The following is a 144,179-nucleotide window of genomic DNA, read 5'->3' as shown; positions in this document are numbered from 1 at the left end:
TAGTTTTTTTCTCAGTTAGCATAAAGAGCACTAGTACCTACATTTTTCATTACTTCATGTGACTGGTCTTGATTAAAGTACCGTTGTAGAATTGAATGACTGAATGAAGTTGGGGCATGAAGAAATGTGTGTAGGGGGGGGGGGGGGTGGGGTGGATATTCAAAGAAAGGAGAAGGTTGAATAGTAATTATATTTTTTATATGCATCTTCTATCAACTTGTATAAGTAAGCCATTTTGAACTGCTTCGTATGAAAGAGGCCTTTGTTAGACGTGAAAAAAAAGACTGCGAAAAGTTGGAATAGACCCCCAGTACGCATAAAGGAAGGGGGAAGAGATAAAAAGAAGCATGGAGTCAATGAACTAGAACACTATGACCTGAACTGTTCAAGTCTTTGTGATAAATGTTATTGATATTGATCAAAGAACCAGTGGCATTTACATTGATGATATCACTATTGATTTTAATCTCTTGAGCTGATGTCCCCGTCATGGTCTTGTATATCAGACAACTTACCTGTAGGAAGTTTTGCTGCTCAGAGCTTTTCTGAAGGAAAGAAAACAATGACACACAGTGTGCTCACAGGTGTGTTCTCCTAGTGGATTATTTATGTAAAGATGTGATTTGCAATGTTCACACGCTCAGATTTAGCAGTGTGGAGATGATCTCATGTGTTCCATACTGTGATCACATTGTAAATACACTGTGACCACACTGCAAACACACTGTGACCACACTGCAAACATAATGTGAACACACTGTGAAGACACTGTGGACACTCTGTAATCACACTGTGAACTCACTGGACATACTGTGAACATACTGTGGAACACACTGAACATAATGTCAACATACTGTGAACGCAATGTGAACACACTATGAACATAAACTGTGGACATTATGAACACACTGTGAACACAGTGTGGGACGTGCTTCGGGACACTGTCCTTTTAAATATTTGAACCAGTTTTATGCAGGGATCACCCATAGGGCTGGGACTAAAACCCGGGTACCCGGTCCCGCCCGTAAGCGTCGGGTACCCGGGTAGAAAAATCAATACCCGATACCCGAAAATTGCTCACCAGTATAACGTACATTTGATTTGTATTGCGTAGTGTAAGACATTATTGTAAACTCATCACAAAAGTACACAAGTCTCATTTTGAATCTCACCAATTACCCTCGAAATATCCATAAATATACTTGTTTTTCAAGTGATGATGATGTGATTAAGATCGTTCAATCGTCGCCATGTTTCTTTTGCAGCGACGTCATCCAGCCACTGCGACGCAAGCCAATTTATGAATGAAAATATTGTAAGCATGCGCATTGCAAGCCTTAGCCCCACGCAGTATTCTGTCAAAACAAATCTGCAATACTCTATCACCTCGTACCAAAATCGACCTAGAATCCCACTTTCCTTTATTTCATATGAATTATGAAAGGTATTCTCAGAGGATCTGTTTTCTCACCGATACCACGCAAGTAAGCAAGTTTTATTACTTCTTGTTTTTCCGTCAAAATCTTACGAAGTAGCGTCGATGTTGCATCGTGTTTGTGAGTGAATCTATCGCTGCGTGATCTGAACAAAGTCAATTGATTTCCGGGTTTCGGAGCATACGAGGCGCCAGCCAATCACGTTCTTGATACCATTTTCAGTTCATTATAAACCGAAAATGGTAACACGATCGTGATTGGCTGGCGCATTTGACGCTCTGAAACCCGGAAATCAATTGACTTTGTTCACGTAGCGATAGATTCTACAAACTCACGAACACGACTAATATCGACGCTATACTTCGTAAGATTTTGACGGAAAAGCAAGAAGTAATAAAATTTGCTTACCTGTGCGGTATCGGTGAGAAAACAGATCCTCTGAGAATACCTTTTATAATTCATATAAAATATAGAAAAGTGGAATTCTAGGTCGATTTTGGTACGAGGTGATAGAGTATTGCAGACTTGTTTCGATAGAATACTGCGTGGCGCACGGGAGGCTTGCAATGCGCATGCTTACTATATTTTCATTCATAAATTGGCTTGCATCGCTTTGGCTTGATGACGTCACCTATGGGGTTTTTCCACCAGTCATATTTCGAGCGACATGATTTTCGGGTACCCGGGTACCCGCCCGAAAATTACCACGGGTACCCGAAAAGAAAAAAACCCGAAAGTCCCAGGCCTAGGGATCACCCATATTTTTCTGCCATTACTCTTCTTTAATTGTTGTAACATCTTAGAACAAACTTATATGTTGTGTTTCATTCTCAAAGAGCAAAGAGTGCCATTTGAAGAGTAATATTTTCTAAGTTTGTGGAACATCTTGTAGAACATCTTTCAATTGTTTCATCTAAGAACATGTCATATTAGCAAGTGAAAGTTTAGAATACGTGGTTCATGAACATTTAGTTTTCAATCAGACAGAGGTAGGTATACATTAGCTTTGTGTTATAGAGAGAAAGACTGGCAGTGGTAGATTCAGGCTGGGAAGCAAGGGACGTGCACCCCCTCCCCCCTCCTCTACAGGTACATGTTTAGAATCACCCATTGAACATCAGTCGAGTGAAATCTCAGAAAATTGTCATCTTCCCCCTCTAAAAATGATATCAAATTTTCTCTTCGAGAACCCTCGATTTTGTAGAATCTGACTCTGCTACCAAGAGTGAGAGAGGGTGTGTATGTGTGTGTGTGAGAGAGAGAGAGAAAGAGAGGGGGAGGGGGTTGGGGGAACAAGAGGAGCAGGTATAGCAACAGAAAGAATGAGGTAAAGAAAAGTGTGAGCATGCTCCGGTATTGGGGGTCATTGACCCTCTCCTGCATGGGGCATACAGGATTGCTGAGGTGCCAGGAGTTTTAGGGTCAGTGCTCCTGGCTTTCTCTTCAAGCTCCATTAGATTCCTCTGATCCAAGTTTTGGGAAGTGGAGTTTGTATGCTTGAAGAAAAATTACAGTTTATATACTGAGCAATTATATCAATAGAAAGTCTCTAAACTCAAGACAAGACTAAATATCATATCGTAAATTGAGATATATATTAATGTCTTGGTATAAAAACCAAATGTTATCTTGTATATTGTCATATTATCAAAGAATTTTTACCTTGTAAGATTAGACTTTATGTTTCTGATATAATTTATGTCTGTCAAACATTGTGAAAAAAATGAGTACAAGCAGAAATCAGGTATATTGAAAAGTAAATGAGGGCATGTGAATTAATGGTAGCCTGGTGAATCCTTTACCACTGGACCATCATGCTTTGTTAGATCACATTTAAATTTCATGGAGAATGCAGTTCAGATTTGGAAGTCGATCTGTTATCTCAAGGAGTGCTGGTAACTCCTTGGTTATCTAGTTGATAGCTAGATTACATAGCCTACTTCTTTATTTATTGCATCATTTTACTGATTTGTTTTGGAAATGTGTTAAAAGTTAGTTAACACAGGTAAGATACATCTGGCTTGCATCCACGGGCTCCCAATAGCCAACACTTTGTGGGTAATAGGATATATCATTTACACACCTGTAATGGTCTGTGGTTGACCGCAATCAATCAAAGATCAACAAAAGATAGGCAGTCATGCTACTCCTACTGACCCCTGAGAAAACAAAACCACAAGATATTTTAATAAAGCTCCTCTCTACTTCCTAAGAATCTTATTTCATATCATTTTTTTAATCTGCCATTTGGGAGAAGATTTATGGGCCCACAAGTATAATGATGTACTTTTAGGTGTGTTTTAATGCAAATAATCTCTATATTAAAATTAAGGCCTATTATGTGTTATTTGATAATTCTAAAAACTATAACCATTACCAAATAATGTAATTGATAAAACAAGTTGATTTTTTTATATTATCAAACTTGACCAATTTGCTTCATTAAGTGTGGGGCGAATTCAAACAAAATGTACATGCATAGATTTGCCACAATGAACTTGGAAAGACATATGCCACTTCACTGACTTCAAAGATGTCTACCTGCCAGGCAACAGCGTTGTGGATAGCTGTCTTTACTACTGTTCTTTGAGACTACCTAGCAAAGTTAACCAAGATTAGGATTAGGATAAGGATTATTCTGATTTAACATTGTTCACCTCTTCGCCATCCACCAAAGCAGACGTTAATCAAAATCCATTTCCTCCTCAGACATTCTTTGACCACTAAATTTGATAAATCCCCATTTTACTCCTCTGTCAATATATCTTGAACGCAGCATTTACACTACAAAATAACAATATATATGTTTCCCGTTCACATTTCATCATATTTCATCAAATTCCTGGACCATTTTTCATAAAACTTGTAATTAATGGCAAGTGAAAAACTAATGTTACAAGCTACTGAACAAGGTCTATGGGATTGGCTAATGACAAATGTATCATAAAAATCTTGCATTTGTAACTGATGTTATAAATTAGGGTCCTGGAATGTATTTTTCTATGTTGGATTACAGGAAGAGCAGGGACAGAATATTTGTGTGATTTTCATTTCTTCGTCCAAGGAGCACATTAATCAATGAATCTTTGGTAGTGAGAAGTGACCTGAAATAGGAGACACAACTGTTCGCTTTATCATTGGTGATTAGCAGTTATAAGTGACTGTAGATTTGATTTATTGATATTGTGGAAAGAATTTCAGTTTGGCTGGAACATAGTAGCACATAGCACAATAAGGCTGTCCACTTAACCTTGTAGGATCATCTTCTACCTTGTTGTCCAGTAGCATCATAAGAAATACTTATCACAACCTTACTCTCAGTCAATTTACCAGATTCTACATGTATGTTATGGAGTTTTTGTTGGATTCAAAAGCCTGTAGGACCTACTTGCAAGGGTATATTTGGCAGAAAACTCGAAAAAGAGACGAGTTCAGAAAATAATAAGTGATTGAAAATAAATAGTAATTGAATAACTTAATTAATACGTGCATGACATTGGCTCATTTAGTTGATAATAATGATCATGATGGTTGTTTTTCTTTGTAATAGGCCAACTTTTCAAATCATCCCGCTACCCCCCCCCCCCCCCCCCCCCGATCTTGCCCCCATAGTTGAAATTGCTAGGAAAGTGGAAAACATTCTGCGGTCCATCTCTCATTATTATTTCCTTTCCATTGTAGAATACACTAGAAGTAGAGCTTGTTGACTTGAAACATTTTCCATCGGCAGTTGGATGATGTACAAATTCTACATCTTTCTTTGTATGGCTGATAAAAAACCCTCTAAAGAAACAGCTTGTCGTCAGCTTTAATTCTTGATTGATCTGTCAGGAGAATGTATAAAGCTCATAAATACATGTAATCCTATTCTATCAAGGACAATGGATAACAAGTCACCCTTCACTTCATTCCTATTATGGCTTTTATTCTCGAGGATGTCCCAGAGACAGTAGAAGGAACAAAAGAACCCTGTCCTGCTTTGTGGCAAGTAAAAGTGACAAAAGAAACCTAGGGATTCTGTTACAGTGATCCCATTGATTCAACATGGGAACTGTAATTACAATGCCCTGATGAAAGCCAGGATGAATCGTCCACCTTAATGATAATTTAGACCATTCCCTCAAGGTTTTTTGTAAACAATGGGAGTTTTAATTGAAATTATTGGGCATTCCCATTGCAATGTGAAGATACCTTTGTTGAAGGCAGGTATTTGATAGATTGGGTTCGATCCTGACAGTATGAGGGTTCCCTGACCTTCATGTTTAGAGGTTAGGGAGGCAGTTGAATTGTCTTTGGTGTGATACCTATAGGATATTGTCATTCCTGGGCTTCATAGAGGCTGTTCTCACTACGTTCCTAAAACTAGTTTACTGGAAACTAGTTTAGTGGAAACTAGTTTAACGCGTAGTGAGAACGGTCAAAGCGGTCTTGGAAGCGATCTTCCAAACCTGTTTAGAAAACCACCTCGTGATGTAGTTTTCAAGATCGCTTTGCCTCGTTAAACTGGTTTTAGCGTAAGTGAGGACTCAACCGTTCTTTGGGAAGTGATCTTCGCACATTATGAGCACACTACTCTACACGACAGGTGTAGAATGCCTATGGTGCGGTTTCAAATTTTGCATGTTACCCCACTGAGAGCGTTTCCATAGCAACAAGAGCGCTTTACGTGAAGTGATTTTGAAAACCACTTTTGTGTGATCAAGTGGGAACGCTAGCAAAGCGATCTTCCAAAGTGGTTTCCTGAATCAGTTTCCATTAAAGTAGTTTGAGAAAGCATAATGAGAACAGCCTCTTTGTTTAACAGGTCATATTTGATAGTACACATGTACACTGAACCAAACCTGCTTCTAAATCCATTCCCTTGAACTGATGGAGACACACTTGTAAATTCTTTCCCAATACCAACATTTGTCGAAGCGTGGCAAGTGTGAGTGCGAAGTTTGTAAAAATAGCAATTTACTTGATCTCTTATCCACTCTTTATTAAAAGAGGTCAACATTAAACACTGTCCCAGATCTCCCTATCACATCAGTACTCTTGTCCGCACAGGAGCGGAAAGGAGACCAAATTTCCCAGTGGCCAGTATGGCCCTGCCAAGCCCGTGTATGTCAACAAAACTAGCCCAACACAATTGCCCACATGCCGAATGACATCCATTCCGGAGCTTACAAATTGAGGCAGGGGTATGAATTTCAAGATCTGAACTCAGATCAAAAAAATAAATGTCTCTGGGCAATGGACGGCCTTCGAAGAAGAGGCGGATTATTTTCCCCTAATCTTTTCATATAGGTTCCTTGTCCAAAGTCTGAATTTGAAATATGATTTTGGATACTACTAAGGGGATTTCCTCACTCAAGTTGGTCTTTAAATAAGCCCATAATTTGAACCAGGAGCACTGCCAAACAGGTGGCTTTAAATCTCCATTTTCACAAACCAAATCAAGCAGTTCTCTTTCTCCTTGACTCTCTAGGTACCCTTGATATTAAATAAAAGTATGCTTCTCTGCAGATATTTCTGTCTATTTTTTAACAAAATTTTTTTGTAAAACATTTTGCCTTCATTTTCATCCTTACCCTTACAGTAATCAACAGAGTTCCCACTAGTGTCTTGTTATGATATTCCTGTCACTTTGTTTTAGATCAAGTCATGCATTTTGTGGTCGTATCATGTCATGTGACAAACTGTATGAAGATTGAAGAGATTCTAATGATAATTATGGAATCTACATGAATTTGTGTACCCATCTGACATGAAACAATCTGACACAAAATGATTGCAGAAAGCCAGGAAGTTGAGGAACCAGGGGCCTGAAACACAAAGCTTAGCAGTGATCGAACTCGAAGGACTTTTTTCTACGATTGATTGCATTAACTACAATGTACAATCAATTGTGAAAATCAAGCATAAGATTAATTGCTAACCTAGGCACGGTCACCTACTTTACACATTAGAGCCAGAGCTGCCAACCCAATTATGAAAAAAAATCTAACTTTTTTCTTTCGTACCCTATTTTTCTACTGTGTACAAAAGTTGACATTTTAGAATTCATAAACCTGTAATTAATCAGATTGTTAAAATGGCATTGGCAACATTCTGTTTCTTAAAAGAAGGCCTAAATACAAATATTTGACAGTGAAGCAGTAAATGTGGAGGAAATCTTAAACAAAGATTTCCCTCTCTTCAGTATTTGAAGTAATACCGAGGCCCAAAGACTGTCTTAGAAATCTCTAAGACCACTCGTAGCACATTAAGATGGAGTGCTCCTTTCACCGCTGAAGATGCCTTCAAAACCCTCTTGTCCACTTCCAACCTATCTACACTGGTTCCTGTTCTTTTGCTTGTAACCTATTGAGTAAAGTGTGCAAACACTGTCAAGAATTCTGAAGTGCCTGTACCAAGACACAAGCGTTATTGATCAGTATTGATCTTCTGAAAATTATTCCTAAGAACGGTTACCTCCTCTCTTGGGAGGCGGTCTTCCTCAGATGAATAAGAACCTACAAGAAGAAGAATGGAGGAATGCCATTGTAGGGTTTGTGAATACCCATAACCAAAGAATTGCCAGCTCAAAACAGTGCTTCTTTGGTGTATGACATAGTTGTATGCCACCATAATGAGTTAGGACCCTTCATAAAATGGTGATATGGGTCCTAATCAAACGATTGGCCTAAATATGTCATGTGACCAGTATATAATGACCAGAAAAATTGCCAAAATTGCCAATGACTGATACTAATGACTTGTTCTATTGACCTGTCATCACATTACTGTCTTATAAAACATAGACCTTATTTTACATCCGATTTTGATGAAATTTTTAGTATTATGCTTGTTGTATTTTTCTCTTTTTATTAAAATCAGCTTTTGTTGGGGTGGACTTGTCCTTCAAACATGTTGTAAACTTTATTTTTGTTAAACAGTAGTTGAACAGTTTAAACATTTAATTGTTAGACTGACAGGCTTAAAATGCAGTATGTGCTTTTTTGTGGTACCTACTTTACATCTGCATTAAGCTACAGTAACTACGTGTCTCTTGATGTTCCTGTTCAAGTGCATTTCCACTCCATATTGATTTTCTTCTTTCTGTATGGAAGTGTATTAAGCTCATTATTTGAAACCTAGTTAGTATTGACCAAACTTGTTCATAATCCTTGTCCACACTCATTGTAATCTTCTTATCTATCTAACTGTTTCCATCCTTGATATTGGTCAATCAATAGTCCAATTTCACTCAAATTAGGTTTATGCAAGAATTTGTCATCCTGCCCTGATCCATCAGAATATTTTTAAAAGTAAAAGCTCTTCTTGTTTTCAGGTGTACTGAAATATGAAGATAACCTCAAGTTCTGGCATAGCATGTCAAAGGGTTTTGGATATTATTACCCTGGCAGCTTTGACAGGGTTCAAGCATCCCTACTAAGCACCAATTTACTTCACCTGGGTAGAGTGTGTGACAAATTGTCGTGTCAGTGCAGGAACGCCCTTAGCACCACACCTTCGCACATTGCATGCGTGCAAAAACGCCCTTAGTTGCATACATAAGGGCATTGCGTAAGGGCGTTTCTGCAACGATGGGGTGCGCGGAAGTGTGGTGCTGAAGGGGGTACCTGCACCGACATGATGAAATGTAGAATAATGTCTTGCCTAAGAACATTTGTGCTGTACCAGGGATTTGAACTAGGTACCTTGCAGTTCTAATTCCGGAGACTTATCCACACACATGTAGTACACATGGACATATGTGCATGTTGTCATTTATGCAGTGTTTCATATACAAGCCATCTGTGGTGAGCTGGAAGGCCAAATAGTGTGGAATACAAGACAAACATATTAAAAGATAAGAATTGATAAGTTAGTGTTAAAACTAGCCCTATCCAAATACTCATTTTGATAAGGAGGTTTTAGAGATTTTCCAGCAAAGGCTTGGTAGGTACATGGTCTAATCACCTGCATTGCCTTCAAATACCAATTACCATAAACAATGAACATTCATGTATGAGCTAGTGTCGTATTTTAAAAATGAATGTCAGTCAAAAACTCAAATTATGTAGTGTACCTAATGCAAATTTAGTGGGTTTTTGTCTCACCTGCGAAGCAAAGTGAGACTATAGGCGCCGCTTTTCCGACGGCGGCGGCGGCGGCGTCAACATCAAATCTTAACCTGAGGTTAAGTTTTTGAAATGACGTCATAACTTAGAAAGTATATGGACCTAGTTAATAAAACTTGGCTATAAGGTTAATCAAGTATTACTAAACATCCTATTAGAGTTTCATGTCACATGACCAAGGTCAAAGGTCATTTAGGGTCAATGAACTTAGACCATGTTGGAGGAATCAACATCAAAATCTTAACCTGAGGTTAAGTTTTTGAAATGTCATTATAACTTAGAAAATATATGGACCTAGTTCATGAAACTTGGACATAAGGTTAATCAAGTATCACTGAACATCCTGCATGAGTTTCACGTCACATGACCAAGGTCAAAGGTCATTTAGGGTCAATGAACTTTGGCCGAATTGGGGATATCTGTTGAATTCCCATCATAACTTTGAAAGTTTATGGATCTGATTCATGAAACTTGGACATAATAGTAATCAAGCATCACTGAACATTTTGTGCAAGTTTCAGGTCTCATGATTAAGGTCAAAGGTCATTTAGGGTCAATGAACTTTGGCCGAATCGGGGGTATCTGTTGAATTACCATCATAACTTTGAAAGTTTATTGGTCTAGTTCATTAAACTTGGACATTAGAGTAATCAAGTATCACTGAACATCCTGTGCACATTTCAGGTCACATGACCAAGGTCAAAGGTCATTGAACTTTGGCCGAATTGGGTGTATCTGTTGAATTACCATCATAACTTTGAAAGTTTATGGATCTGATTCATGAAACTTGTACATAAGAGTAATCAGGTATCACTGAACATCCTGTTCGAGTTTCAGGTCACACGATCAAGGTCAAAGGTCATGTAAGGTCAATGAACTTTGGCCATGTTGGGTTTTTTTTTGTTGAATAACCATCATATCTCTAAGTTTATTGGTCTAGTTCATAAAAAGTGGACATAGAGTAACCATGTATCACTGAACATCTTGTGCGAGTTAGAGTAGTATTCAAAGTCAGCACTGCTGCTATATTGAACCGCGTGATGCAGGTGAGACGGCCAGAGGCATTCCACTTGTTTAAATTATGTTTTTCAATACCATAGGGAATCAATGACTTGTCAGGAATTGCATGTGGCTATATTACAGTAGTAAGTACAGTATGCTTGTGATTGTATTTTTCTCCACAAAATATTTTATATCCATACATTCACACTTCACAATGTATGACGGTACAGAAAGGTCATGTTACACTTGGCTTTCTCACTCACAGGCCATCAATGTACAAAAAGTACAGGTGAATGTTTGTTAATACCTAAAGCAATAATTACATGTAGGTTATGATTGAAAAGGCACCACTTTGTATTAATTGCACACATACAATCAAGCTCAACATGTATTTTTCCCCAATGTAGATTGGGAAAGAAAAAGTGAATAAAACACTTATAGCTCTACCCCAAAGCTGCATTTGATATGTCATGAATAAAAAAGCATCACTTTGCATTCATTGCATACACCTAAAATTTCATGACTATATATATTTTCCCTGAACAAGGATTGGACAATTTTCAACGAAAATGTACTTTCCTTTGGCCCGTGCCTCGCCGAGATCCTCTGAGAATGGAAATTGGGTTTTCTTTGTCACTTAGGCTCATGACAAGAGAGCCTTTTTATTGAATGGTCCTACATTCCAATATGAGGTGCAAATTTTCAAAGAATTGCTCGTGATGTATTGCATTTCACCGAGGGCAATGAACCCAAAGAGGAGTGCTGGATTGGGGTACATCACAATGCTATATGGGGAATGTTTATGTGTTGAGGGGTCATAGTTTGTAACGATTTTCATCTTTCATTCTCTACATCTTCCATGCTTGCGCTACTTTGTAGAACTTTGGTAAAGCTCTAGATTGAAGGGGCACTCCAGCCTTGAGATTCCTTGAACCCTGTAATTTGGGTAAAATCATACAAGCAAAAACATTCGACAATTGCGTCAAAAACAGTAAAATTGTTAGCATTTTATTGCTTAATTTCGGAAACAGCTCAAAGTTGATAATTGCACATAGCCACATTTTCTTTTGAGTACTTTGAAATCATAATAGATACTCTGATTTTCAGGCCTTACAGGCCTTTGTTTCAATGTGTGATATTAATATATTAAGATTTCATGCAGTAAAACTTTTATCTAAGGTCTGGGACTTCCCATCATCAGCCAGGCCTTGCATATCATGATGATATATTTGTAACTTTCACCAAAATAATGTAAAACGTCCATTTTCACTGTCTTACTTTGAATATTTGACTTGTACCTTTAAGCCGATCTCATTTTCGTGCTAAACTGCAGTTTGGGAGCATTGTGGGACAATCCCTCCAGCCCATATATGACATGCAATGGTCATAGTAGGTGGTTTCAAACCGCCTCGATCACAAGAATCCCTGTTAAATTACGAGAACTTTTTAAGGCTGAAAAATACCTGTTAATTATTCCTGCATTCACACTGCCCCGTAACACATCCTTCGGGATAAGTTCCCGAAGTTACGAGCATGCGCAGTATGGTCTGATAAGCAGGCAAGGCGCGAGATTCAAAATCACTAGCCCAGCAGCCACCCACCCCGCCGCGCCCAACGATACGCTGGGCTAAAAGTTCCCGTAATTTGCTTTCACATTGCCAAAATACCTGCGACCTTGGAAAAATCCCCACGAAAGTTCTCGTAATTTCGCCAAGTACCTATTATTTAGCGGGTATTTTCTTTCGGGGAAATTAAGCGTAGTTTGCTCTCACATTACCAAAATACCTGGTATTTTCTGATCGGGGTAAATTTCCCGATCAGAGAATACCTGGAACTGGCGAATTTCGAGGCGGTCTGAAACCACCTAGTGTTTTCATCTACTCCCAGACACAGTGGCTAGACGGTTTACAGGATTGGTCAGTTTAAGTGAGATGAATCAAATCATTTGGAATGAGAGGTTGATCCCATCTAATATCATTTGATTAATGTTGAATCCTAAGTATTCATTTTTCAATCTCAAATGATTAAGATTAGAATCTTTTAGCTTTAATTTAAAGTCCCAAAGGTTTGAATGTTGATCTAACTTTAGGCTTGTCACTTTTCACACCTGATCATATATTCTTTTATAAGTCCTGAAATTCAATGGAGAGACTTTTATACATTTGATTCATTCATGGACTTTTATATAGTCATAGAGAGACTTAAATACATTTCTGCCAATAACCTTTAACTATATAATATGTTATTCTTGTAACTTTTGAGAACAAAAAAAAAGAAATTCTGGAAATGATAGCCATCCTGAATGGTTTCAGGCCCTCTCAATCAACAGACAATTCCAAGGTGATCAGTGATGCGATCTATGCATACTTCCTGTCTTCATTTGGACCAAAACAAATCAACATTTACAACTTGTTTCAGGAAACGTTCAAATCATTTACACAACCAAAACCCTGTGGAAGAATCTTTCAGGTTTTGGGACCCCATTCACACAGCATCATGATTTATATTATTTAGTGAGTGTATTAAAGGGGGTAAATTTATAACTGGTGTTTGTTTGTCTGTAGTTTATGGTAGTCTTGTTTGGATGGTGTGAATGAATCTGTAGTATCATTGTGTGAATGGATCCTCTTTGCTAACTTTAGGAGAGACTGTGAAGCACCCTCTTTTCATCTCCAAGTTCCGTGAACATGCTAAAATAGACAGAAATATCAAAATCATTGATAAAAGTAACTTTGTGTTATCACAGACACTCGTTTAAACTAGTGCTACAATCCGACAATTAAAAAGCAAGAAAGGACAGACAAACTTTGTGTGACATTAGGGCTTAGTGGCAGAACACTTGGGGGCCCGTCTTACAAAGAGTTGCGATTGATCTGATCCATTGCAACTACGGAAAGCCAGCAAAGTCAACAAATAAAATGCGAGTTTGTTTAGAATTCGTTCTGGATATGAATGTGTATCCATAAATTAATTGATTTCTTGACAATTTGATGTATTGTATGTTTACAAAGGATATTATGCAAATTTCCTACAGAAAAAAATGACATTGATGGAATTCCATAGAGTTACTCTTGATCCAATCAACCGTAACTCTTTGTAAGACGGGCCCTGCTCTGCCACCAGAGATCATCGGTTTGATCCCCAGTCGAGCCATATCAAAGACTTGAAATATGGAACCTTCTGGTTTCTTCTCATGTGCACATCATTTAAGAATAGAGAAGTGTAATGATAACATACTACATGTATGTTAAGTAGGCTTACTTGAAGATACACTTATGCCCTAATAGCAGTACTGGCTACAAGAGGTAAATAAATCATATACTTCAGGCAAATTAAAACAATAAAATTCTGGGGCTACTTTCACAACCTTCTTGCTAAATCTGCAACATTGGAAAAGTTAGAACATTGCAGTAAATGGAGATTTCTAAGGGCTCTTTTGAGCATGTCGGCAGAAACGCTCTGAGCCCAGGTTATTTTCCCTGTATATACCTCGGTAATTTTTTGAGGAAATCTAGTGTACCACATCTTTCAAGGCTATAAGTGACAATGTATTGTTATTGTCCAGTCAACTTGCAGTTGTTTTTACACTCTGGATCTGTGTAATGAGGCAGAGAAATTCAATTTTCTTTTGTCATGAAGTACATGGGTTTCTGGTTATTATTGAATCTTGAATGATTATGAAAGACAAGATGGTTTGCGAAGGGGAAGATGTTTATCCCTTAAAAATACTAAAATGTTCTTGATCAGGTTGGCATCCCTGACTCTGTATTTCATACTCTGTAGATATTATTTTCTTGTTGTAATAGTGCCTGTTTTCTTTAATGATATATTGATTTTTTCTTTCAAATTTGATTTATTCAAAGTCAAAAGAAGCTCCAAGAGTTCAAATTGTATCAAAGTTTTCTTATTTTGCACAGAACATCTAAAAGACATACATGTATAGCAGATATGGCTGTCTGCACAGAAATTGCTTTCTATGCTAGCTACATGTATTGGTCTCTATTATTTCAAAGAGTTTCTTTTCTTTGAAGCAATTATTAAAAACATTAAAACACTTATTTCAAATTTACTGAAAGCAACAGTTGTTGGAATTTCACCTATTGTATTTTCAATAACTTCTACATTGTCGTCTAGCACTTGGGCTTCTTTTGGTATCCAACACCACTTCACACACAAGGCATGAGTCGCATGACTGAACTCACAGTGTGCAAGAAATCCATTCTTTCCTTATAGACACTTCACAAATTAGCACCTATTAATGGGTGATTATAACTGATCAGGATTAAGGGATTGGTATAATCAATTGATCCTAAGCCTCTCCAACATCCTGATTAAATAGGCTGATTGAAGTAATGGATTAAAAGCTGTTAATTAGGGAATTATAATGTTGGAGTGAAGAAAGCCTAACAGTAATTGTGAATCAATTACTGTAATTGGGGGCTTAATTTTGAATCATATTTCTAAGTAGGGCGTCAAAATCATCTTAAAAAAGATGGTCTGCCATGAAGGTTTACAGTCTTTTAAAACTGTAGGCCTACAAAATGATTACAATTAAACCTGTATCTATCGGTACTTCATCGACACAATTCGTACATGTAGAAATAGTTCCACCAAACTTGCACTAATTAATGGATGTCTGGTGTGAAATATTTGAACGGGGGGGGGGGGGGGGGGGGGGGGGGGTCTGTAACCCTCGAATATGTGTAATATGGTATTTATTCAATCAGGAAAACTGGCAAAACAGTCCAAAGACTGAAAAATGCAGTGTACAGTATAAACAAAAGTACAATATTATAAAGATGAAATATAAGCAAAAAATTACAACCAATCGATTATCATATTACACAATCATAAAAGATATTCCAGGAAAAAAAAGAAGATAAAAAGAATGAAAAAAAAGTATTGTGTTGATTGATGAAGTATGTGCAAACATCAAGAATTGTGAAGGTGCAATTTGAACTGAATGCAACTAGGGCATTAAATGCTATGTTACATGTATAACCATGGAATACGGGAACAGAAATAAAGAAAAGAAAAAGGAGAGAGGAAACCAAAAATTTGGTTTCATTTGATTTCAAATATTTTCGTTTGTATCCTCAAGCCTTTTGAAGTGAATCTTATTGGTTCTATAGACGCATGTTCAAGAGTGTTTGTTCATGTTGTGAGAGATGGTTGTAGACTAAATGTATTTTGGCTGAACTCTTTCTATTTATCTTCTCCAGAAATGTCAAGTGTTTGTGTCCTCATTATTCAAGAGCTCTCAAAGTCTGTGTGTGCCGAGATCAGTGCTTGATTTGGTTAAACAGATACCATTTGGCTAAATGCGTTGAACTTCTGACTCAATTTTAGATGAAGGACTTTAGGTGAAATTGAAGAAAGTTATGCATGTTTTCTTCAAGAAGTTTTAAGAACTTTTAATGTATTGTTTCAGAAAGGATTTAACTATTAAAATAACCTTGTAAGTGTGGTAGGCCTAGCTACCTTGGCAACAGGTCTCCAATTGCCAATCAAAAGGAAGGCTTCCCAAATATATATATATATATATATATTTAAATTCAGCTCCATCCCCATCCTAAGCCCCTAGGTTTTATATTTTTGTTAGAAGATTAAAGAATTTCTATCTAATACATGTGAGACCTTTGTGATTTTATTTTGGTGTGATGTTCTTGCCTGATTTTACATTTCCCTCCAGGCCACTTCCCTTTGAAGCATTATACTCCTTTCAATCATAATAATTGTTCTCGGAAATCACTCAAAATGTCTGACAAAATATTGAGATCAGGCTTAGTTTATGAAGAAGGGACAGCACTTTAGGCCTACACCAATGCATAAATGAAGCCCCAAACTTTGTGAAGAGGGGTGTATTTGTTCCTCCCTTTGAGGAGTTAAGATTACCCTAAGGATTATCCATCTTAAAGACAAGACCAGCTTGTAATGCCACCTCAAACAGGACAGGTTGACAAGGGGATCCTAATGATCTTTGACTATGTTGACCATTGTCCAGTCAATGGCCAAGAGAGGTTATGAGTTCTGTAGTGCAGTGTCTGCTCAGCTAGAGACCCACCAAAGACCCCTTTTTAACCTGTTACAGTTTGGTTTCAGCAAGGTATTTAAGATTTAATTGCTTATTCTAGGTTTGTGCAAGGAGGTCAAGTTGCCTAGGTTATTTCTCATGCTGCATCCAAACATACCCCATTCTTAAATTGTAGACCATGGGCCCATTGGTTTATTTACTCTAAAAAAAAATAAGTCTCTATTTCACAATTTTTGTGACCCTCTGGGTGACCCTCGGTGAAAAATAATTAAGATCCCTGGAAGATACCGTATCTGACGATGAACCCCTCCTTTTATTACACCTCAAAACACTTTATCCATCAGTTATTGATTAGTTTCCCATTGGATCAATCCAAACATTGTTTCCCTGTGTCTGCTTTCATCGTTTACAAATATCAACCTGTCATGATCTGTGTTAGCGCTCTCTTCTAGTTAGATATTTATTGATCCGGATAATTACACTCCATTTCATTTCCAAGCTATTAAAGAGATCTGATCGATGAAACTTTAATTCTGGGGTGAGAGATGTTGATAGAATGGTTCACAAGTGAAAAGAAAGTTTATTTAGGATTAGGCTAGAGAAGTTGATACAAGCTTTTGATGCAGTGAATAAATAGTCGTTCTATCAATAGCTGATAAGAAGATTAATTTGTTAAGTCGATGAAGGGAATAATTTGTACATCTCTGTATTGCCCCAGGCAAAAATTCCTTGTCTATTTCAAAGGAATTCCAGAAAGTTCAAATTAGTTGACATATATCCAATATCATGATTTCTTAAACTAGTAATTCTTGTAATATGTGTAACTGAGTTTTAATGCCATAATGTGAAATAAACTGAGCAGATCTATAATGCTACAACATAATTAAAGTGAAAGAATGGGGAAATGGGGGGGGGGTGGCTATTCACCAAGTCGAATGATAATGTGGCTTTTAGGCATGGGTTTGTTATAAGAACCCCCCCCCCAAAAAAAAAATGCCCCAAGTTTATTGATGACTCACTGTACCTCTCCTAGAAAAAAAAAACTTAAAGATTCCAAGGACAGTTATAAGACAGGAAACTTTGAGGAAATTGAGGAGCCCTTGTTCCTTTAAACTTGGGGAGTGACCCAGGTAGGGAAATTTCCTGTGTTTGCAGTAGAAAATTATTGAAAAATAGGGTCATGGCAAATGGGATTTGTGGTATAAAATCTGTGTTATTCCACTTTTTTGTTGTTTTGGAGTATGGAATACACATAGAGTTTACTATTTAGGATAAAAATGGAGTTGTAATAATTTAGGACATATTGGTCAAGGATTTATTTGATTACTTTATTTGGTTAGAGAATTTTGAGAGAAATGGGAGGGAATGCTACTGACCTTGACCGATTAGACGTGATTAGGTAATCTTAAGTTACAACACTCGATAAATACAGGTAAAGAAATGCCAGCCAGTGAAATATATATCAAATAACACAAGGGAATTTCATCACTAAAGTCACTTGTGTCTTGAAATAGAAAAAAAGGGTGTTCATATGTTGTGATTAGAAAGATGTAATATCAGCGATGGTATTGAAATCAGCTTGTAGTGATCATACTGTCTAATAAATTCAAAAGCTTTTCTCTTTAATATTCTGTTTTGATATTTGGGGACATCAGAATATTTCAACCATCCTTGGGACATCACTTTTGACAGCATTCACAAGAACCTGCCATTTATGTTAAAATGATTGCCAATTTGATGATTCATCACTGATTCATCGCTTATCTCATTATTATTCAAGGCAATTTTAGACCTTTTATTGAATATTGTGACTCGATATAACACCAATCTATGCTGAAATGTTCAGAAAAATAAAATAGGTAATCAAGTTTCAAGAAAGAAATGGAATAATACTTCTAATACCACTTTCATAGTGAAGGCGAAGTGGAGTTCCTCCGGAGTAACTCCGGGTTGAGTTGATCCGCTTGTACTGCGGACCGACTTTAAACTCCCTTTCATATTGGCAAGCACCGCAGCGGTGTATACGCAATCGTTGCCATGGTTTCCAAGCGAGTTCGCGCCATACGTGTGGCGAGATCACAGCGCTAAGCGCATACCGCATTTCCGGTGCAGAGTAACTCCGTTTGTAACCCTCTTCTCGAAGTGGGTTGAGTACTCCGCTTTGAATCCGGATCGAACTAATCTCAGAATTTTCATATTGCCCACCAAAGTGGAGTAACTCCTCCTGGACTCCGGACTAACTCCACTTCGGCTCTCACTATGAAAGGGGTATAAGACTGTACAATTGGGAGATCCTGTAATTTTGTTATTGGCATGGCCATGTTTTCTGATTCATTGTGCATATTGTCGAAGGGTATTTGCTGTAATGAAGAGCATGATTAAAAGACCTAGAAATAACTCCACAACATGATGAAATTTGAAGGAAAGTCACAGGTAATGACATCCATCAACTTTCATGTAACAATCGGGACTTTAGTCATCATTTGCATGATGGGTTACCATGGTGATAAACTAATACAGAGCTCAAAAGTGGCTCCAACAAGAACACTTTCCTGTAATTGAATTTCCAGTAGACGGAAAAGATGGGTGTTGGGAAATTTCGTCCTAACCCGAATATTGTAGATCTGGAAATAGATGACATTTTCCAGTGCTTAATCGCATTAGAATATGATCTGTATCCTTATTTGATTACAGACGGAAGTAAAATATAGAAAATATGTACCAAATATAAGCTGTTTTGATATGTAGACCCATGAATGTTGTGGCAACATACTCTGCTTATTTCGGGCCAGTCCTCTTTTATTAACACATGAAATTGTTAGACCTTCAGCTGGGAAAATTGTACTTCCAAAGTTTATGTATAAAAAATGTTTGTTACATTTCCCACTGCAGATATACATGCTGAACTACAAATGCAATAATAAGGGTCAATACATACAAAATGATTTTATTTCATTCTAAGACACGGTCAACATTGTTAAATTAAATTATGATATTTTGTGTATAGTCTACAAGTTTATGTGCCACAGGATTAAAATCCTTCTCTGAGACCTACTGACAAATAAAATGTTATTATTTGATTATAAATTATAGTAAATTTCTTGGTGCTGTACCCAAACCTTGTGCAAAGCACAGCAAGCTATTAATCAGGAATAACTTTGTAAATATATAAAGTGTAATTTTGTGCATGATCTTGAAGTTCAAATATATGAATGCCCCACCAAAGTTTGCTCTTGACATTCTCTCCTCCAGTACACTAATTGCATCAGTTTGAGGTGAGATAAAAAGTCTGCCCTGATCTACTCCTATCTTACTGAAGAATAGCACCTTTCTACTAAAGAATATACCCATTCTCAAGAATAACAATGCCTTTGAATAACCACTTAACATATCCATGTTTAGAGTCTTCCTATTCTCTGAAGACTGAGGAGAGTGAGAGAATGCATGTATAGCAAGGTCTTGTGAAGTATTGACCAGCTTGACTTAAAAGATAGAGGTCCCTATCAGAAGAGCTTTACCAAAGACCCTGCGTTCAGACCATTGTAGGAGAGGAAAAGCGTGTCCCCCAATATTCTAGTCTGAATGGTTGTTACAAAACACTTTCACACCTCCCTTCCCCTCCCAATGGAGTATTAGGAAATTTATTTTGGATGATTTATTCATGGCCGCAACAGCAAGGAATGATGTTTTTGCACCATATTTAATGAAACATCATGTTTTACACAAAATCTAGATCTGCAAACTAGATTCCGCTATATAATTTCAAATCAAGTTTGATGGATCCCTTTAATGATCTGTAGACCTAGATCACTGATGTGCCTCCTGTCATACTACTCATTCCCTTCTCACATGAAACTCAACGTGACACGAGAACGCCCTTATTCACAGGTTTGCTGCAGAGTAATGGAGCGCCTCTGACAACGACATTGTCAATGTCATAGCCAATTTGTTTCGGCACGCCCTGAAGATGCCTTTTAGGAGTGCGCAACAAAACCGTCTGGGTTCTGGAGGTGAAGGGGGGGGGGGGGGGGGGGAGTTTTGGAGCTACCTTTGGAACAAAGTTGAGGGTTGGAGAGGTATAGTTTTCAGATACACAAATGGTCATGTTTTATTTTTTTGGTTGAATTAGAAGGATATAGGTGGAATGAACAGGAGAAAGTGGAAAAGGGAGTCAGTAAACTAATGAAATTAAAGAAATTGAGATTTTGATTCAGTGGCATGTCATCTTTCAAACCTAGTGGGGAGGGGGGGGGGGGTGCCATTTAAAAAAAAAACTATTAACATTGATGTAAATTTTGGTCTTTCACAATATATACTGATGTAGTTTGACACCTTGTGTTTGGCGGTCTCTATGAATGGAAAAAAAGGTTATAAGCACAACTTCATCAAGACAGTGCATCAGAGACATAGGCTTGCAGAAATGGATACTAATAAATTTGAATAGGAGACCAGACAAGTAGCCAGCTCAGACATGGATGAAGGAGAAAAATAGTGAGCCAGACAGGCTGAAGTGGAAGATATTTATATCAGGGGCGGATCCAGGATTTTGAAATAGGGGGGGCGCCAGCGGCGAGGGAGCGAAGCGACCGAGCGGGGGGAGGGTGTGGAAGGGGGGATACCCCCCTCCCACGGCAAGGACTTTTTCAAAAAATCATGTCTAAAAGTCGTATTTTGAGAGCACCTTTAGAAGAAAAATGCACACTTAAATCACTGTAACTTCATGAATAAAAGACACATACTGACTCATTTAGGAGCTGGTTTCCAGTCACACACCGTATAAGCGGTCATTCAAAACATACATTTGGCAAAGGCTCTTCACTTGCTTGCATCGTGTGATTGAAACGTCAAATTTAAATGATACGAAACTGAGACTTGTAATCGATAAGTTCCGAATAATCCATTCTGTTTATTGTCATTTGTGTATTTACATTGTGTGCGCGGAGGAACACATCAGGCCGGGAGGGGGAAATCTGTCTTCCACCAACCTCCTTGGTCAGATGGATTTGGGTTTACGCGCATATCATCGGCAGCGATCGGGGGGGGGGGGACGGGTGACGTGTTCTCCCTCAAATATTTCGGGGGAGGTCGTCCCCCCCCCCTAGATTTTTAAAACTTTTTTTTTTCGATTTTCCTGGCAATTTGTAATATTGTAATCAGCAAACCTATAGATTATCAAACATTAAAAATGGGGTAAGGGGGGGGGGGGGTTAATGTCACAATTTCTACTTTTTAACAATACACAATGTGTCCTCGGGACGTTTTTCCCCAGCACGAAAGTATTTTTATTCTCCCCCCCCCCCCCCCCCCCCCCCCCCCCCCCACATAAAATATTCGCTCCTTACGCTGACATATAGCTGCCTATACACAGCAAACACGGAGTGGGGTCGACTGGTGATTGAGAATATACAATTTTGCTCCTTGATAATTCGTTGGAATGATTGCTTCGGCGAAACTTAGTTGGGGCGCCCTGGATAATATGCCTCTGAATCTACCAGAAAGTGTAAAAGTTAGTTTACATTAAATACAAATATGTCTGACCTATACATTTCAGTGAAAACGTACATGACCAAGGCAGAATGATAATGCTGCGCACGTGGCGCCCGAAATAGGGCTTCATCTTTGAGTGAAGAATAATCTCGGGGATACACATTATCATTCGCATCGTTGACACTTTCTCTCGCGATCTGTTACTTACAATTTACATGTATTTGCCATAAAGACGGACAAACGCATGTTACAAAAAACACAAAATTTCGGGAAAAAATGATATCCAATCCAACATCTTCACACTGGTTAGTGACTCACTGCACTGCAACTCCCGATTACAAGTGGTGCAACTTTCCAACCAATCGACTTGCGCGCCCTGGAATTCCGGAATTTACATATTGCAATACAGTATGACAGAGGTGCATTCGTGCGAACACAAAGGCCATGAGCGTAAGTTAAAATATAGTTTTGACTAGATCTAGCCCTTGAAATTGACTACATTGTACCAATCCAGTAAACATAACCATCAAAAAAAAAAAATCCGGCGAAAATAGGGGGGGGGGGGCGCGCGCCCGGGGCGCCCCCTCTGGATCCGCCACTGTATATGGAAGTGATGGATATATATATAGGTCAATGTTGCAACATAACCACATTATTAGGGAAGTATTCTATCCTGGCGTGGATGATGGATGGGTGACATAATTGGGGTGGTTTGGAGGAGGAGAGTTTTTTAGGAAACTGAAGGTGATTAAAGGGTCATGTACATTGTAGGTAGTCAAAGGCAGAATGAAGGAAGAGTGAATGTAGAAAGAGAAAGGAGGGAGAGTTGATCAGAAAGAAATGAGAAAAGAAGGGACCTTGGTTCCTTAGCGTTTGTTCGTAAGCTTGATTTTCACGATTGATTGTAAATTGTGGTCAGTGCAATTAATCGTAAATGTATTCTTCTTCGATGATTACTATTAAAGGGATGGTCCGGGCTGAAAATATTTATATCTTAATACATCGAGTAGAATTCACTGAGCCAAATGCCACAAATTTCATCAAAATAGGATAACAAAATAAAGTTATTGAAGTTTAATGTTTAGCAATATTTTGTGAAAACAGTCATCATGAATACTCATTAGGTGGGTTGGTGGCGAGATGACCAAGACAGAAAGATGCCACTATCACGGTGAATGTTACCTTGTTCTGTCCCTCTCCAAATGCTTGACTTCTTGAGAAGTGAAGAAGTCCTGACTTGCTTGTTGCTAACATACCAAGAATGCTTTCAATTCCAGCATCATCCAATCTTCATATCCGACTCCTTGTTGTACTTGTGATGTACTCTGAATGACATTTCTCCCCGATAATCTTCAGAAAAATAAAATGCGCTTCTCCGTTTTGGACGTCCAGATGTGGGCTGCAGAAGTGGACTGATGTTGACAGATTTGTTATGATGATATTTCATAAAGTGGATATCTTGGGAATATGTAATGTGCTTGTTCATAATCATGTCTGGCTATGCCATGCCAAGTAGAAAAGGGAAAGGAATAAATAAATAACAATCCCTGAACTCCCTGGCCATCTTGAACCTGGAGATCTTTAAGGAATATTTGATGATGGAAAAAGGGGATATATGATACTCTGACTAGACATATTGAAGATCGTTTCCTGAATTAATTTGACCATTAATTCATGTTTTTAATGAATTTGTTTCATGTCATCTGTTAAATTCATATAGGGCACACTAAGCCTACTCAGATACATTTGAAATCAATCACAACATCAATGGCCAATGAGAATTATGTTTGCAAGCAGAATTTGAATTTGTTTGAAGGAATGATATACCTGTGTCGAATATAAGCCTGAGTCGAATCGATTTTAAAATCGGTGTTCGATCAATGTCATCGAACATCGGTGCAGATTTTGCAAAATCGGTGCATCGAAAAAAAAAAAATATGTCGGCTGGCCGATTCGTTTGGTTTACACAATCAATCATCAAAATATCAGTAATATCCAACTTTACTACTACCGGTACTTACTTCATTTCTATTGCCCCCAAAATGAAACCGAATGAGTAATTATGATGCTATTCACCATTAATTTGAAGTTTATTTCGATCATAGTTTTAGTCTTACTCGTCTGCTCGTGCCGAGATAATTTATGCACAATGAATTCATGAATGGATCATGGAGTCATGGCCATCGATCGTGCATGCGCAGTACTGTTCTTTAATCAAACCAGAAAATGGCCGGAAATTGACACGATCAACGTAAAATAAATCTTGCTTTCATGAACAATATTAATATCATGACCATAGAACATTATTTAATCGTAATATTTAACAATAATTTGCATATGATAATCATTAATATGAATTTAGAGCTTGATGTGAAACGTTTGTATTTCGTTTCAATTTTGAATGGCGGACATCTCATGACGATCGACTTGACTTCGAGTCGAGCCAGTGCACTTGTCTCAAAAAAATAATCATCTCGTCAGGATTGATTCTCGAACATTATCTACATGCAAAACTCTGTTCAAGTTCGTAATATCACCAAATAATAACATTTTACATGACAAAACAGAGAAAATTGCATTTGATATTTTTTACCATCAATTTGAAGCTAGTTTGTGCCCAACTTTGGGCTCTGATTTCATGAATGGGAAAATATGTCATACGTCATCAAACACGCATGCGCATTGTGCTGATTTTCTCGGAGCTTGGAGGAGACCGAGACGTCCAGAGATGGAATAACAATAGAAATAATCCCAGTATTAATTCTTCCATATGAACATAACATACTTTGATGACATCGTCAATGTTCTTAGTATGACCATAAAATCTTGTTAAATCGTAATAATTTAGATGAATTTAGGGCTCGATTCGAAACATTCGTATTTATTTTGATCGCATGCTCAAATTGCGTCTAAAAAACTGGATTGTCATTATCAGGATTAATTCTCGAACATCGTCATAACTCATATTCCACAATCTTTCCTCACAATCATTATATCAGCATTGAATAGCAATTCAAATGACCATCCAGAGAAAATTACGTATTTATTCCCATAAATTTATTTGGAGCTCATTTTGGATCCAACTACACAATCTCAGGCAAGTTACAGCGCTCTCTGTTGATTGCACTTGTTTGCTGGCGCTGACGTCAAGCACGCCTGTCGTTTCGGGAGATCGAGTGTACGGAGCTGCGGACGGGCCGGGGCTGGTGAATGGACTGCGAATGCTAGTTGACCGAAAATCATTCGGATCGACTCTGCGTGATTCATGTCTTTATTATTGTTTCATTTTAAACTTATATGTTGTCATCTGCAAATATCATTGTTGAAGATATTTTGGGAAGAATTCTGCTTTGGTCCCCGGCCTTTTTTTGTGTGTTTTGTGATCATGGAAAATACAAACGAACTTTGCTCTGTCATCTGCTTGTGCAACGCTCACCCGGCCAACGCCAGCGCATATCGTCAGTGTGTAGTGCATATGCAAAGCGCATCGCATCGACGCAAAAACAATACTAAATTTTCCCCGCCTTCAATATTCGATGCATCGATGTTCGATCGAATTAGAGCTGTCGAACACTGGTTTTCAAAATAATCGATATGACTCAGGCTTAGTCGAATATATTTTATGATTGCAAACGGGCCCTAGGTCATGTATGATTATATGAGACATATAGACCAAGGGGAGGATGAAGTACAGATTATAACCTTAGGCTTAGTTAAAACTATATGAAGTTCAAAGACAAAAATAGAGACGACTAAGAAGAATGAAAGAAGGGACTGTGGTGGGGCTGCTGGAGGGGTCGGATGAAGAAGATCAAAATCTTTACATTTGGTCTTCATCTGGATCGCAATGTCATTCAAACAATCACACCAGTCACTCAAAAAAAGAATCCCTCTAACCCCTTCCATTCCTACTGCATTGTATCCACCATCATTATGTTCACTCGCACAAATATGATTGGCAGATCTTCCAATTATGGAATGCGTTCACACTCGTCCTAATCCTCCCCAACTGTTTAGCATGTGTATCCAAGTGAAGACTAGATATAAACAGCAATTATAAATCCTTAACCGCGATGAATTTGCATTGTTACGGCTCAAGGTACGCTTTGTGCTTTTGAAATCTTCACAAGGTGAATGACTATCAATGAACAGGTGATTGCTCCTCTTCCTTTTCAATATGTTTGATTAAAAATGAAGAAAAAGAATCATCTATTTGTGTATTTGTGGTTTCAGAGGTAAGATGAAGTGCTCTGTAAAGGTGATTTGATGGCTTCCTTTTCACAAAAAAGTTTGATTTGATTTGGCAAATATGTGTCCACATTATGATGTCTATTCACGGTTCAGGGAGAAAGTAAATTACTATCAAATCTATGGACTGTGGAGATAAATGTATAATATGAGGTCTGCTTTGAATTAAAGGCAGTTTTAAAGCAATTTTGTCAAGGGTTAAAAATAAAAATTGCCATGCTAACTGCTGTTGTGAATCATTGCAAACTTCTTTTAAGTGGGAAGATACATGTTTGAGACAAAATGGATTGCAATGCATTCTAGGTATAGACCAGTTCGTAGTTACTTCAGGGACAATTTTGGGTCAAATGACCTTTCATTTCTTTCATTATGATAGGCAGATTTCAAAGCAAGATATTACGTAAGCATGCCCTTACATAGCAGGGTGAAGAAATTGAATAGACCAGGTGACTAGAATAGCACACCAATGAACACTTTATGAAGGTATCTGTTGCATTCCCACACTTTGAATGCATATCGTAGCATGTTGTACAATGTATACCCGGCAAACTGTGAATACCAGTCGTTCGTGGGACGCAATGTTGTTTTTTGTGGATGTAAATGAAAACCACAATTCAAAAGAATATAAGCATAATCAAGACATCAAATTTGATGCTTATCTCATTAGATTTTAAACCACCATGTCACTTCAGTTCAAATGACCTTCCTCTAATCATACTTAGAATCTTTTGATCATGCGCAGAAAGGAACTACGAACTGGCTTATTGATATGACAGTATTTCATAACTTTGTTTTCTCAATAAGATGTACCTCAAGAGTGTCTGTTCATGGTGAAGGAGAATATAGTGATCAGGGCTCTGTAACATGAAGGTTTGTGATGGATTGCAAATATGAAAGAAACCACTGATTGGTCCCTGGTCAGTACTTTAAAACAAATGCGCCTTGTTCTTGATTGGTCAGTTCATTTAGCGATTGATCACTAATCTTTGTGTTACGGAGCCCTGGAGTTCTTATGCCCTTTTACACAGGATTTTCTTAACCCCGGACTATCGCTAACCCCGTACTATCCTTAACCCTGTACTATTTTTTTTCCTTTTCACACATGCCAAATTGTTATTGCTAACCCCGGATAAGGAATGCTTGCTTTTTACACACGAAACTCGCTAACCCCGGACTAGTGGTTTTTGTCGATCATTCGTAGTACAAGTGCTTCACTCGTACACTTTTTACACACGCTACAATTTCCTTAACCCCGTACTATAGGTGGGGCCAAATTGCCATTTAGCCCCACCTATAGTACGGGGTTAAGCCCCGTACTATTGCTCTTAGCACCGCAATTGGTGGGATAACCCTGCTTTTTTGCAGGGCCAAATAATCCCGTACTATAGGTGGGGTTAGCCCACTTTGCAAAAACGCTGTGTAAAACGAAAGTGGGCTAAGCTTAACCCCGTACTATAGGTGGGGCTAAATTGCCATTTAGCCCCACCAATAGTATGGGGTTAAGGAAATTTTAGCCTGTCTAAAAAGGGTATTAGAATACTTCTTTCCCATGACACTTATCCTACTTGAATGCCTTGAATTCTCAGACACTATTTATTGCACTGATTTCAGGAGTCAGTCCAAGTACCATGATTCTTGGTTTATTGGTATGACATATCAATAAACTCCCTCAGTTAATAATGTTTATTTTTAGTTTTGCTGATGTACAAATATCATTATGATTATAATCATCCCCATTGTAATTGCACAAAATTCCAGGGGCCTTTAAAAAGTTTTGTGGCCTGTTTCATAAAAGATTTACAACTGTTGTAATGCCAGTATGGAAATGGTAAAAAGGCGCAGCAGCAAATCAAAATAAGGGTTATATGGTAGTTACCATAATAGCAAAGTTACCCTAGTTGCAAATCTCAATGAAATGGGCACCTGTTCTATTCCTTGCCTGCAATTTATTTATTTATTTTAATAAAAGTAAGATCAAATACAAGGTTTCCATGTATGTAGAAGATATCAACTATTCTATTTCACAGTGAAGAGCAATTCATATGTGGCTCAGCTTTGATATGTCAATATGTGTGGAAGGTTTCCTACCATAGTAATTCATGTTTTATCGTGAAATCATTTCTGGATTTGTTGGTAGAAAACAACCAACAGTCACATGGACTTCATATTCATGCAGTGGCGGATCGGGGGGGGGGGGGGTCTGCCCATACAGACCATGCCCCTCCTTTTGAGAGCCAAAGACAAAATTTTAAATGTAAATATGCTGTTCTTACACAAGCGTGCCCCCCCCCCTTCTTTGAAAGTTAAGCATATATTTTCAATGGGAATATGTCATTCATACACAAGTGAGTTCCTTTTTGTCAACTTTTCCTCGGGGGAAAATGTGCCCCCCCTTGGAAAATTCTAGATCCTCCCCTGCATTCATTTATCATTTGAAATAGATTGTCAGGTCTGAACACGCAACACATAATGATTTAATTATTCTGATGTGTAGTTAGTAAACCTCTGTGGGACACTTTCACTTGCCAAAGTAATCATTAATTGGAAGATATTTGCCTAGTTGTAATTATATAAAATGAGACACGTTTTTTTTTAGTTTTTGTATGTCACAAAAATGAAAATGGACCCAACTCATGGACTTGCACAAGTCTGTAAATATCTCAAACAAAAGAACATGTCAATTCCATTTTGGTGTAAGGTCATTATCACCCAACCACTACAGGTCATAATGAGGTCAATATGAGGTCATAGTAAGGCTATTAGTGAGGCCTTATACCACTTCTGAAGGTCTTTTCATCCTTTTGAAACACCTAGGTGTGACTGAAAAAAAATCCATAGTTTATTGTTGGAAGTAGAAATCTGAATAAAAAATAGGGCCTACTCCGAAAATTAATTTGCCCAATTGATCGTGGGCCAGGCAGCCACAGCACAGCACCAGATCAACGTAGCCCTATCCCTTGCATCATTGAACGCCAAACAGGGTAGCAACAACTCCCATCTTTTAATGTTGTTTGGTCTGACACAGATGGGGTTTGAACTCCCAACTTCCTGCTTATGAGACCGCGCTCTACCAACTTACCCAACACACCGGTTGATTCATAAACATCTAATTGATTTTATTATGTAAATTCCAACCCCTATTCCTACACCGAGGTGTCAATTACAATCTTGTAATTTCATGGGAATTTGCTTTTTGTGTGGGCACAAATAACACTTCAAGTAAATCAAGCCATTTGGCTTCTTCAGTTAGTTTTAAGATGAAAGGAACATATATATCGATAATCTCATGTAATTTTCTGGGAAGGAAATTGGTTTTCAAGTAGGTTGTTTGGGCAATCGTTGTGAATAGCAAGCAATCATTAACTATGTAATTGATCCTATTCACATTGGAATGGACACGATAATGCAGATGAATGGCCTGAATACTTTGAAGTGAAAGCTGTATAATCAAACAAGTATCCTTTCATGGTGGGGTAATTTCATTGCTGACTGCCCACAAGAGTTTTGAAATAGCTACTGAATTTTATATTGTTCATTGCAATCATATCGATTTCAGTTTTCTTGTCATGAGTTGCAGGTCAAATTTTTCCTTTCAGTATGTATCAGACAGTCAAGTTTCTAAATACTAAAGAACACATAAAAAAAATCTGAAAGCCTTAACTATCTGAAGAGATAGAACAAGTATCTTTTCAATTCTTTTTAAATAAAACGAAACAGCCAATTGTAGTTTTGTATTTCAGGATTGACAAGCAACCATGCATTATATTTATGGTATTGTGTCAAACCATTGATGCAAATTGCTTGTATACTAGGTATTTTAACTACTGAAAATGAAATAATAATGAAAAGAGTGAAAATGCATCTTATTGTATAAAAATTAATATTCACACTTCACAGTCAATTTCGTCAAGATTGCTTGACCAAGGTTATCATATTTCTGATGACGATTCACCCATTAAAAAATCAAATGAAATATCTTGATATATTTACCACCTGTTTAACACAATAAGTTTGACTGTATTATATGTCAGCAATGTACCTGTTGAATTATTTCAATGTCAAGTCCAACCCAATTTGATTGTTCTGTCAGTGGAGTGTAGCATTGATATAATTTGTTAATTGTAATTTTGTGAGGGGCAGAGATAAAAGTCACTTGGAAAAAAAAATGATGGGGGGGAGGGCTTGCAAAATTAAGTGGTTGCAAAATCATATTCTGATGAATGGCATAGGAATGGCATAAGAAAAGGATGGCGTGTGACAATTATTAAGGACATTTTGAATCTAAGATTTGAAATAGAAATATGGTAGTGTCATAGTATTGCGTACTTGCTTAAGACTTTTATCCTGAAACTAAATTTAAAAAAAGTTCTAATATTTGAAATAGAAAGACGGTAGTATTGTGTACTTGCTTGAGACCTTGTCCTGCATTATCTTCGCTGCATGTAGTGTGAGTCGACATTGTCGCTGTACATTGATCAAAGTGCCCTGATCTCATGGGTGAGTTCTGTAGTCACTTTCTGCAAATCTTGTCTTTTGAATATTGTTATTGAAAGGCATCAGTTAATGTAATAAAATATTATATTTGTAGAAAGCAAGCATGGTCTTTCAAAAGGAAACAAGTGTTTTCAATTCTCAGAGTTTGATGACCTTATTCATATTTGGAATGTTAGGGCTTCTGAGAAGCAACAAACATCGAATCCTAATAGGCTCCCATTGTTATTTGAAGTAAACTTGAAAGCCAACTTTCTTTCCGACGAAAGTTTGCAATTTTTTATCTACAGTTATTCATAGAAGAATATGCGGTATGTGCTAAGAAGAATATATTTCCCTGTAACTTCTGCATTGAATCCACACAGGCAGTATACCATAGCATTATGGGCTAATGGCAAACAACACAAATTACATGTATTGTGGATGTTCTCCAACACTGGGATTCATATCCCTGAATTCTGTAGGATGTGGAACAGATGCAAATCTGGTAAGGGGGAACCCTGCCGGCAAATCAAGCAGCAATTCTCTTTGGTCGAGTAATTGGTTCCCTCACCGAGCCCAGCGGTGGCCGAATTAAGACCCATTTGTCCAATTTGAAGGGTAGAATAAGGGGCTGAGAATAGAACCGGTGAGGTCATTCTCAAGTCCATGCCAAACTTTTGGCTTGGACAGTGAAAAGGATACATCATGTCGGCTTTGTTTTGATGGGAATACATAGCGACTGTGTAATAGACATTGCATGTTGATTTGTATGGGAAACTATTTACTCATTCTGTTTTCAAACAGTCAAATTCAGTTCAATTCATTTATTTTATCCACTTTAAAGATGATTTACAAATGAATAACATATAATAGTGGCAGGGTCAGGAAAAGCACAAAATAATGGCTTGTTTAAATTCCCCCTGACACGAAATTAAATATGCCTACATATACATATGAAATGGTGTGAGTTATTCATCGCAGAAACAAAACACTAAGCCTAACTAAGGGCAAGAAAAATGGAAAGAAATAACAACAAAAGAAACACAAGTCAATTAAGTGAGCATTAATCAGATAAAGAATTTAGAAGGTGTTATTTTTGTTTGAACTTTTTACTATTCTACTATTAAAACAATCGGCCATAACTGACCCCCCCAAAAAAAAAATTAGTTATCTTGTTTGAGAAAAATTTAAAATGCTAGTAGAAGTTGAAAGAGTGAAAACCATGAGTGAGAATGAAATACCTATACTGTAGGCTCTACATGTACATAAGAACCTCTAGATAGGGATTGGAAACAAACAATTTCTAGTCTTGATTTGGTCACTGGGGTGCATTTCAAAACTACTTGGATTATCCCAGAGGGCCTTCTTCATAAATTGCTCAATTATAAACACAGGGGTGTTACTTGGCATTGTAGTAAAAAGGTGTATTTGTTACTTATTGTCAGATGGTAAATAGAAAACAAAAGAAAACAGTGGAATTTTAAGGGGAGGGGGGCTAAGTTAACATAGCTAGATGATGTAGGCCTATATCCGTAGTATTTCAATGATATAACCATGGATATGCCCCTTATTGTGATGCTTACAGAATGTCTCTTGATGCAGCCTTGAATAAACTTAAATCTGTAAAGTACTAAAGAATAAAATATTTAATTTACCAGTATCAAGTGCTATTAAAAAGTGGATTATTATTGATACTATTTTATATACCCTTAGAATTCTTTAAATAGTTACTAATGTTATGTTTTCCCATATAAAAAACACAGTTTTCTGCTCTGTTAGATTTTATGGTTTTTAGGCCCCATAATATTGTAATGTTGCTTGTTTCTTTAAGATCTCTGCAATGGTGGATGGCCGTGGGGTGTGGTCTATTAGAGTTGATAAAATCATTTCATAATTTGCGAAGTTCCCTTGGGGGTCATGTCGGCTATCTCATTCATGTTCAGGTTGCTTGTTTGTGAAGTGTTTATCATGTCATAGGTTACACAGGTGTGCAGAGGAGACAGACTTGTAAGGGAGATGTTGGCTGCTGTGCAAACCCTTCACTCGAATTATTCGAGTGAAGGGTCTGAATTGCAGCCTACTCATGCCTTGTGTACTGAAGGCCCTCTCGCTGAATTGAAACAGCAAGTTTTGTATGTGCTAGTCTTTGCATGGAGACTTACTTGTTGATCAAAGTTTCAGGGTCTGTGCCTGCAGACTAAGGGAGATGATCATGGATGGGGTGGGGTTGCTAGTGTGAGGTGAGAATTGCCATTGTGTCCCATTGACTTTACCATTGATTATAATAATGTTTACAATAATGAATACAGATTAATGTAAACAGAAACACATATATCATTTCTTATGCTGTGCATGTTGTTATGTAAAGTGTTGTGAAACAAGTTTAACTAGATTTCAAGAGCACTTTAGAATTTAAAATATTATATTATTATTATTGTTAATATTATCATCATTATCAATTCATCATCATCATCATCATCATCATCATCATCATCAACATCGTCAACCTCATCTTCATCATCAAATCAAATGTTTTTAGGTGATTTTCTTGATAATGATAAGGGGCCTATATTTATTCCTTTTTCTCCTGTGAAAAATCTTCACTTTTCACTTGCTGGCTGCAAAATACCCAGCTTACCAAATACCAATAAACTTTAGAATAAAAAAAATGTTAAAGGTATTGTTTAACTTTGTCAGCAGCCGATTTAAAAAATTCTCAAACCAAGATGAAACATGTGTACAAGTGCATGTACTAATAAACCCTTAAAACAACCATTATTGAGAATGAAAAGCTAAAACTACAAGGCAATCCCCGATTTTGTAAATAGGCGTCTTATAGACACCTAAATAGTACACATAAATGTATGGGATGAAATTAAGATGGTGTTTCCCTGTAAAAAGATGTAAATATAGGACAGAGAGGAGGGGTAGTAAGGATTATAACTCAACTTGAAAAAGTTCAAAATCTTGGAAAGTGTGCAGATGATTTATGATGAAAATGAAAAATGTTGATGGAATATTTCCTGGAGCCTGCTGTAAGTTTTCACATTCACACCACTCCAGAAATGAAAAAAAAATCATGAACTTTCGGAATGCAGCAAGCAGTTGGATGCATGCAAGCATCATGGCCTTGCTTGCTAATCAAGACCATACTGCACCTACATAGGCCCCCCCCCCCCCCCCGCCTACTTGTAACTTAAAAGGATCTGCATCGGGTTGGTGTGAATTTTGAAAATATCAGGTATTTTAAGGACTGAACAAGTTCTCGTAATTTACAGGAACCCTGGCTGCGTTTATGCGACCTCAACCCAGAATCATGATTTGAATCATGATTTGAATCATGATTCAAAACAGCAACATGAATCACGATCCGACAGAATCAGCGTTTATACGACCATCTTTCTAACGCTGTTTCTCCCTGAATTCGGGCCGATCCAGTGCGCATCACAGTGCGCAGTTTGACACAGGAAGTATAGTTGCCTTTGGAACTTGAAGACAAGATTGATGAAAACAATGAAATATACAAATGATGCTACAGTACAACCCCGGGGGTACAATACACAGAATGATAATTCCTAAATGCACGTGACAATTGGCATATACCGGTACTACACTGGCAATACTGCTCCACGAAAATTAACCTGCACGAAACACAGCGCGCGCCTTTGAGTCGAACCCGGAAGAAGCGCGACACAATGACGTCATAGAATCATGATTCAAATCACGATATCGTTCATACGACCTTTTTCGTTCGTGATTCTACAGAAACGTCTTTCAAAACGCCCCTTTTTCCGTGTTTCATGTTTGTGATTTGAAAGACGTTTATTTCCACTTTCGAATAAACGCAATCGTGATTCTGGAGAATCGTGATTTGAATCATGATTCTAATCATGATTCTAGGGTAAAAAAGTGTCGAATAAATGCACCCCCTGATAATCAAGTCGGTCTGAATATGCTTGTTGGGGGTAATCCTAGGAATGCCCAGTCACACACAACATAATTTAGCCTTGTGGAAGTCATAAAATGCTCGTTTTATTGCCGAGTGCTAATCAAATAGTGATTGATGCTGCCAGATGACAATTGAAAAACACCAGTTTATTTTTAGTTGTGTTGTATGTATTTTCACTGTTATCCGTTTAAAACAATGCAATTCTTTATGATTCTACATTGTGCTTCTTTTTTTAATGAAGTATAATTGTATGATAATGAGTTTGGGTGTATTGTAGGAGTGGAAGAAAACAAGGAAAATAAACAATTATGACATTATCTTGAAAGTTGGCAAGAACCAGAAGAGGTAAATGAGTAGGGGTCACATGAAAAGAAACTGCAAGTGTCAGCTCTCCTTGGCCACATTTAAAATGATTTGTTTAGAAATAGAAACTTTAAAAATCATTGTAAATATAAACAAAATTACACCAATTGCAAGAATACTATGGATAAATGTACAATATTTGCATCACTAATCAATTTTTTTAGGTTATGTTGGTCTTAAAGGCAAGAATTTTGCATACCGGTATTATGGACTAATCCTGTGAGCGTATAGGCGTCGTAATGGAAAGAAATGAACGTGTGTGGTTCAAAATTAACACCCGGTAAATGAACAAGACCCAAGAACAAGTGTTTCAGCTGAAGTCATGCAAAACTGAGCACACTTTGGGGCTAAGTGTTGTGTGAAATTACAGATGACACTGAACTAATATATCCAATGAACCGTGATGACTAGTTAAATGGAGTAAGAACATGTAAAAACCAGCAGAACTACTCTGTGAGTCATTTTGTTTTGCACGTCCATGTAAACTCTTTTGTATTAGAAAGTCAGTTTATTGGGTGTACTGGATATATTCAATGTTATTCTCATAATTAAACTTTTGTGTTCTACTTGTTGGACAAGGTTGGGATGAAAAATATATTTGGAGATAACTATTATTGTATTTTTTATGTGCTCGACAAGGTTTGAAGTGTCATACTATTATTTATAAATTTGTTTTTACAAGGTTTATAGTGATAAGGTTTGAAGTTGAGCTAATTCTGTGAAGGCCATCTACAAAGATGTAGGCCTAGGTCTCCTGTCATTGAAATAGGCCTATATTACACCAGCATGATTTGAAATAGAAATTAGAGTGTAACATTGGGTGTCTTCTCTTTGGCACAGCCACTATGTAAATGTAATATGCACGTAGGACCTACACTGAACCTTGCAAATTCTCCCACTTCACCCAATGTAACACAAAAAATCTCCTCTTTATCTTCTATCTTTTAATATTCCTCCCATTTTTCATATTTGCTTATTTCCCTCCCAGTTTTCATATTTTCTTCCTGATCGGGGGGTGGGGGGGGGGTACAGCATGATAGTTGAGTGCTTAGCTTCCCCCATCCTGATTATAAACCCTTTCCCTTGCATTGCACCTGTGGACAGCAACTGCCTGTGGTACTGTAGTACCAAGTATTAGAACCAGGTTAGAAGCTCTCTCCATCCTCCTCAACTATTCCTACTTTAGTAGACTTGTTAACTGCAAAAAAGGGGCTTACCGCTGCATTTTTGAGTACAAATGTCCAACTTGGCACAAATGTTCCTTGAGTCAAAAGAAAAAGATTCATCCAAAGAGACACGCTGTATCTATGCAAATAAGCAAATAATTTGCATAAATTTGCATATTATGTCGATATAGTAAAAACAAGTAATTCAGAATAAATATTTCAACAGAACTGCCCTAAATTGGAAATAAAGACTTAGGATAAGACAGGGAAGAAAACTGTCAAAAAATAATTGGGATATCCTTGTTTATTATTACCTAATTTACATAAATTATGCAAATTATAAATTAAAACAGAGTATTCTTTCAAGAATCCTGAACTGTTTTTATAAATAACAGCAATTAATACAAAATGTCAACATTCTATATGAAAGAGAATATATTAGCGAAAACATCGATATGCTTCATGACAGTATTAGTGTCTTAATTTGCTTAGAAAGAGGGCAAATATGTCAAAATGTATGACGTGATATTGCGCTAAAACGAGACCAAAACAACCTCTATGTCACAGTCACACTCACGAATCGGACAATAAAGCGATCAATGGTATGTCATTCGAGATAACACAATCTCAACACAATAGCTTCCATCGGCTTCTCGTATCGCTTTTGTTGGTGTGTCTGCCACACCGTAATCTGTGATACATACGGGCAAAATGCATTTCGGTATCGGTAAAACACTATTAATTTTGTTTTATTTGTTTCTAATTGGTTTCTCTTGGAAAATTTACAGGAGACATTGCTTTGCAGGTTACTGCTTAAATGAAGCTCTGGCACATGAATCATGACGAATGTACCCCACATCAATCCATATTTTAACTTTGTTAAAATATATGTCTTTTGGAGACCCCGAAGTGGCAAAACTGCATTCCCCGGCTCGCGGCATTCTCGCTACTTTACAAAACCAGTTTGACTTGTATTATCGACTTGGAAAAGACAGATGTATGAGACATCAGTGTGAACATGTTTCCTGAAGATAGTTTTTTTTTATTATTTAAGACTATACGTCCACGGGAGCCCTCCGAATTTACTCCATCCTCTCTCTGTATTTCGACACTAAATAAAAAAATATCGTGTTTAAAAACCACCGGCAAGGCAAGTTGCGTTTTTGGTATAATAAAGCAACTTTTATATCTATATTTCATATTTATCTATATCAATAATATTATCAATGTTATTATTATTATTATTATTGTTCTGCAGTTTGTAATAATGTTCTAGCACAGTAAAGGCTATAACCCAACAGGAGCATGCCTAGGATACCCTTTTCCCTTTTGGTTTTATGTATTCAAAAATAGTTTATTGTCTTTAGAACTCTTAAAAGATTACTTTTGTTTGTATCAGGGGCGGAAATTTCTCACAAAAGGTAGGGGGGACAAGGGTCTGGAAAATTTGACAAGCAAAAAAATAAAACGCTATTACCTAAAATTAAAGGTCATTTTGACGAAAATATATTTGACAAGCAAAAAAAAAAATTAATAAAAAAAGGTCATCTCGTCCCAAAACGTACGTTTTATTCCCATTTTGAGTGATATATTTCTTAGCATCACCAAAGACCCCAAAAAGTAGGGGGACATTTGATATTGTGTCCCCCCTACTATTTTGAGTAGGGGGGACACGTCCCCCTGTCCCCCCTGGGATTTCCGCCCATGGTTTGTATTGATATCTTGGAATAGATTGAGGAGAAAATACTCTACAATTGACATGTAGAAGAGCTGTAGTACATTAAAAAAAGCCACACGTAAGCTCTAAAATACTCAAACCCCTTTATTGCTTCCATTCTATGTTAAATTTAAATATTTTCAGAGCCCATTCGGGAGAAAGATACATTTCTACTACACACAGTAAAGCCTTTTTACTTTCTCCTCTTGAAAAAAACAAACATAGAAGGCATTGTTTTATATCTCATAAAATAAGTTCGTGTACATGACGGTGGCCTGTCAAAGTTGCCCAACCCTTTATTTTGTTTTGACAATATATATTTAGAATATCGTCTAAATGAAGCCCTCATCTGGAAAAGGGCACTTATTAAAGGCAGCATCTACATTACATAGAGGAGGCCCTGGTACTTGGAAGCGGGGGCTGAAGCACAACGCAAGATTTTCCGGACGAGGGGGCGGGAGGGGGGTGCTGCGTGTGTTATTCTCGATAGATAGCACCCCCTGGAATTCCGGCAGATGTGACAAAACGAAAAAAAAAACGAAACGTTACCCCAAAAAATAATTTTGTAGTGCAATCCTTTTTGTTTATTTCCTGTAAAATTTATTGATGTAAATTTGAAAAACGAAAAAGGTTCAATGTAAAATTTTGGTCCCAAGAAATCAAACAAGCTTCAGCCCCCTCTTCCAAGTGCCAAGGCTTCCTCTATCATGTCTATATAATGTAGATGCTGTCTTTAATAAGTGCCCTTTTCCAGATGAGGGCTTCATTTAGACGATATTCTAAATATATATTGTCAAAACAAAATAAACGGTTTTTGGCAACTTCGACAGGCCACCGTCACGTACACGAACTTATATTATGAGAAATAAAACAATGCCTTCTATGTTTGTTTGTTTTTTCAAGATGAGAACGCAAAGAGGCTTTACTGTGTGTAGTAGAATTGTAGAAATGTATCTTTCTTCCGATTGGGCTCTCAAAATATTTAAATTCAACATAGAGTGGAATCAATAAAGGGCAGTGTGGCTGTTCTTCAATTTACCACAGCTCCTCTACATGTCAGTTGAAAAGTATTTTCTCCTCAATCTATTCCAAGGTATCAAAACAAACAAAAGTAATCTTTTAAGAGTTCTAAAGACAATAAACTATTTTTTAATACATAAAACCAAAAAGGGAAAGTGTATCCTAGGCATGCTCCTGTTGGGTTATAGCCTTTACTGTGCTAGAGCACTATTACAAACGGCCGAACAATAGCCTTTACTGTGCTAGAGAACTATTACAAACTGCCGAACAATAATAGTAATAATAACAATAATAATATTATTAATAATTATAATAACAATAATAATATTAATAATAATTATAATAATATCAATAATGATGAATGTAAATATAACGATATAGATATAAAAGTTGCTTTATTATAAAAAAAAAACGCAATTTGCCTTGCCGATGGCTTTAAAACAAGATATTTTTTGTATTTAAAGTCGAAATACGGAGAGGGGATGGGGTAAATTCGAAAGGCTCCCGTTGGCTTAAATAAACAAAAATATTTTTTTTCAGGAATCATGTTGTCTGATGTCTCAAGCATCTGTGTTTTCCAAGTAGATAATACAAGTCAAACTGGTTTTGTAAAGTAGCGGGAATGCCGGGGAGATGCAGTTTTGCCACTTTGGGGTCTCCAAAAGATATATATTTTAACAAAGTTAAAATAAGGATTGAGGTAGCTTCGTCATGATTCATGTGCCAGAGCTTCATTTAAGCAGTAACCTGCAAAGCAATGTCTCCTGTAAATTTTCCAAGAGAAACCAATTAGAAACAAATAAAACAAAATTAATAGTGTTTTACCGATACCGAAATGCATTTTGCCCGTATGTATCACAGATTACGGTGTGGCAGACACACCAACAAAAGCGATACGAGAAGCCGATGGAAGCTATTGTGTTGAGATTGTGTTATCTCGAATGACATACCATTGATCGCTTTATTGTCCGATTCGTGAGTGTGACTGTGACAAAGAGGTTGTTTTGGTCTCGTTTTAGCGCAATATCACGTCATACATTTTGACATATTTGCCCTCTTTCTAAGCAAATTAAGACACTAATACTGTCATGAAGCATATCGATGTTTTCGCTAATATATTCTCTTTCATGTAGAATGTTGACATTTCGTATTAATTGCCGTTATTTATAAAACAGTTCAGGATTCTTGAAAGAATACTCTGTTTTAAATTATAATTTGCATAATTTATGTAAATTAGGTAATAATAAACAAGGATATCCCAATTATTTTTTGACAGTTTTCTTCCCTGTCTTACCCTAAGTCTTTATTTCCAATTTTAGGGCAGTTCTGTTGAAATATTTATTCTGAATTACTTGTTTTTCCTATATCGACATAATATGCAAATTTATGCAAATTACTTGCTTATTTGCATAGATACAGCGTGTCTCTTTGGATGAATCTTTTTTTTTGACTCAAGGAACATTTGTGCCAAGTGGGACATTTGTACTCAAAAATGCAGCGTTCAACCTCTTAACAAGTCTACTACTTGTTGAATTGGTTCATTGTGAAATAATGCAACTGTATACCTTGGCCATGAATGAATGAAGGCTTGTGTTATGGTTTACGACCCAATAAACATCAACTGTACTGACTGAAGTGGAGCTGGGGATACCCAAGTATAGAGCTATGACTGCATAGAGTGCCACAAGGGGGCCGAGTAAGGGGATTAGCCCTGGCTTTGCTCAATGGCCTCCCTGCTAACTTGCCCCCTCTGAATTCATCTTTAGGCGGTTTCAGACCGCCTCGAAGTTCGCCAGTTCCAGGTATTCTCTGATCGGGAAATTTACCCCGATCAGAAAATACCAGGTATTTTGGTAATGTGAAAGCAAACTACGCGTAATTTCCCCGAAAGAAAATATCCGCTAAATAGTAGGTACTTGGCGAAATTACGAGAACTTTCGTGGGGATTTTTCCAAGGTCGCAGGTATTTTGGCGATGTGAAAGCAAATTACGGGAACTTTTATCCCAGCGTGTCGTTGGGCGCGGCGGCGTGGGTGGCTGCTGGGCTAGAGATTTTGAATCTCCCGCCTTGCCTGCTTATCAGACCACACTGCGCATGCTCATAACTTCGGGAACTTATCCCGAAGGATGTGTTTCGGGGCGGTGTGAATGCAGGAATAATTAACGGGTATTTTTTAGCCTTAAAAAGTTCCCGTAATTTAACGGGGATTCTTGTGATCGAGGCGGTTTGAAACCGCCTCCTGTCTCTTTTTGTTTTCAACATGGGGGTTGGATTTGTGGTGACCCCCTTTTTTATTCCGACCCAGGATCAAGTTCAAACTTCAAAGTGACACCTGTATTTCCATGTGCACTGGGGACACTATGCAAATGGACCCCCAGAAATTTAGGAGTAGAATAATATATAGCATGCCTATATTATATTGTCATACAATGGCAGTGTGGAGTGGATATTTTTATCATACAATTGAATTCTTAGTAGATTAATGATGACATATAGGCCTAATATCATCATTATCATTAGACTTGACTTGTAGATGTAGATTTTGTTTGTCCATGTTTCGAGGAGTATTTTGTTTTTTCGTTTTATGAAGGCAAAAGTCTTGAGCGTTTTCACTCTATAAGGGAAGTTAAGTGGATAATTATTTGTTTTAGTTTGATGTTGCAAACAAAATGTCATGTTATGAATATGAATATTGCAATTAGTCCTTATTAATGTACAATAATATGAAAACATGAAAACATGATTTTATGAAATCCAAATGACATTTCATGATACATTCCTATCTTTTAAAGCAAATTTTGCTATGTATACATCATCTTTGCTTTATATTTCGACCAGGTTTTTGAGATATTACATTGTGCATTTTGACTATTTAATATGGAGGTAGGCTCCTACCTCCTTGGTCTATACATGACAAATGGATTCTGTGAAACTTGTTCCCCCTGGTGAATTGGACACAGTACTGAAATAGAATTGGGTTGGTTACACTCGCGGGAGGCGCTGGAATTCACGGGATGGCATTCATCGTCCAAAACGATCTCCCTCCACGAACAGGAGTCGCTTCCATGCATTCAAGCAAGATAATCGGCTACCATCCTGAAAAGAAAAGAAAACATTTCCGACAAAGGCTCTGAGGGCTTGCCGGCCGAGGATATCATGCAGTTTTGAGTCAATATTAACTCTTTTTAATTTCTAGATTTTATTTGTATTGGAACAATCCTTGTAGATTTACTTCTTTTGTCGTACAATTTCAATAGATTTGTGTCTTTCAACTTCATTTTTTGACCTCTTGTGAATAATATACATCAGGAAGAAAGATGAATGAATTTTCTATATTAGGAGAGGCCTTTGTATGATAATTGTAATTTTCTGTTTAGAGGTGCTGTTTCATTGCAAGTAGGCAGAGAGTTGTGTACCTAGTTTTTTTGTTACTGTTTCATGAAACTGAGAACCCTTTTTAAGATTTTGAAATAGTGAAACATTGTGCTTGTTTGATACTTGTTTGTACTCATTCAAATCAACTTGTTCAGTGGACTTAACTTTTAAAGATATAATATTGTATGATTCCACTTTGGTTAAATGAAAAGAAAAAGAAATACCGGAACTGCAGATTATGAACCTAAATAAACACACAATATTCATAAGGGAAAGTGAAAACATGTATTCTGAGCCTGTGGAAATTTTCCATTGTAAACCTACTTGATTTTATGGTCAAAAATGAAAAATATGTGAAGAAGGAGCTGCAAAAATTGATGACAGTTGTGGAACGGATATGAGGCTCAAATCAAATTACTCCACGATGGATCCAAAATTGATAAAAAGATCTGAAGAATTTAGAAGCATGTGATTTCAATATCATTGCTACTGGGCTATGTAAACTTGGGAATTGGTCTTTCTTGCTGCTCATGAAAAAAAGGTGCAAAAAGATATAATTTTGTTTATGACAATATTTATCTGTTATCAATTTTGTATTGGTCTTGAAGGTGAGAGAGCCAGAGAGAAAGAGAAATAGGTGGGGTGCTGTAGGAAAGAGCTGGGTGGGGGGGGGGGGCTAGTAAGAAAATATTGGAAGAGAGTTAATCGCATGTGAATAGAAAATGCCATCAGTATTGCTTGATAAATTGCATAGAACATGGAATGCAACCTAGGTTACACTTTATCACTACCAATTTGAAATACAGGCATATTTGAATGAATTTAAGTTTTTGCTTCCTTGCCATGTTTGTATGTAAACGTAACCGTGAGAAAAGGAAGAACTTGATATGGTCCTTCCTTCTTTATTTCCTAATTCTTTTTATGATATTAGATTGTATGATTCCTTTATTGATTTTTTTTAAAACTGAAAACACATTTTGTTTATCTCTGGCAATTTCTATAGCTCAGAATATTCTGATTTGATTCGATCCATTGACTCTAACCTTCATGTTTCTGTAAAGGGCCTTTTACACTGACTAATTTATTCACTCCACAGTCCCATATTATCACCCCACTTATTAGACCATCAATCATCCATGATGTAGAACTAGAAAGTAGTTTCCTCATGCTTAATTTTGGCTTGTTTGAAAAAGTGGGTCTATCCCTGATAAGCCTGGTGCCCATTTAAAGAGAAATTCCAGTACTTGCAGTTAACACTGATTTCATGAGAAAGTCTGTAAAACAAGGCTTAATTGCCAGTATATCATCGAGGATCTAGATCTGGTACAGTTACATTAACTGGACTTTGTGAAATCTTGAAATCTACGCTGAAAAATGTTCACACCGAAAATCCCCAACACAGATAAGCGCACGTGGGACAATGTATAATTATTGCTTAGGGCGTCGGGCCCGACGCCCTATCCGAATCCCGTGCTTATTTGCTGATTTCTCCGCAATTACACGATTTCTTCCAGAATCCTTTGGCACATGTGTTTTATTTATACAAACAGACATTTTAGTGGTCATTTCATTGGATTCTGTACGAACTCATTTTGATATCGTTACCAAAACTAGCATTTACCTTTAATAAAGAGTTTAATACTGATTGTTACTCTGCCTTTATGGCAACTACCATGATTTTGATTGGCTGTTATGCCATGTTACCATGGCAATGTTACAATTGTTGTAAATTCTTATGAAAAGGGCCACTGAAGGAATTTACCTGCCCCCAAATAACTTATAATTAAAAAAAAATGGTTGAATGGAAATATATTTTGGGTGGGGGTAGAAACCCATAGTATATGGCAATGTCACATTCCCCCCTATGGAGGCCATACGGCTATTCAAAGAGTTGTTTTAACATTTTATGTTCCAGCTACATATAGGTGGTTTGAAAAAAATAAAACAGCTGTTTTCTACCCACCTTACAACCGCCGTAGGAGAAATGTGACTGGAGCATTGGACCATTATGTATAGTTGCAGTATCAAGTAGGACCTATAAAATGCAAAATAATCTACATTGTCTGAGGGTATATAGTAGGCCTATAAGCAGGGTCCTACATAACTTTTTAGAAGCGCTTGCCCGGTCAGACAAGTAAATTTTTAAATAGTTGGAATAAACTTGCCTAAAAATCTATTTTACTTTCTCAAGAAATCCTTGAATTTTTTTACCTCTTCAAAAGAAAGTTTTCTCACTTTTATAAACCATCAACCTCTTTCTCTCTTTTGACATGAACTGATCTACCTTGCATTTCTTTTTCCGAAGTGATTTTTTCTTGCCTACCATGACCAAAATTAGGGGCAATATCATATAGCGACCTTAATTTTGGTCATTCTACTGTGATAATTTTGCTTTCTATTGTGAATTTTACTTGCCCAATTCGGGCAAGTAGTTTTGGTCTTAACTTCAAAACACTTGCCTAACTTTTACTTGCCCTGGGCAATTGGGGAAGTGCTTATGTAGCACCCTGCTATAAGGTAAGGGATGATGTGGGCCCAAGAAAACAGGGTATAAGTAGCACATACCTTTCATCCTATAGGATATCTTTTGCTTGTCTTGTTGTTTATACAAAATGCCATCATCCATTCCTCTCAATATTTCATAAATCTGACCTTGCTTGACCTCTAATATTGCTATGGGGATACTTTTGTGGGGAAGAGTTTTGCAAAAAAAAAACAGTATGTGACTCAACAGACCGATTATGAATTATGTGAATATGTGATGCATATTTTTTTCGCACTTTGCTGGTGTTTGTACTTGTTTGTTAGGTTGGCCAATAAACAAACATGTAACTTAGGATTCTATCAATTAGTTGTGTGCTACTGTTATTCATATTTATAAACTTAATTTAAAGTGCATAGATCCCTACATAAAAGTCAAGTCAAATATTGGATGATAATGTGAGCAGAAGAGTTTTTTTCTGATAAGTAGATGAAAACATTGCCCTGGGAATACTGGGGTGGTCACCTGGTAGGGGTCAGCACTGAATGGGTGCCAAGTTCAAAGGTTAAATTAAAGTATACAATTGAGGTCAATCTAATTTTGACTTGTGATTTACTGTCTCCTCCAGCTTCTAGTACTGCACCCCATTCTTCAAAAGCAGAGATGATGAGGAAGATAGATGAAATGCTGTTTTGACGATATAAATTGAATGAGTTACGTTCTTGGTCTGTCCATATGATTTGAACCCTATATAAGCAATCATCAGTGACAGTGACTTTTAGGGTATACAATTAATTAGGCATATTATTTTGGAAAGAATTAGGAATCATAAGGAAAGATGGTGTAGAATTTTACGCCTGGTGACATACATGTAATTGTACACCTGTAAAGAGATGTATAGGCCTATTTTTATGCCCTAAACTAGAGCAGCTGTAATTTTTGTTTTCAAGTCCCTGGACCTATGTCTATGACTCATGGACGATGAGATAGTTTTCTATAGATTTCTCAAAGACTTGAAGTTATTCTTGATTGTACAATGATTGCCTGAAGTTATTAATGTTGCACTGTCAAGATTATGTAGGGGAGACCGGGGTTAGTTGGAACATGGGGTAAGTTGAAACATTGTAATTATACTGCCCTCATTTTATTGTTATTGATAATACAAGAGTTGTATTATTAATAACAATAAATTGAGGGCAGTATTGCATAAATTTACTTTACAGGCGTTAAAGAAAATTACAATGTTTCAACTTACCCCATGTTCCAACTAACCCTGGTCTCGCCTACATGTACCTCTGTTTTAGAGATATAAGTAGAATAGCTATTTTTATTGATATTTTACAACTCACGATGTTGGTTCATTCCATTCTGGTCACTAACTTGATAATCAGGGGAGCGTTTCATCAATATTTTCATCCAACAAGTTGTCAGATCTGACATCTTTCCATGATTTTGATTGGCTGAGAGGCACTGTTCCTATGGTAACTGTCAGATAAAATGGGACTTGTCGGATAAAATGTCCGACAAGTCCTTTCATGAAACGCCCCCAGAAGGCCCCTATGACTGGCCTAGCACAACTGATAAATCTTTCAAGGAGCTATTTAACTCCCTACAGAGGTTCAGTATTACATTACCCCAATTTTGGAAGCTGATCTGATGAAAAAGGAAATCCCCAAAGCCAAAGCTGAAATTGTTCCCATGATTTAGGAGAGATCTGGTAAATAGGCCCTATAGAGTTCTAAGCAATCAGAACTCCGCCAATTTACTTTTTTTTTGGGGGGGGGTTTGACCTTCATGGGCTCTCTTGTATCATTATTTGCTATTAGAAATGGGTTTCAATATTAATTGCAATCTAGGATTTTATCATGGTCAAGACCCCTGGGTTCCCCCTGTTCAAAGGAATTTTTAATTAATGTCAGGCTTTATGATAATTACCGGTAATCATTAAGTGGTTGGTTTTACTTTTGGAAAGAGGTGAGTTTTAAATTTGCAGTAATAAACTAATGATGTTTTTTCTCTTTTATTTTGATGTTCCTGAGAAGGTTCTTACTGGAGAACATTAAAAATACATTATATTTTTTCTTCTCATCCTTTCTCTGTCGACTTTTCATGCAACTGTATATCCTAATTATATATCTTCACAATATACCCTCTATCAAATTAAATGATAATAACAATGAAAGAAAAATAAGATGACGATAATGATAATTTGAATGTTAAGGAATACATCAATCCATTATATTCCCCATTCATTGTGCATACATCAGTCTATCAATCAGAGTGGTACATCATCCAAGAAATAAATCCACTGTCTTGAGATGTTCTACCATTGTCCTCCCAGATCCACCCATTGATGAGCTGTCAGGTGAACATGTTCGAAGACAGAAGGACTTATCGACCGCACTGAATGAACTGTGAAAAGTCAGAGCCCTATTGTACATCTACAAAAGATTAATTGTAGATTTGCATTGGATCAATGCTTAGTGGGAGGGGAAGGGGTAATTGTTCTTCCCCATCTTTTTTTAGTTGAATATCGCAGAAAAAGATCAATTCTTAAAGAGAAGGACAAGTATTGTCAAAAGGCTGGGTGATGCTCCAGTAGACCATTTGAGTATGGTATTTTTAGGTGACTTGCTTAGGGTTTTTTTTTGGGGGGGGGAGGTAACTCCTCTAAAGTTAAGAAAAAGAAATACTTTACATTGCTAGTGATGAGATGTTGAACAAACTACATATCTCTGAAATCAATTCATTACTTTTTCTTTCATTCTGCAAGTATTGGACAGAGTTTCGAGCAGTGTCACAACCATTGGAAAAATTATTTTTTTCATTCATTGTTCTTAATCTGTTACTAGAATCAAGCATATTATATTTTCATATTTTGGTTTAAAATATTCTATTACTTTTTGGAAGTCATTCACTAATAACAACAAAAACAACAGACAAACAAGCTTCCTTTGAATTTCTCTTTCTTTGTCCCCATTTTGCAAGTTATTCAAACAGCAAATAAACTCACATTTGCCATTTCATGCATGTGATGTCTCTTTTTTCAATTTCTCTGGTAAGGATATCTGATTATTTATGATACATGTACAGCTGTTATTTAATGGAAATAAATATTCCATATGTCCACTCTTAAGAGGTGTATTTAGACCGACTCAAAGTTCGAGAATACTTGGTGTTCTCTGATCGTGAAAATTTTTCCTGATCTTCCCCAGTCAGAGTATACCAGGTATTTGGGCAGTGTAAAAGCAATAATAGTAAATAATTGATATTCTTGAAAGAAAAGACATCTGCTAAATAGACGGTACTAGAGAAAATTATGTTAACTTTCTCAAACCAGCGAGTAGTTGGGCGTGGGCGCTGTGCGCTGCTGAGGCTAGCGGTTTAGAATTGCGCGCTTTGTTTGTAATCAGACTATAGTACGCATGCTCGTATTAAACTTCAAGAACTTACAGTGTCTGCTTCTGGTCAGTGTAAATGCAAAAATTAATCATCAGTATTAGGGGGCACGAGCAATTCTCATAATTTAACAGGTATTCTGGTGATCAAATCGGTCTGAATCTGTATAGAAAGAAAAATTGAAAAGGAGAGAAAAAAGAATGGTGCAATAAAGATGAAATATGAATTTATTAGTTGGCAGTCAGGCAGGTGAGGAAGCCATTAGAGGGGGGCTTGGGCAAGGTGAGAAATGAAAACAAACTTTAGGACTGGAGCGGAAATCTCCTCAGGCTGTAAAGAGCCTACAGGTGTGTGGCCCTCGCAGGGGCGATTCCAGGATTTTACAAAAGTGGGAGGGGCATTTTTTGTTTAAAAAAATTTGACATGTGTAAAAAATGGTCTCCAATGTTGTGAAAAGAATTTGACAAGCAAAAAGAAAAGAGGTCCTCAATTGTGTACGCACAATATTTTATACTAAATAAATATTATGGCTTTTAAAGGAGGGGGGGGGGGGGTTGGGGGCACAGGCCAGATGTGCTCCATCTTGATCTGCCACTGGACCTTAACAAATTTTACCAACAGACCTCTTTGATACTAATGGCTGTTCTGGCTCCATCTAGAAGCTATCAAAAAACTTCTTTCGGTACTAATGGATGGCCTAACTCCGTCTCGAACCCATTGGTAAGCTTGTTTCATACTAATGAACATGTCTATAGCTAGCCTGATCTAGAGCACATTTTCACCTTTGAAGATTGTATCATAAATGAGTGATTTTATACCCTTTTCATAAACCCAATAAAAATAAGCCGCCTAAGAGTAATGCGGATAATTCAATAAAAATTACGTTCATAAACTCCGAAAATAAGCCGCATTATTTTTACGAGCGCCCGTCCTGAAAAAGGGGGATAATCGCCATGACAACTGGACACGCCCCCTCCGATGCGGTTGTGTTGGAAAAGGGTGACCTTGTGACCGCACCATGGCAATTATCCGCATAATTTGGAAATGCGTTCATAAACTCAAAATCTTGTCCCGATGCTGCTATTATGCGGATAATAGCAGCATCAGAGTAATGCGGATAACTCTTGTCCTCCTCCAATTTTACGACCAAATTATGCTGCTATTAGCCGCCTAATTCATTTTAATGGGGTTTATGAAAGGGGTATTAGGTGCATGGTTGTTTTCATGCTATGTCTTACCATCAACTGTTTGCATCCATTTTCCTAGATCCACTTGTAATCACATGGCCATGAGCAGAAATATTCAACCATTTTCACTTTCTAGATTCAAGTAGTGATTGTGTCTTTAAATTTTGTGGTAAACGAAGTGTTTTAATGAATGACTGCACAGACTATATACCTCTTCATCTTTAATGATTTGAAGATGGGATCATGGCCTTGGCATTGCTAGGAATGGAAGCGGAGCGCATGAATGTTGAACGATCGTCAGAGGTCCATACTTCCTCATCTGGTTGCGTGCTTCCTCTTTCAGGGGATAACGGAAGGAACTCCCTGTTGAGAGATAGGGGTGATTTTTTACGGATGTTGCAAGAAAAGATTTGCGATCAATTGCAAATATTCTGTTGTAATTTTACTACTGATAGATCAGTATTAGCTGTAGCAAATCAGGTTAAACTTTTTGTTTCCAGGAGCAGAATAGCAATCAATCACTATTTTGCAATTAACTGCGAGACATATGATCGATTTAGGGACCAAAAATAGACTTTGATTGATCACAAGTTTCTTACAACACCCCATTAGTGTTGGAGATGGAGTTTTAGCACATTTTGCTGATTTTATTCATTGATATGATTAGCTGTGTTGTAGGTCTTGGTCTTGATCTTGGTCTCAAAGTGGCCTGGTCTTGTCTAATGGTGTGATCACAATCTTCCATCCTAAAGTAAGAGCTTAAACATCAGGGTATTAGAAAATGTGTTATCAACAATATTTTATTATATTACCATAGTTGACAAGGAGGTTTATTTCAAACCAGGGTTACATTCAAGAGATTTTTTGTTGGTCATAAAAATTTGAAACACCAACATGAAACATGATGTATTTTGAAAGGCGTTTCAGCAGAACTTAGTCTAAAATGTTTGATTAAACGCAACAAGATCTCAAGTCTGTGTCTTTCGCTTTCTCTGTGGAGCTCTGTCTGCCCTGGTATTTGTATTCATGTATTTCCATCTTTCCCTTGTATTGTGGTATGATTCCCCCCTCTGTCTCCCTTGCTTGTTCTTGATTGATGTGATCCTGTCTAGACTTCCTATGTCCCATCTCATTGTCAAATAGGGCCTACGTCAGAGTGAAGCAGGACACAACAAAAATAAACCTGCTTATTTCGGTTTGACAGTATGCAGTACAGAATAGTTCCTCCTTTTCTTTTATTTTGTTTGATATCACTTTTCATGACTTAATTTCCTCTTGTAACCCCAAATGCTTAGTCATTTTGAGTGTCACATGTTTAGAAACTCTTTCTTAGTGCATATTTTTTGTCAAAGAAATTTCCTCTTCTAAGTCATCGAATATTTCTCTTAATTTGGAGTGGTATATATCTTTAGGTTGGATCTATTGCAGTCATCTGAAAGGGAATTTGCAGGGTCAATCCAGGATTTCATTGAGGCTATTGTGCATAGATCTTCAAAATGGTTCAAGTACATGTAGACCTTTTCAAACACTATTCCTTCAAAAAAGGTAGCCCCACCCCCTAAAAAGAGCATGATTCATGCAGAATAATCTAGTTGTAACAATTATCACAACCATGGGGGGGGGGGGACGCTAGGTCTGAAATGCCCCCACCAAGATCCACCGTTAAATGTAGGCCTGGACCGATTCATATATGCCGACTGTATTATTCATCAAAGAATTGACTTTAGACAAACTCTCTGAAGTAAATCTCTTGAATGCTTCGGTTTCAGATAGGCATACATTTCCCGTTTTCATGTTTGCCCATGAACCAATTGAATCTGCTCTTGCTTGTTAACCAGGCATACTTCCCACAAAGCCCAGGAAACCAAAGTCAAACAGTTTCATTAAAGACACTTTTTGAACTGTTCACACGTTTTGTGTGGCTGTTAAAATGTTAGTGCATTAAATATTGACTGGGACCGAAGTTTGTCCACCAATTAAGTGTGACCAGAGTGTAAAGTTTGTTCTGATTATATAGGAATGAAATAAAGTTTTTGTAGGGTAAAATGTGAAGGGTGGGTGAGGAATGGAAACAAGCGGAAGAACGGGAACGAAGAGATGGCAGAGGGTATAGTGGGTACACAGAGATGTGATGAAGGACAAGAGGAGAAAATTGTTGATGATGGTGGTGGACTGGTGCTTGTGGTGGTGGTGATGATGACGATGATGGTGATGATAGCGGTGATGGTGATGATGGTGATGATGGTGATGATGTTGATGATGATGGTGGCGACGACAATGACATCAATGATGGTGACAGTGACAACGACGGTGTTGTTGGTGGTGTGTAGTGGTGGTGATGATGATGATGATTATGTCGTTTTTGATAAGGTTGTGATGATGATGGAATATGGTGATGATGGTGATGGTAAATTAATAATGATGATGATGATATGATGGGGATGATGTTTTGGAAATGGAAGCAGATGAGAGGATGGGTTTTGGGAAGAAGTTAGCTTATGAGAGGTCAATTTATAGGATAGATTTTATGAAGGGGGGGGGGGGGGCGGGCGGTGGGAATGTTGACCAGTAAATTTTGGTGACCTGTCCAACTAAGTGAATTTCTTTTGGATTATCTTAATTATTCCATTTGATAGGCAGGGCTCCAAGATTCCCATACCTTGCGATCCATTCTTTTATTCTCAGCTCAATAACTAGAAACAGCAGCTGAAATTTCAGAAGTCTGTGCGATACTCTGTCATCAGCGAACATCAAACAGGCTGCACTGGAGTGCTTTGCTGACACAGGCTAATGGCGATTGTTACAATTTCAATTCACCTGTTTTAGGGTCAAATCCAAGGGTAATTTTCCCTCAAATACCCATCTCAACTGGATAAATAGAACATGCATCAGATGATCGACCCACTGGGAATGGGAGCTTGTGACAGTTGCAAGGACTGAAATTAAGAGCAAGGTGTCAAATTGTGATGCTGAATTTATTTGGAAATTCGCACCATGCAGCCTGTTTGAACTCAAAATTAGGCGAAAAAGCAGGGTACTGATTTTCCTCCAATTTGAATTCACAAGCTGTCCCTTGTTAACTCTAGCAGGTTTCTATGGAAAATGGGTTTGAGACAAATCAGTGCCCCAAATGAAGCTATTTGGGGGTAAATTTGAATGAACTTGACACCAATTTGTGCCTTGATATGGTAGGTTGCTGCGAACACTTGTTAGACTCGTCTGCAAATGGTCTTGATTTGTGAACTGATGAGGAGTCATTTTGGCTTGGAAATAAGTTCATTGTATTACAAAACAACTGTTGTTCTCCTGATTAAACCATTAACCAGGATGGTGAATAGGAGCAGTGAAATCTGGCTGTGGGATCAGATTTTGACAGATTTGAAATAGGGACAGTGGAAGCAGGAGGGGGGGGGGCGTTATTTTTTCAGCCACCCCATTTTTTTTTCAAAAACCAGAAGGTAAAAATTACCGGCATCTGATTGTGATGTTTTACATAGTCAACCCCCCCACTTTCAAAACTGTTCTGCAGCCCCTGTAAGGTCTATTTCATGAATGAAAGTTAATTTGTTCTTTTGGGGGGATTAAACTTGAATGTTCATAACATATTTGTCAACAGGCCACTTTTTTTCCAAAACAGTGTACAAAAATGTAAAAATGACCAGCATCTGATTGTGATGTTTGGCATGGTCAGCCCCCTCCCACTTTCAAAACCGTTTTGCAGCCCCTGTATTCCATGAATGAAAGTTAATTTGTATTTCTTACTTTGTTTAAACTTGAATGTTCATAGCATATTTTTCCAGAGCAGTTTACAAATATGTAAAATTACCATCTGATTGTGAAATTTTGCACAGTCACCCGGCTCACCCCCCCCACTTTCAAAACCGTTCTGTGGCCCCTTTGTTTTATTGGGTTTAAACTTGAATGTTCATAGCATATTTGTCAGTGTTTTGCATGAAAATTTGAAGAGACAAAAAATGAAGAAATCTTTTACTTTTCATAAGATAGAGCTGAGATGACTCTTGTGAAAATAGGTTTAACAGAATTTTGAAGACTATTTAAAAATGAAATGAGGAAATCTTTACTCCTGCCTGTCACCACCAATAGTGCAAATAATTTTTCTTGACTCTCGTTCAGTAGATTAAATTTCAGCTATATGATTGTCCTCGTTACAATAAACAATATCCAATACTTTCCCACAAAACCAAGTTTATCCCCTGTTTAAAGGTAATCAGAGGAGATTTAATGACAAAGAAGACTGTTCCTCCGAAAAACCCCCTCACAGAAGGCAAGATCAAAGTGGATTCTTGTTGAACACCATAAAAGTTAATGCAATAAATTCACCTAAATCTGGTTGAGATTTTTCAGGTTTGAAACAAAAGTAGATTGGAGGGAACAGCCAGATTTCTGTAGTGGAAACCATTCATAAATGTCAAAATTAATTTATCCATCTTGACTTGTATAGTCTTCACCAAATGCTACAGGTATTTTCAGTTTTGGCCTATTGGAATTTGTCAAAACTTTACAAAATCATTGTTATTTTACTCAAATTTTGAGGAATCCATTGATTGATCTGGATGTACTGTATCTTGCTTGTTTTTAGAGATGTTGAATTTATTAGATAAGCCTCTTTGTTGTAGGGCCTAAATGAAATACTAGTACATATAGATGTAGCATTGCCAGTGAACAGTACCTGTGACTATTATTGATCCATTCAAAAGTCTTGATGATAGGCTATAAGTCTGAGGTGTTTTCAATCTGAAAGGAAGATGGATGTAGTAATGACCTCTTTCCATCTCTATTCTCCATCAATCAGGAGAGTGTTTCATGAAGTATCTTTTTAATGACAAGATTGCTCTGAGCCAATCAGATGCAAGCATTTCAGTAGCTTTTAACAGTTGTTTCTTGAAGTACTCCCTTGATGAAATTGTCCTTAGAGAGCTGGGTGGTCCCCTGCCATATCTTGTCTTCGTCTTTCTGTGTCATTTCACTGTACTTTCTTCTCATCTATTCTTTCCTTATTTATGTTCATAATTTTCATGCCTATTTGATATGATGAATCGACTTTCATTCTTTTCTCCCTCAAAGAAAAGTTTCCAGCAACTATATTCACGCATCTTGTAATCTTGTGATGAGTTCTTGTTCCTTGTAATATTGTGTCAGTTTATTTGGTCACAAGTTTATCACATTTCCTTCAATCAAATTGGCTAAGTACATAAATAAGGCATGTATTTCTTCATAGAAGTTATTTACACCTGATATTTAGTAAATTTGTTGAAATTATAGAGCATCCTTCAAGATTTATAAACTTTATGAAAGACTGGACACAGTCGTACAGTCCAAACTTGAGCATTTTTCTTGTTTTCGAAAAATGTTTTCCAATCATAGTACCTACACTTAAAAAATGCAGGTATTGAAATCGGAAAATACCTTAGAAGTTTTGAAACACCATCAGTTTAGAATAAAAAATTGTTCTAACACTGACCGGTGTTGTTTATGTATCTGGTGATAAAACACCGATGTTTTTTTATGATTTTGTTTAAAAATTGCAAATGTCAGACTGTATGTCCATCACAGTTTCCTTGTTTTTCCTATCACAGGACTTTTCCCTCATATCTTCAACTTGGCCACAAGAGGGCGAATATCTGTGAATGCAACATGCGGGGACCGAGGCCCTGAGACATACTGCAAGCTGGTAGAGCATGTGCCCAACGAGTCAGAAGACTACCCACAATGCCGTGTGTGCAATTCTAGGAGCTTTTCCAAAGCCGATCGGCACCCTATATGGAATGCAATAGATGGGACTGAGAGTTGGTGGCAGAGTCCGAGTATAGCAAACGGGATGCAATACCACTGGGTTACCATCACGCTAGACCTTGGACAGGTAGGTCGTTGGTACAATACCCATTAAGATCTTTGTCTATAATGAGACCTAGAAGCTCTTTTTCAGGTTTTTCATTTATTCTCACATCCAACCACTGGGTCATGATAACTCTGGACCTCGGACGGGTAGGTCATTGGTTCAATACCCATTTAAGATCTTTGTCTAGTATGACCTAGAAGCACTCTTTCAGGTTGTTCATTTCTCACATCTAACCACTAGGGCATTATAACTCTGGACCTCGGACGGGTAGGTCATTGGTTCAATACCCATTTAAGATCTTTGTCTAGTATGACCTAGAAGCACTCTTTCAGATTGTTCATTTCTTACATCCAACCACTGGGTCATAATAACTCTGGACCTTGGATGGGTAGGTCATTGGTTCAATACCCATTTAAGATCTTTGTCTAGTATGACCTAGAAGCACTCTTTCAGGTTGTTCATTTCTCACATCCAACCACTGGGTCATAATAACTCTGGACCTTGGATGGGTAGGTCATTGGTTCAATACCAATTTAAGATCTTTGTCTAGTATGACCTAGAAGCACTCTTTCAGATTGTTCATTTCTTACATCCAACCACTGGGTCATAATAACTCTGGACCTTGGATGGGTAGGTCATTGGATCAATACCCATTTAAGATCTTTGTCTAGTATGACCCAGAAGCACACTTTCAGATCAATCAATCAATCCAACCACTGGGTCATAATAACTCTGGACCTCGGACGGGTAGGTCATTGGATCAATACCCATTTAAGATCTTTGTCTAGTATGACCCAGAAGCACACTTTCAGATTGTTCATTTCTTACATCCAACCACTGGGTCATAATAACTCTGGACCTCGGACGGGTAGGTCATTGGTTCAATACCCATTTAAGATCTTTGTCTAGTATGACCTAGAAGCACTCTTTCAGGTTGTTCATTTCTCACATCCAACCACTGGGTCATAATAACTCTGGACCTTGGATGGGTAGGTCATTGGTTCAATACCCATTTAAGATCTTTGTCTAGTATGACCTAGAAGCACTCTTTCAGATTGTTCATTTCTTACATCCAACCACTGGGTCATAATAACTCTGGACCTTGGGTGGGTAGGTCATTGGATCAATACCCATTTAAGATCTTTGTCTAGTATGACCCAGAAGCACACTTTCAGATTGTTCATTTCTTACATCCAACCACTGGGTCATAATAACTCTGGACCTCGGACGGGTAGGTCATTGGTTCAATACCATTTAAGATCTTTGTCTAGTATGACCCAGAAGCACACTTTCAGATTGTTCATTTCTCACATCCAACCACTGGGTCATAATAACTCTGGACCTCGGACGGGTAGGTCATTGGTTCAATACCCATTTAAGATCTTTGTCTAGTATGACCTAGAAGCACTCTTACAAGTTGTTCATTTCTCACATCCAACCACTGGGTCATAATAACTCTGGACCTCGGACGGGTAGGTCATTGGTTCAATACCCCATTTAAGATCTTTGTCTAGTATGACCTAGAAGCACTCTTTCAGGTTGTTCATTTCTCACATCCAACCACTGGGTCATAATAACTCTGGACCTTGGATGGGTAGGTCATTGGTTCAATACCAATTTAAGATCTTTGTCTAGTATGACCTAGAAGCACTCTTTCAGATTGTTCATTTCTTACATCCAACCACTGGGTCATAATAACTCTGGAGCTCGGACGGGTAGGTCATTGGTTCAATACCCATTTAAGATCTTTGTCTAGTATGACCTAGAAGCACTCTTTCAGATTGTTCATTTCTCACATCCAACCACTGGGTCATAATAACTCTGGAGCTCGGACGGATAGGTCATTGGTTCAATACCCATTTAAGATCTTTGTCTAGTATGACCTAGAAGCACTCTTACAAGTTGTTCATTTCTCACATCCAACCACTAGGGCATTATAACTCTGGACCTCGGACGGGTAGGTCAGTGGTTCAATACCCATTTAAGATCTTTGATCTAGAATCACCCTTTCAGGTTGTTCATTTCTCACATCCAACCACTGGGGCATAATCACGCCATAGGCTTTGGGCAGTTAAGTCAATCTTTGGCTCTTATAATCAATTTTCGATCAATTTTGACTTTTCTTCTCTCAAGAGCAAAAAGCACCTTTACTAGATTTACACCTTTTTTCATTTGTTCTCACATCCAATATGTCAACACCTACATTAACGTTGTGAACTAAAGTGATCTTTATCAAATGTGTTGATTCCTTCGTGAACATGTGATTGTTCTTGCATCAATCATTACATATTTATCGAGACCATCTTTGTATCAGAACACATTTTTGACAACTCCCCTGATCAGTGACAGGTAGAAAAAGAAATACCAAAATGTATGTAACATAATCAGGAGAGAGAGAGATAGAAAGAAAGATAGAAAGAGAGAGAGAAGGGGGGGGGGGGACAATGAGTTGGATAAAGTAAAGAAAGAGGATCACTATTTTTCAAAATAAAGTCCAAGTGTAATTCACTGTAAAATAAAGACATAATCTGTTATATCAATTTTTCAACTTTTCTGTTGAATTTTATCACAAATGTACTGTTCCCTTTCACCATGGACCTACTAGTAGGTCCATTCCTTCACTAAAACAACAGATATTAAAATAGCCTACTGAAGTTGTCTTTTCATCAAATCTTGCTTTCCAGTATAGGATTCCTTACTCTTTTTCACCAGGTCCAATGCTTGGAGTGTGAAGTGACAGCTCCAGATGTAACGTTAGATTCACCTCAAATATTTTGAGCTTTGATTGACGTTTTCCATGCCGTATCTCAATTCTTTTCTACAAATCTAAGATATCTGCAGCATGTCACAAATGATATGCCATGTGTGGAAGAGAGTTCGCAGAGATTTTCCATGCTTGCATTCTTGATTTGATCTTTTTCTAATTCAATGCATTTTCAATAAACAAATTGCAGCTTTCAATTTTGTGTTTGAGATGATTAATGCTTGTCAAACAGAGACAAACTTTCAAAAAGTGATTGCTGATGTTAATTGTTGTTAAATGACTTAAGACTAGATTTGCCATAGTGGAGGACTAGGGTATTTAGGTGTTCCCACTCACGACATGCATCCCCGCTCCCCTACTTCCATAAGGAATTAAAAGAAAGAAATATTGAACAAATCCAAAGCATCTATTTGCAGTAAAAGGTTCAAGAAAATAATTTCCTTGTAATGGAAAAAAGAAGAAAGGAAGAAATATAAATCTTGCTCTAAATATTTGTCTGTCACTGCTGGGAATCAAAGGAACTGGTCAATGAAGTAATTGACGCTGTATTATTACAATCTTAACTACTGACTCAATATTTCTTAGTATCCACTAGAAATAGCAGTTGTATGAACTTGAACTTTTCTGTTACATATGAATTTACTAGTTATCATTCTCATGCCCATATACTTCAATCCCTGTAGGTCATTTGATTTGGCTGCGTAACAAAGCCAATAGATCCTCTTTCCATCAATATTTTATGAATCCAATACCTAAACAGATTTGGAAAAAGCCCAGAGCTAGTGCTGTTTAAGACTTAAATTTGAGGTTATGATATCAAACCACCGTTCCTGAACAGCTCCAGGATTCTTGAGTTTCCTATAGTCTTGCGCTTCTAACATCAGGAAAGATAAATATGAAGGTCTTAAAGGGGTCATGCCAAGAATGTGTGTGCAGAGAAAACACAGATAGGAATAGAATCCTGTTATTAATCTAATTTTATGGAACAACAACAGAACAAGGGGATGATAAGTCGGTTCTCTGTAAGCCAGAGTTTTACAATCAAGTGGAACAAAGTGCAAAGTCATCTGTAGAGGAATCTCCCCTCCCCGCCCTGATGATTTTAAGAATTCATAAACTGTAAGGCCACAAGAGCATTTTTTTCCAGATATATCACACCCATATTTGACTTAGGGTGGGGGGGGGGTGATTAAAAAATATTGATAGGCAAAATAGGATATGAATTTATGAAGATAGAGCACTTTCATTTTCTATACAAATCTTACAATGATACAAAGAAAAAGGGCAGAATCAAACAAACAACTTTGTGGCAGATATGACAAAATTCACAACTACGGTAATGGAACCTGTCCGAATCTAATAAAAAGGTGAAGAGTGGGGGTCACTGCTTGTGCCTCCAGAACCATTCCCACAAGACCTCGAATTTCCACTTGCATTTCCATTCTTGAGGGACCAATAAGAGACCATTATCCAGTTCTATTTAGATGTTATCTTCTGTTGATATTTGATTTATAGTCCTTGCTAGAGTGGAAGTTTGTTATTGCCTGGGTGCCATATGTGCAGATTTGCAATTCACAAATCTTTTATAGACCAATGCCCTGTTTAGGCCAAGAAAATCCACCTTGCCCTCTAGGTGGACTCAGACACCCTTGATCACCAAAATACCAGTCAATTTTGATCAGGCCTAAATTTCCATTAATGCCCACCTAAACCAGACCCTTTTGGGTTTGAGTTCTCCAGTCAGTAGCAGTACAATCTGAAAAGCAGACAAGGTTCGCAAAGCTCACAATTATATCACAGCTCTACGGTACACGTGGCCAGAAACTGAGATAAGAAAGTTTTTCGTAATTACTTTTTACCCTGCAATACTACGAAAACCTTGGACAAATTCGGACAAAAGTGCTGATTTCGGGTATTTTCTTTCAGGAATGTTATGATTAATTCATTTTCATGCGGGCAGATGTACCAGGTATTATTGGATCAGTTAAAGTGATTGGTTAACATTGGTTTGACTTTTAAAAAATCTGAGCTAGAAGGTCACACTTGTCACCTGTGTCTGTGATATGTTACAAAAATGAAGCCCAGAAAAAATTGCATTCAAAAATATTCATTTAGTGCTTCAAAAATTGAAATGTAAAGTGACTGGAAACACCATCTTAATTTCATCCCATACACTTATGTGCACTATTTAGGTGTCTATAAGACGCATATTTACAAAATCGGGGTTTGCCTTGTAGTTTTAGCTTTTCATTCTCAATAATGGTTCTTTTCAGGGTTTATTAGTTCTAATACATGCACTTGTACACATGTTTCATCTTGGTTTGAGAATTTTTTAAATCAGCTGCTCACAAAGTTAAACAATACCTTTAAAGAGGTAGAAAGGTGTAGATTTCCAGATTAAGGTCGGTCTGGGAGTACCCCATGTTGCCTCAGTGTAGGGAATACATGCATGCTGCAATAACCTCATTTGAACTGAACTTTCCTGAAGATAAAACTATGAACAAACCTGTGGATAGGCAAACCTTTGGTGATGTTATGTACAGTACATTGAGAATGGGCATGAAGTAAATAAAATTGTATGTCTAACCATCCAACATGGTATTTCAAATGTTTCCCTTTCTGATTACCAGAGTTATTTACAATTCAACTCGTGGCTTCCTGCCATACCTCCCACCAAACGAATAGAAAATAATTCGGAGTTACATATTGCTCACAAAATAATTTGTTATTATTCATGTTTTATATATAAAGAGTCAACACAAATCCTATGCAAGCTAAAAAGAAATAACTTTGTTGCTCACAAAATATGATTTCTGAAAGGATGGCAATACCAAAGGAATTCCATGATTTGAAAAAAAAGCGTTTCTGCAGGTTGGTGTTTTCAGTGCATACAGTCCCACGCATACCAAAGTATCTTTGGGGAATATGGTGTTATTGCTACCCATGCTTTGTTTGCCTACATGTGTTTAGATGGTCTGTAATGGTATAGGATGATGTAGGGAAATAGGAGAGAAGGGAAGAAAGATGAACAAAGTTCAAAGCTTGATAAAACTAGATATTTTTGGATAGGTGGCAGAGGGGGGGGGGGCAATAATTCAAGAATTAGAATATAAAAAAAGAAGAAAAACCACACTACATTCAAATCACACAGAAACCTAAAATTTAATAATTGCAATATTCTCCTTAAAAGTTACATTAAGAGATGGCCAAACTTGAGTTGTAGATACTTTATGTTACAGAGACTTGTCAGGGGAAGTATTTTTTTCACTTTGTACAAAAATGAGAAAGATAGATTTTTACCCATTTTGAGCATTGAGAAAGCAAAATTACAATTACATTTTATTATATTTTGATTACTCCTTACATGTACTTTCGATGCTCAATTCTAAGGGTTTGGTGGCATGAGTTTCTAGAAAATTGAGTTGGAGGAGGACATTTAGGGTCTACAGTCAAACCGAAAGTGAGTTTTTGTTATTTTGGTGTAACAATATGTTTTATTTACTTCAGGCCGTTGTTCCAGAGTAACCCTATATCATTTTATCTGATGTAGTATAAGAGTGATGTGCATTCTTTGGCACAAAATTGAATAATATCCATTTTATATCCATTTTTAGTTTGGTGTAAGTCATCTTGATTGGTTTGGCCCACATTTTTTTTCCAGGTGTTTAATCCTTTGCAGTACATGTATGTCATCACACATTATTTTATACACCTTTCTAAGCCTTATGATAAAATTACTATAATTTTGTCATCATTTTTGTCATCATTGAACTATTTTATCAATGGGAATTGTTATTTTCAATTAAAGGGCATATGAACAGGTGCTCTCATGTGATGTGATAATCACACAATGAAAAATTCATTAATTTCTTTGGTATTCTTTGACAATTTTGACAGAATTTTCACAGATTTTTCAGTACACAGCAAAAACTGTGGTGTTAACCAGTGTACATAGAGGACCACACCGGTTATTTTACACTGGTGTTAAATTGGTGGTGTTAGTTTTGCACCTATAGGTGTTATTACAACACCTTTGGTTGTTACATTTACACTCTTTGGTGTTATGTTCAATCTTTAGGGTGTAATTTTAACACTTCAGGGTGTGGTCCTCTATTAACACCAATTGGTGTCAGTTTTAACACCGCAGTTTTTACAGTGTATTATTATCAGGTTCATTAATATCATGTTCTCTCATTTTTCTACTTTCAATTAAAATTCATCTCTTCAGGGTGGAGTTTTAAAGCTTTTTTACCGATGGGACATTTTTCAAAGCACATAGTGCAGAAGTGGGGGTGGGGTTCATGGAAATGGATGGAATGGGGGAGGGGGGAGGGGCTGGGAGGTTGAGAGACAGCAAACCCTGAAGAGTGTGGTAACTTACACCCAAGCTGTGGAATATGATCCCAGCCTCTCTGTGTGGCCAGACATCAGCTCCCCAACTTCCATTCATCTCCAGAATTTAGCTGGGTTGCCCTCATTTTGTTGTGTTTATGCCATTCTACTGATTCATGTTATAAGGAGATGTAGTACATTGTTCTCTTTAGCCCATGTCTTTGTTGTTCTTCATATCTGTTTTATATCTATCTTGTAATGGAGAAATCTCTTTTAAAAATTAGAGATGGAAAGGGGAAGGCTAAAATCACTCCTCAGAATGCTGAGGAATAACACCTTATTTTTTAAAAACAAGGATGAAAAAACACTCACCCCTGCACTATCCAACCCTTTCTGTCCTTATTTAGAGTGACTATAGGTTCTAGATGTAAATAGTACTTAGAAGTAAATCTATGAATTAATTGACATTTTGTTTTAATAAAAAATATTGAACAAAGATATAATAGATGAGTAGATTCAAGTGGTTTGTTAAAGGTGAAATCATCATACATCAACTCACTTCATGTGTCACTTTCATTCTCTCTTTACAATACCAAGCCCTCCTTCTCCCCTTCCCCTTCCCTTTCCGCTTCAACATCATTTTGACCCATCCATCTATCACCATCACTGCCCAGTCTTTGGATTCTTGTAATTGTTGCAAAGAAGAAGACTGAAGTGAGCATGTAGACGTTATGCATGAATTAAGAGGTCTAGTAGATTAGTATCGCCCCTGGAGCGGGGAGGTGCTAGAGAAATGTCAGGTCATTGACTTCTTCATCACAGGAATAGTTTTTATGAATCCTTAATTTTACAAATAAAAGTGTAATTTCATGCTCCCAGGGAGTGGAGAAGGTACGTATGTTGTGTGAAGGCATGTAAGGACCGGGAGGTCGTGGGTTCAAACCCCAACCGCGTCAGACCAAAAGATGTTAACAGATGGGAGTTGCTGCTACCCTGTTTGGCGTTCAACAATTAAAGGGATAGTGCCTAGTCGATCTGGTGCTGCACAACGGCTGCTGGGCCCATGATCAATTGGGCAAAGCAAATTTTCGGAGTATTTCATTTCATGTCTATTTCGAACAATAAATTATGGATTTTCATTTTCATAATGAATGTAATAATATTTACAATGTAAAGTGCTTAGAAATAAATATTAAGTGCTATACTATTTCTTATTGTTATTTCATCTTTATATTGTTCATGAAGTGTGGATTTTGAATTTGGTTACAAGAAACAAATAACTGGTATGGTGGCCCAGTGGTAGAGATGCCAGTCTCATCAGTAGGTTATATGTTGATTTGGTTCAATAAGATTCAGAGCCCCTGTCAGTGGCATCTTGCTAACCTCATTAGGAGGGGGTAATAACTTTCTCACAAACATAATATATTGAGTCATCACTATGGGGTGGGGGGTTAGTTTGCTTCCTCCCTCAGGCATGCTATTTAGCGTCCGTTATGAAATATTTGACACTATATTCACCTAAAAGAATACATACTGTCTGTAATTTTCTGTTTGAATGTTCTTTGTCATGTATGAATTCATGAATCCAGAAATACTGGTATATAATATATACAGATGTATGACTCATCCTTCCTTTGATATCTTCAGATGTTCAGAAAGAAATCCTGGAGATATATGTCTGCTGTTCCCATCCTAGTTTCAGTTCTGTCTAGTATTCTCCCCTATCCATCTTCATCCCTGGAGAAGTCTGTAGGTCTCAAGGTTCCAATCCTGTCATATCTTTTGACAAGTTCATAAACAAAGTGTAACACCTTGTCTCATCATTCAGTGCCCCGTCATGTGGGATGCCAAGAGATTTATTTCCATTCCTCGTGAGCATTACTAGCAATACATATTGCTCCTAGACATGCATTGATTTCAGTAGCTTTTAACAAGTACTCTGTTTATTTTATGGTATTGTAATTATGCAGCATAACTGTGGAAATAATCACGCAGGCATATAGATTTTTACCTCTAAACGAACAATCTTAAAAATAATTGCAATGTATTCAAGGATCAGTTAATTCGTCAATAGTCCATATATTTTCTGAGGCCCGTATTCTGAACTTGGGTTTAAATTAAACGCTGCTTTAAAGGTTTGGTTTAACTATTGAGAGCCAATTGGGCTCACATCCCTAACAGTAAACATTCAATTTATTAACTCATATGACTCCCAAATTGTTCTTTATTGTCTGTGAATAATTTAAGAATTTTTCTTTATTATGTAAATACAATACAAACAAAAATATTTGAATTGTTGGTTCCCCATATTTTTTAGACCGTGGTCGAAGTTAAACCTGACTTCAGACTACAGGCCTGAGTGTCTGAATGATGAAAATCTGTTACATATTATGATGTGGTTTCTTTGATAATTGATGTAGACAAGATGAACAGCTGATTGCCATTATTCCCCTTGCCTCTAGGCCAGAAAGACTTGAACCCTAGACCTATCCCAGGAGATGCCAAAACCTTTGTTCATTGAAATACAACACAGACCAAAGGCACCTGTTCTTCCCTACTTGACTCTCCATTGCTACCATTCAAGGTAATGGTACTTGAAATTTGGAAACTGTAGTCCCATCTATATGGTTTGATGAATGGCAAGTTTGCATCAAGGCATACAGATGATCAGTCAATGTCCTATTCATCTTGTAATTGTGGGTTTGGGAATAGGTTATCGGTTTTTCATGGATTCTTTTTTGTTTATTTAAGAGTCTTTGCTAAGAAAGTGAAGTCACTTACCAGTTGATGGTGTGAAAGATGTGAAATGCAGATCTGCAAAACCAAGTTTAACTCATTTAAAATTGCTGTAAAAGTGTGCCTCAAAAGATACGTAGGTTTGATTGCATTGATAATGAAATGTCACGAAAGTGCCTTCCATTGCCTTGGACCTGTCTGGGTAAGATTTTTGTGTGTTATGGTGTGACAAAGAACTGTTAAAAATACTCACACTTTTTGTCATAATTTTTTGTCATAATCTACCCCCTCACATGTATCATGTGTGGCTATCACATGAAAACCCGAATATTAAAAAAATACATGAATATATGAAATTCATAATTTGATGTGTAAAGTTTCTTGTTGATACAAGGGGAAACAATGCCTTCATTATTGAATATAATCTATTTCTTTGTAGAGTGCCTTCAATTTTGATGCAGGCAGAATAATGCTGGATCCAACAGTGTCACATGATAGATTCCTCGTGGGAAATCAGGCCATGAATTGATATTTCAAACTCAATTTTAAGAAATTTTGTGATATCCCCTCCTCTGATAATAAAGTCATCCACCCATCCTATCTTCACTTGGTCTTTTTTATTTCCTTTCAAAGTTACCAAAGGCCATCTTCAGGGCAGCCCCCGTCTCCCGCAGCAGGTTGTGTTGTGACGACCTGAAAACAGCATCCTCAAATTGTTGAAGTTTTCATCCTCTTTTTCTCTTGACCGTGTTCAGACATTCAATCATAGGCCTATTTCTGGCTTTAGTGAGCTGTCCTAAATCTATCTTTATTAGAGAATGGAAGGATGTGAACTTGATCAAGTCTTTATATTTGGATATTGCTGATGCTTTCTTCTTGCAAGAAGCTTGCATGGCATCTTTATTGGAATTAACTGGTGTAATGATTTCTTTTTATAGGGTTTGCTGAAAAAATGTTACTGCTCTTGGTAAACAAGAAGTTGAGAATTTTCAAAGATTTCAAAGTATAATTCTTTATGTTTTGTGTTGTTGTTATGATTATTAACTTAATAGATCTTAAATCTGTTGATTTCTATTCAAATCATGTTCTAGCTCTGAGGTTTTCTTCCTGTGTCACACAAAAACGACTGCATAATAAGTATAAAGGTTTTAAATCTGGTTTAGCCCCTCCCTCCCCGACCACTGGAGGTGATTCTTTTCACAGAAATTGCCTTTACATTAGTTACCCCTTCCCTTCACTTTACTATATTCAGCGCATCCTCCTCCCTCAACTCAGCCCTCTCCTACTCTCCTCCACCACTTTGTGTAATAGTATATTGGCCTTACTAAAGGAGTCATTGTATAAAAAGCTATACTGTATTTAGAAAAGAACCCATAAAATCAATTATATTCATACTATAATTTTTGCCTTTTGATTTTAGGAACACTCAGATATGTACTTGGACAGTATTTGACCTTGGATAACTTTTAACTTTTTAGTGTGACCTTTGACTTGAATACAGAAGTGTGCTCTTGGTTATATTTCGATTGAATAATTCATAAATCTCGTTTATAAATATAATCAGGTTCCTCTAGTGTAAACATGAATACCTGTTACCTTTCTGTAGGTCAGGAATAGGGCTTGTTTTTGTGGAGATTAGAAATTGAATTAGCCTTGGATTCATGTTTTGGATTTCCCAACTTCATGACATCAATACCATCTGATCTGGAGGAAGAATTAACAACAGAATCTTAGCAACATACTCTCTTTTTAGGAGTCATTCAGGAATGGGGAATTTTTTAAATTATTTTATTAGCATAATAGACAATCTATTTTGGTTCTACTTTTGTTTTGCAATATTGCTGTAAATAACCTATTATTACTTGCAATGTTTATTTGGGATCAGAACTTTAAATTTGTGTGATATATTTACAGAACATGCAGGTCTGAGTGTTCTCAGGCTTCACCTTCCTCCCATAAATAGTTCACTGATATTCAATTTTTTACTTACATGTAAATGTTAAACTTAAGATTGTAATTTTGTATAAAAGTAAATGCCTCTTCCCCAAGACTCTTTTGGAAAACAAAAATCATCATTTGGTGAGCAAAAGACTTGGGGTGATGTCATCTTTGCCTGCTAGAATTTATGTTTGGCTGAGAATTTGTTTAAAGTCTGACCAGGACTGCATTACTTTGGGAGGGGCACATATGTTTTTCAGCTTAAAATCCAAGTTCACGTGTGCATGCTTATGCATTTTATTCATGAACAATGTTGTCAAGAAAATTTTGACAGCCAAATTCTTGCCAGTATGGGAGAGACTTTCCACGATCCAGATTGGAAATGGGTGTCAAAGTAATTTTGAACTGACATGAAATAATTTACATCTGAATATTGATGTTGTAAAACTATCTTCACACTTTAAGCACTTCATAATTTTCAGAAAACAAGATAGTAATGTGTGAGAGTGGAGGTACATCGTTTCCAAGCGATGATGATGACGAGAGACAGTCTGCTCGAAAGGAGATTCAAAGAGGATGTTTTCCTATGGTAATGAGCACTTGAGGATCCATTCTGTTAGATAAGCAGGTTTATTTGGATATGAAAAATGATTGTTTGGACTTGGAAGAGGGATGTTAAGGAGGGTGAATGGTATTGCCTGCCATTTTCAATTGACGGAAAACAATTCTTAGTTTCTCTGGTATTTTTAAAAGATGAAAAAATCAGTGGTAATGGAGCTCCTAGAAGATGGTGTCATACAATGTTGATGATTATAAGGGTGGGCAGTAGAGATATTGATAGTTTTTTCAAATGAAAATTTACTTAAGGCAACAGAGAGAGATGGAGGGGGGGGGGGGGGGGATATGAGAAAGGTGAAGAGAAGGAAGGAGAGAGAGAGACAGATTAAATAATATGAATGCCCTATTTGCTCAATTTTTAGGATGGAAACTCAGATATTGGTATAAAAGATGTTTTTGAGCAATGTAAATGTATCCTAATCATTTAAGATTGAACATGCAGAATACCTGGTAACTTTTGCAGAACATGTGATATAACTTGATTTGGAAACTAGATATGATGACTTACAAAAATACTGATCTGGAAATGAAGACACTGAAGGAACCCTATGCCCTCCAAATCTACCTCTAAACCAAACTGTACATATTGACATAAATTAGCACCTTTGGTTCATTCTTTGGAGTGCTTTTACACAACCAAACAAAGCTTTCACACTTTAAAACCAAAATACACTTCCTATTGTGATCAATTTATCTTTACACTGAGATAACTTTCTTTATGTTCTTTGTGCAAACATTTGAAATTCAAACTCAAAGCTCTATGATATAGAGCTTAATAGTTCATTCACACATGGAATAAAACCGTATAGGCCTATTTTAACAAACTTTTTTTTGCTTTAGGATGAGAGGTTATGCCAAGAATAAGACAAAAATGTTTCGAGGAAATCTGATTCTGGATCTCTGAATTTTAGCAAATTAAAAAAAAAAGAAAGAAAATTTCAAAGGAAATGGTTCAGTGCATGCTCATGTCAGAAGCAATGTAACATTAACCCCAAGAATTTTGCTTTGCCTCATTTCTATCAGGCCTATTGCATTACATTATAAATGTTAAAGAAGTATTCAATTCATTCCAGGATTTCTTGTCAAGCTCCTTAGAATCTACTGGCTTGAAGTAAACTTTCCTATTATAATTTAGTATTCATTGTTGAGTTTGTGACAGAATTAACTCTCTAGGTGTCATCAAGATTTGCAGAGCGCAACAGTTTTCTGTAGTATGAATGGACAATCACTCCAAGTCCTGGTAACTTTGTTTCTTTTCACCCCATTCTCACTATCTGTATGCTCTGTAGCTTTGTTTAGACCTATTAGATATCCATTAACCAAAAGTTAATATTGTCTTCTGGAGATCTGTTTATTCTGGAACCACTCAATCAATTGTGTCCAACTGGCTTAATTGTGTCAAAAGTTTTGTAAGACCGAAGGATAAGAAAGAGGACCTCATATCCTATTTGTTCTTTCTTCTCAGAGTTTGGGATCAAATCAAGTGAAACCACACTTTTTTGTGGTGGGAGTAGTCTCCTTAGGCGGTTTCAAACCGCCTCGATCACAAGAATCCCCGTTAAATTACGGGAACTGTTTTCGGCTAAAAAAATACCCGTTAATTATTCCTGCATTCACACCGCCCCGAAACGCATCCTTTGGGATAAGTTCCCGAATTTCAAGCATGCGCATTATGGTCTGATAAGCAGGCAAGGCGCGAAATTCAAAATCACTAGCCCAGCAGCCACCCACACCGCCGCGCCCAACGACACGCTGGGCTAAAAGTTCCCGTAATTTGCTTTCACATCGCCAAAATACCTGCTACCTTGGAAAAATCCCCACGAAAGTTCTCGTAATTTCGCCAAGTACCTACTATTTAGCGGATATTTTCTTTCGGGGAAATTACGAATAGTTTGCTTTCACATTACCAAAATACCTGGTATTTTCTGATCGGGGTAAATTTCCCGATCAGAGAATACCTGGAACTGGCGAACTTCGAGGCGGTCTGAAACCACCTCTTGTAAACTTTACCTGTACCATACCAGTATGCAAAGATCGAGGAATATCCTGTCTTGCTTGGATAATCACTGCAGTCTCCACCCCCCCAACCACTCTCCATGAAATGTATTTTGCTCGTTCCCTTTTGATAATTTTTAACTTGTAATTAATTGGAAAAAATCATAAAAATCATTTCTGTCATTTTGAAGGGTGTGTATGTTGGGAGGGTGGTAAGTGAAGGGATATTCATTTCTGCCAAATTCCTCGATGAGCCTATATGCATGCAGGCTTACTTGTATGTTAGTACTGACAGAAAAGTGCTCCCAAAATGATGGAATGCTGTTCGCATTTCCAAATTTTTTAGAGTTTGACTTAACTTTTTTTGTAGATTCTGGTTTCACTGTGAGTACAACTCTTATACAGTACTTGTCCACTGATTGTCAGTCCTCTATATTTAAAGTGATATATGACTAAATGGAAAACAAACAATTCGTTTTGAGAGAGATATCATATTTTGGATTCATTCCTCCAAGTTGACATGGGATCAGGTGAATGCAAATATCCCTAGGCCTCAGTTGCCAATTTGTTTGAATATCGTTAGTCCTGTTAAATATCAGATTTTTTTCTCCTAGCATACTTTTATGACTTTAAGTAAACAAATAGGCTATGCACAGGGGAGTACAAAGGGAGATGAGCATTTGAATTAAAAAAGACCTGTATTTCTAAAACTTTGTATGCTGAAATTATGTGAAACACAGTAAGCAACTTGTTTTCTCTTTTTATAGTTGTAGTTGTGTTTTAGCTTTTTAATTTTTTTAAAGAAAAATGGTGAATTGTGTCATTTTATCTTCCTCAATAGGGATTAGGGCATGAAGGGATTAGTACAAAATAGCAAATGACATTATGTTCATTTTTCATAGCTTGGTTCATTATGATAATTTGTGGGAAATCTAAGTCAGTTTGTGTACTTAAGTAGCAGGCTTGGTTGATGTGAATACACAATATTTCACAAAAAAAACAAGAACTTTTTGCCTTTTGTACCCAAAACTAACTTTTGAATTTGAAAACTACTTCAATCCTTTAACCTTGATATAAAATGCATTTATGTTGCTTCTTAATTCCCTCAGATTTACCAAGTAGCATATGTAATCGTAAAAGCAGCCAATTCACCGCGGCCTGGGAACTGGATCCTGGAACGCTCTTTAGACGGGGAAATGTACAAGCCCTGGCAGTACTTTGCTATTTCAGACAGCGAGTGCGTGAAAGAGTATGGGATTGTTCCTTCGCGGGATATGCACCGCTTCTCGCGGGATGATGAGGTCACGTGTACATCGTTGTACTCCAAACTGGAGCCTCTAGAGAACGGCGAGATACACACATCAATCGTCAATGGGAGACCTACTGCTGCAAATCCAAGCCAGGTTTTAATAGTAAGTATTTTATTAACTAATCCACTCACTATGAGATTAATTTAGTCCCATTCATGGTATTTGTAATGGAGACCAGCGAGTCAACGTAACCAACAAGCCAAGTTGGATTGAAGTGGTACATGTAGGTATGTATCTTGTTTGAAAAGAAATACCTTCAAACATAGGTGTTTGTTTTGTAAATTATATTCCTTTTTGAAAAAAAAGGACATATCAAATGAAATTGTGTACACCAATCAGCACTTTCAGAGTACTAAGTAAATATAAACCTAGTTTGCTCTCATGAGAACTTTATTTGACTTTTCATTGTTTGGAAATGACAGGTTTTGAGTGCTTTGTAGTGCAAGAAACAGAATTTCTATGTGCATTCACCGTCAACGTTGGATAATATTGGATTCTTGATTTCTAATAAATTGTTTCTTTAATTCAAATGCCTCTTTTGGATACATGGGGAGTCTTCCATGAAGCACCATGTCAGTGATTTTTTACTGACTAATCTACTTTTAGCCAATCAGATACAAGGTTTTCGGTAGCCTATAACAATAGTTCTCACTGACTTTAGTTTGTGAAGATCCCTGGGACCCCTGAGCATAACCGTGTGACTATAATTGGGCAGAATGTCAGCCTACAAATCCAATTTGTAAGATTGAATGAATGAAAGGAACCTGATTTTCTCCCTATGAGCCAAATTTGTAGGGGATCGTAATTGAGAATTCAAAATTGCCTGAGAGGTCCTCATAATGAGCATCCCTCATAAATATATTAACTGTCAAAATGTCTTTGAATTTAGTAATAGGATTTTATCTGTGTTAATGCCTGGAATTTACGAAGAAGTTAAAGGGCTGTTTGTAACTTAGCTGTTAATCTTTGGGCTGTTCTCACTACGTTCCTAAAACTAGTTTACTGGAAACTAGTTTAGTGGAAACTAGTTTAACGTGAAGTGAGAACGGTCAAAGCGGTCTTGGAAGCGATCTTCCAAACCAGTTTGGAAAACCACCTCGCGATGTAGTTTTCAAGATCGTTTTGCCTTGTTAAAGTGGTTTTAGCGTAAGTGAGGACACAACCGTTCTTCGTGAAGCGATCTTCGCACTTTTTGAGCGCGCTACTCCACACGACAGGTGTAGAATGCCTATGTTGCGGTTTCGAATTTCGCGCGAAACGTGTCACCCCACCGTACCCTTTTCATAAACCTATCCTCCAATTAGCCGCCTAAGAGTAATGCGGATAATTCAATAAAAATTGCGTTCATAAACTCCGAAAATAAGCCGCATTATTTTTACGAGCGCCCGTCCTGAAAAAGGCGAATAATCGCCATGACAACTGGACACGCCCCCTCCGATGCGGTTGTGTTGGAAAAGGGTGACCTTGTGACCGCACCATGGCAATTATCCGCATTATTTGGAAATGCGTTCATAAACTCAAAATCTTGTCCCGATGCTGCTATTATGCGGATAATAGCAGCATCAGAGTAATGCGGATAACTCTTGTCCTCCTCCAATTTTACGACCAAATTATGCTGCTATTAGCCGCCTAATTCATTTTAATGGGGTTTATGAAAGAGGTATGAGAGCGTTTCCATAGCAACAAGAGCGCTTTACTTGAAGTGATCTTGAAAACCACTTTCGTGTGATCAAGTGGGAACGCTAGCAAAGCGATCTTCCAAACTGGTTTCCTGAATCGGTTTCCAGTAAACTAGTTTTAGAAAGCGTAATGAGAACGGCCTCTTAGTGATTGAGAGGGATAAAACCCCCATAATAATTGGAAGATTGTGGGGGAGAACATGTATTTTTCAATGGTTCCCCTCTTTGTATGGACTAATACCCTTTTTACACAGGATTTTCTTAACCCCGGACTATCGCTAACCCCGTACTATCCTTAACCCCGTACTATTTTTTTTCCTTTTCACACATGCCAAATTGTTATTGCTAACCCCGGATAAGGAATGCTTGCTTTTTACACACGAAACTCGCTAACCCCGGACTAGTGGTTTTTGTCGATCATTCGTAGTACAAGTACTTCACTCGTACACTTTTTACACACGCTAAAATTTCCTTAACCCCGTACTATAGGTGGGGCCAAATTGCCATTTAGCCCCACCTATAGTACGGGGTTAAGCTTAGCCCACTTTCGTTTTACACATGCGATTTTAACCCCGTACTATTGCTCTTAGCACCGCAATTGGTGGGATAACCCTGCTTTTTGCAGGGCCAAATAATCCTGTACTATAGGTGGGGTTAGCCCACTTTGCAAAAATGCTGTGTAAAAAGAAAGTGGGCTAAGCTTAACCCCATACTATAGGTGGGGCTAAATGGCAATTTAGCCCCACCTATAGTACGGGGTTAAGGAAATTTTAGCCTGTGTAAAAAGGGTATAAGTGTTTCTTGCATGAAGAATGACTGTGGTATAACAGTATGCATCGAGGATTGGAATGTATATTATCTGCATTTTTTAAACTAATTTTTTCAATCCATTTATGAATATACATATTCTCTTTATACATAAAACTACAAGTCATCATAGGCTTATTGTCCTATGTTTGAACCAGGGGTGTGATAAGCCAAACATTTTGAGGGGGCAGATATGGTGTATGGGGCAATATTTTTATAATGCTGAATGTTAACCTTTTTAATAACAAAATCTGACCTGTGATAGACTTTGATTTAATTTCAGAAAAGAATATCATTTCACCCCTTTATTTCTCCTTTCATTCTTTTTCTCCCCCTTTTCATGGTTGCAAAACCTTAGGGGGTTTATGTCCCCCAAGCAACCCAAGCTCCCCCATGCTCCCCCATCTAAGATTTAAACATTCATAACTTGGCCCTTTAAAATCTTGTGATAGTCAAATGCACACTGATGGTACTTGGAGAGATCCCAATTTCAGTCATCTCCGGGCTTCTGAATAGATGTATTGTGGTTTACTTCCTCTCATAAAAAATGACAATGTTTAGATAATATTAGGAGCTGATTATTATGGAAAGTTGATGATACTTGCTAGGTCAAGTCAAGCATGCCATAATAAATCATTCTAATTTAACAAAAACTTTGAAAATACTATTAGTGAATGTATAAGGTTAGAAATGGAAGTTTTACTGCGGGGGGGGGGGGGGGTCGTTCCTTTAAGGAAATCCTTCTGGGAAATGTTTTTTACTTTTTTTTTATAGTTTTTTCATGTCATTACAACACTAAATATCTTTTTAATAAAAGGTGAAAGATTACTTGGCAGATACTTATATGACCCCAAAATGACCAATGATGTTTGGGCTGAACATACTTGCAAAAATGTGTGCAGTGCATACTGCATGTGACTTCCAGCAGTCTTGAAATTCATTTTGTATTTTTCTATTGAGCAAGCTCCAAATCTTAGTATACTTTTCTTTAGGGCATCACAAATGTTTTCTCATCATTTTGAGGCAGTTTCTTTGATTATTTAAGCAATCTACATGAATTGAAATTTATCTGTGACAGATTTGTGTAGACATGGCCTTGATTTAATTGAACTGAACACTTGTGACGATGAGATATGTACGTACAGCTAATAAATGGTGAAGATAGAGAGCTTAGGGAAGTACAATTCTGTACCCATTTGCCTAGATATGACCGAGATCTAATCAATTGATAACAACCTGAAATAGATATGTGGATTATTTCACTTAGACTGAGTTATAAAGAATCTGTGAATTGTTCTGAATGATATTTCTTTTTTCAGTTCTTTACCCTTTTTCTTTAGTCATACAGAATTTACGAACATCTTTGAATCAGAACACTCAGTATATGTCAATGCCTTGTATATGGGAGCCAAAGACATATTTTATCCTACATGTATGCTTTGAATTTTAATATGATTTTTATAAAGGTGGGCCAGGCTTACAGCTATATTGTTGTAAGTGCACATGACCAGGAATGTGTAAAGGAAATCAAGCTTTTAAGGCAGAGTTGAAGGAATACTTGCATGATGGGTTAGGATGTGAAGTTTGTGAACCCCCCCAAAAAAAAGAAAAAGGAAAAAAAAAAGGGTAGACATGTGAATATATTAACTTTAATTTAAATTTTGTCTTAGTTTTTTTGTGATCTAAAATTCTGTGGTAGTAGGCCTGCTTTATACAGTTTGCAATGTTTGTTTTTGGAGCTGAAATGTTCATAAGAATAAATTCCTGAATAAGGTAGTATTTGAAAAATCAAACATTTTTTTTAGAGTTTTGAATATCTGTGGTTGTTTGCATGTATAGATTTATATGCCTTAGTGGAATCTCTGGGATTTTGTTCAGAAAATGAGAAATATCAATCATGAGACTTAGTGACATATTATATGAGAATGTTAGAACCTCTACTGTTAGAACCGTATACTCGATTCAATCAACAGGTCTCATTTTCTTCAGACATTGTTTCTGTCACAGTAAACTACTTTCCATCATGAATGCTTGAAAATTTACAGTTGTTGCTTGCCTTACAACACACTGGGACTATGTTCTCACGTATCAGGTTCACTGCTCACCAATTATCGTACTAAAGGCATGGTCACACCGCCCGAGCGTTTTTGGAGCGGTCGTGGAGTGGAGAGAAAAAATAATCACTGCTTGCTCCCGTTCCCCATTTTTTATTTCAATTGTTTTTATTTTGTTTTTGATTTTTGTTTTTGATTTTTCCCCAATTTTGTGAGCGAAATTCGACCTCCTCTCCCTAGCGCTCCACGACCGCTCCAACAATGCTCGGGCGGTGTGACCAGGCCTTTACAAATCTATTTTCAAAGAATTAGCAATAATTGAATACAGATATGAAAAAATCATAGGCATTGGATATGTATACAAAGAAGAAATTCAATGAGTGAAATATGAAAAATTTCTTTGAATTTGGTATTCCAGCCATATTCATGTAGTCTATTGAGGGTCCCCCCATTGAACCTGGGTGTCAATACAGATTTACAATTTTGATTAATGCTTCATGTTTTTTAATAGATTATTTTATGATGATGAAGAAACATAGCAAAGAAAGTGACACCCTAATTTATTGCTACTAATCCATCTTTTAACAGTTGCGATATTGTTAGTGGCATATACACATGTTTTGCCCTCTCATATGTCACCGCCATGCAGGGCAACAGTGTAGAGTGAACTTGCGCTGAGGGCTGGCTCCAACAATGTAATTGGAAAAAAATCTAATTGATTGTGAAATTCAACCTACAGAGATTTGGTTGTCTGTGTGCTATGTTCATAATTGGGTTATATCTAGGAATGTTAAATTTATTTTCTTTTGATAGTTGTCACACCACACTTATTCCTGATGTTGGGATGATGTGAAAAAAAACTGCCCCCCCCAAAAAAAAAACAATGAAAAGGCAATGAATTTGAAGGAAGGCCACACTAAAAGTGTTTTGTTTTGTTTCATGTTTTTTGGGAGGGGGATTGGCAGGATGCTCATTTTTCCCGTATGACTATCTGTTCTTGGTGTCCAGAATATAGTTTATTCCTGCAGACTCAATGACTACACCTAATGAATATTCAGGTAGAACTGAGCAACCCATCAATGGACCTAGGGATAATCCTTGTGCTTACAGTGGCAAAGTGGTGTGTTCAAATCTCATTATAGGATAAATATTACTAGTAATTTGCATTTTTTCTCTCCTTTTTTAGAATTTATTCAAGGCTTCAAAAATACAAATCAAAGACCTACTTAGACTAATTCAAAGTTTTTTTAAAGGTCAAGTCCACCTCAGAAAAATGTTGATTTGATTCAATAGAGAAAAATCAGACAAGCACAATGCTGAAAATTTGATCGAAATCGGATGTAAAATAAGAAAGTTATGACATTTCAAAGTTTCACTTATTTTCAACAAAATATTTATATGAACGAGCCAGTTACATCCAAATGAGAGAGTTGATGATGTCACTCACTCACTATTTCTTTTTTTTTATTGTTTGATTGGTACAATATTTCAATTTTTACGAATTTGAGGATTAGGACCTCCTTGCCTGAAGCACAATATGTTAAAATAATGGAATTCCACATGTTCAGGGAGGAATGAAACTTCATTTCACATGACAATGACGAGAAAATAAAAATATTTCATATTTCATATAATAAAATACAAAAGAAATAGTGAGTGAGTGATGTCATCTGTTCCCTCATCTGCATACCGCCCGAGATGTGCATGTAGCTGTTTTGTGAAATGAAGCAAAACTTAAAAAATGCCATAACTTTCTTATTTTACATCCGATTTTGATGAAATTTTCTGTTTTTATTCAAATCAATTTTTTGTTGGGGTGGACTTGTCCTTAATTTATCAGTGTAACAAAATAAAGAGGGGATGAAGAAGTCATGATTCAAAAATAATGATTACATGGGCAAGACACCCTACTTCTCTCTGGAACTTCCAATGGCTTTATTCACATATATCTAGGGACGTCTGGACTCATCTTCATCACATAAAATGGGAAAACAAATTCTTGCAGCTTTATGTAGTGAATAACCTTTATCTGAACTTTGAGATTCTTGCAAACGGGCCATGCATAAATGCTGTCTGGGAATAGATTATTGAACTTGTGAAATCATCACGATGTGATTCAGCTATCTCGCAGTTTTGTGCCTTTCTTGCCCAACCCATCAAGTAAATTAAAGAACTTTGTTCAACGTGCTCACCGAAATGACAACAAGGGAGGAATTCGCCGGTGTCTCTTGTTTGGAAACGTTAAAATTTCCCCAATTCAACCTCGTCTTGTGTGGGTTTTAAAACGGTTTTATTTCCCCAAAGTCCCAACTGTTTTCTTTACAAGTTCAACCAGAAGACCATAAGATAATAAATGGCATTTTTACTAATATTGGGCCTTTCACGATTCCCTATTTACATTGCCTCGTGGATAGAACCCCATTGAATAAAGTGTGGCTTTTCGACCTTTTATTTCATGCCTCCAGCAGGACTCCCATTCAGGGATTCAGAAAGGAAGTTTTTCTTGCTCTATTATGTATTTCTTTCCCCTGAATTTCTTTCTTCTTGTACCCAATTCTGCTTGTCATAATGCAGCTAAGCAAATAGTTTTATGCCGGTTGGTAGGTTTGGGTTGGTCTTTACCTATTTGATTTTGAGGATTGACCGAATCGCAGTCCCTTAATCAATTTTATTTTGCATATTTCATTGATAAAGGTTAAAGAATTTTAGGATTGATATACTCTGAACAATTTTATGAAAAGTGGAAAAATGACAATCGATAGTCGATACTTGATTGGTTGAAATATAAATCTGAAATAGAAATGGTCAGAAAAGTAATTTTGCCCAATTTATCATGGGCCTGGAAGTCACTGTGCAGGGCCAGATGGATGTTGCTCTATCCCAACACTAAACAGGGTAATTGCAACTCACATCTTTTAACGTCTTTTTGGTCTGATGTGGCCGGGGGTTGAACTCCCGATCTCCTGGTTGTGAGACGGACACTCTTACCAACCAAGCCATCACACCGGTTTACAGTTTATAGTTTTCTGTCTTAGATTATAATGTGCATCTGCAAATGGGCATTCAAAAACTTTTTAAGGGCTTATTTAAGATAACGTACAGTGTACTTTATTGGCAGCACTTTGAGCTTGTAACAAACTAAAAATGAAGCTTTCAAAATCTCATGTATTAAACCAGTGAACATCTTTATAACTAACCAGTAAATACAAATTGTTAGAGGGTATAAAAAATATATTGTAGAACTTTAGGCTATGATCAAAACATTGGTGGAAATGTATTCTATTTTTAGGGGCTACTTTAAATTTCAAATTTGGGCAATAGCTGAATTTTTGGAGCTATTCCTTTCATTGCAAGGGCTTCTTATTTGCTCAACCAGTAATTAAAGTGTAAATGGGAATATTTTCATACTGTCAACTGTCAAGTGTACATTATTGAATTTGCAAATATTTTCATTTGATTGTGGCAAGTACTTGGGTGATTCTAAGCAAATATTTTCTAATTTTAGGGGCTATTTCTTTCATTTCAAGGGCTACTCTTGTTCTTAATAAGAATGAAGTGTAATGGAAATATGATTATAGTGCGAAATATAGAATATTGATTTTCTAGATATTTTCAATATTGATTGTGGCAGAACTGTGGGCAACTCTTATACAAAACTGTTGCCCCGAAACAGTCAATTTGGGGGATTATATGGCAGATTTGGGATATCATGGGGACAAAATCACCCATATCTCTGATGTATTTCCTTCATGTAGGTAGGCTGGATCAAACTAAAGACCAATGGTACACTCATAAAAAACAGCATGTTTGTCTAATTGCATAGCAGCGGGCCAGCATACATGAAATAGTGTATTGAGCGGAAGAGAACAAACTCTTGTTGGATCGAATCTATTTGAACGCCCAATATGCTTGACCTCGGTGAAGTTGAGTTTGAAAGTGCCTCAGTCAAATATTGACAATGAAAGGTAAAGTTTTGATATGAAGATTGCTTTCTTTTCATCTTCATCCTATGCCGTTGACAGAGGTCCCCCTTTGATGATGATGTGTGTTCACATAATTATCATGAACCTATTTTTTTTTCCTTTTCATTGATGGTGAATGGCCTTGGTTGGAAAAGGGGGTGGGGTTCAATTGATGCCCCCACTTGAAAAAGGCTTTTCAAAATTTTTAATTCAAACCATGGTTTGGTTCACTTAATATTTTAGCAGTTAGTAATTATTTAAAATCGTTCAAAATGAGGTGAAACAAGGTGCGTTTCAATGGCAATTCTGCCTAAAAACAGGTTTTGAAAATAAGTGGAATGCAGCAAAGATGAGAATAATTTTTCTGAGCACTGCAGATTTCTTCTGGTTTTGGCATGTATTGTATACAATTCAAATTTACTTATATACATCATAGAATCCACTGTGTGAAGTTGGTGAGTTTCAGAAGTTTGAGAAACAATGCGACTGATCGCTCTTCTGAAAAGCTGTGTTTTGTGCACACACGTTGTGATTGCTTCAGAAATTTGAGTGCATGAACACACTCTTTTGGGGTAAAGGCCCTCCGCAATTATTTGCTCTCTGGTTGCAGAGCACAAAAGCAGATAGGTTCTTGGGTTGACCTAAGTGGTGTAATGATTTCCTCCCGGTGGTTATATGAAATGAAATTATCCAATTCACATCTGTCCTGTGGTCCCTTAAACCATGAGAAATTCAGTAATGGGTGGTTTTCTCTAAATCTGATGCCTTTTCATGTTTAATCCTTCATTTGTGTGTATCGGACCTTCCGAATACTACTAATTAGGCGATAACACCCATTTGTGGAATCTAACGCTCATTTGTGGTTGTGTGCATCGATGGTAGCACTATTCAGCTTCTGAAAACATTGAACTCATAAAATAGGGAATAAATTTAGATCCACCCACTTTAGATTTAGGTCAGTTGCAAATAAGAACATGTGAAGTGTTATGCTTGAATGAAATCAATGTTTATTACTTATTACTATGTCGTCAGTTATCATTATGATATCTCTTTATAATTATTCATCAGTTAAATTAATTTAATTTGCTTCTCAAGCCCATGTTTCCTTTTCTTTGTACATTGTGGTTGATTTCTTTTAAAGTTGTGAATATATTAGGTCATTCACAAAATATCAGACTGCATGTCAGTGTATCAGATAATAGATCTTATGGTAATACTTATTACTTTTCAAATTATCCTGGCAACCGTGGCAAAATTCTCTCAAAAGTTCTTGTAGTTTTGAAAATTCCTTACTTAATTGTGATTACTTTTTGTGGATTTGAACAGTTTTTTAAATAGTTTTTTTTATCACCAATCACACTGGCTAAATACCTGGTAATTTCTCACCTGCGTGAAATTCCTGATCAGAAAATATCAGGGATTTTTAATTCATAAGTTGAGGTTGATGCACCCTACAATTATACAAATAATTATACTTTTCACTTTATTTAAAGTTTCTTCTAAACTGTTATGTAACACAAAACAAATGCTGTCTTTATTTCTTTTTCCTGTAGGAATTTACATCAGCTCGTTTCATTAGACTTCGCCTTCAACAGATCCGGACGTTACACGCCGACCTTATGACCTTTAACAGCCGTGGTATACGATATGTCGATCCTATAGTATCAAGGAGGGTAAGAAAAGAATATAAGATTACACACAAGAAAATGTTTGTTGAAAGAATATGAATTTGAAACCAATTTGTTGATTAAAACACTAGTAAATTGTCAAATTTTCTACATAAAGTTGGTCACTTATTTAGCTGAAATTGTTCAAATAATAAGGTGATAAAACAGTTTGCCTGACAAATGTGCAAAAAACAGAGGAACACAAATTATTTTTCAGTTACATCCAAGTTATTGTTAAAATATTCATAGAAATAAAAAAAATTCTTCATATTTTTTTCAGTCACATTAGAATTTTATTTCAGTATGATAAATGTATGTATTAAGCAAGCAGAAAATACCATTTACACTATTTTGTTTATCTAAATACAATTAAATTTTGTGTAAGAATAAAGTAAGTATAAATGAATGATGTATCGCTTCGAGATTCAGTATGATAATTTACTTTGTTCATTTTTTGTTTGTTTCAGTACTATTATTCAATCAAGGACATATCAGTGGGAGGTCAGTGTATATGTTTTGGTCATGCTGAGCAATGTATATTAAATGCTTTTGCTGGACCAAATGATCTGGTAAGTTGGAATATTGATAATAGCTTGAAGGTGTACAATGTCTATGTGAGTGTCTATAAATTTTGATATATGAATATAAGATCCTAATTTCATCCCAATTCAACCCACTAGCTGGAAATCAAGTGAATAGAAACCAATTACCCCAGAAAAGGCGTTTCAGCCCGAAATATAAATAATGACAGAAAGAAAGAAACAGTATCAACAACCCCCATAAACCCTCCCATATAGGAACGGGGAAAATACAGCAGGAGAAGTAGTTAATTCTTGTGTTAAGTATATATTTATATATTAAAGTTGTTAATATGTGTTAACCAAGAGACAAGGTGCCAAAGATTAAAAACCTTTAGGTGTTAACCTAAAAATCAGATGCCAAAGATTAAAACTTTTTCATTGTTGGTGCTCTATATGACAAAGTTTTATCTGTTAGTAATAATCAAGTTACCTATTATTACAAATTGCATTCAAAGCATAAATATCTTTTATTCACCTTTCTCTCCTGAAAGATGAATTCCACCAATCATGTCTCTAATAGTCTGTAACTGGGGCTACAGTTTGGTGGAATGGATGCCTCTCTCCAATTTCAAGGTTATCATTTTCTGGAAGTTTGGTTTTCAATCACTCCCTAAAGAGTAATTTATTTGAAAAATTGTCTATCCTGTTTTTTCTCTTTCTGTAAATGCATTTTAGCAGACAAAATTTTATATAGGGAAACGATATGACTGGTTATATCCAAGACAAATGTCCATAAAAAGGTGTAGTTGTAATTTGGATTGCCAACTTTACCAATTGCATATCAAATTTTGATATTTCCTCCTCTCCAATTTTTTCCTTGATCTTCATAATATCGGAAATTTAAGTAGAATTTTAATAGGGTTTTTGTGAAATCATCATCTTTTCAAATGCCAAGCCTAGAGGAAATAGTTACACAGTGACTTGATTTGGATGGATGCAGACATTAATCTTCTAGTGTTTCCCCCTAACCTATTAATCAATCCCATCCAATGACATCTATAGAAATCTAAATGATATTTCATATGTTTGCTAAGGCCTCATAATTATAGAATAAAAAATGTTTCTTCAGGTGTCTGAAACACCACCTTTAAACACCTCGCTATGCCCCAGACACCATGGTATAGTGATTACTATTCACCATGAAATATTATATACTATTGCCTTGAGGGGGGTGTGGCCCCTAGTAGCGATATGTCCTTGAGAATGAACCTGACAGCTCCAAGAACAGTGGCAAGAAACCTACCAATTATTCAATATAACAGCATTCTTTGGAATGTCCTAGGGTCACCTGAGGGTGTCCCAGAGGGTCAAAGGTCACTCCAAATGTGCTATCTACTGCTGACATGCATGACTTAAGAAAAGGGATGGAAAAGAGAATGTGTATCAGTTGGTAATTTGCAAGGCGGCAGAAGTTAGGCAGGGGTACCCTGGAGTTCTGGCTCGCCAGCGATGGATGACTTTGGGGGTCGGGATAACATTGACCTTAGTGATAAATACATTTCTCATATTTCTGTTGCCATGAGGTTTTTTTTTAGGTGATGTTGTTATGTATATATATAGTTTGTCAAATGGGTTTTGAGAGTGGCATTGAGTGATGGATGAGTGCTGCACTCTGGGTAGCAGTTTCAAGGTATGACATGTATTTTGAACAAGATTGATACTTCAATATCTTTTAGGATTTTCCCAAAATTAATTGTAATAAACATAGTGATGGGAAGAGGAGTATAATGAAAACTGTGACTACCTAAGGGAAATGTGTTATGTTTTCTAAATATAAAGCTGGCAGATGTCTTGTACTCTTAAGATCCCATTCCTATTACTGTCCTTAAACTAGTTTACTGAAAACTAGTTTAGTGTAAACTAGTTTAACTTGTAATGAGAACGGTCGAAGCGGTCTTGGAAGCGATCTTCCAAACCGCGATGTAGTTTTCAAAATCACTTTGCCTCTTAAAACTGGTTTTAATGCAAGTGAGGACACAACTACTCTTCGGGAAGCAATCTTCTAACTCTATGGTTTCCAGTAAATCAGTTTTTAGGATTGTAATGAGAAGAGTGTCATTGAGGCTGTTCTCACTACGTTCCTAAAACTAGTTAGTTTCCAGTAAACTAGTTTAGTGGAAACTAGTTTATGAGGCTGTTCTCACTACGTTCCTAAAACCAGTTTACTGGAAACTAGTTAAGTGGAAACTAGTTTAATGCATAGTGAGAACGGTCAAAGCGGTCTTGGAAGCGATCTTTCAAACCAGTTTGGAAAACCACCTCGCGATGTAGTTTTCAAGATCGCTTTGCCTCGTTAAACTGGTTTTAGTGTAAGTGAGGACACAACCGTTCGGGAAGCGATCTTTGCACATTTTGAGCGTGCTACTCCACACGACAGGTGTAGAATGCCTATGCTGCGGTTTCGAATTTCGCGCGAAACGTGTCACCCGACTGAGAGCGTTTCCATAGCAACAAGAGCGCTTTACGTGAAGTGATTTTGAAAACCACTTTCGTGTGATCAAGTGGGAATGCTAGCAAAGCGATCTTCCAAAGTGGTTTCCTGAATCGGTTTCCAGTAAACTAGTTTTAGAAAGCGTAATGAGAATGGCCTCATAATGTGCTTCCATGGGATTCGGTTTAGAAGTCAGTATAGGCAGGTGGCTGCTTAAGAGAGGTGGCCTGCTATTCAGGTGGGACTGTATAAGTAAGAAATATGTTCTGGTGGGTGTTTCATAAAGCTGTTTGTAAGTTAAGAGCGACTTTAAGAACGACTGGTGATCCTTTCTTGTGGAAAATGGTATATTCATTGGCGATGGTTAAGCACGTAAGAAAGGTTCACTAGTCGTTCTTAAAGTTACTCTTAACTACGAACAGCTTTATGAAACGGCCCCCTGGAGCAGCATTTACAACAAATATTATTGTATTACCCTATCCCCTACGTATCTAATTGTTTACTCATCTATTATATCATATTCCAGGCATTGAAATGTATATGTGAACATAACACCTGCGGTGATCAGTGTAACCAATGCTGCAGGGGTTTTCAGCAATTTCCATGGCGACCGGGCAACGCCGACTTTGGCAATAGTTGCAGACGTAAGTATTTATTAGTAAGAATTCACATTACATTTAATATCTTCAGTTACCTTAATTGAAAAAGATTTGATAACAAAAATTATGCGTTATTTGAATTAATCTTGATTCAACACTTCATTTTTCAAGGAAATCATTTTTTCCGGTATTTAAAAAAACCCAAATTACATGTATCATCTTTAAATGCAATCCTCTCTCCTTTGCTATCGAGAAAATGTTCTATTACTTCCTTGTGGATATCTGTTGAATATCTACAGTGGATATCTACATTTATATTTAATTGTTGAAAATAGTAATATAAATTTCCATTGTTTATTTATCAGCATGTAATTGTCATGGACATGCCGATGACTGTTACTACGATAACATGGTCGATGCCCAGAGCCTAAGCATCGACGAGAATGGGAATTACAATGGAGGAGGAGTTTGTGTAGGTTGCCGTGACAACACAGATGGACTCAACTGCCAGACATGCCGAGATGGCTTCTACCGCCCTCTTGGGGTCGAGCCTACCAATCCTTCACCATGTAGAGGTAAAAATTACAGAATTTGATACATTTTTATCGCTATGGTAGAGTCGCCAGCTTTCTTTAAACGGAAAACAGAGAAATTTCACAGAATTCATGATGAACAATGAATTCACAGAATTTCATGAAAAAAGTAACTTCCAGGTTAAATTATTGAATAACAAAATTTACTGGGAACTTTATGTAACTCAAAGTGAAATCCAATCAAAGTAAACTGTGCTTAAATGATAAATGAGGATGATATGTGATGAACATGATTCATTGTAATAACTAATGATAGTAAATATATCATATTTATACAGGATAGCCACTAGTGCAGTTTCAAAAACTGTCCTTCCAGCGGGCCCTGTCTAACATGATAATATAATTATTACCTCAGCTTTAGATGGGCATCCTAGGTGCTCAAGCTTTAAAGGAATTTCTCATTACAATGTACCCATTTACAACACCTGGGTAGAGAGGGGCAAATGTAGATTAACACCTTGCCAAAAATATGTGAGCGCCATCTTGTGATTCAAACTTTGGCTTCAATCATGGCTCATAGTCAGGAGACTTATCTACTTAGCCACAATGCCTCCGATGTTGCTACATTTATAATCAATTATATCTAAAAAATCAATATTTTTTTATAAATCCATATTACTTAAATTAATTGATAATTTAAATGTGAATAAAACATTTTTAAAAGGAAAGTTTAACTTCCTTTCTCTTATTATGAAACCCCTCATAATTCTTATCTGTCACATGAGATAACCCTTCGTCTCTAATTCTATTTTCACACAATATTACAGCGTGCATATGCAGCCGTGTTGGTACAGATCCAGAGTCTAACTATAACTGTGTCAAGGATGAGAGGAGCCAGAGTAACATGGTATGGTTTGAAGAAAAAGTAAAGCAAATAATGCACAGGATTCATCTTTTACTATTTTTTATCTGTTACCCTATATTCTATTCTAAGCATTCCTATTTATATTTAAGAGATCAAATGGTCATCATATCTATTATATGTTTGAATTCTATATATTTCCTTTCATTTCTATTCGTTTTATTTCCATATTCAATTTCAAAGATAAAAAAATATGGGACGGAACAATTAAGAAATTACTGAATTTAGTAATTCTCATAGGCCTTGTACAGGGACCAGTTGGCAGTAAATAAAGATGCAAATTTAGCCAACATTGCCAAAATTTTTCCTCCCATCTCCATCCTACATGTGCGTTTACTCATTTATTCACATATATGCTCTGCTTTCTACATGAGGAAATTTTGCTTTTTGTTACAACGGTGTGTAAACTATCAGAGGAAAAGAAAAAATGATGTATAGAACTCAGAGGTTAACAAATTGAAACTGTGGTAATAGAGAAGAGACAGGTGCACTGGACGAAACAACATAGATTTGAATTCTAGTCAAAGGGGCCTCTGCACAAATGGTATTATCTCCAAATGATGTTATTACCCTTTGACCTCCTACATTAAATGTCTCTATCGAAACAAAACTACTTCTTGGAAGTATAATTGGCAGTTCCATTAATAGCTCATACCCAGTAGAGTTAAACATTTTCCCAACTTTTTTTAAAAATTGACTAAGAAAGCATTTGTAATGTAATTGTTATGATGGCAATATGGTATGCAAGCTATATATTTTTTTACTATTCTCGCATGTTTGGATGGGGGGGAATTCCCTAAAATCTGGATGTTGGAGGGGGGGGGCTATTATAGCCTGCAGTGTGTTTGATCTTTCAGAAATAATTTTTCCTTTGTGTGCTACTTCATATGTAAATTTGTAATTCTCTCAAATCATCATTGTTTGGCCAGTTCAGGAAGCAAGGTGAAAATGGGCATAAGTTTGTGTTAAATATACAAAATTTTTGACATACTCTTTTATATAGTGAGTTATTTATTCATTTACTTATTTCTTTGTTCGTTTGTTTATTTGTTTATTTACTTATTTATTTGTTTATTTACTTATTTATTTATTTATTTAATAATTTATTTATTCATTGATTGATTGATTTATTTAATTATTTATTCAATGTAAATCTAAGTTTTACTTTATCATTGTAGCCTCATCAGTTATACAGTCTGCTGTCCATGAGGGCCCTTAGTTTACCTATTGCCCTTGAAGACTTGTCTATTTCCATTCAAGTTCATGTTGACGTCAGTGACACTTGAATGGCTTCAAATATGTACCTTCTAGTAATTTATCTGTTTCTTTCCCTCTATATGGTAGAATCCAGGAGACTGCTTCTGTACGGAGGGTTACGCTGGCCCGAGCTGTGACAGGTGCGCCCGTGGATACCGTGGGTACCCGGACTGTGAGAAGTGCGAGTGCAGTGATGCTGGTAGCTCTAACGTGGATCCTTGTGAAGGGCCATGCGAATGCAAGGTGAGGATTATATCCATTTGGTTGTAAATCTGTCTGTCTGCTTGTCCTGAACAAATATAGTTTATAGTCACCATGGTCCCAATGTCCCCAAGGGGTCAAAATCAAACGAAGAAAAAATATCAATATTTGTTTGAATAGGACCTGCAAATGTGAATTATCTCATAATGTCTTCAATGTTAGGATGCTTTTCTGTTTTCCCCAAGAAACTTGTGCTCTGAATAGTTATATGAGATTATTTTAAATGGTATAGTTATACCCTGCTTCCTAAATACCTGCTTTCGTTGAATTTTATCATTGTTGTTGTTTAGATTGATCAACCAAAATATTACCACGAATATGATATGTATATTTCTTATGCTTAATATTTTGCCTTCATTCATATTTGATTTTCTGTTTGGTTACAGTCTAACAGTTATATCTTGATCCATCTTGAAATGTGAAGATTGATATTCTTGTATTTTTCTTGTCTGTCTGTTTGCCCTAGCCCAATGTAGAAGGATCTAATTGTGATACTTGTAAGAGAGGATTCTTCAACCTTGTTGGTGATAACCCTGATGGCTGTGGACAGTGCTACTGTTTTGGTATCACCACTGAGTGTACTAGTGTTCCATGGGGAATTGAACAGGTTGGTTGTACAATTATAACAATATTGTATTTCCATGTTTTGCTTCTTTTTAAGATAGGATACCCTTTGAATGTGTGTTGGAAGCCAGAGACGTTGCAAGGGGAGGGGGGCACCCTCCAAACTCTACGCTGTCTGCGAAAGATATTGTATGTTTGAATTTGCCAGCATAATGAGGCTGTGATGAATGCAAGGAATACTCCCCAGGGAGTGGACATTATGCACTTTTTGTGCGGGATTGAAATGAATCCAATGACTGTGGTAATAATATGCTGTAAAGTGCTTTGAGCCATTCTGGGAAAAGCGCTATATAAAAATTGGCTATTATCATATATTATTATTATTGGAGTTGGTAAGTTTTTCATTCCCCCAATTGCACCCCTCCCCTGAAAGAAGCCTGTGACGGGACAGGACACTGATTTGGTTATTACAGCATCATGTATCAGTATTATGGGAGGAAATCCTATAGATTTGTTGGACTGAAGGCTATGGTTCGAATGTCACACCTCGAAATCAAACCCATAAGTAATGATACTCTTCTACCCGAAACCTAGGAATGTATTCTACAGATGCAAAACCCCTTCTTATGTGCTGAATTTTATGCACTTACCAAGTCTATTCCTAATTTGTACTTGTTTGTGGCATAAGTTTCATGCAACTGAAAAAAGAATCTCTGAAGGTGGAAAACAAGTAGATCAACTGTACATTTAATATTTGATTGATCAAGATCATAGTAATTATGAATGATTTTATAAAATAAAAAAGATATTAAGAAGTACAAGACAAATGAGCATTTGTGATTAATGATAAATGAGCATTATTTGTTTTCTCAATGTAGGTAACCACACTCTCTGGTTGGTTTGTGACTAACCTAGAACGTTCAGCCTACGCATTCCCTGATACCACCGGTACTGACATGCTAGCAATCAACCATTACAAGGCATTAGAAGACCTGGGCAATACTGGCTACTATTGGTTTGCTTCCACGGAATATCTCGGCAACAAGGTAAATATGTTTGATCCTTATTTTGTATATTGGTCAACTTAGTATATGCTGATGCAGTAATTCAAAAGATAACACACTGTTGAAATATGCTTCTGGAAGATCAAAACATACCCTTGGTGATAGAGCAGTTGCCTATGGGGCTTCCAAACTTAGGAATTCACTCTCACTCTCTATAAGGGAATCACCCCCAGTTAATACGTTTAAAACTAATCTTAAGACCTCAAAGAAATGTTCTTTAAAATGTACCATTTATTTTGTTGTGTGCAGTAAAATATATGATTATAATAACTGTGCAATATGAATATGCTCTGTTATTGTTATTGTTAGGCAGCTGCTCCAAATTATATTATTTGCTGTGTTTTAGACATGATTTTCTTTCTATTACTATATTTAATCATTCATTGTAATTCAGTGAAAAAGAATAAGCGTTCAAATTTTGGCACTTCACATTCCAGCTGTTATAATAATAATAGTAATAATAGCAACGGTATATTTACCCAGGGTGGCCACTTCAGTTCCGAGATCTGTTCTCCCAGCGGGCCCTGCTATTATTATTACCTGGCTAAGCTATTCTACCTATTCAGGTGCACACAGCTTTTTGAGGAATTACTTCCTGCCGATACCCATTTACCTCACCTGGGTCGAGTGCAGCACACTACGGATGAATTCCTTAATGAAGGAAATTATGCCATGGCTGGGATTTGAACCCACGACCCTCTGTTTCAAAGTCTGGAGACTAATCCTCTGGGCCACGACATTGTTTGTATAGTCATGTGTGACTTCACCCTGAAACATTTTTTATGAGTCATCCTGTATTTATTATCTGTATCACAGCTTTCATCCCATGGAGGCTACCTAACATTCACAGTGAGTTATAGCATACAGAGAGGAGATATCTACCAACAACCAACCAGGGATGCGGATGTCGTCATAGAGGTAACACCCAATATATTGTTATTTCAGACCACACTTTAATGAAATACTCTTATCAATTCATTCATTAAGACTAATTTGGTTCTGTGGCAGAAATATATGTGTGCAGTAAACAGTGCATGTACATGTATATATATTCCTGTTGTAAGTATTATATCATTTGACTCTTAAAAAAGTTATTCCTATGTGAATAATGTATATTTGTAATTATTCTGAAACTTAAATCCTCAAAGAAGAGGCAAAGAGAGAAAAAAATTACATTTAGTTGATTCAAGTGCTTTGTAAGCAAAAGGTACAGGCGCTATACCAAGTGTGTCCTGCCACCTCAACACCAAAAATAAGTCGCCCAAAATGAAATAAATATGCTAACCAGTAGTGTGTTTTATAGGCAATGTGATTGTTATTTTGATGTCTTACAGGTGGATCCCCTCAACCTCTAGCTTACACAAATATTTCTCTCTGTGTATTGTTTCATGAACTAATGAAGTACATAGTAAAGTAAGTAGCATCATGATTTGGTACTAGAATTTGATAATTCTTTTCTCATCACTTCATTTGTTGTGCTCTGTTTCTAGGGTGACCGTCTCCTGCTCTACCAGAGCTTCCTGTACCTTCAGCCGGAAGAAGAACGGACAGCGAGGATCCAGATGGCTGCGGGGAACTGGTTTGTCATGACCTCGGACGTTGACCTCTCAACCGGGGTCATGGGTCGAAGGGCGACCTCGGAAGAGTTCATGAGGGTGCTGGCTGATGTGAGGATGCTCCTGATAAGGGCCTCGTATAACACAAGGCCAAGAGAATCAAGGTAGATTGTTATTTTCTGTTCCTTGAGGTGGGGATAATGATGATGATTGTGATAGTCACTATGATGATGGTGATATTGATGATGATGATCGATGATGGTGAGGGGATAGTGATGATGATGAAGGGGATGATGGTGGGGATGTAGAGGATGATGATCACGATCATGATGATGATGATGATGATAGTGATGATGGTGATGATTATGATGAGGATGATGTTGTTATCATGATGATCATTATTATGTTTGTGATGGTAATGATGATGGTGGTGATAATGTGGATGATGATGATGATGGTGGTGATGATGTGGATGATGATGGTGGTGATGATGTGGATGATGATGATGATTATGGGTGATGATGATGATGATGGATGACGACGGTGGTGTTGATGATGTTAATATTATTGTTGTCTGTATTGATATTAATCATGAGGATCATTATAATAATGAGGAGTTTTCGCAATTGCTATGGGGACGGATTCTACAACATTGAAAATATATTGTCAAATGCCCTTCATAACGAAGCAGAATTTGTCAAAAATTTGCGGATAAAAAACAGCAGTTTCGTTCGTGACTCTGGTCAAACAAAATCTTTGCATTTTTTGTCAGCTTGGAAGTCTACGACGATCAGCCCTACGGGTTTATCAATTCCCGACAAAGACTTTTCGGCTGTTCATTGTGATTTGACAGGCATTTTCCATGGATTTTCTATGTTGTAGAATCCGCCGCCATTTGTAATTGCGAGAACTCTTTAATATCTGTGTCACTTTTTCACTTTACCCCAACTCAGACCTTTAATAAATGATTGATTGATTTTTTTTTAAATCCTGGTCATATGATGCTCAAATTTAGATGGATGTATGAGATGGATGTTTATCTTTATTGCAGGTTGAAGAATGTTATTCTTGAGCAAGTTGATAGGACAGCAGTATCACCAGCAATCCTAGCCAGTGTAGAGCAGTGTGAATGTCCACCAACATATGAGGGCCTATCATGTGAGGTATGTCTCTTATTGACCCTCTTGCACTCTTCTGGTAATATTGCTATCAATGCAAAGTACCAAGGTTTTAGTAATTAACAGCCAGTCAGTATTTAATGTTTCATGAAAGTTATGAATTCAGTTTGATGAAACAGGCCCATCTTGGATGTTTTGGATAAATTCAAAGCCTAACATTTGTTGCCCTGTATATCTATACATCTAATTTGAGGAATTTGTGAAAGTTTGCTTTTTTCAGGTTCAGTTCTTGTTTATTGAATAATACTTCTATATCATTCAGATGAAGATTTGATAAAAAATGAAAATTTTTACAATTTCGATAGGTTTTTATAGTTTTAAGTTAATTTATTTATTACACTTTTTAAATTTTTAATCTCTAAAATTGTGAAAACCGTCGTAAAAACCTTAAAGGGCCAGGTGGATGTTTCGTAAAGTTGTTCATAAATCTATGTGTGGCTTTATGCATGACTGAAACGTTCAAGTATTTACTATATCAGGGATGGAGCACTAGAGTGGGTCTTTCTTTCACCAGGCTTTGTTTATTGCTAGACATTCTTTGACTTGGTGAAATTTAAAATTTTATACATGTTAAGATTAATCTTTCCATCCGTAAATATAGATTTGCTCTCTTTCATTTCAGTGTTGCTTTTATACCAGTTAATTCTTCATTCACTTTTGGGTAGTTAAAGAGCAAATCATGGATTATTTATCTGTTTTGTCCATCAGTCTTGTGAATATGGCTACCGACGTGTCAACAACGCCCTCTATGGTGGGATATGTGAAAGGTGTGACTGTAACAACCACTCACCAGAATGTGATGCCTACACGGGAGAGTGCTCAGTAAGTTACTTAGTAGTCTTACATGCTGTCCTCGGGAGAATTTCATGAAAGGATTTGTTAGATATTATTATTTTGCTAAGTCTGTTTTATTCAATCATTACCATAGTAATGTGTCTTTTTTAGTCAATTTAAATCAAGGAGAGTTGTCAAATCTGACAACTTGATGGACGAAAATGTTTTTGAGTTGTTCCACTAAACATGTCTTGATAAACTTAACTGACAAGTATTAATCTGTGTTGGATTAAACAAAAATGACTTATGGTTAATTGAAAATGGTATTTCATGTAGTAATAACTGTAATATTGAATGTGACTTTAAAAAAATTGTGCTGCCCTCAACCCAGGTTTATATGTGAATTGGCAAGTGGTACATGTAGGATTTCTATCTTGAATGCAAAGAGCTCTCAAAATGGCAGCTTCCTTGAACCCAAGCCAGGAGGATATATATTTGTACACCTTGGAATAGATTGTGACGAGATGGTAGTATATAAACACCTTCTACTATTAGTGTTTTTACGAGATTATGCCAAGTAAGAATAAACAACTAATTCCATGTATAATTTAGAAATTATGTCTTGACAGCAAAGGAAAGTGAGAGGCAATAAACAATGTTTTTTTTTAAGCAACAGAAACGATGTACAAACACAACTGATTTCCCTTTTTTCAGCAATGTGATCACAACACATACGGACCTCATTGTGAATATTGTTTAAATGGTTTCTATGGAGATGCAACATCCGGTCAAGCTGATGCCTGCCAACCCTGCGCCTGTCCATTAATGGAACAGGGATCAAGGTTAGATATGGAGATCGGTTTTCTATATTTCAGTCTCGCCTGCCTAAATTATTATCTCCACATTCGTAAATGAAAAAATGTCAAAGACACCATTACAGAGGGAAATCACATAACATCAGAATACAAAGCAGAAAAAAAAGCAAAGTACAAAAAAAAACACAACACAGAAAAAAAACAATCGAGGTTGCTCTCAGAGTCATATGATTAAAAAAGATAGATATAAAAAAACCCATCAAAACAATGGTATGCATATGGATATCAAGCTCCCAGTTTATTGGTGAAATTGTTAGCCATTATGTTTCATTTCATATTAATGTTTCTTCTTTTTTTTGAAGTTATATGTATCAAGAATGTCAGTAATAACAATGTACAAATGAGGTCCTTAGAGGAAAATTAGCTTTCTTAACTTTCATTCCAAAAATAATTACAAATGTTTCTTCAATTTTTTGATAAAAAGTATGTCATCAAGTCACTAAATGCACTGTATAAAGTTTAGTTAAGTTTACTCCAACAATGTTGTAGGAATAAGCCTGTTCATCAATCAAAGTAGAATGTCTATTACTGCTCTCCATCAGACAAAATTAGAGGACAATTCACTTTTAAAAACTTTAAAGCATGTACAACAAATTTTCAATTTAAAAATGACCTTTCCCTGTAACATGTATCATTTCCATCCAATCAAAATTAGGACTTAATTTTTTCCTCCTTGTAATGTGCATAATCTAAATTTGTGTATTTTGATCTTGTCCACAGCTTTAGTGCCACCTGTGTAGCTGACGATCGATATGGGTTTGTGTGTGATCAGTGTGTAACAGGCCATGGAGGACCACGATGTGACAAGTAAGAATGCCTGAATTTGTTTTATTTGAAGTCTTACATATGATAAAAATTCTTTTTGGGTTATATAGTCATCTGTTGAAACATTTTTAGAAAGTTGAATTCACAAATACTTAATCATATGCTGAAACTTTCCCAAAATTTCTAATTCAGTTTCATGAATGTAACCTGTGCATGATTCTCTATTGGTTGTGTAATTTGTTCTTTAATTTGATCTTATTCCCTGCAGAACAAAACATCATTTGTTTTATTAAAAAGAAAAAAATCTTATCAGCGGCTCATGATTTTGCTAACGATAAAATAAAAAAAAGCCTAGCTAGCAGAGTCATTCTGACTCTGTATATCAGTACATTCAGCATTCATTTCATCTGAAAATGTTCTTGATTTCTATTTTATCTTGCTGTAAATCAGATGTGTTGATGGTTTCTATGGTGATCCAATGATGACGGGCATGGCTTGCAAGCCCTGCTCTCTGAACTGTAACAGTAATCTGAATACATCTTCACCAGGCAGCTGTGATACCATCACCGGGGCATGTCTCGTATGTAGGGAAGGTACTGCTGGAGATAACTGCGAGAAGTGCGCCCTCGGATATTATGGAGACGCATTGCAAAGGACGTGCCAAGGTTTGTTTCCAAAATTTGATCAAGACCAGATATTTTATTTTTCTTAACTTGAAGATGACAACTGTATTTGAGTGGCATTTACCTCAGGAATGGTTTCTAAGAATTAATGTGCTTGGTTGAAGTATCAAAATTGATATGGACTGATTACTTTATATCCTCTCAGAGGGATTTTACAAGTATTAATATCTTATCAAAGGAAATTATGATATCAACTTTGTGTTTAATAGAAAACTTCTAATTTCAAAATATGAGATTATGAATGAATGTAAATGAATCGTTGTGTGAAAAAATGATTGGATTAACTAATTATACAATGAATGTTACAGTGGCTGTAGTGCAAATTAATTCAAGTCTGGTTTGTTCTTGTGAACAGATGTAACCGGATTTACCTCACCTTTACAGCAATTGCATTTATCCTCCCCCTATTTTTCCTGATTCAGAGCATTCTTAATTCTAAACCAAACCCTCCTTCTCTCCTTTGTTTCTACCAGCTCATGAATGAAGCCATCGTAGATAATTGAATTTTTAAGACTGCAATGAATCATAATTTCCACCAATGAAAGCATGTACCTGCAAAGGAGCCCCCCTTCCCTCACCCCACACTATACATTAAAAAAATGTTTCCCTATTCTTATGCCCCCCCCCCCTTTCCTGCAGCTTGCCAATGTCACGAGGCAGGTTCCATCAACCCACAGTGTGACGAGGTCAGCGGGTCATGTCAGTGCAGGTCAAATGTCACAGGTCGGCAATGTGACACCTGTTCGGTAAGTTTACAGACCCCCTTGATTTAATCCATGTTACCCTGAATGGGACACCCCTGGTGGGGTACACTGAAGACTCTGGTAGCAATAGATTTGAGAAATATTTTCTGGTATTTTTGTCAGATTCTATATCGTCTTTGGGTGTCAGATGGAATTTCAATATTTAGGCCAGGGATTTGGGTGATATGTTATCAGTGGAATGTGATCCCCTTGTCAACAAGTTTGCTTTTCATAGAATTTTTTGCTTTTTGAAAACATGGTGTTTAAAAAATATGTGTGCTATATATAAATTTTTTTTTCTTTTAATGAAATAAGACGTGACATATGTAGTTTTTAAGAGAGATATATTAACATTTTGAAGTTGCTTTCATATTTTTTCTTTTCAACATTGATTGGAAATTTATCAGAAATATTCATTATGAATTGATAGTCACTATAAAAGGATACAACAATTCTATTCAAGCATATATTCTTTTGAATCATTCATGTACATGTAGGCCTTGAAACTGAGCCTCATGACTGAAGATTATAAATGGAATGATGCTGTGTTGTAACAACATATGTTCCTTGTGTCTCATTCCATGGAAAAATTGCAATAATTATAATTGCCATTATAGCAACTTCAAAACTTGATTTGGTTAGTTGGTGAACCCTGTTACCTATTCAGTTACAGATAATGGCAAATATGTCATTACTGAAGTTCTTTATGAAATGAGTCTCTGATACAATAAAATGCTTAGTTTCATTGATTTCTTTTAATATTGAATTGCATTTTTTTTAAATGTACATGCATAGCCTGGATATTTCAACCTCAGCAGTGAGGGTTGTCAATCATGTGACTGCCATCCTACTGGTTCATTGGACGATATCTGTGATGTCATGACAGGACAATGCCGATGCAAGCTTGGGGTATCTGGTCGACGTTGTGACCAGTGTATGGCTGGTTTCTGGAATTTTGGTGAAAATGGTTGCCAGTGTAAGTATCCATATTCCTTTAAACTGTAAATGGTAATGATCATATTAGTATAATGCTTTTGACTTAAGTTTCAAAGCATCATTTACACATTTGCACAATGAAATAGAAAACTACATGAGAATAATTACCAATACATAATAGGAAATGTTATATTATTTACTAGCATTCATTATGAGTATGCATGTATAATGTAAATTTTCAGAAAATTATCATCAGGACAGTGCTATGGAACTGACCAAATGTGTGTAACAAGCAGTATACCATAAATGAACATTCCAATGGAATTTTAACTCGACCTTCATAATGTACAGGTATAGTTTTGTGTAACGATGCCGTGATTAATTGCAATGATGCAATCATTATGGCAATAATGCAATGATGCCAACGTGGAGCGTTGTGGCCCAATGGATCAGTCTTCTGACTTTGAAACAGAGGGTCGTGGGTTCGAAACCCAGCCATGGCGTAATTTCCTTCAGCAAGAAATTTATCGACATTGTGTTGCAATCGACCCAGGTGAGGTGAATGGGTACCCGACAGGATCAATTCCTTGAATGTATGAGCGCTGAAAGGCAGCTCGAGCTAAAGCCGGGGTAATAATAGTTATAGAAATAGAATAGAATAATTCTAGATAGATGGCGCTATATAAATGCCTATTATTATTTTTATATTCCATTCCTTTTCTCTACTGTCATACAGCCTGTGAGTGTGAACAGTCCGGTGGTCTTTGTGATCCTCTGACAGGTCAGTGTGGTTGTCCAGCCAACGTCATTGGTCAGCGGTGCGACTCCTGTGCCCCTGGGACATGGGGATACAACTCCATGTTTGGTTGTAAGGTTAGTAGGATCTGTTCATGTAAAGATAACTTCCATATTTAAAATTGAAATTGATAAATGCACATTGACTCATGATGTTAATCGTAATTTAGATTATTTATGTCTTTTTAGTGTATATTTATTCCAGGATTTGTTATGATTTTGAATTCTTTTATTTTTTGTTCTTTCTTTTTATCAGCCATGCAACTGCAGTGATATTGGATCATCAAGTCAGCAATGTGATCTGACAACAGGAGAATGCAGGTTAATTAATAATGATAATACCAAATATTTAAAATGTGCTTTTTCCAAATGGCCCAAAGCGCTTACAATTTCAGTTTACCAACTTAATACAAAAACAAATGTAGAATGATAAACATATAAAATGAAGGCAGTTGCATAGAACAAAATTTTTTTTAGGGACTTTTTAGGTAATTCAGTTGTCGAATGGGATATATTACAGTGGACAGAGAGGGGGAGAGGAAGGGAAGGAGGGGAAAGGGTGGGGAGGAGAGAGGGAGAAGGGGAAACAAAATCATGAAAATAGATTTTAAAGGAGATAGAGAAAGAGGGACTGGGGCAGTTAATACATACATACATGTATATGAGATGTACATGTACCATAGCTTTACCATATGTATTAGTACTTCAAGTAGTGTTGTATTAACAAATGAAAATAATTTTGGTTAGGCTGACACTTTAACTGCACCCCTTTTGTTGATTGGAATCTACAGGTGCTATAAAAGCTATGAGGGGAGACAGTGCCAGTCCTGTGGATTCGGTTACTATGGCTACCCTAAGTGCCGTAAGTGTCGGTGCAGTAGGAGAGGACGGGATCCATCTACGTGTAGGGGTGACCTCTGTGATTGTAACGAGGATGGTAGCTGTGTCTGTAAGGTGAGTAGACGGAGAGATGGGATGAGGTTGGGAGGAGGAAGAGGTGGGTGAGGGCGAAGAGGATGGGGAGCAGGAAGAGGAGAGGGAGGAGGAGAAGAGATGGAGGATACAAAGAGGAAATGAGAAGGAGGAGGAGAAGAAGGAAGAGGAGAAGAAGGGGAGGAGGAGAGGGAGAAGGATGAAAAAGGAGGAAAAGATGAGGGAGCAGGAGAGAGAGAGAAGAGGGGGAGGGAGAGAAGAAGGAAGGGGAAGAGGAGGAAGAGAGGAGGAGGAAGAGAGGAGAGGGGGGGGGGGGGGGTAGAAGAGGGAGAAGAGTGAATGAAAAGGAGGATAAGAAGATGGAATGAAGAGGAAGAGAAAGATGTTTAGTAGAATGAGAGAGAGGAAGAGAATAAGTGGGGATGAATAAGAAAATAGGAGAAGGGTAAGGAGAATGATCGAGGTAGACAAGAGGAGGGAATGAAAGCAGCAAGATGAAGACAAAAGAGAACAAGGAATGAGAGAAACATAAAAAACAATTCCGAATTGAAATTAATTGTGAAACGGGAGGAAAATATGTAGAGGAGATGGTACATGTAAGAGCAACAGAAAACAAGGGAGAAAAAGTGGGTGATCAAAAATACCTTTTTTTTTACAAACAAATGAAAACAACAAAGTAGACAATGATAGAATCAAAAGATCTTGGACACAAGTATGAGCACTAAATAAGTTAGAATTATCATTTGATATCTCAGATTGCATTGTTATCGTTTTTATGGTATCCACCAGGCTAACATCCAAGGAAAGAAATGCAGCAAGTGTTTGAAGGGTAGCTTCAGTCTTCAGCCCAAGCTACCTACAGGATGTACCAGCTGCTTCTGCTTCGGGATCACAGATAAATGCTCTCAGGCTGACTATATATCAAGGAGGGTGAGTATAGCTTAGAGGAGGAAGATATAGATGATGATAAGGATGATGATGGGGGGTGGTGATAGTGATGATGATGATGGTGTTGGTGGTTGTGATGATGATTCTTGATGATGATGATGTTGGTGATGTCATAGTGGGGATCATGATGATGGTGATGATGATTATGATATTGATGATGATCATTATGATTATGATATTGATGATGATCATTATGATGATATTGGTAATAATAATGGAATTACTGAATTTGTTTTTTATTTTGCTTGCATAGCAGAGTTATACTATAGGTGCTGCTTTTCTGATGGCATCATCAAGCATTGAAATCCAGCGGTTTCTTTCCCACTTTGAAGTGATTCCAGAATATAATATTATGTTTGGAGTATATGATTATCAATAACTCATTTCTTAGTAAAAAATGTCTACAAATGATGCTTTTCTCACCAGATTGATATGATAGAAGAAGATGCTAGTCAGCTGTTTGTGAGTGATGCTAACAGATTGCGTACAACACAGACCGGTGTTACTCACTACTCAGCTGGTGGGGGTGTTAACGTCACTGCTGCACGCATGGCTCTCGGGACCAGAGATGTGTACTGGAACCTCCCCCGAGTGTTTCTTGGCAACAAGGTGAGATTTGGTTGATTATAAAGTTGTGGTATTAATCACAAAAAAGGTATTGGGGCAGATTCTTGCCAATGACCACCAAATGGTTGTATGTAAATTATTGTAAAAAAATGAGTACTTAGGAAGTGGCAAGTGGAAAAGAAGGTTTTTTGTCTACGTGTGTGTTAAGAGTTTCAGCTAGTTCTCATTATTTACCTACATTGGGGCTTCATTGAAAACTATATGGTAACTTACATGTAATTTCAGTACGTTTGATCACACAAAGTATTCAACCACTTATGCTGATGTCACTTTTGAAGTGAGTGGCATGAAATGAAAATGAAGACCAATGATTATTTGGAATGATATGGTAAAGAAAGGGTAAGGTTGGTCTGAAAGAGGAGGATGCTCAAGATGGGGGAAAGAGTGGTGTGAGGGTCGGGACAAGAGATAAAATGCTTAGTGAAATAAATGTTGATTGATATGACTTGTTCCCATTCCCCCTTTTAGGTCACTGCCTATGGAGGAATGATCAAATACAAGATAGACTACATGGAACCAAAGAGCACCGATGGGTGGTCTGAAGCTAGACCTTATCTACCTCATATCATGCTTGTAGGAGACACCCACTCTCTTGTCATTCCTGTCTCAAATCTCAACGGAAAATCTAGACCAAAACTTGAGCTCTATGAGGTAAGGAATCAAGATACTTCTTTTTTCTTTTGTGATTTTAGAATCTTTAACAAGCATTTAGGATGGTATTTATTTGTGATTTTTCCTTTGCCCCTTTTTTTAAGAGAAGTATTTGATTGATTATGTGGTTGATGACTTGAAACTTGAAATAGATGTTATCTTAATTTAGAAATGGATATTTTTAGTTCACAGATTTGTGTTGCTTAATTTCAACGGGTTTTATAAACTATGTCTCTCAAGGAGCATTCTTGAAAAGATCTTTAAAAATGCCATTAGAACATCTTTATCAAAGGGGATGAATCTGTTTATACTGTATATTCTCCCCATTTTTATTGATTAATGGATGAGAGTTTTAGATTGGTATATATGTTTATTTTTTTTAAATTTGTGGCTAAGTATCGTTTTTGTTTCTTTTCCCCAGCACAATTTTCTCCACCAAGGTACCGGCATTGCTCCTACCAGGGAAGAATTCATGATGGTTCTTCAGGATCTTAAATCTATTCTTCTTCCTGCTTCTCAGACCTACCAAACACTCTCATCTAGGTTAGTTGTACCCATTAACTTTTGAATTATCAGATTTCCATTGCCTTATTACAGGGGACTACAATGATATATGACGCCTGTCTCAAATAAATGGGGGTTTATGAGAATCAGTTCTTTGACATTAACTCTTGCAACAATCGCTTCTTCTGAAAGTCCACACATTAAGGCAAACCGTACATAAACCTTAATCCTAATCCTGAACCACAAAAGCTGACAAGGCCCGATACTAATGCTTACACGATACCCCTAACTTCATAGAAATTAATGGAGGAGCAATTGTTGAGTGAGTAAACATCACATTTTTGAAGAATAAGCATGTGGCAAGCAGTTCAACTTGTGATTAAAAATGCTTTCTCAGTTTTGACCATAAGCTCATGAGACTTGACGCATACTTTGGTCTTGGAGCAGAGATGCACAAAACATTATTTAACAAGTGTCAGAAAATGTTGCCATGGTATTGACACATTATGGCCATAAATCAAGCAAAGTCATGTGTAGAGTAAACTACTGTCTTGGTTTTCACATAATGCTTGCGAGACTTATCAGGTACGGGGCAATAATGTTGTCATGAGCTAGAATTTTTTCGTCACCTTCAGAAATGTATCTTGTTTCTTTCTTTTTTCATTCTGTACAGGATTTCCAGTGTCTACATGGAAGTAGGAGGACCCAGAGGCAATGATACAACTAGCCTTTCTGTACTAGGGATAGAGCAATGTAAATGCCCTAAAGGATATCGGGGCACATCTTGTGAGGTGAGAACCCTTACAGTCCCTACATCTTCTGATTTTGTGCAAGTTAATTTAAAACCCAATGTGCAGAATGATCTCCCAAATTGGCCTCAATGATTCAGGGGACTACATATTACTTCATTTATTTTTACATATTGCAATTCAGATTTGCACAAAATATTCATGATCAACTTACCAAGAAGATGATGGATGCAGGCAATTCCAGTCTGTGGAAATTCTAACGTAATGATATCAAGCATCACACTTTATAATTTACTGTATTCAAGTTCATTATGCAGAGTTTATCAATCATTTTTATCATCCAGTTATTTACACAATATATTTTTCATTATAATATTCAAGAGTTTCAGAAAAAAATCACATTATGTCATAAAATATGCATTCCACATGGTGAATTAATTGCCCGTGTCCATTTGGCGGGATATTAATGTACATTTGCCACTCTCCACCCAGGTGTAGTAAATGGATACCTAGTAGGAAAGAATTCCTTGAATGCTCAAGCACTTGATCGGAGTACACATGCTTAAAATCGCGTAATAGTATACTGCACTTAGAAATGTTGTATTATGCACTTTATTAAATGTTGCATATTATTATTATAATTTTTTTCCTTTTTTTTTACCTGCATCTAGGAGTGTATGCCAGGCTATGTGAGGGTACAAGAAGGTCCATACCTAGGTAGATGTGAACTGTGCACCTGTCATAAACATTCTGATGTCTGCAATGATGGCAATGGCAAGTGCAAGGTAAGTATAGTGCAAAAATTATATTTTTCTTGCGGGAAAAGAATATTTTTAATGAAAATTCTACAATAGTTTATTTAAGGCAAACCCCCAAATGAGACCAGAGTTTAGATGTTTTATATGTTTTTACAGTTCACACTCTAATCAACCCAATCGAGTTTGCTGTTGTGTTATATTATAAGCCAACAAGATGGCATTTTATCAAACTTATTATAAATGCAGTTCATTCCTAAAGCGATTTGTCTCCACTTTGTGTTTCTTATAAGAAGCTGTGATGCTTATAGTTATCCTGGTGGGTGTTTCATAAAGCTGTTTGTAATTTAATTTAATTTAATGAACTGGCAATGGTTTAGCCCATAAGACAGGAACACCGGTCGTTCTTAAAGTCGCTCTTGAATTCAGAACAGCTTTATGAAACGGCCCCCATGCTATATTTAATAGTTCATGACTTGAAGTAATGTTTAACAAAAAGTGGAGTTGAAGGTAGAAAATTTTGATTAATTTACAGAATTACTGAAGAGAGGAGGATAAATCAATCTATGAATGGTACGCAGTTTGGTTGCCATAAAAGATCACAAGGACATTTATTTGTATGTAAGTGGTACGTGTAATATTGACACTGGTAAATAATTGTCTTGGTCGTATTTACATAGCATTTCACTTCACATTAATGCTAGTATGATGATTTGTTAATGCTAAATTTGACAGGATTGCCAACACAATACAACCGGGTCAAGATGTCATCTTTGTGCACCTGGTTTCTATGGCGATGCTACCAGAGGAAAGAGCAATGATTGTCAGCTGTGTGGATGCCCTCTTAATATATTATCTAACAAGTAAGATACATGTATAATCAATATTCTCTAACAGCTAGAGGTAAGAAACCTGCGAAAAACTCACTCACTTGGCTTTCAAAATCTAATCCATAAACTCTCATTCATATATATTTTCATTTTTCTTAATTGATAATTCATAGAATGTTTATAAAATGCTATTCATGTTTTAGATTTGCATTGAAAATGTTAGGACAAATATTAAGATAAAAAGAATAAGGTATGGAAATTCCCTCTCAAGTATTTTGTATGAATCTTTTGCTCTGTATGCAATTGTCTTGCATTGTTAGAAATTTGAAGAAGCTCCTCTGATCAATGCCCATTCACACAGTCTCCTGGTATCTACCATCTATTTCCCTTTATTAAAGCTTTTAGCTGCTTCCAAAGAGTCCTGCTGTGTTTTCCTCTTCATGACACCAGCAAATTGACAGTCAAACCTGGAGCCTGTTTCATAAAACTTGTTATGATAAAGAATTTGCAATAGGAGTTTAAATCTATTAAAAATCCTCTAATCTGATTGGCTAATAGTAAACTTGTTACAGAATCTGTGAGTTTATTATTTTAACAAGTCTTTGTGAAACGGTACCTATAAGTGACTTCTTTTCATTCAGAACCAACTGTTTAATGTAGCCATAATTTCTGTTTCAATCAGATATGGTTATGCATGAACCCATGACACTAACCCATAGGCATTGCTATAGTTTTGGCCATTGAACAATCATGATAAACATTCATTCATCCTTTTGATCTCAATTTTAGTTTCAGCCCCTTGTGTGAGTCTGCATCTGATGGCGGTTATATCTGTACAGCATGCCCTCGCGGTTACAGTGGTAGATACTGTGAAAGGTGATTATATATCAATACTTTGTAGAAAGGGGAGAAAAAAAACATTGAATGATGCATGCAACTGTTACCCTCCTCCTTTTTGATATGTGCCTAAAACAGAAGAAAATTGTTTCAAATTAAAATTTGCTGAAACTAAACAATGTTTAGTACTCCATTTTTTGTCAATGGCACGTTTTTACCATTAAAAATTTTTAGTGAGAGATGCAATTATAAATATGTTTGTATCTCAATCATTTGGAAAACTGTAAAACTGTGTCATATGGTCTAAGAAAAAAAAAGAAAGGCATGCAAAATGCAGGCTAGTTGTACCACCTTTTTATAATCAAGTTGGAAAATATATCTCTTATATTATTTGCTTTGAAGTTTGAAATTATTGTTTTTGTTTGGTTTTTAACTGTGCTCTATATTAAAGAAAGAATATAGGTGCCAATCAAAACTTGTCATCTCAATTTTTTAATTTGTACAAAAACATTGTAACAACATTTTTAATTTGTATTTATTTTTTCCATGATAGATGTGCTCTTGGTTATTATGGCAACCCTTTTGTCCCAGGAGGAAGCTGCCTCCCCTGTGGCTGCAATGAATATGGCTCAAACTCTACAGCGTGTAATAGCACCACTGGACAGTGCCATTGCATTCCGGGGGTGACAGGACGTAGCTGTGATGAGTGCAGCCCGAGGCATGTGATTACAGGAGATGGATGTACTTGTAAGAAAACATTTGATTGCAAAAATATCTGAATTCGTGAATTTTCATATCTTTTAAATTAGGTGCAAAATGCATGATGTCTTGTAAATTAAAGATTACTCAAAGACATGTAATATGACTTTGTATTGTCCTTGTTGATAAAAGTTTACTCTTGGTTCGACTCCTAAACACATTAAAGTTATTTCTTTTGAATTTAATTACAGTCCTGATAATGCTAATTCAAGAATGACTGTGAGTCAGATACTGATATGATATATTCATACTGGAAGAAGAATGTTGATTTACATATCACAGAAATGCCAATCATAATTTTCAAGTGAGCTCAGTATTATCAACTAATGAACAAATTTTAGACATTAAAACCAGGTTCCATTTACACCAATGAATGAGAAACAAAACCTAACAGGTTTTTGATATTCTGGAATTGTTTAAAAAAAATCTGAAGAAAAAGAAAATATTACTTGCTATCAAGAAATGTTAATTAATTTTTCTTTCTTCCTTTGATATTGGTAAATTGTTGCCTATATGTAGCTTGTGACGATGGTTGTACCGGACCTCTACTGGATGCCTTGGATGAAATGAGAGATGATGTGGATGGTCTCAACACCTCAAGATTTATCCCTCCTCCATGGCCAATCCTCATGCGACTTACAGATGAGAGAAACCAACTCCAGGTAAGTGTGGTACCAATGAGAATATTGGTGATGGTGGAGATGATGGTGGTGGTGGTAGTCATTGGGGATAATGGTGATAGTGGAATTGTAAAGTGTTCGTGGTAATGTCCACCGTGCAATGATGATTATGGTTAGAGTATAGTTGATTTTAGTTTATATTGATTTTCATGTTGGTGATGTTTTGGTATGATGGTGATGGTATCCTCTATTGCAATGATAGTGGTAATGTCGCAGTGAAACAAATGACAAGATGGGAGGTTTGTTGGCTGTGATGACTGTGATGAAGATTACGCTGATGACGAAGTTAATTATTTTAAAATTGGCAGGTTCATTCAGGTGGTATTGATAATAATACAATGATGTCATTATTATAATTATTCTTATCATTACCATTATTATTATTATTATAATTATGATTATTGTTATTATTATCATTATTGTTATGATTTTACTTATAACAGTATCTGCCATTTATGACCATGTAAGCTTTAATCTATATGTTTGTAGCACCATATCATTTAATTCAGAAACTTTGACATATACATGTATATTACATCATGTATATTTATCAAATATCTTTGATATACACAAACAATATTGATTGAATCCTGTTGCCGATTGATACTTTGGGGATGATAAATGCCTGAGTCAACATGTAAACCATTTCAAGTGAAGTATTTCATTGCTTCTTACAGGATCAGGTGGACTCATATAATCGAGCTGTGGTCGCTGCCAATGAATTGATTGCTTCACTCCCAAATGGTACCAATGATCTTAGTGCTCAAACAAGAAGGCTGAGGCGAAAAGTAAGTCTGAATGTGGAGTATTGTATTATGGAGCTGGTTCGTTAAGATTGATCATACACAGTAATCAATGCAATCAATCACAGTAATGAGCCCCATGATTGATTGCTATGCTTTGTGTAACGGGGCCCTTGTTGTCTTTCTCAAGCCCAGTAATTTATTCAGTTTCTTGGTGTCTACCTCTCTGAGATCAGCCGAGCAAAAGTGACTACTTTTGACTACTACTGGTATTTCACCAAAAAGTCAGGTAGTGTGTTTTACAATGAATTCTGCAATCTTCTTTTAAAGTTAATCTTCATACTCTACACCACCTGAACAATAGGAAATATAGAAATGATGCAGTGAAGCTAATTACATGAGATAGAACAGACAACATTGTTAATGTAATATTGTAATCAATTCCATAATAACCCATGTAAATAAACATTTTTAGCTGGATTATATGTTTGTTCATAATCTTATCCTAACGTCAAACTCAGGAATGATTTAAAGTGGTCCTTAAATCAGTCAAATTTCAAATTATGTGCTTTCTTGTGGATGCTTGAATGCTTTTACATATGAATGTGCATTCATTAGTTTTAATGCTTTTTATCATTGCATCATTCCAGTTTGACCTTGATTCAATTACTTGATTTAACATACTTGTAATTTGTGAAATGATTTGAATGTTATTTTATTCTTCTACCACAAGCTTGATAGATACACAGGAGGGATTGAGTTGGTTGCAAGGAATGCCTCGGATGTCAACCTCAGAGCCAGACTCTTAAATGAACAAGTCAACGCAACATACAAACTCATTAATGGTATGAATACAAATGGTGGTTCTACAAAGATATTTTTGGAAATGGATATTGTACGGATTTTTTGTATGAACCTCCTGACTCGGGTATTTTAGTGAGTGATAGTGAAATGAATGGGAGAATCAGGAAATGTAGCTTGATCCAAACAGGGGGGACAAAGGCTAGGTTCTAGCTACAATATGTGCATATGAAATATTCAAATGATTATTGATGCAATCAGCTACATGTACAATAATGTGATTGATGACGATAATGGTAATATCCCTTGATTAGACACATGTACACTGTAGTGTTCTGTGATGACAGCAGAAGACATAGCCCTCCCCCTGGGTACAAATTCAACATCATATGTGCGTGCAATTTCTCATCTTTAATTTGTTTAGGGTGCATGTCTCTCAAAGACTCATAGTGAATGAAAATACACATTTCAAAAGAAATTCACATGAATTATAAAAATTATCTTTATTGGTGATTCATTGCTCGTACCTTTGCATATTAAAAGAATCCTTTCTCTCTTACTTCTCTCAGAAACGGTTGCAATGTTCAAGGACCAGTTCTTGAACCAAGGTCTTTTACCTGCCAGAGAGAATGCACAGTTGATCAACAGAGCCATGAGAATCCTTGAGGAATTGAGGGACAGGTCTTTTATAGAGATGCAGGTTGCTGCAATAGAAGAGAGGCGGTAAGATAATCAGTTTTTGATGGAACAAAAATTGAACAATTTCTCATTCATTACTCAATTTGAAGAAACATTTGTAAATATTTATATTGAAAATTTATGAACTTGCCTGTGCTTTGATGACAAAACCATATCAACTTTTTTGGTATATCACTTTCATGTATGAGTACCAGCAGTGTCTATGAATATTCAATGTTCACTTAATGCATATCACTTAATATTATTAAAAGTGATATGCATATCAAAGGAGCAAATGAGGGGAGAGCTCAGATTTCCTTGATTCATGTAGACTAACATAAGTGATTAATTGACATTCAATGAGTGCATTTCATCTTTCTACACAGACTGGCTAGGTTGAGTCTCAACAAGACCAGTAATGGCTATGCCGAAATGCTTCGAGATCTTTACGCCAAGATCGCACAAGGCAAGGAGGATCTGAATGATTTCATTCTCAAGCTGGATGAACTACTTATCAGGTGCAGAATGGCTGATAGGACGACCACAGAGGCCTTTGAATTCATTGAAAGTGCAAATGATTCTTCTAATACCCTTCAGGTGTGTATATGAGAATATGGCTTGGATGTGGTAAGAGAAATGGTCAGGTGTATAGGGAAAATGATGCCGAGGATGTGGGTTTGAGTCTAGAGGCAGGAAATGGAAAAGAATATGATGGTGAATATGAGGTTGAAGATTAGGGTTTGCGGGTGTGGGTGAGGGTGAATGTGAAGTTGAGGATTAGGGTGCGAGGATGATTTGAGGGTGTTGGTGAGGGTTAAAGTGAAGTTTAGGATTAGGGTGTGAGGGTGATTTTGAGGTTGATTAGGGTTTAAGGGTGAGGGTGAATATTAAAATTAGGATTAGGGTGTGGGGGTGATTTTGAGGTTGATGATTAGGGTATGAGGGTGTGGGTGAGGGTGACTTTGATGTTGATGATTAGGGTTTGAGGGTGTGGGTGAGGGTGAATATGAAGTTTAGGAGTAGGGTGTGGGGGTGATTTTGAGTTTGATGATTAGGGTATGAGGGTGTGGGTGAGGGTGAATGTGAAGTGTAGGATTAGGGTGCGAGAGTGATTTTGAGGTTGATGATTAGGGTTTGAGGGTGTGGGTGAATTTGAAGTTTAGGATTAGGGTGCGAGAGTGATTTTGAGGTTGATGATTAGGGTATGAGGGTGTGGGTGAGGGTGAATATGAAGTTTAGGAGTAGGGTTACTTTGAGGTTGATGATTAGGGTTTGAGGATGTGGGTGAGGGTGAATATGAAGTTCAGGAGAAGGGTGTGGGGTTGATTTTGAGGTTGATGATTAGTGTTTGAGGGTGTGGGTGAGGGTGAATGTGAAGTTATGGATTAGGGTGCGAGGGTGATTTTGAGCTTGATGATTAAGGTGTGAGGGTGAATGTTAAGTTTAGGATTACGGTGCGAGGATGATTTTGAGGTTTATGTTTTGGGTCTGAGGGTGTGGGTGAGGGTGAATATGAGGTTGAGGAGTATGGTGTGAGAGTGTGGGAGAATTCAAGGATGAGGAATCGGGTATGAAAGTGTGGGATAGTGTGATGGTGAGTTTGAGGAGGAGGGTGGGGGTGATGGTGAATAACAGGTTGAGGAATAGGGTGTGAGAGGGTGGGTGGGGATGAACTCAGTGGAGAGGATTTGGGTAATGGAAATGTAAGTTAGTGTGTAGGTGACGATGAGGATTATGGTGCGAGGGTGCGACTGAGGGTGAATGTGAGGTTGATGTTTAATGTATTAGAGTGTTGATGATGTGTGAGGGTGTGGGTGATGATGAATTTAAGGATAAAGATTTGCATATGAAAAAGTGGATTAGTGTGAAGATTGAGGATTAGGGTGAATATGAGATTTAGAATTAGGATATGTGTTCCTCGTTCTTCATATATTTTTAAATTTTTGACAACTACATGCCATAATTATTTATATTTTTGTTCATCAATCAGAACATCACTGATATAATCAGGGAGAAGAAGAGGCAGAGTGAGGATGATATCCAGGAAGCAGAGCGTCTCTTACTGGCTGCTGAGGATCTTCTTAGAATGGTCAACAGCAGCTTCCAGGTAAGAAATGAACAGACATTTAGAATATGTCACCTTACATTGTTATAATTCCATTACTCCCATGAATCTTTATTGACAGTTATGACTTTTCCTTCATATGTAATTGCAAATCATATTACCCTCAAACTCAAGCCCATCTATAGAATTATATTTTAATGTCAGTGCTGTTCCAGTCCCGTGACAGGAATATTTATTTGTTTCCATTGCTATGTGCTTAAATTAGAAAATGATCCTTATTCTTATGGTATAATTCTTGATATCGTAGCTCTTGAGAGGATTTGTAGCTTTTCTAGAGTTTATAGGCTATGTGGATGCTGCTACTACGTACTGTGAGGCTAAGTTTATCAAACGTTAATAATAATGATAGCATAATAATAATAGTTACCAAGGGTAGCCACTTCAGTTCCGAAAACTGTTCTCCCAGCGGGTCCTGCTATTATTATTACCTGGCTAAGCCAGTCTACCTATTTAGGTACACACAGCTTTTTGCAGAATAACTTCCTGGCAGTACCCATTTACCTCACCTGGGTCGAGTGCAGCACACTGTGGATGAATTCCTTGCTGAAAGAAATTATGCCATGGCTTGGATTTGAACCCATGACCCTCTGTTTCAGAGTCCGGGACTAAGCCTTTGCCTAGGTTATGGGTTACTCGGGGCATGACATACTTTTTTTATTCTAACTTTCAGATGTCTGATGCTGACCACATGAATCTGAGTGTACTTCTACCTGATCTTGTACTTCGAGCTGATCAGAGTGACCTTGATCTGATGGAGCTTGGTGAAGAGGCAGATGCTGCAACAGAACATGCTATAGAACTCCACAATAGATCAGCGCTCCTTGAAAAGTGAGATATAATAATAATAACATTTGTAAGGCGCTCTATACGGATGTTTCAAAGCACGCAGGTTGGCAGATAATAATATACAGTCAATCGATTTAAAAAAAAAAGTTACGAGAAAAGGTGGGTTTTAAGTGACAATTTGAAAATTTCTACGAAGGGAGCATTTTGGATATGAATTGGGAGTTTATTCCAGAGGGTGGGAGCAATTACAGAAAATGCATGATCACCATACCGGGTCTTAGTGCGAGGGCCATGAATTAAATTATTGGAATATTATTCACTATTTTATCTGAACAAAGGAATACAAGATATCAGTACAAATGTAATGATGTCTTAATTCAGACACTTCTGGATGGAATTTTGGAATATTGATTGAACACAAGATGGTTAATTCAATTTGGCGAAGAAATGGATGTTCTTATATTCACATTGTCAATTGGAGTGTGATTACTGCCAAGAATTAATTGTTTTCTCTCAGATTGCTCTTGAAGACCTTAGACATTGTGACCTTTTGGTGGTTTGCCTGTAAGGTCATCGTAAGCATGTCTATGTTATGATTTTTTTTATTCCATTTTACAGCCTTCTTCTACCAACTCAGCAACATGCTCAACAGTCTCTTGAAGCTGAAAGGGCATACTCTGACATGGTGACGGCCATCAATGAGGCCCATAATGCATCACTGCAAGCCAAGATGATGGCAGATAAAGCATATGAAAAGGTATATAAAAATATATACTTATAGAAATATATGTATTTGATATTTATCAATTATTTTAGACATATATCTTGTGCATTTTCATGCAAATTAACATATATTGTGACTTCTTCAGATACTTAATGGGGGTTGTTCGATAAAATCTTTAATTAGAACTCAAGAGGATCCGTTTGGCTCTCTTTTAAGCAAATTCAAACTTTTGCTTTTTGTTGTTAATATGATGTTAATTAATTTTTGTTCATATATGTACATGCAATTAAACCAACATGTACTTGATGTTTAATATAAGGGTAATGGGTTCCATTTTGCTTTGTTTCATTGTAAATCCTTTTTGATGCCCACTTTCCCAATGCAGACTTATGGTAACAGTTCTCAGTCACTCGGCCAACAAGCCAGAGAGCTCAGAGACACTGGTTTCAATCAACTCCAACAGACTTCATTTCTAGAGATCAACCTTCAGAATTTGACCTCTGACCTGGCTGACCTGAAAGGTCAGATATCAGAGGTCAATGCTTTGCAAGAGAAGGCAAGCCAAGGAATAGAAGAGATAAAACTATCTTTGCCCTCACTGGAAGGAGGTATGTATAGTTTCTGATTTTAACTGTTGAACTTTTGTGGTTCAAATGAACTTCATATGTGTCTGAGTTCAAAAAGGAAAATATGTATATTTGAAATTTCTACATTGCAATATCAAAAACAAAGTGTGTTTGTTAAATTTGCTATGTTAAGTAGTAGGTATGAAACTGTACAATCATTTAACCACCCTCCTCTGTCGTGTTAAATTTAGCCTACTTTTGCTGTAGACTTGTGATAATGACTACTATCTGAAGAGGACTAAAGCAATTGTTATACCTGCAACAAAATGATCTAATTTTCTTGATTACCTTAACACAAAATTTTATCTGTAGATGGGCTGTCACACATGTATGTTTCAGCCTTTGTATTTTGACAACATTTGTATAGCAAGCTACAACATTTAAATCCTTTTTCTTTATATCAAGAAAACAAGAATCCTTGATGTCAAGAAAAATTCTAAAATGATAAAATGACTTGCCATACGTACATTGACATACACGGGCTAAAACGTGAATGTGTTACAGTAATAGGCCCAATCTTCCAAAGAGTTAAAATTGATCAATCTCAACTGAATGAAAATCCATCCATAACATATTTTTTCTTCTGGAAATTTGCACAATGTCTTTACAAACAAAGAGAAGCATACTGAAATATCAAAGAAATGAATAATGTATGAATATACATTATATCAACAAATGATTCTGAACAAACATGGTTTTTAGATGTTGATTGACCTTGCTGGCTTTCCATACTTCTGATCAGTGGCGGACCGTGACCCGGAGGAGACAAAGCATTGGAGGGAGACTGTATTGTTTGTGAACAATGCTGTGCCCCTCCAATGCTTTGTCTCCTCTGGGTCACGGTCCGCCACTGCTTGTGATTGATCAGATCAATTACAACTATTTATATGATAGGGACCTGTATAACCCAACCAAGCAGATGAGCGTCTTCAAGTACATGTATTTACTGTATTTATCATTCTGCTCCTCTTATTATTTTTGGGTGGATGTTTCTTGTAGAATGTTTTGTGCTATTAACATACTAATGGAGTGTTGAAGGAAACTTGCATCAATTGTAAGTTAAATTTTGATCATAAATTAATGACAGGTCTTAATTTGTGATTGATTTCTGGTCTGTTTTTGCATCAAAAATTATGAATTTATTTTCTTAAGTTAAACTTGATCTATCACTTTCAAATTTGCAATTGATTGCACATATTTTCTTGCAAATCCCCCTAAGACACTTCTATTTCACTACTTCTGGTAGATGTAACAGGTGATGCTCAGGGATCCATCAACAGTTCTGCACGGGCAGTAAACCTAGCAAAGCAGGCAACTGACAAGTCAGCGGGGATCATAGAGCGATCTGCAGTACTAAAGGAAAAGCTGAATGGTATCGGTGCAAAGTACCAGGCCTATATCAATGCTACTGATGACATTGCCAACTCAGGTAGGTGGATTGTGATTAATGGTGTGACATTCACAAATGTTCATGTTAGGATGAAAGTCTTGAAAATGGAAACATGATGAATATCTTATTGTTTAAAATGGAATCTGAAAATAGAACTACTCCAAGAATTCATTTTGCTCAATTGATCGTGGGACTGCCACGTACTGTTCAGCTTCAGATCAATGTCGCTCTCTCCCTTTCATCGTTCATGCCAAACAGGGTAGCAGCAACTCCCATCGTTTAACAGCTTGTGGACTGACGTGGCTGGGGTTTGAACCCCTGACCTCCTGGTTGTGAGGCGGATGCTCTATCAACTAAGCCAACGCACTGATATTGATATGAAGTGCATGGGAAGCATTACTGTAACAGAGCTGCCAACCGTCCCGATTTCATCGGGAGGCTCCCGAAAATTCATCCCAACTCCCGCCCTTACGATTACCATCCTTATCCTCCCGAAATTACAATTTTTTTTGCATTGATCATATTGGATTGAAAGTACATGTATCGTCTGCTAACTTTAGCATGTATTAACTCCATTGCGTTCGCTGCTACTAAATTCTGTGTGAAAGGCAGACAAATAAGGAGCAGCGAAAAGCTGGTGCATGCGATATGCGCAACGGGAATCCACTGTGCACCAAGCCGGTAGGCCTGGCTAGCTTCGTGGGCCGTGTGCGCTTGCGGTCGCTGGATTTGTCGAGTCGTGCGGTGGAATATCGGTGTGTGATTTCGGCGTCTTGATGGGTTGATATTGACACGAAATGGCGGAAAATCAACAAAAGAAGACCAAGAAATGGTCTCAGAAGTACATGTATAAGACTGAGTACAGTCTATAGTGCCCGTGTATTCGGAAAGAGGAATTTACCATGCATTTTGCACAATTTGCAGCGTGGACATTTCAGTTGAGCACGGAGGTAGAGATAATATTCGGAAGCACTTTGGGAGCAAACGGCATACGGACATTGCGAAGACAAGATCTTTATAGGTAGATGTTACCCGCGCTGAGCTTTTGTTTACTGGATTTATGGTGAAACATAACCTGCCTATAGCTGATAATTCCTCCTAATCATTATTGTTGAACAGGTACTTTTCTTCTATTGTCCCCTAATTTTTTTTTACATGTAAAAATGCATATTTGATATTTTTTATGTTAAAAAAGTGGGAACAATGTTTTTTTAAAAACATGTGAAATGATCCAAATAAGGGTCAGATTGCACCAGAGAGCATCTAGAACCCCAGAGCTTCCAGGGCCCTAAGGCGGGCCCTGGACCCCGGCCGCAAGGGTCGAGCGCTCCGCGCTCGAGATGTGCGCTATGCGCACATAATTTGGTGTCGGTCGCAAATCCTCCCTAATTCTGATTTCCAAAAGTTGGCATCTCTGCTGTAATTGCTTAGAACATTAATACAATGCTTGATAACATCTTAAAGAATTTGAGATTGTGTCTTAAATGGCATTGTAGAGATTGTAACAAATGATTAGATATACATGTAATGTCATTACAATAGATCACTGAACATACACTGTATATAAGGGCATCTTTGTTATTGCTTATAAGCCAACAGACTTTGTCACTTTTAATTTTCCAATGTAATGGTGTCTTATAATCAACAGATAATGATTCTTGAGAACCTTTGTGTCAGTGATGAACAATATTTTTTTCTGATTCACAGTGGAGACATCAGCAAGAATAGCAGATGAGATGGGTATGAAGATGGACTCAATGCGCAAACAAGCTCTTCATATTGACCGACAGAGGGCGCCGATGGAACTTAACCTTAGCCAGCTTAGGGACAAGATTAGACACGCTAGGACTGAAGCATCAAGGGTAAGACAAAATGAAATAAAAAGGGAGAGGCAGACAGACAGAAAGGGAGAGAGGAGAAAGGGAGACAGAGAGAGAGAGGGGGAGGAGATAGAGAGGTGGAATTATGATAATTTTTGGAACACATAACAAGAATAAATAAGAGATTGGGAGGGGTTGAAATACTTACAGTACTTTCTTCGAGGATACTGCCCAACTCCCGTAAAAGGGGTCAAACAGGCAGGGTTAGGGTGCGTTGATGGTCTTTAAGCAGAGGTGAGAGGCATTGCTTAGTATTGAATTTGTTAGGAATTATGAATAAGAGTAAAGAGATGAAGAAGTGGTGAGATAGGGGACACTAAAGAGGAAGGGATGAAGAGGAATCCTGACAAACAATAGTTAAGAAGAAGAGGGTGAGAGAGATGAAGAGGGAGAGAGAGAGAGATGCATATCCTCATTGCTTTTAAACTGTGTAACCACCTGAAGATATTTCCCCCTCTTTAATCATTACACATCAATAAACCATCATTTCTATTTTTCAGATCAATGTCGCTCTGCTTTGCCGAGGGGACTGTGCACGCAGCTATAAACCTCAAGCCTCAAGCACCGCCTTCAATGCTTTGGTGCTCAACATCAATATCTCATCTCCAAACAACATGATCTTCTATGTTGGCAACAATATTAGTGTGAGTAGGCTTCTCTTTCTCTTGAGAGGGTAGCCCAAAACAGTTCATGCAATGGGAATTGATGTAAGTCCTCTTATATATTGATGAAAGACTATGTACCAGGGCAATTTGAAATCATCTTTGTCATCCTATATTTGGAGGAGGTAATACTGAACAAATTTGTCTTTGTATTTTTGTTCATACAAAGGGTTGTAATGCTCTTAAGGTATCATAACTTGAACTGTCTGTGAAGTGATGTATAAATAGAATAAAGTATGTTTTATAATTGAATTGCTCGATGGGTATGTTTTATAATTGAATTGCCTGATGGATATGATTATCATACTCATGACTAACAACTACACAAGAGAAGATGGTGTTGTTATAGGGGCCCTACAAGATTTAGGCTGGGCTACACTCAAAGATAGAAGAACCAAGCATAGGCTTGGCATGTTGTTCAAGATGGTGAATGGACTAGTCTCAATCCCCATTCAGGACTATTCAATTCAATGAAAGATCCACCAGACACAACCCCAAAAGGTTTAACCAGATCCGGCATAAAGCTAGTGCCTGCCAAGACTCTTTTTTGTATCAACCATTCTCAACTGGAATAAACTCCCTGCAGACATATTGTTTGGACTCATTCAAAACTAAATTATATCTCGATTTATACTTCGAGCCACTCCACACTTAGCATGCTTTCAAGTTAGCGTAATGTGCCAACCCTGATATTTTGCTGACTGAATGATACAGATGACAATGATTCAAGTGATGAAGATTGTGATAATGATATTAACCTTGATAGTGGTGATAATGGTCATTATATTTTCAAATAGGTATTATTAAATATAAACAAGAGAAATATCTGCAAATACGAAATTACAAAATAATGAAAATAAGCAGAGTTGCTTAGAAAGCGTATGACCAATATTTTCTACTTTAAAGACTCCCAATGCAGGAAGTTTCTTTAAAATTTCAGTTCCCCTCTCCAACATCATGGCAAGAATTACATAATTGTAGCATTACTAGGACAGTATTTGAGCTGAATGATGATTCTATTGTTTGAAGACATTGAAATTTTTGAGACATTCCCTATTTTTCCTACTTATGAGCAAGAGCTATCTGCGCCCAGCAGAGACAGAATCTGGCGCTATACAAGAACACATCATCATCATCATCAACATTAAAATGATTTATCATTGTTTCTTCTCCAGGGTGACTATCTTGCAGTGGAAACGATTGAGGGTCAAGTGAGGCTAAGCTGGGATTTAGGATCAGGGAGGGGTGAAGTTGTGCACCCATCCAATCTCTCAGCTAATCAAGACTGGTATAAAGTCAATATAGAAAGGTGAGTCCAAATATCAATCCTGGTTCTAATATCACTTATACTGTAGTCACATTTCCCCCTATAGTGTCAGCATGGTGAGTATGGCAAACGGCCGTTTACGGAATTCTATACAAACCACACACAGGAAGCTGCTACAAAAATTGTTTTGACTCGCCAAACAGCCATTGTAGGCGAAATGGGACTGCACATTAGAGTTGTAATTTACTCTGCTGTGTTGCAACCTGAGTAACATCTGAACTTTGTACTTGAGAGATAAAAGTTTGATTAATGTGATTAATCTTAATCAGTTTTGACCTAGTGTAAAAATGCTGCTCTTATTTTCCTTTCTCTGTTCCGTCATTCACTTTATCTTTTTCCCACAGTGGTTGGAACAATATGAAATAATAAATGAAATAAGACAACATACATGTAGTTTAACTGTGCAGGTTAAATCATCAATCACCAAGTGATGTTCATTTTTCAGATTTGCGAACACTGCCTCTCTTAGAGTGGAAGATTCCAACCAAGCCAAAACCTCCAATGGTAGCACAGTGACAGGGTTTTCACCAGAAGGTAGGAATGTTCTTGATGTTGGGGAAGACAGCAATCTATTTATCGGTGGCATCCCATCCAACTTTAATGTACGTATACTGACTGTGTCTACAAATCATGCAGTTACTTCTTTGTGGTTGTACCTTTCTCTCTCTCTTTTCATTCCCATTTGTAACAAAATGATGCATTAATATTAATCTTACATATTGATTTTTGTTAGCAAGTACTAGTTATAGATCCTAAAATGATATACATTTCCACTAATTCATTTCTTGAGATCATCAAATACTTGATGATATTGCAGTTTAGGGCCACATAATATTTTTGGACTTTCAACTTTACATTATATTCTTACTGAGGGCATGAAGGGAAAACCGAGATTTTGAGCTCTACATGTAGGTGTCTCACATGTGTAACATGTAAAAAAGTGTAAAGTCATGGGTAATGGAAGTGTTATTATGTTTTTGTACTAATTTGTAGACTCATGTGCCATATTTTTACATTGTATATCATTTTCTGTATTATCTGGGCACCATCTTTTTAAGAGTTAATGTATGGTTGATCCAATCAATCCCATCTTTATGGAAATCCATCCATACCATTTTTTCTCCAGGAAATTTGGACAATCTCATTTAAATAGAGAGAATCACACTGAATCTTCAAAGAGAACGACAAACGTATGATTATACATCTTATCTAGAAGATATTTCAAACAAATTTGCATTTTAGATGTTGACGTTGCTGGCCATCCATAGTTGTGGTTGATCGTATCAATTGCAACCCTTTGTAAGGCGGTACCACCATAAATATGTGCATTGAAATTGCCTGTCTTGTGTTTTCCTGTAGATTCCTGTGTTGTCAACCAGGTCATTTAATGGGACCTTAGGAGATGTCATATTTGACGATGTCACTATCGGTCTCTGGAACTTCAAGACCTCAGAGGGACCAGGAGAGGGAAGTTTCAGAAGGTGCATATAAGTCAAGAATTTTCAGTTTTCATTATACAAATGAAGATAGAATCAATTAATTGCATTTTTAAGATGAAGCTAAACATTGATCATTGAGATATTCTGTAGTATACAAACCTATGAAGTGAATGGGTAATATGAAATGCAGTACACCTGAGTTTTATTTTCATAGGTGCCGCACTGTGCACAAGTAATTGATCTAGTTCCCACTGTGCATCCTCTGAAGAAACCCAAATCCTACTGTATTTTTAATTTTTGCACGAAAAAGCAAGTTGGTTGTGTTGCTTCATAACATTGCAACACCGAAAGAACAGCTGAATTTAAAAGGTGTGGAAAAAAACATTGGTACTCTCTTGCTCTGTCAGGAGAGTGCTGATAGGTGTTTCATAAAGCTGTTCATTAGTTATGACTGGTAACCTTTTCTACTGCTAAAAGATCCATATGTAACTGCCTTAGGAACTAAGAATATGTTCCAGTCTTGCATAAGGTTGTGTATAAGTTTACGAGCAGCTTTTTGAAACACTAACTGTGTGCTGGACTGAGCTACATCAAATTCCTTTGTGCACCTCTTTGCTCTGCAGCGCGATACGAGAAGAAAGTTGGATGTCATGTGATGCATTTTGGTCAATGAAGATGCTTGAGTAATACACCCAATAAAAAAAACATTTTGTATCTAATGGGTCCCTGTCTGTTAATTTTCAAACATTTCCCCCCATCCAGAAGAAGGAAATTCATTTGGAGGATGAATACTTAGGTATTTTTGTACATTTATTTTTTTCAGCCCAATTGCAACGAGTACTCCAGAACCAGGAGCCTACTTTGACGGCACAGGCTATGCAAAACTCCGGCAGCCACCCCTCTGGGATGAATATATCAATTCACTTAACTTCGACATCAAGACCTTGTCGGAGAATGGCTTGCTCTTCTATAGTTCATCAGAAGACCAGGTGAGGGATTGGGGAATAGGATGGGGAAAGAGATGGGAATGATGATGAAAGGAAAGTGAGGGAAGAATACAAGTAAGAAAGCAAAACGAATGTTGAAAAGATTGTTGAGGAAAGAATAAAGTAGGTGAACTGTACGGAAATGAGAAAATGGAAGGGGTTGGAGGGTGAAGAAGATGAAGCTTATTAAAGGGATGACAGAAAGTAAGTAACGGAGTGGAGAGGCAGAAAAGCATGCAAGATAAAGTTATGAAGGGAGGATAGAAAAATAGAATGAGGTAAGTGTTAATTAAAATATATGAGGCAGCAATCTGATGACTGAAAGGAGGACAGAGAAAAAATGGGAGACTTCAGGGGAAGAAGACAAGGGAGGTAAGTTGATTGAATGAAGGAAGGAAAGAAAACAAAAATAGGGAATGGCAAACAATTAATGAAGGATATACATGTAATGAACGAAGAATACAGGAAGATAAAAGAAAACCTTTAGTGTAGAGGAAAGGTTCTTGAGATGTATGCTGTATTTGTAATAGAGAACTGCCCACCCCCCCTTAAAAAAAAAGGATAATGTTTAAGTTGTATATTCACATCTAGGAGTCTACAGCGAGATAAAGAATTGTCTGTGGGTTAGAAATTTAGTAATAATCCCAAAAAGTAACGGAAACAGAAAACAAATTTCAGTCAACCCCACCAGTCTGTGAGTCTTGAGGAAAGTTTCAGCTCTATGTATTCATGATTATATTTCTAATATGAAGGTATTATGTCATCACGTTTTATTTGGGGAAAAGAATCTAGGCAATCCTAGGCTGGCATTTTCTTGAAGTGCTTCAAAACTGCAAGTAGAAAAGGATTTGTTCACAAATGGAATTAGGAGTGAGACAGACCTGGGGATTAATTATTACATCTTTACGTCATTCTGACCTCAGTGGTATTACAAAATAGTCTTCTCTTGTTTTCCTTCAGGTAATCAAGGCTGGTATTCAATTTGATATTTACATTAGCCAGAATTTTAAGTATTAATTCTCCTCAGTTTGTTACTTAAGTAAAAAAACTGGAACATCTTTAGTATTCACTTGCATTTCGTGTTTAAGTATTTTGCTTAAATCCAAGTCAGCCTCCTACCTGGCTTACATTGTAAGTCTGGTGCTGGCTTGCATGGAGTTTACAAACCTGCTGGGTGTTTCATAAAGCTGTTCGTGAGATACGAATTACGAAGTTTCCGGGAAGCTAAAAGAAAACCTTTAGTGTAGAGGAATGGTTCTTGAGATTCATGACGTGCTTCAAGGCCGTAAGTTGAAAAAGATTTAATCCCAAATGGAATTAGGGGTGACACAGACCTGGGGATTACTTATTACATCTTTACGTAATTCTGACCTCAGTGGTATTACAAAATAGTCTTCTCTTGTTTTCCTTCAGGTAATCAAGGCCAGTATTCAATATGATATTTATATGAGCCAGAATTTTAAGTTTTCATTCTACTCAGTATGTTACTTAATTTAAAAAAAATTAACAATCTTTAGTATTCAATTGCATTTTATGTTTAAGTATTTTGCCTAAATCTAAGTTAGCGGCCTACCTGGCTTAACTCTGGTGCTGGCTTGCGTGAAGATAACAAACATGATGTGCTCAGTCATTCATTCTGCTCACAGATGGCTCATACATTGCGCATACATTGTCCTCTGTATACAACGTTCAGCCTTTTTCTTTATCAAGTAAATTGCAAAGTAAAATACCTAAAAATCAATTCTTGCAATTGAATAGCGGTCCAATTCAGTGTGAGTGATGATGATTTGTAATGAGGAAGGAAATGACGAATAAAGGGTTGATGGACAAATATTTACTGAATGGAAATGGATTTACTCATCGTCAATATGATGTACAAAATATTCAGGTTATGTTCATTTATTTTACGATAATATTGATGATTGCATATATATTGATAACAATTAGAAAACAACTGGTTAATCCACACCTGTTTTGTCCACTTATCTTTGGTCTCCTTCCACAATTTTTTCCCTACTTATTCTACTATTACTTTGATTGCTAACTATTTGGTGTAATTGCCATTCAGCCCATGTACCATCCTGTCTAATTTCCAGTTAGGCTATACCTAATTCATCTCTTATCTAATTGGTCTAACGCTACTTATATAAACTTTAGATGAATTGTTTGTGAACTATTACTTTTATGTGACTAAAGTAAAAGATAATAAGTAGACTTAAAGGAGAATGAAACCTTTGGAACAAGATAGCTTGTGTGAATAACAGAAAAATCAAAGAAACAGACCAACGAAAGTTTGAGAAAAATTTGAAAAATAATGAGAAAGTTATGAGCATTTGAATATTGCTATCACAATGTTATGGAAAACCTCACACCCGGGGCATTGGCAATGCGACAAAGATGTGTGATGTCACTTGTGAACAACTCTCGCCATTACTTTAGTATATATTTCACTTAAAATGTCTCTGTTATCACATCTATCAGTAGATCATGTGTTTTTTCTATATAGAAAGGCATGTAAATACAAATTTAAAAAATGCATTATGGATGAAGAGTTTGTATTAGCTTAAGAAAAAGCAAAAGGAGGCATTTTAGGGGTATTTTAGAGTCCATCAATGGGAAAGTTGTTCACATGTGACATCACACATCCTTTTCGCATTGCCAATGGAGGATTTCCATGCCTCTGTTATCACATTTATCAGAAGATCATGTGTTTTTTCTATAGGAAGGCATGTAAATACAAATTAAAAAAACGCATTATGGATGAAGAGTTTGTATTAGCTTAAGAAAAAGCAAAAGGAGGCATTTTGGGGGTATTTTAGAGTCCATCAATGGGAAAGTTGTTCACATGTGACATCACACATCCTTGTCGCATTGCCAATGGAGGATTTCCATAGCATTAGTGATTGCAATATTCAAATGCTCATAACTTTCTCATTATTTGTCCGATTTTACCCAAACTTTCTTCGTTCTTATTCTTTTATTTTTCTGTTGCATGACAAGCATATTTGTTCCAAATGTTTCATTCCCCTTTAATGGATTTAGACCAAGTGGTCATTAGAATAAATGGGGATTAGACCAAGTGTAATGTTGACCAGACAGCAGTTAGACCAGTTGATATTGAATAGGTTAGCCAATGTGGTATTTTACCCTTTTTACACAGGCTAAAATTTCCTTAACCCCGTACTATAGGTGGGGCTAAATGGCAATTTAGCCCCACCTATAGTACGGGGTTAAGCTTAGCCAAATTTCTTTTCACACAGCATTTTTGCAAAGTGGGCTAACCCCACCTATAGTACAGGATTATTTGGCCCTGCAAAAAAGCAGGGTTATCCCACCAATTGCTGTGCTAAGAGCAATAGTACGGGATTAAGATCGCATGTGTAAAACGAAAGTGGGCTAAGCTTAACCCCGTACTATAGGTGGGGCTAAATGGCAATTTGGCCCCACCTAGAGTACGGGTTAAGGAAATTGTAGCGTGTGTAAAAAGTGTACGAGTGAAGTACTTGTACTACGAATGATCGACAAAAACCACTAGTCCGGGGTTAGCGAGTTTCGTGTGTGAAAAGCAAGCATTCCTTATCCGGGGTTAGCAATAACAATTTGGCATGTGTGAAAAGGAAAAAAAAATAGTACGGGGTTGAGGATAGTACGGGGTTAGCGATAGTCCGTGGTTAAGAAAATCCTGTGTAAAAAGGGCATTAGTGAATTATGTGTGAAGTGGTCCTATTGCTTGTAATTGTAGACCAAGTTATGGGGGCATTGAATAGACAAATTTAAATGGAAATTAAGGACAAGTCCACCCCAACAAAAACTTGATTTGAATAAAAAGAGAAAAATTCAACAAGCATATCACTGAAAATTTCATCAAAATCGGATGTAAAATAAGAAAGTTATGGCATTTTAAAGTTTCGCTTCATTTCACGAAACAGTTATATGCACATCTCGGTCGGTACGCAAATGAGGAACTGATGACATCACTCACTCAGTATTCTTTTGTATTTTATTATATGAAATATGAAATATTTTTATTATTTTCTCTTCATTGTCATGTGAAATTAGGTTTCATTCCTCCCTGAACACGTGGAATTCCATTATTTTACCATTTTGTACTTCAGGCAAGGAGGTCCTAATCGTCAAATTCGTAAAAATTGAAATATTGTATCATTCAAACAATAAAAAACAAAAGAAATAGTGAGTGAGCGACATCATCGACTCTCATTTGGATGTAACTGGCTCGTTCATACATGTATAATTATTTTGTTAAAAATAAGCGAAACTTTGAAATGTCATAACTTTCTTATTTTACATCCAATTTTGATGTAATTTTCAGCATTGTGCTTGTCTGATTTTTCTCTTATGATTCAAATAAACATTTTTGGGGGAGGGGGAGGGGCGTCACCTAATCACACTTTCTCATAAAAATGTGCACATCTTCATGCATTACTATACTATTTTTTTCTTTAGTACTGCTGTACCTGTATATCTTTGGAAAGGAAATGGGAGCTTATAATGCCATACACTTCAACATTGTAGTTCTTCATGCATGAAAAACAACCATGACGTTAGTGGGAACGTATGAAAGTATATGTTATTTATTGAAGGTTTTCAGTGTTGTGCAGAAATAAACAATGATAGAATTTACTAAAATAGAATTGAAATGAAAACTCTATTATAAACTGGGTGCCCCATGCATGAACAAAATTTATATTATGGTTACTGTGCTGTAACAAAATTAAAAACTGGACTCATCAGCTATTCATGATCAAACTGTCTGTTTATGATGATAATGATTTCTGTTTGTATTCAACTAGATTCTGAATCGCTTTGATGAATAGTTACCATTATCATACTTGTTCAGCAACTTAACAATGCCTAATAGGAATCCTGCCATAAGGATCTATGCACCTTTCCATGTCAGCTTTCCTGCGGGCCCCATTTTTTGGTACATGGTGACTATAATGATTGTCAATGAAAAAACTTCTTGCAATCCAGAAATTTGACAAAGTGCCTTTATACTTTTTAGTGCTGTTGTCGGGAACAAAAATCCATGTCGACATGTCGCTTAAAAATTAATCCCGACATCGACAATGTCGACATGAAAAAGGGACCGTAATTTAGCCTAGGCTCCCTAACAAAAAAAATCATTCGATCGTGGAACATAACACTCTCAATCAAACGTATTCACCTTGACACGAAGAATATCCCCACACTAGATCTAGATCTATATAATACAGGCTCAGTTCGGGAAAACATATTTTCACTAAGCTAGAGTGAATTCACTTTCAAAATCACCGATTTAATCCACATCTTTTTCTGGAGAATCAAGTTTTGTACCACGATCCGGTCTCGAAAGCATTGCGCAATAACACTCGGAGCCAATTTGAGAATCACCAATTACAATAGTGATCATTGCGTATTATACGCTGGTACACATGTGCTGCAAACGCAAGCTCCTCAAATTGACAGTAAAAAATAATGAAAATCGACCGATAATTTCAGTATCACTTCCGCGGCGATCCGTGCAACGATCTCCAAACGAAGGAAGGGAAGTTTTCTGTGACTTCGTGATTTGAATAAAGCGCTCAATTGCGGCGGTCACAACTTTGACAAAAACGTTTATGTGAAAAGTAATGCATTGAGGAGCAACGTATTATCAAGCACGGTGAATAGCGATGGGTAGATGGGTACGGTGAATGCTACTACGGCTACGCTACGCTCGCGATCGTCGAGGGGCGCGGCAGCTCGATTGTGCAGGCCGGCCCACACTCGACTCAGGCACTGACGTACTTCTGCTGCCGCGCAGCTCGCAGGTAATCTTTTTTCATTTAATGTGCCGCTTTATAGCTGAATAAACCTTTTAATCGTGCCACTTACTGTGGATAAAAGCTTCCAACTTTTCAGCTAAGCTTTATACTCATGACTTTAGGCTAGACCCCTTTTTATTTTATGTTTGCATGTCGATGTGGGTGCGTGCATGTCGACATGTCGGAAACATTGAAAATCCTTCGTATGTCGACATCAATGTCGATATGAGGCCTATCGACAACAGCACTAGTATACTGTAACAACTGATTCGTTGCTACTATGGTATTAGGCTCACCATCCAATCAAAATCAATGATTTCATGGAGGTTCAAAGATGAATTGATTTTTTTTACATTAAAATTCTTGTGTCATGTAGAGGTATTGGCAATGGAGATTTGTGCAATCCTTTGGATCAAACAGGATCATCAAAGTCTGTAAATGATTTTGAAAATTTATTCACATTTCAAGTTTTGCTCTTTCCAGAGTTCCTTCTTATCGATTGAAATGGAGGCTGGACGTCTGGCCATCAAACATGATCTTGGAGATGGTGTCGGTATCCTAGTGTCTCAAAGCAAGATCAATACCGGAGAGTGGCATGCAGTCAGTATCAATAGGGTCAGGCAAAAGAGTAAGTGAGGGTGTAGTACAGGTCCTTGAGGGACCTCTTAATTTGATTGTTTTACATTCAAGGGAGCAAATGTTTTCAAAACCACCTCTAAAATATGAGTTGTTCAAATTTATTACTTTTTTACAGATTACCAAATTATTTCTTTCTGGCTTTTACTTCAACACCAAAATCATTGCATAAAAAATGAAGAAAGGAAAGTTTGATGAATATCCACACTCAATGAAGAAGAGCCCGTAACATGATTTGATAAAGCCAAGAAACACCCCTTATTCTAGCTTTTTAACTTTATTTCTAAGAAACAACTTTCCCTGAATTTTTATTCTTTTTTACATCCTAAATATATCATGTGTGCGTCACATCTCCATCAATAAAAAGTACACGTTTTTTACACTGCATGTGTGCAGCACTGCGTGCTCAAACTCTTTGCTCTTGGCCAATAAGAATGCTCTTTTCAGTGGCTTATTACAAGTGCTTTAAACTTAGCATTGATAACAAATTGTATGGATGATGGTTTGGATTTATCATCTCCGATTTCCATCTTCCCTCAGACAACCTTTTCATTAACGGTAACAATGAGGGCATGGTCAAGTCACCGGGGTCAGAAGTCAATCTTCAGGTCACAGGGGTCAACTTTGTCTATGTTGGAGGAGTTCCATCAGATTTCACAATATTGTAAGTCCTCTTATATTTTATCATGGTATACTAAATTATTCCGAGGTCGCCAGACAGTCAAGCTAAGCTTATTTGTGACAAATCATTTTCACGTTCACATAAGTCATAGAAAATAAAACTGTATTCATTATTTCACTCGTCAGATATGTTGTTATGTGCTGTACTATAATTTCAAAAAGTTGCAGACGGCAGCGTTGTTAGCATTGAAGATGCAACCAAGTTTAGGTGTTTGAAATACATGTATCATCATGACTAAGAAACTATGTGTCTATTCATGAAACTTGCCCATCAGAGTAATCACATGCCACTGAACATGCTGCTTGACTTTTAGATCACACAATAATTGTCAAACATATCAATGACCATTGTATTTTATTATCGTATGAGTAATGTTCTTTTTCAAATTTCATCACAGTTTTCAAGTCAGCACTGCTGTTACATTTAAGTGTGTAATGAAGGCAAAGCAAGGCTGCCAGAGGTGTTCCCCTTGTTTCACCTATCTGAAGAATCTAATTATTTATGCAAGGTGTCTTTTGCCAATTTTCATATGTATTTGATATTTGCACTGCATTTCCTCTCTGTTTTATTCAGTCGCAATGTCACCAACCAGAAATTCCGTGGATGCCTTCGTAAGTTCTTCCTCTTCCGGTCTGCTTACCAGTTGGTCAGTCCTGGGAGCTCGTTTGGGGTCACTCATGGCTGCTCTGATCAAGTAAGTCAACTCAATAAAGTTACAATAAGGGGGCAGATTTGCACATGTATTTATATATTTATATTTCCATATTTTATATTCATGTATAAAGATTCATTCTATACTCTGTAAAATTGCTGTTTAAAATTTTAAGCATGTTGTGTAATCCTGTCACCTTAGGAACTATTGTTCAAAGTTTTAAGTAAAGTGATTAAAGTTTCAAAAAGTTGTTAAAGAAGTTTAAACAATTCTAAAGCAGTTTAGACAATTGTTAAAATGTATCAAAATTAATTAAAAAAGCAACTTGCTATTAGAGTGGTTGCCTTAAACAACATGCTAATATTTCTTTTACTGTGTATCTTTATTTTCAGACACAACGAAGTGTAGGATTTTCTGGTTATGGCTATGTGACATTCCCACCCATCCCACTGTCAAGGGAGTCAGGTATCACCGTGACCTTTACCACCCTCATGCCGAACACTACCATTCTAGCAGCGGGGGAGGTTCAGGGAAGGAAACGGAGGGACGTTGATCCAGACGCAACTGACGTGAGAAATAGAATGTTCCATGATTAATTCCTTTTGTTTTGATTGATAAAAAGTCTGATATTGAAGTATTGTCATGTTATTACATCCTCACTCTGCTGCAAAATCTTTGAACATAGTGTATGGTATTTTCTGAGAATAAATCCCAAGTTTGACCTCATAAACTGAACAAGAAGGTTAATTCACTCTTCTATGGAATGCTAGTGTGAATCTAGCTATTTCTTCAGTATCCAAAACAAATATAATAATACAGTAATTCATTTATTCAATTCCAATAAAACATACACATATACAATTGCGTGAAAACTTGAGCAGTGAAGGATTTAAAATATAAATTAAATATAAATACGATATACAATATAAAAAGAACACATCAGTATTGGAATATTGGTCATAAAAATCTAAAGGAATTGTTTGGATAACCACCCTTGATAATACAGTATAGAATTAGATTAAATCCATTTATAAGTCATATTCAAGTAAACAAAATTTATGAAAAAAAAAAAAAAAAAAAAATAGGTAATGGGCAATCAAATAATTCATTGAAATTTACTGCTTGCTTATATTATCTGTTAATTCTGTTTGATAACAAAAAATCGTTTTGGGACTACTTTTCACTGCAGGATTGAACTGATTTGCAATTGTTGAATTTGTTTGCAACTCTATTTGGCACTCTATTAATGTTTGATGTATGTTAAACCATTTCTTTGAGAGTACAACCCACAGGGTCCAATGCCTGAAAGAGTTAACTTGTGGCAGGTCTTTGGAAAGCATTTTAGGACATAATTGTATGTTCAAAGGATTAATCTTTTATTCATGGAGTTGAATGATGATTTTTTCAATGGATTTTTATGGAAAATGCATGTATATATCTACATGTATCTATATTCAGTTCAATAATTTAATTCTCTCTTTCTTTCTGAGTATGTATAATGAATATCTTTTAAGCACAATTATTAAAGCTTTATCTTTATATGTTTACATTTATAATTTTTTTGTGTGTATTCCACAGATCTCTTATGCTATCGGGCTTATGAATGGACGTGTCATCGTTCAGATCAACAATGGTCAAGGAAGATTAACCCTTAGATCAAAGAGAGGTGATAGTCCTTACAATGACGGTGTTGCTCACAATGTTGTCCTGGTAAAAAATGATAAGAGGTGAGATCATGACGTCTGTACTATTATCATTTTCATCACCATTATCATCATCATCGTCATCTTCATCAGTTCATAATTATAACTTTCATCATTTTCACCATCATCATCACCATCATCATCATCATCATCATCACCATCATCATCACCATCATCATCACCATCATCATCATCATCGTCATCATCGTCATCATTGTCATCATCGTCATCATGTCATCATCATCAATACCAATATTGATCACCTCACCATTATCATCATCATCTTCAACATCATCGTCGTCATCATCATCATCATCATCACCACCACCACCACCACCACCATCACCACCATCACCACCACCACCATCACCACCACCACCACCACCATCATCACCATTACCACCACCACAACCACCACCAGCACAATCATAAATTTTACATCTCAATCTGCATAGGTATTTTACACCAAGTTGATAATGACCATAATCATTGCGATAATCAGAAGTATATCTGCATTTATATTACTGTATCTCCTCTTCTCCAGGGTAAATCTAATTGTGGATGATCGTCGCGTTGATACCGGCCGCTTATCTGGTACTGAGCTCTATATCAATGCCATGTCTCCCTTCTATATTGGCTCATCAGGAAATCTTACCCTCAGTCCCGAGTTCTCTTCCTTGCCAAGTTTCTCAGGGTGTATTGAAAATCTTATTGTCATGAAAGAGTGAGTATTACCATACCAGGGACTTGTTCCTTGAAGAGGTACAACTGTTATGAACTTGCCATTATGGCAACTACTGTGGCAACAGGGATCAGCAGCCAATCAGAATAGATTGGTGTTCTTGAAAGTGATATGGAAGTGCTCAAAATATTTTTGGAATCAGCAGCTCTATCTCAAGAATGCAATTAGGTGATAGGAATTTATGATGTTCAAGAGCTATTTTTATCCAAATATAATAAAACATACATATGTATTTATCTGAAGGAAAACAGTGATATACAGAGTATTTTTTCAAACTCTTTCCAAAGTATGATCCAAGAACACCATGAGCTATGGTGTAAGGTAAGGCAAAAAAAAATGGTCGTACTCAATCAACTGACGCTATTTATGTGATCGGGAGACCAATTCTTTTTATTGTGAAAAAATCACTTTCAAACCGTTACATTTTAAAGCTGAGCCCTAAAAATACAAATCACTGGCTTCCGATGTTTAAGATTTATTTTTTTGTGGTTATGTGTATGTAAGAAAAAAAAGAAGAATTTACTTCAATAACTCCATACATCTACTTGATTTGCTAGTTCAGCCCTCTGGACTGCCATACCCGAATAGAACTCCCAAGGATTTAAAAAGCGCGAGCGCGCCCTCTCCCGTTCAGGCTTACTACCCATGATCACCGCGCAACTAGCGTCCATCTTCCTCTTTTGCTTTCGGCAAGCCACCTGTCAAGACGTGCTCAGATAAGTCTCCTAAGAGCTCAAATCTTTTTGAGCTTTGGTATATTATTTTCGCTTATCTGTGGTGCATTCTCCCTTTTAATTTCAATCTTTCCATTTGTGTGTAAGATTGTGTTCAGAATTTACACTTGGCGTGACTTTTTAGACGTGTTTTTGGTGACACTTAAATTGTTTTTCTAACGTTTGAGTTCTCGTCGCGCCGCATCGCTAGCGCGTTCGCGAGGCACCGGGCTTGGCCTGCCTACGTGGCAGCAAGCCTTCACCACCTGTCATGGTTATTGTTCTTCACGTTCAAAGCGTGGTGGCTTTTGGTGCCGTTTTTGAATTAAATTCTAGACAGCCTCTACACTTTGTTGTCGAGGGTGTTATTGTTATTTCTTTTTGCAGGTTGGGATCTTCAACTCTGTTCCTTCCTTGCTTTCTGGAATTGATTTCTTAAGATTTTCGATTGATTATTGATTGATTAATTCTTCAATTCTCTTTCCTTTCTGTTCTGAATAAATTTCTTAATTGATATTTTATTCACAGGCGGATCTTAAAGCTCAATTCCTTTTTCCTTCTGTTCTGAATAAATTTCTTGATTGATATTTTATTCACAGGCGGATCTTAAAGCTCAATTCCTTTTCCTTCTGTTCTGAATAAATTTCTTGATTGATATTTTATTCACAGGCGGATCCTAAAGCTCAATTCCTTTTCCTTTCTGTTCTGAATAAAATTCTTGATTAATATTTTATTCACAGACGCTTCGGGGATTGTTTAATTCGGCTTACGCAATTATACCTGATGATTGTTTGGTTATTCAATCCCCCCTAAAAAAAAAAAAAAAATTTTTGTTCTTTACAGGTGGGGTCTCCTTCCTGTTAGAAATTTTTTTGACCTGTCCCGGAATTGTTTTCTTCGTTCAATTCCCTCTTCCCTCCTAGTCTTATATATTTTTTATTTCGACAGGCGGGCTCTACGATTCCCTTTGAGGATTTACTGTGTCGTTCTTCCTCTTGGAATCGTTACTAGAGACGTTCCTCCTTCCTCCTGTTCTGAATTTCTTTACCTTTCCACAGGAGGTTACTTTTTTTTTTTTCCTCTTGGAAATTATCGTAAAATTTCTCTTATCTGGAATTATTTGTCTCTCAATCCCTTTTCTTCCTGCTCTGAAATGCTTGTTTTTGTGTTTCTTCGCAGGTGGAAACTTCGTTCTCTTCTGAACTTGCATTCATTTTTGAATTTTGTTTCGAATTTTTCCTTCGGGCACAAAAAAGAGAATATAGTAGGGGAACCTTGTAGGAGTTTCTTTTTTTCAAAGTCTCCGACCTCCTTTTTATTTTCTTACAGGCAGATACCTAAACTATTCTTAGGTTCTTCTTCCTCCCTACCCCTCCCCTCTTGGTTTGTTCTGTTTGCTCAAACAAACTCCTTTTAGGAGGAGGGAAAGACCACTCCGGTCTCCACTTTTAATCTAAGCGAGATCTTTGTAAAAAAAAAGAAAAAGAAAAATTCTTGTTTTTCCTTTTTCAGGGTAGAGAGAGGTATCTTTGAATGGGACTAACACAGCCCCAGAGGACCTGGTGCCCTCCACGGGGACCGTCCCGATTGCAAGTTACAGAAGTCGGCCGCCTCCAGGCGAGCAGGAGGGACGCCGCGGTGAGCGCCCAGCGGCGGTGAGTATGAGGGTGCGTCGTTCAGCATTCCGAATTTGCGGTCGGATGCTAAGAGAAGGAAGGCCGAGACTGTGGTGCCACGGTCTCGGACAAAGGAAAAAGTGGTAGCCAAGGCTTCCAAGCCTAAACTAGGTCCTGCCGCCGCAGCACCCATAGGGCTATGCGACCCACCGGCTACCGGGTCACCAGAAGTCCGGAGGGAGAGTGCGGTTCTCTCCCCCCGGCACAGGTCAGGATCTCTGCCGTATAAGTCGTCCTCCGTTGACAGCATCGGGAGAGATCGCCCAGCCCCTGACCGCGAGAGGCGTCACACAGACTGTAACCACAATCTGATCGTGACCACAATCTGACCCCGTCAGATTCGGGTGAAGTTTCGTTGTTGGCGGCCGCCCTGCCAGGGGCGGCAAATCGTAAGAGATCACCCGTGCCTCTTGTGCCTTCTTCTGCTCCGGCCACGCCGGCGGAGCCCGCAAAATAAGAAGAAGAAGAAGAGGTCGAAGGAGAGGTCGGCCAGCCCTGTTGCCATGGGCATTCCTCCTTCAGACCCTCTTATCGGTGGCCAGATGTTACAGTCATACATGTTATGCTGCTATATTCTGCTACCGCGAGAGGCGTCACACATCGGGCTGTGACCACAATCTGACCCCGTCAGATTCGGGTGAAGTTTCATTGTCGGCGGCCGCCCTGCCAGGGGCGGCAAATCGTAAGAAATCACCCGTGCCTCTCATGCCTTCTTCTGCCCCGGCCACGCCGGCGGAGCCCGCAGAAAGAGAAGAAGAAGAAGAGGTCGAAGGAGAGGTTGGCCAGCCCTGCTGCCATGGGCGTTCCTCCTTCAGACCCTTGTGTCGGTGGTCAGATGTTACAGCTATTCATGCTGCTACATTCTGCTACCGCGAGAGGCGTCACACATCAGACTGTGACCACAATCTGACCCCGTCAGATTCGGGTGAAGTTTCGTTGTTGACGGCCGCCCTGCCATGGGCGGCAAATCGTAAGAAATCACCCGTGCCTCTTGTGCCTTCTTCTGCCCCGGCCACACCGGCGGAGGCCGCGAAGAAGAAGAGGTCGAAGGTGAGGTCGGCCAGCCCTGTTGCCATGGGCGTCCCTCCTTCAGACCCTTGTGTCGGTGGTCAGATGTCACAGCTATTCATGCTGCTACATTCTGCTTTCGAGTAGTGCGGGTTCACCCCACCCTCGACGTCTACTCACCCCGCTGATGCCCCTGAGCATCAAGCGAGACAAGTGGGCAATAACCACCAGACACCCGGGAAATCCTCGAGCGATTCTGTTAAATCGCCAGCCAGTGCACCGACTAACCGGGTGCCCCAAGATCGCGTGTGCTTTCCAGCATTTTCGTCGATCTCAGAGCACGTGTCCCAGCCGACACGCGGGGCCACCCCGGCGCTTACTGGACAACCTCCCGGTTCAGTCCATAGAGCGAGACTCCCTTTACGAGGACAACCCCTATCCCGCGGGCGACTTTTCAGTAAGCGCTCAGGCGCTGCTTGACAAGTATCTACCTCACATCTACCCTCCGAGCGGGGGTATTGATGAAGCAAGGGAGTCCATATTTTCTCGCCCCGCCTCTTCAGGCGCTCCGAGCTCAATCAGCCGAATTGGGGGTCTCGGAGAGTGACGGGGTCGCTCTAGACGAGGCGGCTCCTACGACGAGGAAGCCGCCAGCTCCGTGGGTGTAAACCCACCCCCGCTCTGCTGCTGCCCGGAAGCGCCAGGCTCCGGCGCCGCCGTCTCGAAATTTTCAAGCCTCTCGAGGCTAGCGAGAAGGCAGAGGCAGGGGGGGGCGATTATTATGCAGGTACTCCCGATTTCGCCCTCTACGTCAAGCTCACATACGGCGACGACTCCTTCAGCGGTAACTCTCTCCATTCTTCCCCCTAAGCGGGCCCGTAGATTGGAGGTATGAATCTCTCACATACCGCATGCCGCACTTCTCTCGTGAGAATGTTTGGCTGCTTTGAGAGGACAACCTATCACGTCCGCGGACCGTCCGCCCAGGCGACGGGACCGTCGCTTTTCTGGCCTGAACCTCACTTTCTATTCGAAAGTAAGGGTGCCCTGTCTTACTTAGCTCCTACCCTTGCAACGCCAGAGTCAGGGCTATAGTACAGACACCCGTTCTCCAGCGATCGCCGCTGAAGAGAGGGCGACTCTGATATGAGCACCATCACCGCTCAGCGGTATGTCTCACTATCTCATAGCTCTCCGAGCTTATGAGTATGTATATCGGATCTGAATGTCACGGCGATTAAAAGTTCTCCTGTGCTTAATAATCGCTATGCCTTCACCACCCGGTGCATTATGGTTATGTTAACCTATTTGTCTCGTATTCGGGCGGCTCGTACGAACCCTGCCCGAGCTGCCATCACCGGTCGCCCCCCCGGACACCGCCGGCAGCACCCGCACCGAATACGTGGAAGGAATCAGCTTTTCATATGCTAGATATCCCTCCTGTTGACATTCACAGCTGTTCCCCGAGTCTTTCCCGGTTGGGTAAACATCATCTCGGAGGAAAGTAACCGCCGTACATCTCATGAGATTGTTGGCTATGTACGTGCGTTCAAACTTGTTTAAAGCCCCAGGATTCTCTGTCGGCATTCTATGCCTACTTTCTGGGCACACCCACCGTACCGGGTCGGCGAGTTCACACCAAACTGTACACCGCCAGACCATCGGTCGAGCTCTAACTGTCTATCTTATAGACTGCCCTCTATGTGGGTCAATCTTGCGGGCGTCTCCGCCGCTCCCTCCTTGTGCGGAGTGGTCTACGGTGGATGTCTTTACCGTGCCCGTTAGTCGAATCGGCTTCTTTCTTAGAAATTTTTTCACGGCACACTCGAGTCGCCCCGCATGCTGCTTTCATCCTTCCATGCAAGGCATGTGGCCAGGGTCACCGCACGACCGAGGATGATGTAACAGTGGATGGATGTATGCTTATGCCTTCCTAACCACGATCACTACGACCCGCCTTCTCTCGGGCCGACTGTGGATGAGCCTCTCCATGTAAGTGATTTACTTCACTGGAGTTCTTCTTTTAAAAATTTAGATTCTCATCCCCCGCTGCTTAGGGCGTCATTTTTGCCGCCCCCCCCCGCAGCTTTTTGGAGCTCCTTATCTTACCGATATCGGACTGTTCCACGCTGCCGCAACCGGCGCCGGCGGTGCTCGCTCTTACGATCACCTGAGAAACAGGCCTTGTGACTGTTTTCATAAACAACTGGTTCTCACCGCAGACTGATGGAAATTTTGTGATTACTTCCTGAAGTCTCCTTCGCTTGTTTCTTCAAGCGAGGACTTCGACACTCTTAGCCAGTTTCCGTCCCTAACTTGATAGGACAGGGCCGTTGCTACCTCATTCGATTCCGTTGGGAATGTAACGGTTGAGGTATCATATCTGGCGATGTCTGTTCGTTTAGAGCATCTCTTGATGGTCGTTTACACGTAATATCGTGACAGATTTTTTTTCGCCAGCTCCCTCTGGCGTACACTTGCTGCTGCTAGGGATTCCCCCGCCCAGCGGACAGCCATCGCAGCCTAGCCTCACGGGCTCTCTCGGCGATGGTGGCTTGAGCCAAGCCACCTCTTCCACCGCGGGCACTGCACCCTCAGATGGGTGCTTCAATCAGTATGGGAGAAAGGGGATCCTGAGTTCTCTCTCGATCACTCGGTCTAACACACTTTTGTCGTGATGTGTACCGCGCTGTATCCCTGACACGCCCGGTTGAGCTGTTTTGACCAGACTGCTCTATTCTACATAGGCAACATGTCCGCGGCATTCCTTATTAACAGGATGGCACTCAGTCGCTTTCTCGGCCCTTGTCTGCCTTACGAGTGGTTTTCTTCCTAAATCCCTACTCTCCGTCGTTCCTGGTCCCCTTCGGACCGCTAGTAACTTTTTACCACAGCTCTCTATCAGAATTCTGCAGATTTCTGCCCTCACGCATTTGAGACAGATATCGAATTGTGGGCGCTTTCTCCCACGCGGAGGCTTCCCCTACAGAAATTTCCAAGCTTGCGGGAAGCGTGCGACTAGCTTGCGCAAGCTTGCGGCATGCTAGTAACTAGCATGCGGTTAGCTTAATAAGCGTGTGATATGCGTGCAGAGTAATAGTTAAGCGATCTTTTAGCGAGCAGGGACTGTTCGCTAGCATGCACTCGCTTATTAAGCGAGTGCCCTGCTAGTCGCATGCTAGTTACTAGCAAGCGGCACGCTTAAATTTCGGTAGGGGTTCTGAGATATCTCGCCTTCTCAGATTGGTCGATTGATCACTTACTGAGCCTTAAAAGCTTCAGTTTTCCGATCACGATTCTTGTTGAAATTTTCAACAAATTTCGATTCTTACGCTCTAGTCAGCAGGTGATGTTGTTCTCCTGACACTAGGCCGAGGGCCCATGATACTTAGTATTCCTGAGTATACAGGGCATTCCTCTCGAGGACAATTTTGAGGGCCGCCTTTTGGCGCTCAACTAACTCCTTCACTTCTTTCTACTTGAAGGACATTCAGTCCAGCGAGGCGAGATTTGCTGCTTCGGCGCTTAAAGCAGCTGCGGCTTTTTCCCCCTCTCCCTAAATTTCGTTGTTTTTGTTTTTTTCTTTTAAAATTTTCTTAGGCTTACAATTGAAAACATGCCTCCCTACGGTTTGAGTCCGTGCTGGTCTAGCAAATCAAGTAGATGTATGGAGTTATTGAAGTAAATTATGAAAATACTTACCTGATTTTCTTATTTACGAGATAACTCATACATCTACTTGATACCCTCCCACCGACCCTCCGCCTTGCGTAGCAACATGTTTCAACGTATGGGCTTGCGAAAGGTGAGGAAGATGGACGCTAGTTGCGCGGTGATCATGGGTAGTAAGCCTGAACGGGAGAGGGCGCGCTCGCGCTTTTTAAATCCTTGGGAGTTCTATTCGGGTATGGCAGTCCAGAGGGCTGAACTAGCAAATCAAGTAGATGTATGAGTTATCTCGTAAATAAGAAAATCAGGTAAGTATTTTCATAATTATCCTGACTATCTGTCCCTGTTCCCCCCTTTACCAGATTGCTTGGATTTGAGAAGGCAGCCAGCTTTGAAAATGTGACCATTGGAAAATGTGGACCTCTAACTATACGTAAGTTATTTGTAGTCTATTAATCTATTGACTACTTAATTCTGTTTTTCTATAGGCTTTTTCATTATCCACCTTGTTCAAGAAAGCAATGGGTTAATTCACCTGGCCAGTGATTCAGAATGATCATTCTACATATATTTGACCTATAGAGGCTTCAGGATACATTTTGTATTCTATTTGTGGACATACATGAATGTTTACATGCAGTTTTAAAAAGGACCCCCTTTATATTTTGGCAAGTGCGTTATACTGCCATCTACAGGAAAAAGAACACATTGTAAACTGTAAAGCCGGTACATTTATTGTTCACCATGAAAAATTTCCTTAATAACTCTATTCTTACTGTTAGTGTTGTTTGCATTCTTTAGTCTGGAAGACAATTTCAATGCATAATTTTGTTCAAAAGTACAGTTGGCATAAAATGACAAAATCAATCTGTCTGCCCCTTGAAATTAATCAGGATGTTGATATAAAAAAAGTTATTTATTTCATTTTTTATTCATATTTACATGTAGATATATAGATATCTTTTAAAATTCGTTATCATTTATTTATTTATTTATTTATTTATTTATCTATTTATTTATTTATTTTTTCATTCATTCATTTCCTATTTTATTAAATTACTATTATTAGTATTTTTTTTTTGGGGGGGGTCAAGGAAACCAAATATGATAATATATGATGAAAGATATTTGAAGGTGTATTGTTTGTCATGGTGCCTTTTCAATTCATTTTTATTTGTCTTTTTCTTTCAACCTTTACTTCATTTTTCTGATATTGGACAGAGTTACTAGTTAAGGCATTATGCATTTTGACGTCTCAAAGATGATAACTACCAATAAATATTTCACTTTTCTTTCCTGACAAATTAATTGAATTGGAAGGTGTTTTGAGATTAGCTGCTGTCTCTCGTTAATGTGCTTCAGTATGAACATTATTTAGATTCATAAATGCAATAGGTGCATCGCTGTTGCATTTTGACAGCAATTTCACCTATTTAGAAGGGAGAGAGGAATGAAAAGTAAAAAAGGGAAGAAAGGTATAAATCAAATTTCATTCTGATTCATGATAAATCTACCGTATATATTAATGGAATGAGCTGTTTTCATATTCTTGTATCTTTAGGAGAGTGTTCTTATCAACATTTGTTGTCTGAAATGTTTACAACTTTCTTTTGATCTGATTGGCTGAGACGCTTAGTTAAATGTATTTAACTTCTGCGCAAATCAGAATTTATAAGATAAAATATCATAAATTCCTTCAATGAAACTTTTGTCTCATTTCCCATTATAATTCTTCCTCTTATGTACATGCTTCATTCTGAGCTGTATTTTCACTGTTACCCCTCTTTATTAGGGGATATGCTCATGTTGATATATCCTCAATGTGATCAACCCTTTGTATCTCCTTGGTTTCAGCTCAGCCCCTGTTGCCTGCCACACCCATCCCTCCAGAAGAGCTAGAAACCCTATGCTATAATCCTGGAACACCTTCAATGGCCAACACAGCTGGAAGGTTTGGGAGCGTTCCAGGCAGTCATTTGGCCTTCCAAATCAACCCTCAAGAAGTTGCAAAAGTGTGAGTCTATAAGTTGAATATTATTTCTGCGTTAGCGTTGGATTAGTGACGTCATGTTGATGATGATTTGGGTGGTGGTGCTGGTTTTGGTGGAGGTTATGGTGGTGGTGATGATGATGTTGATGATTGTTATGATGATGAGGTTGGTGATTATGATGACGATTAGGATGGTTATGATGATGAGGCTGATAATGATGAGGATGATGAGGAGGAGGAGAATGATGATGTTGTTAATGTCAAAGTTTTTGATGTAATATATGATTTGATGATGATGATGATGATGATGAAGATGATCATGATGATCATGATAATGACAATGATGATGATGAAGATGATCGATGATGAAGATGATGATGATGATGATGCTGTTAATGATGTGGATGATTGTAATGCTGTTGATGATGGTGATTATGATGTTGAGGGTGATGAGGCTGATAATGATGAGGAGGAGGAGAATGATGATGTGTTACTGATGTCAATTTTGGATTCGATGAGGATAATGATTTTCTCAATGCTGGTGATAGTGTTTTGTATTGAATCTGTTTTTGGTGAGTTTACTCTAAACCATACGCAAATTTATCTCATGACTCATACTTGAATGAACAAAAAAATAATACCATTAACACGATCATAAACACTAATACAAATACTGCAAAAAAAATTATAGTGCATAGCTTTGTTTGCTGCAAGATGAATGTGAATCTATATTATTCGCAGTCAGCACACAGTAAAATACCAATCAAAAGAAATAACCAAGCAGGATGTTTCATGCCAAAAAAGTTTTTTTTTTATTTACAGTACATGTATATTTGCTATGATGTGGAAAATATATTATATGAATGATGGCTGGAGAAGAAAATAATGATTAAAAAAATCAATAAAAATGATAAAAACTATAAAGCTCTGTTAATAACTGAGTAAAGTGGGAAAAAGATGGATCGCTATTCCCTTGATTCTTGTTTCCCCCATTCCCATCTCGTGTAGTACAGATTAATTTGTACAAAAAAAAATGAAATGGAACCCTAATGACCAAGGACAATACGTCATCCAGGCCAATTGCAGGTCAATTGGAGTTGGTCAAATATTAATGAGGAGGAGCATGGTCAAATTTGCCACTGATCAAGAGAGATAGACCCAACATCTGTTGGGAGATCCATCAAACATGGAGATACGATTCAAGCACCTTGACATTTGGCTTACATTTTTTTGTGTGTGTTACCAGCCACCCCAAAGCCAAAAATAGTCACCAAGGAATGTTCTCTGTATTAAAAAAAAGCCCGAATAGTAATTTGGTCCTGAGAAAGAAAAAAAAGGAGATATATTGGCATATCGGAAATAGTAAATCTTATTTGCACTGTCAAATATGAAGTTGCTTAGTTATATTAAAGACAAGATTTCAGATTTTCTTGACGTCATTTTTTTCATGGATGACTGGAAGTTTTACTGAGATTGCAGAGTCTGCACACACCATGCTTGAATGAATTCCAGACTTCAGGGATGCCAGTTTTCAGGCTTCAGGAATTCAGGCTCTGGCAATTTATTTTCAGGCCATAGTTTTAGCATTTTTGTGGGCAAATTATTGGATTCTAAGTGATTTTCAGGCCCTCTGATCAATTCCAAGTGGCATACCTAAGACTTCAAACCTTGTTTTCTCCCTCTTTCTGTGAAGCTCTCACTGAATTTCCTTTAAAATCAATCTAATACGTTCATGGGTGCTTGTTGATCATTTTGTATCTTCTTCTTCTGGAAGCAGTACAGTCACTCATCTGGTGAAAAGTTATATATTTTTTTATAAGATATGAATCATTCTAAAGCTCAGGATGTGCCTATTCAAGATCAATACAAATCTCTCTCTAAAAATCATTTTATAGGAGCCATTGTGGGCTTTGAAATGCCAGGTCATAGATATATATATGCAGTATTTTGTAATCATAAATAATATTTCTTGATAGCTTCATCTCTAAGGCGACCTCAAACTCAGAAGTAGTAAGATGAATATGAAGGGAAGATGACTGTCTCATGCATGAGATAAATTACGAGTTTATAAAAGCCCTAAATCTAAACTCCCACCGCACCCCAGTAAATAAAAAAGTTGTTGGAATTCGTCCCTAACATGTCAGTTTCATAATACACACGCAATAAATACATTCATGGATACAATACAGTGATCTGATTCAGAAATATCAACCCAGTTCGAAATGTTTGTTCACAATCAAAGGATTGTCTCTCTGAAACACAAAGTAATGTCCAACACTCATGATATAAAATCAATAATTCATAAATTAGAATTCAACAGAGTCAAATCTGTGTTTAATAAAAACATGCGTTTTTAAGCAGCACACATATTAGCCACATATACAAATTTTAAACATTTCTTCCACACACATAGATACTATTTATATGTTATTATGCATATCAAAGAAGTGATTATTTCTATAATTTTTCATACAAATGAATTGAAAAAGAAGAAAAGAAATAAAACAAAAATAACAAGAAGAATAAAGAAAAGAAGAACGAACACATTTTTGCTAAAATTGTGACCTTGTACTTTAAAATAGAATACAGACATTTGATTTTTTTTAGATCAGTCTATAAAAATCAATGTTTTTTAGCAACAAGATAACCAAGGAAATGATGGGTAAGGCTCAGTTGATAGGGGAGATGATACCTTTTCATGATGATTGCCTTCCAGACACAATCCAATTTGGGTGTAATATGATACTATTGACCTCCATTGAAATGTACAGTGCAAATATACAACAAATGTGTGCGAGTATAAAATGGATGACTGCATGTGAAAAATCCAACAAAAGAGAGAATTTGTTAATTTCAAATTAAATGTATGTTTCAAGGAGATATGGAGAAAGATTATATCAGACACAGTCTTGGAAAAATGATATAAGGAATCAGAATTTGTACACCTTCTCCCCAAGATATTCAAATCATCAATTGTGGATTAAGAAAAGAAAATTATTTTGTTTAAGATGGCCATCGGCTCATGATGAAATTTTTCACGACCAAGAATCAGAAAAGGAACGAGATAGGGAGAAATGTATTATTTTTGTTTTATATTATGTCAAAATCTATCACAAACGAATCTTTGTATTAAAAGTGTCAAAATGTTTGCATGCTTGCTTTACTCTTGCACAACTTTTTATAAATTTTTCCTGATATGCCATATCTAGCTCCCTCAAAATTTGTGGCTCATTACACCACTGGTTCTTTTCCTGTGTTTGTATCAGTTTTAGATATGTACAGTATCACATGTTGTCCCAGAACCAATGCTTCTTAAGGGAATTCTACATTATGAATTAATGAGGCAAGGTGATAGGCAGGCAAAGCCTTCAAAAATTTTAACTGGGCGTAGAATAGCAGCCGGATTTGGAAGTGATATGTATGCTGACCTGTAGGCTGTATCCGTATTTTAATCTTAAATTTTGAAGAATGGCTAGGTAACCTGATACATTATGCTTCCCGTTTTATTCCCCTTTCATACCCCAAATTTCGAAGAATGGATCTGCAATATGATACACTGTATATATTTGTCCTTTTCACAAATGTATTCTTATCCCAATTTTCTGAAGGCAAGGTGAGTAATTGTGAACTGGTCCCTTTACATCAAGATTCTAATTCCATTTTCTGTAGAGTGGCTAGGCAAAGTGATTAATTGTAGACTGTCCCTTTCACATCAAGAGTCTAATTCCATTTTCTGAAGAGCGGAGAGGCAAGGTGATTAATTGTGGACTATCCCTTGCACATCAGTGTTTTAATCCAATTTACAGAGAGTGGTTAGTGGACAGTTTCAGACCCTAAACATGCTTGAGACAGTGAGAGAATGAGACAGACAGAGAGCATGGCCCAGGAGGGGGGGGGGGGGGGGAGGGCCATATATTGCCCCCCCCCATAACATGAATATTGACATTCGATTGCAGATGACACTACAACACTGCATGCCTCTATTATTCAATACATCTAGCGATTATTCAATCTCGGTCATTGTCTTAAATAAGCAGGTGATCAGGTCCTTTAAGCAGAGCTTCTCCCAGGCATGTAGGTGTCAGACTAATTCACACCCGCGTTTTCCTGTCTCTGATATCACTGTACAAGACATGTCTGCAACTTAAAGATGGCTTAAAGTCTCTAAAGACCTGCTTATCCCACGCTGGAGGGTGTGAGGGAGAAAGAGGTTTTATCTTAATTATTGATTCTCAGAGTTATTAATCATCAAATGCATTAGTATAACACCTTTGAACAATCTCCAATAGCCATAGTAATAGTAACACTTAATTCATTCCAGGGCAGTCTGCAGAGTGGACATGAATGCCAAATGAATCACGTAATATTTGTAATAATGAAGATGATGATGATGAGGATAACGATAATAATCATAATCATAAAATTAGTAACATTGATAGAAATGATGATAGTGATGATAACAATTATGATAGCAGTAATGATAATTAATAATAAAAAACAAACTACAGCTCCAGGAACAAAGTACTTTTTCTTCTCCTCATTCTTCTCCTCCTCCTTTTTCTTTTTCTTCTCCTTCTCTTCTTTTTCCTTTTCTTCTTCTTTTTCTTCTCCTTCTTTTTCTTCTTCTTCTCCTACTCCTCTTCCTCCTCCTTCTCCTCTTTCTCTTTCTCCTTTTTTTCTTCTAATTGACCCAGAACTGGCTTGCATACCTCATATCCCATAGTCATGCAGTAAACAGTGTAAGATGGTGATTTCTATTAATATTTGATTTGTTTTTT

The 144,179-nt window shown here is 37.3% G+C and overlaps 1 protein-coding gene across 1 annotated transcript; it reads left to right on the top strand.

The window, feature by feature from the left end:
* Positions 1-55,042: 55,042 nt before the first annotated feature.
* Positions 55,043-139,462, top strand: LOC121431303 (laminin subunit alpha-2-like). The gene is made up of 55 exons (XM_041628813.1): positions 55,043-55,328; positions 70,800-71,102; positions 81,056-81,175; positions 81,637-81,738; positions 84,708-84,825; positions 85,146-85,355; positions 86,141-86,220; positions 87,580-87,735; positions 88,220-88,360; positions 89,196-89,363; positions 90,198-90,299; positions 90,872-91,101; positions 91,989-92,100; positions 92,824-92,937; positions 93,604-93,731; positions 94,485-94,571; positions 94,980-95,194; positions 95,852-95,958; positions 96,751-96,931; positions 97,628-97,764; positions 97,943-98,007; positions 98,478-98,640; positions 99,409-99,549; positions 99,994-100,176; positions 100,663-100,845; positions 101,267-101,388; positions 102,023-102,140; positions 102,770-102,883; positions 103,589-103,716; positions 104,473-104,559; positions 105,074-105,267; positions 105,799-105,941; positions 106,637-106,747; positions 107,436-107,547; positions 108,073-108,226; positions 108,568-108,778; positions 110,172-110,288; positions 110,977-111,134; positions 111,711-111,849; positions 112,202-112,424; positions 113,689-113,871; positions 115,540-115,694; positions 116,213-116,356; positions 117,550-117,683; positions 118,147-118,303; positions 119,061-119,182; positions 119,964-120,129; positions 126,414-126,558; positions 127,107-127,230; positions 127,822-127,942; positions 128,293-128,469; positions 129,479-129,627; positions 130,148-130,327; positions 137,774-137,844; positions 139,266-139,462. The coding sequence occupies exons 1-55, from the start codon at positions 55,287-55,289 to the stop codon at positions 139,427-139,429; spliced, it is 7,911 nt and encodes a 2,636-aa protein (XP_041484747.1). The 5' UTR covers positions 55,043-55,286; the 3' UTR covers positions 139,430-139,462.
* The last annotated feature ends 4,717 nt before the right edge of the window (positions 139,463-144,179 follow it).

The sequence above is a fragment of the Lytechinus variegatus genome, chromosome 17 (genome assembly GCF_018143015.1).
Source record: "Lytechinus variegatus isolate NC3 chromosome 17, Lvar_3.0, whole genome shotgun sequence".
Classification (NCBI taxonomy): Eukaryota; Metazoa; Echinodermata; class Echinoidea; order Temnopleuroida; family Toxopneustidae; genus Lytechinus; species Lytechinus variegatus.
This window is presented reverse-complemented; position numbering and strand designations above follow the sequence as displayed.

Coding starts and splice junctions, on each gene's coding strand:
- LOC121431303 (XM_041628813.1), top strand. CDS start 55,287: ATGCAATACCACTGGGTTACCATCACGCTAGACCTTGGACAG. Junction 86,221..87,579: donor AGAGGAGCCAGAGTAACATG/GTATGGTTTGAA, acceptor TCTATATGGTAG/AATCCAGGAGACTGCTTCTG. Junction 97,765..97,942: donor ACTCCATGTTTGGTTGTAAG/GTTAGTAGGATC, acceptor TCTTTTTATCAG/CCATGCAACTGCAGTGATAT.